Source organism: Toxorhynchites rutilus, chromosome 2 (assembly GCF_029784135.1).
Source record: "Toxorhynchites rutilus septentrionalis strain SRP chromosome 2, ASM2978413v1, whole genome shotgun sequence".
NCBI classification, from domain to species: Eukaryota; Metazoa; Arthropoda; class Insecta; order Diptera; family Culicidae; genus Toxorhynchites; species Toxorhynchites rutilus.
Window position 1 is genome coordinate 118,102,545 of NC_073745.1, and position 144,179 is coordinate 118,246,723.

The 144,179-nt window shown below is 39.2% G+C and overlaps 3 protein-coding genes across 14 annotated transcripts; all 3 read left to right on the forward strand.

Annotated features, from left to right (window-relative positions):
- The first annotated feature begins 14,341 nt into the window (after positions 1-14,341).
- On the forward strand, positions 14,342-17,456 carry LOC129767317 (pre-mRNA-splicing factor 38B). 2 transcript variants are annotated; one of them, XM_055768046.1, is made up of 6 exons: positions 14,342-14,671; positions 14,980-15,108; positions 15,169-15,293; positions 15,358-15,493; positions 15,560-15,666; positions 15,748-17,456. In XM_055768046.1, exons 1-6 carry the CDS (start codon positions 14,650-14,652, stop codon positions 16,267-16,269), a joined length of 1,041 nt encoding a protein of 346 aa, XP_055624021.1. In that variant the 5' UTR covers positions 14,342-14,649; the 3' UTR covers positions 16,270-17,456. The 2 variants fall into 2 exon arrangements, with proteins under 2 accessions (XP_055624021.1, XP_055624022.1); XM_055768047.1 differs by having other exon boundaries at positions 15,560-15,670; positions 15,748-15,998.
- A 12,358-nt stretch (positions 17,457-29,814) lies between these two features.
- LOC129769561 (angiotensin-converting enzyme-like) lies at positions 29,815-44,749 on the forward strand. The gene is made up of 8 exons (XM_055771912.1): positions 29,815-29,918; positions 42,234-42,324; positions 42,404-42,580; positions 42,638-42,840; positions 42,898-43,504; positions 43,556-43,664; positions 43,850-43,929; positions 43,997-44,749. Exons 1-8 carry the CDS (start codon positions 29,846-29,848, stop codon positions 44,613-44,615), a joined length of 1,959 nt encoding a protein of 652 aa, XP_055627887.1. The 5' UTR covers positions 29,815-29,845; the 3' UTR covers positions 44,616-44,749.
- A 9,387-nt stretch (positions 44,750-54,136) lies between these two features.
- LOC129767617 (homeobox protein extradenticle) lies at positions 54,137-118,912 on the forward strand. 11 transcript variants are annotated; one of them, XM_055768671.1, is made up of 7 exons: positions 54,137-54,691; positions 68,484-68,738; positions 106,891-107,037; positions 107,097-107,280; positions 107,352-107,462; positions 115,566-115,719; positions 115,791-118,912. In XM_055768671.1, the coding sequence occupies exons 2-7, from the start codon at positions 68,492-68,494 to the stop codon at positions 116,076-116,078; spliced, it is 1,131 nt and encodes a 376-aa protein (XP_055624646.1). In that variant the 5' UTR covers positions 54,137-54,691; positions 68,484-68,491; the 3' UTR covers positions 116,079-118,912. The 11 variants fall into 11 exon arrangements, with proteins under 11 accessions (XP_055624646.1, XP_055624647.1, XP_055624650.1 ...); XM_055768672.1 differs by having other exon boundaries at positions 107,100-107,280; XM_055768675.1 differs by having other exon boundaries at positions 106,891-107,025.
- The last annotated feature ends 25,267 nt before the right edge of the window (positions 118,913-144,179 follow it).

Sequence of the window (144,179 nt, forward strand, 5' to 3'; positions counted from 1 at the left end):
CTTTCATTTCTATACCGGGGTGTAAAATCAAAGTTTCGAAAACGAAAGCGTTACGCCGGAGACCGAGATTTTGAGCGTTAATAGCTCCTAAACAATTGAACGAAATGGTATGATAAACACTTCATTCAAAAGATAAAATGTCTACGCGTTCTATATTTGTTACTTTTTGATCCAAAAACTTGTTTCAATAGCCTTAAAATTGCTTTCAAAACAGGCTATTGAAATCACGAATCGGTATACAAGCGAGCGCCGCTCGGAAATCCACTCAGTTCTAATTGAACAGCGATTGGAGCATGTTGGCGCTGTTGTGGTGAAGCTCTTCATTTATCATGAAAGCGCGGATGAACGGTGTCACCAAGAGCCTGTTTGTGCACCTTAGGCCAGAAGGAAATCCATCAGGAGGAGAGTGATGCCACAAACGGTTCCCCAGGAAGACAGCGCTACACACACATACACGCGCGGAATTCTTTCCGTTAGGATGCCATTCAGCATCGAGAAAGTTCCGGAAAGATCTAATCATTTCTGGAAAATAATCTGCCAGTTCCTCTGGGAATTTAAAAATACATTCATGTGAAAGAGTTTATTTGAATGTTTTCTATTCATGTAACACTGTGAACAAATATTTTTCAATCAAGTACTATTAACAGGTGGTTATCGAGTTAGTATTAACCACTGGTGGGCTTTCAGTATCGAGGAAAATGTGGAAATATCTAATCGTTACTGAAAATAATCTGCCAGCCCCTCGGGGATTTAAAATTACATTCATGTGAGAGTTTATTTTAATGTTTTCTATCCATGTAACACTGTGACCAAATATGTTTCAATCATGTGCTATTAACAGGTGGTTATCGAATTAGTATTAACCACTGGTGGGCTTCCAGTATCGAGGAAAATGTGGAAATATCGTTACTGAAAATAATCTGCCACTTCCTCTGGGAATTTAAAAATACATTCATGTGAAAGAGTTTATTTGAATGTTTTCTATCCATGTAACATGTGACCAAATACATTGGGTTTTGTGATTTTTCAATCAATCGCAATTAACAGGATAGCTTCTGAAGATTATTCTTCCCCATCAGTAGGATATTTCCGTATCCAATATTGTATTGCCATCGTAAACCACACCTTCTCTCGATTCAATCACACACAAAAAGCATACTTAAGCGATATTCTGGTGGTGAGACACATTCATTTTTCGTGAGGACATCGACAAGACAACATCGTTGCCTAACGTGCTGGAGGAGGTGGACGGCGAAGGATCGACACATACACGCGCAGAATTCTTTCCGTTTGGATGCCATTCAGCATCGAGAAAGTTCCGGAAAGATCTAATCATTGCTGGAAAATAATCTGCCAGTTCCTCTGGGAAATTAAAAATACATTCATGTGAAAGAGTTGATTTGAATGTTTTCTATCCATGTAACACTGTGACCAAATATTTTTCGATCATGTACTATTAACAGGTGGTTATCGAGTTAGCATTAACCACTGGTGGGCTTCCAGTATCGAGGAAAATGTGGAAATATCTAATCGTTACTGAAAATAATCTGCCAGTTCCTCTGGGAATTTAAAATTACATTCATGTGAGAGTTTATTTTAATGTTTTCTATCCATGTAACACTGTGACCAAATATGTTTCAATCATATGCTATTAACAGGTGGTTATCGAATTAGTATTAACCACTGGTGGGCTTCCAGTATCGAGGAAAATGTGGAAATATCGTTACTGAAAATAATCTGCCAGTTCCTCTGAGAATTTAAAAATACATTCATGTGAAAGAGTTGATTTGAATGTTTTCTATCCATGTAACACTGTGACCAAATATTTTTCAATCATGTACTATTAACAGGTGGTTATCGAGTTAGCATTAACCACTGGTGGGCTTCCAGTATCGAGGAAAATGTGGAAATATCTAATCGTTACTGAAAATAATCTGCCAGTTCCTCTGGGAATTCGAAAATACATTCATGTGAAAGAGTTTATTTGAATGTTTTCTATCCATGTAACACTGTGACCAAATATGTTTCAATCAAGTGCTATTAACAGATGGTTATCGAGTTAGCATTAACCACTGGTGGGCTTCCAGTATCGAGGGAAATGTGGAAATATCTAATCGTTACTGAAAATAATCTGCCAGTTCCCCTTGGAATTGAAAATTACATTCAAGCGAAAGAGTTTATTTTAATGTTTTCTATCCATAAAATATCCATATAATACATTTGGGTTTGTGATTTGTCAATCAAGTACAGTTAGCAGGTTAGCTTCTGAAGATTATTCTTCAGAACAAGGTTTTTCGTATCCTATATTGGATGCATAAAACCTTGTGCCTCCAACGTAACGCTCTCGATTTCGAAGTCCCCCAAATATTCATTTATTCATTCATTCAGAATGGATTTAGATTCAACTTCAAACAAATGATCTCTAAATCAACGATAGTCCTACGTCACCCTTGCGGTTATACCATAGATATAACCCACTTCCTGTTTTTTCTTGGCGTTATTTACCTACTAGAAGTACGTTGTTCTGACCATAATTTATACTATTTTCTATGAATTTTCAGATATTCTCACCAAAACTTACCATTATTATATAAAATAGTCTTTAGACATAATTTTTACATGATATTTTCTCATTAATTGCAAGCAGAAGTGATCTTCATTTACATAGAGTACAAATTTGATTTGGGAAAAATAATTTTCATTCATAATTTTTATTTTGAAAGTGTGTTCATTTCTTCTGCAAACCCATATTGTCATGCCTACTCCCCCATTTCGTAATACGAAGCTCAATGCCGTCAACGTGGATTCGTTTAAACTTGTCTAATTACAACATTGTCAAGGATCAGGACAGATGAACTGCTAATGGTCTAATGCACAAATGTATTAGCCAAGTAACATATTTCGTGCAGTAATGTGATTCTAATTCATTCTTATTATTGGCTCTTATCTCCCACATACGGCTGAACGTATTATTCGTGCCAGAAACTTCTTACGTCTTGAAGGACGCAATGTGAACTATGCGTTCCAAAACCCTGTTCGTTTTATGTCAGTCCGTTTCAAAGATGTGTTCGAGCCTAGGTAGTGCGGAAGAAATCAAAACGGCTGTCAAAAAAGATCCAATTGAAATGTCAAAAAAGATCCAATGATCAGGAGTGTTATTTTTCTTATGATAATCAACACTATGAAAAAGGTATTGTTATCAAAAGCAAAAATAATTAAACTTATAAAATGAACGAACTACATTTTTCCGTCAATTTTTTAATTGTCCACTGCATCTCTGAAAGAGCATCTTGAATTGCAATGTATCAGAACCTGACAGAATATAAACAACCTACGAATAACGCTTAGTTCACTCCAAGATTTTAATGTGGGAGCAAAATTCGACATTGGCGAATTTCGATACGTACATACATAGCAAAATGAAATGTTTTGGAGACGTTTTGTTCTGACGTCGGTGGAAACAGCTTTGCTACTGAAGCTGACCGAATGAAATCCGCTTAATTATGATCCGCTAGTCCTGGTGATGAATATAACGGTAAAGTAATCTACGCTTCGTGTTGATGATGGACGTAATCTTCTGAGTCAACTACCGGCTTAATTGTGGAGAAGGCATTACGGTTTCTCACGAGGTTTCTTTTCCGGTCGAAATGTAACGATATATTTGTAATCTGTAAATGTGTTTGAAAGGTTTGCTACACTTTTGGTTTTCAATAATTGAAACATCGTATTTACTCCACAGATACGGGAACCCTTCTTCGGAACTAGTTTGTCGTCTCCGCAAAAATCGACCAAGCGCGTCTGTAAAAACGTTTCCGATAAAAGCTAACGCGAACATTTTCACTCGTATTCGGCCAGCTTTTCACTGAGCATTTCATTTTTATTTTTAATATGCTCTTTCCCTGATATAATTTTTCTCCGAACGAAATAAAAACATACGAAATCACAATCACATAAATACGAAGTCACAGTCACGTAAATGTTTACTCCTGCGATTTGAAAACATTCGATCATAAGTGGAAGATGATTTTTAAAAAAAGTATGTAAAAATATGTGAAAGTCTGTTGAAAATGTGGAAATGTCTGTAAAAGTGTAAGGATCTGTAGAAATGTCTTTTAACGTAACCTTCATAGATTCATTGATATTAGGCTGTCAAAAAAGTCCTGCGGTATTTCCGCGAGGTGTCGTTGTAAGCGCGTAGTTCTAGTTGTATTCATTGTATCGAGTCATACTATAGCTTGTTGGAAAGGTATTTTTGCGCGCTATAATATAGTCCTTGACAGTGTTTTGTTTGGTTAAGTCGTTCGTGAGTTATAGTGTCGCAAATATGGAGCGAAATAAAGAGAAAATCCGACATATTTTACAGTACTACTATGACAAAGGCAAAAATGCATCTCAAGCTGCCAATTAAATTTGTGCAATTTATGGACCCGATACAGTTTCCATTTCCACCGCATAACGATGGTTTCAACGTTTTCGTTCTGGTGTAGAGGTCGTCAAAGATGCGCCAAGCTCCGGAAGGCCTGTCGTCGAAAATTGCGACAAAATCGCTGAATTAACCGAGAAAGACCGGCATAGTAGCAGCCGCAGCATCGGTTAAGAGCTGGGGATAAGTCATCAAACCGTTATTAACCATTTGAAGAAGTTTGGATTCACAAAGAAGCTCGATGTATGGGTGCCACACACGTTGACGCAAAAAAACATCTTTGACCGTATCGAAGCATGTGAATCGCTGCTGAATCGCAACAAAATCGACCCGTTTCTGAAGCGGATGCTGACTGGCGATGAAAAGTGGGTCACTTACGACAACGTGAAGCGCAAACGGTCGTGGTCGAAGCCCGCTGAAGCGGCTCAGACGGTGGCCAAGCCCTCATTAACGGCCAGGAAGGTTCTGCTGTGTGTTTGGTGGGATTGTCAAGGAATAATCTATTATGAGCTGCTTCCCTATGGCCAAACGCTCAATTCGGACCTGTACTGCCAACAACTGGACCGCTTGAAGGTAGCACTCATGAAGAAGAGGCCATCTTTGATAAACAGAGGCCGCATTGTCTTCCATCAGGACAACGCCAGGCCACACACTTCTTTGGTGACGTGCCAGAAGCTAAGGGAGCTCGGATGGGAGGTTCTTTTGCATCCGCCGTATAGTCCGGACCTTGCACCAAGTGACTACCACCTGTTTTAGTACATGGCGAACGAGCTAGGTAGTCAGAAGTTAGCCACAAAAGAGGCCTGTGAAAATTGGCTATCCGAGTTTTTTGCCAATAAGGAAGCGAGCTCCTATAACAGGGGTATTATGAAGTTGGCATCTCGTTGGGAACAACGGCGCATATTTGACTTAAAACAGATGATTGTAACTAATTTTATGAACAAATGAAAATTCAAAAAAAATACCGCAGGACTTTTTTGACAGCCTAATATTTTGTACATATACGAAGTGGAGAGTGTCGGAGGGATACACACACAGCGACCACCAGGCAATCCTGTATAGTGTCGGCCAACGGAATCCCGCAGCGGTACGGAATACAAAAACCTTTGAGCGGAAGTGGAGGACAAAGGTTTTTGACAAGGAGCTTTTCGTCGAAGCACTACGCATAGACAGCAGAACTCTTAATCTGAGCGCCGACGGGCTGACAGGATCATTGGTGAGGGCATGCGATACAGCGATGCCGAGAAGACTGAACCCGACGAATGAACGACGTCCAGCCTACTGGTGGAACGAGACACTCAGCATCCTCCGCGCTAACTGTCTACGAGCCAGAAGAAGAGTCCAGAGGGCACGAACCGATGTAGAGAGAGAGGAGCACCGCGCGTCTTTCCGAGCGACCAGAGCCGCCTTGAAACGAGAGACACGTAGGAGCAAATCGAACTGCTATAGGGAGCTGTGTCGAGACGTCGACGCAAATCCTTGGGGTGAAGCATATCGAATCGTGATGACGAAATTCCGTAGTTCAACGACTCCCATGGAATTATGTCCGGAAAAACTCGAGGTCATTGTGAATTGACTCTTTCCGCAGCACGACCCACCGACGTGGCCACCCACACTGTACGGTGAGGACGAAGCAGAGAACGCACAAGTCACCAACGAAGAACTCATCGCGGTGGCAAAAGGTCTAAAGTTGAAAAAAGCACCCGGCCCCGACGGAATCCCCAATGTGGCCCTGAAATCGGCGATCCTTGCTTTCCCCGACATGTTCAGGGTGGTGCTGCAGAAATGCCTGGATGACGGTCTCTTACCTGCGGAATGGAAGATACAAAAGTTGGTGCTGCTCCCGAAACCAGGAAAGCCACCTGGAGATCCAGCGTCGTATAGGCCTATTTGTTTGTTGGATACTTTGGGAAAGCTCTTGGAAAGGGTTATTCTCAACAGACTGGTGAAATGCACGGGGGATGACCACGGATTGTCGAAAATGCAGTTCGGGTTCCGGAAAGGAAAGTCGACAGTGGACGCTATTCGGACAGTTATCGAGAAAGCTCAGGTCTCGCTTAAACAAAAACGAAGAAGCGACCGTTACTGCGCGGTGATTTTGATTGACGTGAAGAACGCCTTCAATAGTGCCAGCTGGGAGGCCATCGCCGAGGCGCTACACAGATTGAAGGTCCCTAGCTACCTGTACAGGATACTGAGGAGTTATTTCCAGAATCGGATCCTAGAGGAATTTCGCCGTCTCAACGTAGTATTACTTGCGTCATTTTTATTAGTACTTAGTTGAGATTTCTATGCCAAATAACACGCCTTAAATGCATTCTGAGTGGCAAGCTCTAAAATACGCGTGATCACAGTGCAAGTCGGAGGAAATTTCTTTGACGAAAAATTCCCCCGACCAGAACGGGAATCGAACCCGAACACCCGGCATGTTAGTTATGACGCTAACCACTCGGCCAAGGGAGCACAATTGCTGTATATATACATACTGGTTGACCGGCGAACTTCGTCCCGCCCAAAATTATTGTTTTAATCAAGGCGCCAAGTATATCCTAAGGTGAGGTCGTTTCGTCACTAAGTTGGTTAGGGGAGCGGTATATGAAAACTGTACGGAAGAAAGCAGAAGGGGAAATATTTGCTTGAATTTTGAAAGAGACAGACTGATCACAAGCGTGCTTGGGCACAAGCGTGCTTGGGCACAAGCGTATTGTGTTTTGTATACAAACAAAACACAGTAGACTTCCAAGATGGCCGAACAGTGGTTTTAGCAAGTTGGCCCACCTTAGGATACATTTCTAGGCGCCTTGGTTTTGATATGAATTCTTTTGTACGAATTTCTAAACTTTTTCTTATCATAACATTGTTCTATGGGCAGAATACAACAAATACAACAAAATGAAGATGGCTCAAAAGGGACCTTTCCTTCATCGGATTTTGTGATTAGCAACACATTTGGCCTTCCATTTTTACCATTTTTATTTATATAGATAGATGGATAGAAGATATATGAATGATATATAAAGATATATTATTGCCTGAAAATCCATTTCCGCTTTCGAACGAAGATCAACTTCGCTAGCGCAAATATCGAATGGTCGAACAACGCTCATCATGATGTAATTTTCGGCCATATGGGAATTCTACTTTTCCAAATTTTCCGACATTCCTTCAGAGTTTTCCGAAAATTTCCCGATTTTGCTCTCCACTATATAGATCTACGGGAAGAGACAAATACAACAAAATAAAGAGCTTGAGCTTGGGTAGACTGTACAATTCGTAGTTGCTCTCCGTGATTGACCTGAACCAACCAAATTGCACAGAGAACACACAGAATGACGCTTGGGACTAGCAAATCATTCTCGTTGTGCAATTTTCGGTGATTCGAGCTTTAAATGGTCAATAAAGACGCCGGCCACGTCCTTACAGTCACCAGGGAAAGGGAAGGATTGTTAGTATGATATTCACCGCCCGAAGGCCAGAAGGGTCGCCTCTATAGCGTGGTTCCCTAGCGTTTATCATGGAAGGGATAGTTGTTAGTGGAAATGGTTAAGAAAAATCAGGATTCACTGCGGTAAGTGATGTGATTATGTAAATGCGAATAATTAACCTCTCGACAAAACAGAAATACGAAAATATCATGTGTTACAACACGCGACAGAGATTATCTTTAGGTATCCTGAGAAGGAAAACCTGTAAAATTGATACATTTTATATAATACATTATATTAATATATTCTAGTATTCATCGCATGTACCTTTCATCGAAATTCAATCGCGTTGGCGGAGATTCAATAGTGGGAAACATGAGAAGGTAACCGAGAAAACTCCTCCAAGACAACCGATCCGGCGATATGTTCCGTTATTCATCACACCTACTCTAAGCCTGATCACAAACATCACCTCACGGTGAAAACGAGATAAACTGTATATAACCTTGCATACAAATCATCTCGCCCTCACTGCGAAGCGATGCTCATAATGCGGCCCTCTGTATCACACTTCAATCGCGACGACTTAGTTATTTTTGGGAAACCTGAGAAGGTCACCGAGAAAACCATTTTTAGTAACAATCGTCCCGGCGATATATTCTATTATTCACCGCGTGTACGCTTTTTCGACGATCCTATTGGTTCCAGAGGACCCCTCTCGGTCTCCCCAGGCCTCCCGCAAAGACATCCCTCGCCGCCGCGATTAGTAATCTGATTGCGACGTCGGAGAGCCTTCCGCGGGAAACCCGAGAATGCAACCGAGAGAACCTCTTCAAACGATTTCAGGTAATAATCTAGGAATCACACCTTCCGATTTTTTAAGTTTTTGATTTTTGAATTAGTTAGGTTTTAAATTTTTGAATGTTTAATTCTGGAATTTTAAAAGATTAAATTCCACATGTTTTCGAATTTTATATTTTTGGAATTTAGTCAAAATAGAATTGAAGACTTTTAACCTCAAATTATTCTTTCGGAGTAGAAACAGAAATTCTCGAATTTATTCTCCTACCTTGTGTACAAATAATAGAAAATGAAGGAATGAGAGTTTGGTAAAAAAAACTATCAAAAATTAATTTAATTAATGTAAATGACGTTGGTATATGAAACAAAACTTCTCTGACATCACTGCACGCTATAACGATGCCACCACTGCATAGGCTATATCGATGGATCCTTTGGCTGCGATACGATGAAACAACTTCGCGCTCGATGTAAAAAAGAATATAATAACGAACACCTATACGCAGCCATTTGTGTATTATACGATGGTATTAAAAAATAAATACGGCACAAACACAAAACCGAACACGCGACGATTGAGCGGTAATATCATCATTGCGGTGAGAACACAAACTCACACACTTCGCCTTAGTTATGAGGGGGGAAATACACACACGAAGCTACAATAATCGAACTTGTGCGCGCTTTTTCACCGTCATTTCACTCGCGTAAACACGCACTCTCATCTTCGGTGCAGTTCGACACTCACTCGAGAAACTACACAATAACACACACCAACACATTTGCGCGCGTTTCGGAACAAGAAATAAAACGAAACGAAGCATCTGAATACCGAAACTGAAAACAATGCTTTGCTCACTCAGCCGAACGAACTTTTTTATGCCAAATGTTGAATTTCCCTCCATTTCCCACAAACCGTATATTACTGGCACAGAAAACACAGACCCTCCATTAAACCAAAACACTGCTGCACACCACAAACATTCTACAACACCTGAAGGGCACAAATTGAATCTTTCTGAAAACACCAAAAGCCCCGTTATCAGAAAGTTTATTTTTTCCACACACAATTTCGGAAAACACTCACGGATATAAGGCGAAACAACATATTTCAAACAAAAACTGCACCGACGTAGAGCAGAATCAACCGAAACATCCTCTAACACGTAATATGACAAAAAAGCTAAACGCGGAGCGAAGAAAAAACGCAACCACACTCGACGACTGTCCGCTCGAGACTCGAGACAAATACAACAAAATAAAGAAGGCTAAAATCGGGCCATCCCTTCTTCGGGGTTTTCGCTTACGAACAGATTTGACTTTCCATTTTTAGTTAAATAGATAGATATAGACTAACAGTGCGAGGTTGAAGGGATGCTCATGAACTGGGATGAAACAATCTCCGTTATCGCCTGGATGTAGTGAATCTTAATATTACTCAAAGATGTTCAGTTAAGGCTTTGAAAATCAGCACATTGTCGTTTGCTCAAAAGAGACCCCTCTAGGAGAGTCATTTTTAAGGAAATTAGCGACGCACATGTTGCCGTCCACTCGTTTGCTAAAAAATGATTCGCTTGACGCCGGTAGCGCTAATTCGGTATAGCTGGTTTGTCGCCGGCCGTTGTTGACATTATCGAGAAATTACAATCTGTTGAGTTTTACCAATCTCATAGATAGTTCTCACAGGTTCTCGACTCTGTTCCCTCACTGTCATGAAATTTCGAAGTGTAGTATAGTAAATGTATAGTATGTATAGTAAATGAATGCAATTTTTCTCTTTCGTCTGCAATGATGTCAGGGCAAAAGTACTTATGAAATCATGAAATACGTTAAAGTGTACATGTTATTGTTTCCAAACAAAACATCAACAGAATGCAAAAGATACTGAAGTACTTTCGTCGGCAACTGAGCGATACTATGCTCACAACATCACTGCGGTGCGATCTATTTTGCCAACGTAACCACTGTGGTTACGCTGGACGGCAAAGTGTTAATGCATGACTCAAAAAATAGGTCTAACGTCATGTGTATTGATATAAACTAAATATGAAAACTTTTTATGTATTAAAACTATGGAAAAATGTCACACGGTGAATCAAATATATTTGATGTGATGAATAGCGCCTCTCATTTTTCATAAACCTGTGAAATATTGTTATATCCAAAAAGTTTGCAACAAAAATTCAAAGTATTTTACAGATATGTCTGTGAATTTACAAACAAATCTGTAAATCTGGCATCTCTGGTGGTATGAGAATTTATTGCAAGAAATCACTTGAAAAAATGCATGAATTTGCTTGAAAATGAAGTGAATTCAGTCCGCACCACTTAGGTTCGAGCTATTTCACTTTAAAATCTCTTCGGGCAGCTTTTATAGACGACTCACTCGTAGATGCTTAATTATGTATTGTCTTTACACTGTTTTACCATTGTATTTGATTTGATAGTGTTGTTTAGCTTTCAGAAAATCATTAAGTGTGAATTCTTCGAAAAAAAAAGTGAAGTGCAATGTTGAAAGCTACTGCATAATCCATATACAATATTTCGAACAACCTTCAATATCTTCTTCACGCGATCCAATTTCATTGCACAAATCCATCTATTGCACAATAACACACGTTTGTGGATAACCTTCAATCACATTGTGCATACATTTGCACAATGATATTGGATGTGTCTGTTTCAACGTAGGCATTACTTTCGTAATTTTTATTAAATTTATTAATAAAAAATTAATCTTCGAATATACTTTAACTTTAACTCATCATAACATTCCCACATTCGGAAAAAAAATCGCGAACATCCGTAATTTTTTGACCTTCCAGAGTAGGAACCCCCCTTAAATCACTGCACTGAGAGGAATAATTAGTATATATGACCAATTTTTTGGTAAATATTACCAATTCGTAAGTCATTTTCTACCCTACTAATCATTGGTACATCCTACACTGAGAGGAAAATTTAGTAAATATGACGAATTTTTTGGTACATGTTACCAATTCCCTAGTCATTTTCTACCCTACTAATCATTGGTACATGTTACGAAAGAAAAATGGTAGGAAACAATGTCAAACAAACTGCGATTTGTTGGTCCAACATTGGTGCAATATCAGTGAAAATGTTGCTTCTCATTTGTGATGATTACCTATCAGGGATTATGAAAATATTTTTTAATAATTATTTTTAATTCAAAAAATGTATTTGATTACATTTAACTCCACATACTTAGAATACATTATACTACTAACATATAACTTATTCTATAAACAGTATCAATTATTCTACAATATAAAAATTATCATTGTGAATAATAAAAACAGTACTTAATAACATCAATTATTCTATGAGCAGCGTACAAGGGGAAAATTACTATCGCAGCCTCAACCACATCAATTTCATATGCATTTCCAAAGTCTCGAGTACTCGAAAAAGTTTCCGTTCCTCTTCCTGCTGCATCGCTCTGGTTTGCATTATTTAGGGACGGGGATAGCTGATTAACAGAGTGTCGGTAGCACAGCACGTTTCATCCGTATTTTGTTCTCTCGTGTCCCCATGAACAAAGGAAAAACATATGTTAATAATATTAAATATGTATATATGTAATGAAACATAACATCAACAAAATGCTCACCTCCGAATATCTTCGTCTCCAAAAGAGAAACGGCAATTGCAAAGTGCGCGCTTCACAGATGTTAGGTATGACAAAAAAAACAAGGTTACTAATGGTATGAAGAAACATATACGAATCCTTGGTAAGAACGTTCATTGCGTGTGACACCACTTTTACGAGATTTTGGTAATATTTACAAATAATATGTATATTTTACCAATGTTTTGGCTACTAAAGATTTGGTAGCTGCTGTTACTAAACTATTTCTCCAGTGTACGAATAAAAATTGGTAGGCATAAATGTCAAACAAAACTACAGTTTGTAGACCCAATGTTGGCTCAATTTCGAACTTAGTAATGGCTGATTTGTTGGCCCTCCATTGGTTGGATAATGAGGATCTTTTTCAAATAATTATTTTGTATTGTGAATATTTTTATTCTTATTAATATTCTTATTCTATTCTTAATTTTATAAAATTATTGAAAAAGCTTTTCCTGTAGGTTTTCCTTTCCCTTTCCTGCTTCCTCAAATCGGCACCACGTCGTACGTACTCGGATGGGACATCAAAACAGTAATCCTCGATAATGCATGTCGCACGCTCTTCGTTTTCCTTGTTGGTTACGGGTGTCTCATAGAGCCCCGCAGACTGCAGACTGTTTTACGGCCGATAGTTTGATCGGCCAACTTAATCAGTATGGAGAGATATGCATATGCGCACATTATACCGATTCAGTTGGGTCGGTTTTTGCACTAACAGTCCAGCTCGATCAAATTTTCTGCCGATAAAAGTATGCAGTCTGCGGGGGCTCTTATGCGAATACGTTGTCAAATATGACAACCACACAGAATAGCGATATTTCTACAAAATAGAACGAATTGCGTAACAAAGTAGCAAACATTTCAAAAATAATTAAACATTTACCTATTTTCACTGAAAATTCCAATCGAAACTGACAGCGGAACATCAAATCTGCCGTAAGAAAACTTTGTTATTAATAATATTCCAAACATCTCTCACACATCTAACTACACAGAAAAGTCGAAATTTACCTAAAGTAGCCACGTTCGTAGCACTGTCAACCGGTTTCGAAACCAGCGCCAAATCTTTTTCATTCTTGCCACTATCGATCGCCTTCGCCGACGGATCTTTCTGTCTATTTTCCTTGGCGGATTGGCTGATTGTCGACGCCTCCGCCTCGGTCGAATTATCCGGTTGCGCATCCATTGATTTCCTACGCGCTTCGACCAGAATTAGGAATGATACTACTTGATGTGGCACTCCGTATCCGAGCCAAGGCAGCATGTACCGATCCAGCAATGAAGCGCCTTGGAGCAAATTCTCCACACAAACTGACTCTCCCCATTATCCTTGGACACGGTTTTTTGTTGTTGTTGAGCAACCGGACGTGAAGTCGTGATTTGCGAAGGAAATTATATCGCAGATGGGACACATATATCGCTTTCCCTCCGTCCGAAGTTATGGGCTGCTGTCAGTGGTAATGATTGTGATAATTTTCGCTGGGTATCGTCGTCAAGTACTGCTGTAGAATCATTGTTGTTGTGACGATGTGTTTAAGATCGTGGAACTTCCGCCGTCGCATACTGTTCATCACCTAGTGCAGTTTTTACGACTGCGTGAACCCTTAAATAAAACCTGAAAAAAGGAAAATATTTAGTTAAAATGAATAATAACAAAAGCAAAATGTTTACCTCCGAATAGTTTCGCTTCCACTATACAAATGGTGATTGCACACACACAGTTGCTAGGAATGAAAATACTCAAGGTTACTTTTGCTATGAAGTAAAATGTACAAATCATTGGTAGGGATGTATATTGCATCTGACATCAGTTTAACAAAGTTTTGGTAACATGTACAAAAAATGTGTACATTTTACCAATGTTTCAACTACTAAAGATTTGGTAGCTGCGCTTACTAATGTTTTCCTCCAGTGTGGAAATGCTGGAAACATCATTCTAGTACCTCAAATACATTCCGCTCTTTTCAGTGCTACAGCATATCCGTCAAATGACATCCGACCATCACTTGACGTTGATGTGCGATGTATTCCTTGCATGACAGACTCGGAGTTGATCAGCAAATCAGGGGAGAAACTTGTGTCGTCTGGTTGTTTGGCATCGCGGCAAAACTTTTAATTTTTCTTAAATCTGCAATCCTGCTATCAATCAGTCAGCTCTTTATTTGAAATTGTGTCTCCGAACGAAATAGTGTGCGAGCGTAAATTTCCGCCTCTGGAATGCAATTGTTGCGTACATGATAAATGTATCCCGTAACCTCCTGAGTCAGCGCAGCAGCAGCGTGCGACTCATCCAACTTCAAGTCTGAATTGGAACCCTAGCGTGTGAGCGTTATTACACCTCCGAAGGAACCATGGAATCAGAGTATTACGATGGTGAGTGATCAGAGATCAGCGATTGATCTCAAATAACAACGACACCGGTGAAGTTTTCTAGGGTTCAATAGTAATTTTTTATGCCGAAGAGGGTGCATATTCTATATATTGGAATGCAGCTTAAATAGGTTAAATCTTTTTATGCTGAAGAAAGTTTCGAGTTAGATACGAAGAAACGTTTGAAAGCGTAAACAATTGTTATCCTTGGTAGACATGGTTGCCAAGAATAATAATTGATCTGTGATCTTGATTTTGAATTATGAGAATGCTCTGAAACTCTTTTCACATCTGTTTCCCATTTTTCACAGATCAGCAACAGCAACCACCGAAAAAATCGGCGAAGCAAAACAATGCCTTGCCACTATGGGGAAACGAAAGTACAATGAATCTGAATGCGTTGATCCTGGCCAATATTCAGGGTTCTAGTTACTTCAAAGGTATTTATTTTAGTTGTCTGGAGTAAATGGATGTGTGTTATTAAACTTGTTTTTCTATAGTGTCCTTGTTCAAACTGAAGACTTACCACGAGGTGGTGGACGAAATCTACTACCAGGTTAAACACTTGGAACCATGGGAGAGAGGCTCACGCAAAACCTCCGGTCAAACGGGGATGTGTGGTGGGGTAAGTGGTCACACGGATCAAGCAGTGAATTATTTAAAATCTTTCTCATTTTTGTAAACAACAGGTTCGAGGAGTTGGTGCCGGGGGTATAGTCTCGACCGCTTTCTGCCTTCTTTACAAATTGTACACACTGCGATTGACGCGGAAGCAGGTTAACGGATTGCTCACTCATGGTGATTCGCCATATATTAGAGCGTTAGGTATAGCAAACACTAGTTTTTTTCACAACAGTGATGAACTCTAGCACATTTATTCCGATCTCTCAGGTTTTATGTATTTAAGATTCACACAACCTCCAGCCGATCTCTACGACTGGTACGAGCCGTACCTTCTGGACGAGGAAGAGATCGATGTGAAGGCTGGAGGCGGCCAGGTAGGTAGTGATCCGTTAACTTTCGCTCAACTTGGACGCTTTCAGTAATCTGGTCCTTCCCTCTCAAATGCGCTTTTCTAGACAATGACAATCGGACAAATGGTTCGGCAGTACCTTACCAAGCTAGACTGGTTCTCCACCTTGTTCCCGCGTATTCCTGTTCCGATCCAGAAGCAGATAGAGAGTAAATTAGAGCAATTCGCCCGAGAGAACAATGTTTCCTTCGCGGAAGCTACAAACGATCGGTACAGTAAATCGGGTGGCCGAAACTACGAACGCCCGGGAAACCCAACACGAGATGAGTATCCGGCTGGAGAGCCTAGTCGAAGTACGAAACGGGCCGAGTATGCGGGACACTGCGACCGGGACCGTGAGCCCCCAAGAACCGCAAGATACGGCAGAGACGATGACCACCGGCGAGAACGGGGTAGAGAGCGAGATTACGAAAGGGAACGGGAGAGAATCAGAGTAGACAGAGATAGGACGGAACGCGATCGGGATTATGATCGTGGGAGGGACAGACACCGGGATAAAAGGTCTCGTTCAAGGGATCGAGATTATCAGCGGGATCGTAATTATGAACGGGACAGAAAATATCGCTAGGAAATACCACACGCACTTTCCTTATGAAAGTGTGAATCATTAGACAAAAGAGTGCACAAGGAGCCACACGGAACAAGGCGAGAAATAGAACGCTAAAACAGTAACTTATTTGCAAACAGATCTTCATGCGGGAAAAATCGCTCGATGGAACTTAGAAACGTTTTAGATAAATCACTCTTACAATTTTAAAACCAACAATGGCATCGTTTTCAATCATTCTTTCTGGTTATCATGAAACGGTGCCGCTTCGAAAGACAGCATTGGCAATGCTTTGACAAACTAAAGTACTGAGTACCTTCACAGGCAAATAGCAGCAACTTTATTACGGGATACAGATATTTGTTTTTATATCTCTTCATTATAATCCATAAACACTTTTAATCTCATACGTTACGTAATTACAACAAACAACATATAGATTGGAGGGGATACCCACTGGTATTAAATTACTTCACAAGAGAAGGCATCAAGCTCAAAATGTTTTGTTGTGTATAGGATACGGGTAGAGTAGAAATCAAAAAAACAACCTCTCCAAGCGCGATGACCTCCACAAAATAATTGCCCCGTTGTGGTGTTAAGACATGCTACCTTCATCAATAACATTGTTCATCTCCACTGTTAAACCAAGCGAAGCCACGACGAGATTCTACCTCAAGTACGATAGAGCTAGTGAAACAGCGGAACGGAGCGTAGTCAGCATTGGCTTCGTAGGAAAACACCTGATACTTTCTAGTTTGCGATGCTGCAATTAAACCTTTTTTGCCGGCAAAAATCCACTTCTAAGTTTGGGATAGACATTCACCCGAGTTCTACAGATCAGTATGACTCAGGACTCAAGGATTTACTGGAACACATACGCCCACGGTAACTGGGGGAAGGCTCGTTCGGATGGTTTTGTTGGCAGCAAGCAGTTAAGAGTTAAGAGCAGCAGATGATGCGGGTTTTGCGTTGACTAATGGTTAAGATGTTTCTTTTCGTTTGCCTATGCCACACATGTTATTCGTCGAGATTTACTTGCGGCGAAATAACAAACGAACACGAACGAGGGTTTACTGAAATAGTTCTGTAAACTAACAATATGAAAAAAAGATAGGACGTGTGACTATAAAGCAGCAAAAGAAAATGAAAGAAATGTAAACCGAAAAATAAAGTACTATACGAGCGATGTAGCGGAAACGATTGTGCAATTTTCTGTACTTAGTTGTAATCCGAAAAATCTAGAAGTTTATCAGCAGTACAAATAAGTTTTAAAGCTTTCAATAAAGATGACGGAGCTGACATTTGATCACGAAATATATATATATATATATATATATATATATATATATATATATATATATATATATATATATATATATATATATATATATATATATATATATACAGTAGGGTGCCAATAAATGTATGGGAAAAAATCGACCCTAAAATTTCAAAACGTGACCCTATATAAAATGTATTTTTTGATGTCAATTGTCTTAAAGTTGCATAAAACAGCAAGATCTAGTGTAATCTCGAAAAAAAATTGTCGAAAATCAACACTCTGGGACTTCAACTAGGAAAACAACACTCTGGGAGTTTTTTTTCGGAATACGCACCACATACCACGTGGACAGAAAAAGTATGATTTAGACTCCCCCCCTCCCCGTTCGTGGACAAGCGTGGACATTTACTAGACCCCTTCCCTAAAGTCCACGTGGACATTTTTTGCATGTTTTTGGATCGAGGAAATCATAAAAATTGGCTTTATTAGAAGTCGTGTTTTTTCCGTTTTTTGAGTTTTTCACTAACATTACCTAATAGATAATTCGTATCGCTATTCGGTTTCTTCCAAATTCCATTTATGTAGTCTTGATATTTCCGTTGTTGAATTTCGCATCAAAACATCCCTTATAGGTTTCGAGCAGATTGTTCTTAGATTTGGCAGGTACTATCATTACAGTAATCGTTCGCTAACTGGTCTGCTTTTTAACTGGGCGAACGTAAACTGGTTCTTGTACCCGTTAAAAAGCAGAATTTCGTAAACAATCGACGCCTTATTCAAACGGAAGATTTGCTGTGAGGGACATTCGAATGTAATTTGAAATGTTATGAAAAATGAGATTATTTTCGCACGACAAAAACATTGATTAAATTACAGAAAAATAATTTCCTCAAATTATATTTCATACCTGTTGTCGCACTCAATGCGATAATTCCATTGGAATCTTTTTGTTTATCCAATTGCATGATCAACGCGAATCAAACAATTCATTGAAGTTCCCCTCGATTTTATTTGACATTTAACATGCCGGACCAGTTAAATCGCGAATGTCGATAGCTGGTCCTCCCTTTTCGCCCAGTTAGTGAATGTTTACTGTATATATCTTATGACAAATTCTAATACCAACCGATTCTTCAAGAATCATAGCTTGAAAGCCTGCTGTCTGATTGAAATACGGTATTTGACAAAGTTTTTGGAGAATCAAAAACCATTACAGTAATCGTTCGCTAACTGGTCCTGGTTTAACTGGTCTGCTATTTAACTGGGCGAACGTTAACTGGTCCTTGGACCAGTTAAAAAGCACAATTTCGTAAACAATCGACGCCATATTCAAATGGAAGATTTGCTGTGAGGGGCATTCGAATGTAATTTTAAATGTTATGAAAGTTGACATTATTTTCGCACGACAAAAACATTGATTAAACTACAGAAAAACAATTTTCTCAAATCATATGTCATACCTGTTGTCGCACTCAATGCGAAACTTCCATTGGAATCCTTTTATTTATCCAATTACAGGAACTAAGCGAATCAAACAATTCATTGAAGTTTCCCTCGATTTTATTTGACGTTTAACATGCCGGACCAGTTAAAACGCGAATGTCGATAAGTGGTCTTCTCTTTTCGCCCAGTTAGTGAATGTTTACTGTATATTAAAAAGATAGCAGTTTGCTGGCAAATAATGAATCGTAAAGCAGTATGAGAATATAAATTAATTTTTTTAAATATCAGGATGAGTTTATCATGCATATACGAGAGTCGTTCAAACAATAAGTTTCAGTGCCTCAGAAATCGCGGAAAAATAAAGTTAGGACAAAAAACAAGGTGATTTTCGTAATCTACTTTTTATTTTCTATTTTTCTACATAATCGCCGTAACGTTCGAGGCTTTTTTCATAGCGTAGCACGAGTTTTTCTATTACGAGCGCGAAGTGCGTAGCGTCCAACTTTTTGAAGTACGATGTAACTGCGCCACGAATTTCTTCAGTGTTATCGAATCGTTGGCTGCCGAACGCCTGTTTCATCTCCGGGAATAAGTGTGGAGTAAGGAGGATGCTCGAACACAGTCCATTTGAATTTTTTCAATTGCTCTTGAGTTACGCGAGCAGAATGGGGCCGCGCATAATCGTTGATGAGGAACACTCTTTTCGTCAATGCAACTGGCCTTTTGTTCTTAATCGGTCCATAACTTCACAATAGAACGGTGTGAGTGTCGATCTTTGACAAAAAAAATTCGAGATGACACTAGATCTCGACGTTCGATTTTTCGATTTTCAAACAACTCAAACTTTGACCGCTTTGCGCCACTCTCCCTGAAGTCCGATTGAGCTGATATTTGGCATAGGGTGTTTTTTCGAGGAGATAAACATTTTGTATAAGCCCAGCAAACATTAAATCGTATAATTTTGCACGTGCCAAGTCTTAGAATGTCTGGATTCCTCGAGTCGAGAAGACGCACCACGCTAGATATGGGGTACAGACTAGGGGGCGTTGCTGATTAATGGTCAGCTGCATCCCAAAAGGAAGTATCCCGTGTCGGGCACAGGTACAGAGCATTGGAGACAGCAACATCACAATTACGAAGTCTTACAAGAAATCCGAATAAATCATAATCGCATATAATATCAATCAAAGTATGTATCGTGTATATTTGAAATCGCATAAAATGTAAAAACTCGATTTTATATACCATTATCAAATTAAGTTGCAATTCGGTATAATAAACATCAATTTGATGATGTACATTGTCGTAAAATATATTTAATCCGCATCATATGCGTATATTACGCTGATGCAGTTTGTGTGTCGTATAAGCGTATAATTTAAATCGATTCAGTACTGTAGTAAATCGTGTTGCATGCTGAAGAAAATCATGAAACAGTAAATCATATTAGATCCTAATAAAGAACATATTACATCATATTGAAATGTCAATGATGCACTCGAAAGTTTTAACCGCTGTTTAATTAAATTTCAGATAGCCGCGCGAGATAGCTGGTGGATGATAATCCAGACGACCGGAGTTCGAACCCACAACGGAGCAGTTTTCACCAAACATCAATCTGTGGCATTTTAAACATTCATATTCCACTCCCAACACAAGTCAATCAACCAATTATTATTTCTACGAACATAAATACTTATATATAAAAATGGCGATTCGTGAGGTTGTAATAAACATTTCACGAAAATATTTTGCGCCATTTGCTTTTTTCTATGTCTGTAATAAATTGTATATAAGTATGGCAAAAGTCGTATTTGGTGCTTTGACATTTCATGAATATATTCATATTAGATCGCAATTCAATTCCAACATAATCGCTATTATAGCCGGTCAAAGTTGCATATTCATCCAAACAAATTCGGTAAACATTTATGTATGTATGTATGTATATGGCCTCCACTTTTGCATGCATATGCCAGTTAGGCGCATTATATGCCAACCAAATTTTAGGGCATATGATGTTATATATACGCTTGTTATGCGATTTAATGTTTGCTGGGGGGTAACATTTTGAAATTTTAGGGTCGATTTTTTCCCATACATTCATTGGCACCCTAACCTACACAAACCAAGATAAAAATACGTACGTAAAATATTCCAATACCTGAATGTTGTAGCTTAAAAATTATGTACATCCCATCGATATGCGTTAATTTTTCACGAAGTCAAAAATCACTTAAAATTTCCGATTTCTCACTCTGTTCCTCTAATTTTTTTTTGTCGTTGTATGCTCTTCAACTTCGCTAAAACTTCTAAGATTGTTTAAATAACTTCTCTGTAATTCAATTCATTTTAGATACTTTAACATTCACGAAGTGAAGGATATCACAATAGATAAAAAATTGTCGCAATGATGAAAATATGTAATACCGGATTAAAAAATTTGCCGTGATTTTTATGTTTACCGTTTATTTTTACACATAACAAAATCTTTTACATATCAAGAAAACGAAGAAACTCTGATAGCGTCTCGGATCCTCGGATCTACCTACTTCATTTGTTACTAACAACGGATCTTCTAGTAACAAAGGCTCTTTGAAATCAAATGGTATATTATAAGCTATACACATATTTCGTAGAGCACAACATACATTTATGATGGAAGCAATCTTTTGTGGGCTATATCGAAGCTTGCGGTTCGCATTTCGCATTTTTTTCTTTCTAATCATGATTCTAATATGAGATCAAATTTGATTTGTTTTTCGGCATTGATCTTTGGAATAACCTTGCACTTAGCCTTGTTCACGAACCCAAAACTTTGACATTTCTTTTCCAGACAAAATTTGCTCGAAATCTAGTACACTGAAAATATTAACTCAGAAAAGATACATAATAACAAATTCAATTCGATTCGAGTTTGAATTTTCTCGAACCGAGTTACTCGTTTCGAAATGCGAAATGCTACCTCAGACGATGCCTGCATTTCCTCGTTGGCATATTCATTTCCTGGACGGCTATCCTGTTTATACTTCGCTTGCGCCTAATGCAGTACGCATGGATTCCGCCCTTCTTTTTTTTGCTAGTGTCGCTCTTTTCGGAGCCAATTGAGTATACAGCATTCCGGCTCCCTAAATGCTTTCTCATCCTCCTCTCAAGATCTCCACTTGACTATTCTAAAACTGGTGGTTAGCAGGAGAACCGCGAAATTGTGGATTGTGCGTACCTAATTCCTCGCATTGAGGAAAGTGTTTAGGACACAATTCACTTGTCTTTCAGCTCCGTCTTGATGTTGGAGTTTTGAATGTCAATGACCTGCTGGAATCCGGGATATTTATTGGATACGTTACAAACCATGTTTCATATAAACCCAATGCCGTAGACCTCGTAACAGCAGGTAGACAGAGCAGCACTTACATGGGTCGAACTCCATGCCGAGTGGCCTACAAATTGGGTTCATTGACAGATAAAAGTGGCTGCTAGAATAGTTTTGAAATAGCATCCTATTTCTATGTAGTGTTCTATACTGCAAATATTTTCTCTATCACGGAGATACAGTGAATGTCCAATTACAGCGAAGGTTTTCCAGATAGGCAGTACCAGTACCTTCCATCGTCCAAGTCGTCATCCATTCCATGCCAAACCGATAAATTGGTTCTTTCATTTTCGGACGCTATATTTTTCATATTTTTTCTTGAAGGTTGATAACATATTCAAAATTCAGAGAGGTTTTTTTTCATTCTTGAGTTATGATTTTACGAAGTTAACATGTTTTCAGTCTTCCTTCAATTTTTCTTTGACGAATTTCATGCCAACTCGACTGGTCGTTGGCAGCACCCAAGACGGGTCTATGGTACTAGGTGAGGCCGTTTCGTCACTACGTGGGTTAGGGGAGCGGTATATAAAAACAGTACGGAAGAAAGCAGAAGGGGAATTATTTGCTTGAAGCGTGAAAGAGACAGACTGATCACGAGCGAGCTCCGGCACAAGCGTATTGTGTTTTGTTTACAAACAAAACACAGTAGACTTCCAAGATGGCTGAAGAGTGGTTTTAGCAAGTTGGCCCACCTTAGGATATACTTCTACGCGCCTTGGGCAGCACCATCTCAGATAGCAGCGAAACGTTGTGGGTGTAAACTAGAGATGGGCAAATCAGCTCATCATGGTGAGCGGCTCAGAGCCGTTCAGCTCATACAAGTGAGCTGCTCATTTGGAACAGCTCATCAGCTCAGTTGAATTTTGCAGTTGTCCACACAATTGCATATGAAACGTAATCACCATGGGACATTGCATAGTGTGCATTTTTTTAATAGACGGAAAGCAAAAAATAAACGAATTTAATTCGTAATTGTACAAAAACTAAAACTGAAACATAGAAGATGCTTAGGATTTGCTGAACTTAAACAACAGAAAAACCAGCAGTAGCCAAATAGAATGCCTCCAGGAATATTGGCCGAGACAACGTTTTTTGAAAAAAAACCATCGAGATTTTTTTTTTGCATCCGAGGATATCAAAATAAATCCACTAATAGGTGCAACGAGAAATAATTATTCGCGGTCACAAAGGTAACAAAAGGACCAGTATCAATCATCAACATTTATGCCGGGTGATTTTCTGAATTGTTTTGATTCAGCATGCGGAAATAAATGTATGTGTTTCCACAGTAATGTTTAAATAACAATGTAATATATTAAATTTATTTACAAGCATATAATAATGTGTATTATTTTGTTTGGCCATATAAGAAAAATTTAATGAAGTAACGAACGATTGAATATCTTCAAAACAAAAACCTTTTTTCCTATCTGGCATCTCTGCTAAAGCTAAAGTACGAAGAGGGATACACGAAAACAAACTGACGTCATGCCATGAAGCGCGGGAGACGAAAAATCCTTTCGCGTCTCGCAATTCACACTCTCTGCAGCATTTGCGCTCCACAGCTATGCAGCTCAAGAGCTCAACAGCTCATCAGCTCAGCAGCTCATCAGCTCAACAGCTCAATAGCTCATCAGCTCAACAGCTCAACAGCTCATCAGCTCAACAGCTCATCAGCTCAGCAGTTCATCAGCTCAACAGCTCAACAGCTCATCAGCTCCAGCTCCGTAATGAGCTGATGAGCTGCGTTTTTTTTATTGCGAGCCGATCCGAATCCGCTCACTATGATGAAGCGATTCGAATGAACAGCTCATGAGCGGATGGCACATCTCTAGTGTAAACACATGGGTCTTTTAAACAATTTTGCATGCTTGAAATATTCAAAAAAGAATTTTACTAGTTTTTAAAAGGGGCCAAAAATTTTTTCTTGATTTTTTTACAAAAAACTTTAACTCAAAAACTATATTACCTACTAAATTCGGGTTAAAGGATGAAATGTAGAAAATCGTTTCAATTTTCATACAAAAATGCCAAAAAATTTCACTAGAAAAAATTATTTTAAAAATTGAAATTCATTTTTCTCAAAAACGTATTTTTTCTAAATTCTCGAAAAAATTCTATGGACAGCCCTTACAATTTCCAACAGGTCGTCCATACATCGAAAGGTGAGCACTTTACAGGGGAAAAGTTATTCTAACTTAAATTTTCCCATGTTTTCTTTGAAACAAATACAACTAATCCTCATTTTGTTTAAATTCAAGATAGCAATATGAAGACAATATACCCTAGAAAGGAGTTATCGAAAATCCTATTATTTACCGAGTTAGATCCATTTTAGTGATGCGGTATCTAACCTGGTACGGCCATAACAATGAACTTCAAACGCGTTTTCATCGAAACTAGTTTTTTCAAACTGGCGTACACGATATCTGAAGTTCTACTGAACCGATTCATGTCGAATTTATATGAATACAATCTGCATGCATTTCTCTATCGCATGAACCTCTAAAAAATGATGTTTTTAAAATTTCACTATTTTTAAAAAATCGGGAAACAGAAAAAATACGTTTTAAACCGCATTTTGTCACACACACATAATCAGTTGAGAGCCGTGGTGGCTGGTGTTGTCTCAATTATTCGTCTCCAATCTCTTCGGTCCACTCGTCGCCAATTCCGTAAGCGTCCCGTCACTCGCAAGTCGGCTTCGATCTGGTCGAGCCACCTGGCACGTTGAGCCCCTCTATTTCTGGTGCCGGCGGGGTCATTGAAGAGAACGGATTTCACTGCACTGTCGTCCGACATCTTCGCGACATGTCCGGCCCACCGTAATCTCCCGACTTTCGCCAGGTGTACAATGGGAATCTCTCCAAGTAGTGCCTGTAGCTCATGGTTCATACGTTTGCGCCACTCTCCGCTCTCCGTTTGTACTCCACTCCAAAAATAGTCCACTGGTCTTATTAAGGTTTTGTACACCGTTAGCTTTGTGCGACGCCGTAAGTGCGCTACACATACACCGCCCCGTCGCCGTGAAGTCATCGTGAAGGAATGAAATGTCAAATATTCTTCCATGGGAATCATATGGTAGCATTCACATACACAATCACCGGCAACTTTGACGTCGGCAAAATAAGTCCAAGAGAATAGTTGACGGGACGGTGACGGTGACGCTGTATGTGTAGCGCACTGTATTCTCCTTGACCGAAGCGTCTTGCGGAGCGCAAAGTATGCACGATTTCCAGCTTGAATGCGTCGTTGGATCTCTTTCGTGGTATTGTTGTCGGCGGTGATGAGTGATCCCAAGTACACGAATTCATCAACCACTTCCAGTTCATCGCCGTCCACTGTCACTGTCCGTGGGAAGCTCACTGTTTTCTCCTTTGAGCCTCTTCCCACCATGTACTTGGTTTTTGACGCATTAATTAATAGTCCCACCCTCCTGGCCTCCGCTTTTAGTCTGGCGTAGTTTGCCTCAGCCGTCGCAAAGTTTCTTGTTATTGAGTCAATATCATCTGCGGAGCCTAGGAGTATATTCCTATATTAAATAGCTGTATTAAATAGCATACAGGATAGTCCATCCCCTTGCCTTAAACCTCTGCGTCATTCGAAAGGGCTCGAGAGTGCCCCCGAAACACGAACGTAGCACATAACTCGCTCCAAGGTAGCTTTGGTCAGCTGTGTCAGTTTGTCCGGAAACCCGTAGTCGTGCATGATCTGCCATAGCTGTTCTCGATCGACTGTATCATAAGCTGCCTTAAAGTCTATGAATATGTGATGAGTGGTCAAGTTGTACTCCCGACATTTCTGGAGGATTTGTCGGAGGGCAAAAATCTGGTCCGTAGTGGCGTGGGCCCCCATGAAGCCCGCTTGGTACTGCCCTACGAAGCCTTTGGCTATCGGGGATTGACGACGTGTTAGAATCTGGGAGAGCACCTTGTATGCGGCGTTAGTTAGCGTTATGCCGCGGTAGTTGCCGCACTCGAATCGATCACCCTTTTTATAGATGGGGCAAACAATACCCTCCATCCATTTTTCCGGTAATTACTCCTCCTCCCAAATCCTGGATATTACCCAATGAAGTGCCGTTGCCAGTATATTTTTACCGTGTTTATAGAGTTCAACCGGAAGTCGGTCTTTTACAGCGGCTCTATTTGCCTCCAGCAGCCCTATTTCTCGCTGGATCTCCTGGAGGTCGGGGGCTGGGGCATCATTATCCTTTGAAGGCACTCCCAGGTAGGTTTCCATTACGCCTCCATCTGCTATCTCGCCATTGAGGTGCTTATCGAAGAACTGCTTCCACCTGTCGACCACCTCGCGCTCGCTTGTAATCAGGTTTCCTTCCTCGTCCCTACACACCACACCTTGTCCCGTCGAACCAGTCGTTCCTTGGGCTCGTAGTTTCCTCAACTAGTACCGCGGTTGCGGTCTCTTCGATGGCAGAGCTAATCTTACTCCAGGCGTCCTCGAGATTCGAAGCATTTAGCTCCCCAGAGGAGGGTAGTGCCTCATCCAACAGGAGCGCGTAATTCTCGGCAGCTTGCGGGTCTTTTAACTGACGAATGTTAAACCGAGGAGGGTGGTTTTGCCTTTACTTGTAAGCTCTCGATAGTTTTGAGCGCACATGTACTCCTACTAGGTAGTGATCCGAGTCAATATCCGCACCGCGCAGGGAGCGTATGTTAGTGATGTTTGAGAAAAATCGGCCTTTGATGAGGACGTGGTCATTTGGTTTGTTGTATGTTGCTCCAAGTGGCCTTATGAATATCCTTGCGGGGGATGAAAGTGCTTCTGATCGCCAGGCCTCGGGAAGCTGCGAAGTTGGTGCACCGCTGGCCGTTGTCGTTCGTGTCGGTGTGTAGACTGCATGGGCCTATCACCGGTCTGTACATTGCTTCCCTACCAACCTGGGTGTTCATATCCCCGATGACGATCTTGATGTCCCGTGGTGAACAGCTGTCGTATGTCGCTTCCAGCTGCGCATAGAACACTTCCTTCTCGTCGTCGGGTCTGCCTTCGTGCGGACAGTGCACGTTGATGATGATGTAGTTGTAGAACCGGCCTTTTATCCTCAGTACACACATCCTTTCGTTGATCGCCTTCCAATTCATAACGCGATCCAACATTCTGCCCAACACTACAAAGCCCGTTCCCAGCTCGTTGGTAGGCCCAATCGCTCTGGTAAAACTGGGCCTTGCTGCCGCGGAACTTCCACACCTTCTCACCCTTGCGACAGATTTCCTGCAAAGCCACCATACCGAACTTGTGGGGTTCTAACTGCTCGAGCAGTATTCGGTCGCCACCCACGAAATTTAGCGATCTGCAGTTCCAGGTACCAAGCTTCCATTCCATGTCCTTATTTCGTTGCCTGGATCCATGCCGCATGTTCCGAGTCGTAATTAATTGAGTATTCGTAGTAGGTTATTTTAGGTAGGTTGCCTTACTAGGGCCACGCTACCGAGTCTCGTGATGGGGCTGCCATCTTAGCTATAGTGTTCGAGACAACACGTTTCTTGATTCAGCCGCCCGCTTCATGTCAGACGCTGTCGTGTGCCGCTCCTACCATGGAGAACAGACGCGCACTAAATGAGAAAGCTTCACCCTCCGGAGGGGAGAAGAGAAGCCCCACCTTCCCTGTCAACATACGACCAAGATTCCACCGGGGTTGGTTACCCGATCTTCACTATGGTTACTCGTACCCCAGCCGGCACCACGGGGAAGTAGGGATAGGAGTTACTGGACAGGAAGCTAAGGACCACGGATGGGGTCTATTTCATGCCTGTAGGTACGCGAAGTACCGATGGTACGCTTTGTCCATTCATTTACCAACCTTTTGTCACCATTTTGTCAAAAAAGATGTTTTTGACTTGCCCGAGGTTCATGCGATAGCGGCATCTTTACTGGTTCAGAATCTGTTCGATTTTTTTTGTTTCAGATAACCAGAAGGGCTGGAATCGTGTACGCCATGGCACAAGTTTTTTTGAACCCTCTCAATTCATCAGCTCTTAACTATTCTAGTTAAGAGCTGATTCTCATAAGACGAGTTGGCATGAAATTCGTCTTTTGCGACTAGACTAGATCTATGCTACTAAAATCCTATCTTTTATGATATTTTATCGAAGAAAAGAAAACTAGCTCGTTGACTTCAATATTAAATGTCGAAAGTTATGATTTTTTCAAAAAAATAATTTTTGGAAAAAATGGGAATAATGTTTTTCAGACCATCGGGTAACTTTGAAAAATTGGAACTCAAAAACGAAAAAAAACACATCTCTGATTTTTGAATATTATGTAAAAAAATATCAGCTTTCAAGAAAAAATATACGAATCCATCCCATTTAGCATGATCTATGCGAGTAACCACCTCGCCTCCACGCCAAAAAATGTTCGATTTCTTATCTTTTGATGAAAATGTACTATTCTCAATTGTTATAGTAAAAACCATTTGCTATCTTGAGCAGCAATAAGTTGAGCTACAATATTCTTCATAAAACGGAGATTGAAGCGGTATAAGGACGCTGGAAATGGGCATTTTCCTTAGGGTGACCACTATGCTCCCAATTTCTCTATTTGCAATTATTCATTCATCCTTCCGCACTGTCTTGGTATCTTCTTTCGAATACATAGCAGCGGAAAATGAATATTATTTTCTATCAAAAAAAGACAATAATCATAAATCATTCACTACAAACTTATTCTCAGTTATCAAAAGCACATTGAATGAGAATGGCATGGAAAAAGCTACTATGAAGATGAAATGTGAAATGTGTGGCAAAAGAATAGCGTTTATGTAACGTTCTACTAAAAAGAACAGAATTTTGTCTTTGATGATCTTTAGACAACATATAACTTCAAACTATCGGATCCCTTGTTAGAATAACTATTTCAATAGTGAAAATTGCATACCGTGACGATTTTTCAGGCATTTTTTCCATACTATACAGATGTTGAAATATCCCGTATGTTCACCAAGGCAAGATACCATTAACATAATCTACTTGTATATTATCTCCACAAGTTAGTTAAATAGCGACTCGTACAATGTTATCAACCTTTCATCAGAGTACATGAATCGTAACATTTTCCCGATAGTAAAAGCAACAATGTCAACCGCTAAATGGAAAATAATGTTAATCAATTTATCTGTATTTCTAGATAAGCCATGTAACGGCATGCTCTTCATATTATATATTTTTTTCATTCTGATTTGCACGTCCCAAAAATATATATTACTATATACTAGCCGGATGCCTTTAAAGAATACCTTTCGCGTTGCACTTGACCGTAACATTTTAAATCTTGATTTAATCCAAACGATACCGAGTCTACCCAATCGGAGAAACGCTTCCGGGCGGATTTCGTTGAAGATTGAGAGCGATACCGCGCATGATTCTGTGGGGTGCCGTTGGGCAATATGTAGCATAAAAGTGAGTCTACAAACCGTTGCCGGTTTCATTTGTCTTGTAATGTGACACGGAAGCAGTTACTTTTTTGATACACTGGAAATGTGTTTGTTGTATCTTAGTGTTTTTATTAGTTTTGTACTGTTCTCTTATGAATTGGAGTACACAAACAACGGTAGGAATATGTTGCGACGTTTCTTTTGTGCAATTTTAAATATATTGTGATTATCGTGGGTTGTTCGGACTGTAGTGATTTTAGACTCTTAGTGATCACATTCGCCATATCCTTCATAGAATCCTGATCTTAATAATTAATAGTGACCTACATAGTAATATCTTCATCAACCAAACATGTTACAATGCAAGTGAAAAGATTAACTAATGTAAAATTGATTGACCTAAAAAAATTCGACCTAAATGTTTCAAGACGATTCGAAAAATAACGAGTATTCTCAAAAATACGTTAAAAATACGCATAGTAGAGGAACTGACGATAGTCAGAAGTTATTAAAGTTAATATTGACGGATTTCACGCCAACTCGTCTTAGGAGTTGGCAGCACCAAATCAGATTGCAGTGAAACGTTTTGGGTGTGAAGATGTTGGTCATTGTGGCAACTTTGCATACTTGAAATATTCCAAAAATAATTGGACCACTTTTTGAAAAGGGTCAGTTTTTTTAAATTCTTTTTTCAAAAATTTCTATCTCAAAAACTATAAGACTTACAAAATTTTGATCAAAGAAGAAATTGTAGGAAATTGTTCAAATTTTCATAAATATTTAAAAATTTATTGTTTTTAATTTACACTAAATTTTTTTTTGAAAAACTCAAATTCAATTTTCTCAAAAACTATTTTTTTTTAAATTCTCAAAAAAAATCTGTGAATAGCCCGTACAATTATCAACAAGTCGTCCATACATCCAAAGATGGGCACTTTTACAGGAAAAAAGTTTTTCTCACGACAACTTTTTTATATTTTCTTTGAAAAAAATACAACTTATCCTAATTTTGTTTAAAGTTAAGATAGCTATATAGCTTAATCGACAAAGTTTTAGATCTTGTTAAAATATAAACTTTTGTCGAAGACGTCAACTTTCTATCTTTTATAGTTTTTAATTTTGCATGAAGACTCCTGAAAAAAAAAACATTTTTGTGTGTAAATTCTCACGTTTGACATGTTCTTGACATGTTTCTAAATAAAGAAAAGCAGAGCATTCAAAATGCGATAATTTATACATAAAAATGTAACAAATTGAATATTAGTAGCATTTTTTCGAAAAAAACATGAAAAAGTTTTTGTTCGAAAAACTTTTTTCATGTTAATGTGCCCATCATCCGATTTATGGAAAACTTGTTGGAAATTTGAAGGGCTATTTATATCTATTTTTTTCAGAATTTTAAAAGCATATGTTTGCGAGAAAAATTAATTTTAATTTTCAAAATATTTTTTTTCAACGAAATTTTTTTTCTCAAAAAATTCTTTGATAAGTTTTAAAGGAAACCAAAATAATTTCCTACATTCCATTCTTTGACTAAAATTTTGTAGGTCCGATTAATTTTTTGGTAGTTTTTTTTTTGAATTTTAAGTTTTTTCAACTTTTTTTTTAATAATCTTCATTGAAGAACTATAAGATCTACAAAAAGTTGGTCAGAGAATTAAATTTAGGAAATTACTTAGGTTTGGTTTAAAAATTATCAAAGAATTTTTTGGAAAAAAATTTGGAAAAAATTTGAAAATTAAAATTCATTTTTCTCGCAAACATATGCTTTAAAAATTCTGAAAAAATAGATATAAATAGCCCTTAAAATTTTCAACAAGTTTTCCATAAATCGGACGATGGGCACATTTAAATGGAAAAAGTTTTTCGAACAAAAACTTTATCATGTTTTTTTCGAAAAAATGCTACTAATGTTCAGTTTTTTACATTTTTATGTATAAATTATCGCATTTTAAATGCTGTGCAAACTTTTCTCTATTTAAAAACATGTCAAGAAAATGTCAAACGTGAGAATTTACACACAAAAATGTTTCGAGCAAAGCATTATTTTTTTCAGGAGTCTTCATACAAAACTGACTTATATTCTAAAAACTATAAAAGATAGAAAGTTGACGTCTTCGACAAAAGTTTATGTTTTAACAAGATCTAAAACTTTGTCGATTAAACTATATTGCTATCTTGACTTTAAACAAAATTAGGATTCGTTGTTTTTTTTTCAAAAAAAGCATGGAAAAGTTGTTGTTAGAAAAACTTTTATTTCCTGTAAAAGTGCCCATCTTCGGATGTATGGACGACTTGTTGTTAATTGTACGGGCTATTCACACAATTTTTTTGAGAATTTTGAAAAAAAAATACGTTTTTGAGAAAATTGAATTTTAGTTTTTGGAAAAAAAAATTTAGTGTAAATTAAAAACAATAAATTTTTAAATATTTTTTATGAAAATTTGAACGATTTCCTATAATTTCTTCTTTGATCAAAATATTGTAAGTCTTTTAAGATATAAATTTTTGAAAAAAAAATTAAAAAAAACTTTGGCCCTGGTCATTGGCAGCACCATTTCAGATTGCAGTGAAACGTTTTGGGTGTAAAGATATTGGTCATTTAAGTAACTTTGCATACTTGAAATATTCCAAAAATAATTAGACTACTTTTTAAGTAGTCTAATTATTTTTGGAATATTTCAATGTTGAAATTCTTACCATATGAGAACAAAGTTTCATTAAGGCTTAAGGCTTTTTTGCGTGAGCGTTTAATCTAAAAGACCCTGTAAATGGTTCACAGCTTTCAAAAATATTCTCAATATTTGTCAAGATATTACTAATAGTAACTTTCTCCGTTTTTGACCAAATTTTTCTGGAAGTCCGCTTTGGCGTAAATCTCATCATCTATGACAATTAGGCTTCGTCAGCATCTGGATGTACAGTTTCCGGGTCCGTGTCTTTCCCACCATATTTTGCCGTTCGTCGCGATTTGGAGCCTTCTGCACTTTGTACGTATACAGTCCCTCCCGGTCCTTGGCTCTCTGAATGAAAGACTGGGACAGAATTAACTTTTGGCCACATCCCTGACCGAAGCATTGATATTCCGCTTAAACGCTTTCACGACACGCTTGTGATCATGATCACTAATAGAACATCCATTCTGACCGCCTTTCTCCTTCCGTTCGATGCTCAGAGTTTCATCGTAACGTTGAACCACACGACTCACCGTTGACTGCTCGATTCCGAGTTGTTTTCCGATCTCCCGATGTGAGAGTTGAGGATTTTCCAGGTGCTTGCGCAAAACTAATTCGCAACGTTGCTTTTCGGCTGACGCCATTTTTTCCAATTTTCGAAAAACTGACAGCGATAAAAATACAGTGCAAACAATACACTCTAAACTACTTCTACCCAAATTCTCAAGAGAGAATGCCCAATGGGAAATTTTCTACAGCGTTTTTCCATGATGCAACTTGAAGAAAAAACAATCGAGTTTATTATGATTTTTTTGGGATAACATTAATAATACCACCTTCAAAACCACTATTTTTCGAGTTTTTCGCTTTTAAAATTATTTAACACGTTGAGCCCTGAATTGTTCTTGCTACGCTTTCCATTCAGCCCGTATCAAGAGTGTTTGCACAATATTAGTGTCGGTCCCAGATCCCAAAGATGCTTATTGTATAAATGCAAGATAGTCTGAAATTCGACTAGGAAGTCGTCACATTTTGTACAACATCCGAAAACAAACCATATATATTTTTATTTTCTTATTTTATAACTGTCAGTCCCAGTCAGTCGACGCTTTCCTACCTTTTTTTCTCATCTTTAAAACCTAAGCAACATGATCGTCTAAAGCGGCTCATACACGCTCAATGTTATTGTATCATACATGAGATTGTGCAATAGAATTGAATGTATATTGCTAATATTGAAAGGTTGTACAGTATATTGTACGAAATCTATAAATTTAGATATTCATTGTGCAATTTTGAAAATATCGAATAATATATGGTGAATATTTGCACCAGTCTTCAATAAAATCTCCAGACATTCCATTTCATTGTACAAAAACGGCTATTGCACAAAAAGATTGTACGTTTGTAAACAAAGTTCAATAATGTTGCACATACATTTGCACAGTAATATTTAGCGTGTATGGGCCGCTTAACGTAGCGTACTTTTTAATGTTTCAGGCAAACAGTCGAACTTTCCTCAAATAATCCACCAAAATAATGCAATACATTTTATCACAATGATGTTTATTTTTCTATTACTTTTGTCTATTTTTAAGTTCAGATGTTTGAAATAACAGTACAAAATATATCCACTTTATTCCGGATACCCACATTCTATTTTGTGTGATCACCCTTGGCGTGAATGCCAAACATCGTCATGGCATTGATTCAACTAGATTGGCTGAAGTTCTTGGTGCAATTTTGTTCCACTCAGTTGCAATTACAGTAGAACCTCGATGATCCGCGGTGCGGATTATCCGCGAATGCGAGTTCCTTAGTAATTCTATAAACCTTCCCGAAATTTGTCAGTGAGTGGTAGATTCTTGCTTTTTTGTTTTGGCCATGGCTTTCACATTATCTGATCACTGATGTAAACGACCTTACAGATGGATAGTTTCACAATTTCTGTATTGATAAAACATAGTTTTCATGTTAAAATATCTTTTTTCGTGTAAGTGACCCAATTATGGAGGAGATATGTAACCAACTTGCAGAAATTTGTGAATAAATACTCTATTTTAGTTTGAAAATATACAAAAGTATATTTTTTCTAGCAGTTTGAACTCTGTTTGTGAAGATTCTCACTGATATTTTGATGATTAATTGACTAAATTGTATAAAAACATGTTTGAAAATGCCGCTTCCATGTCCCCATTATGGTAATAGTGTTCCTGGAGCTTCGTAATAAGTGTACCTATTATGGTAATAGTCGGTGTCACGTGGAAAATGTATTAATAGGATTCAAATAATACTTCGATAATAATTTTTAAATAAAACTATGACTCTAAATCTTATTCCTAGTATGCAATAATATGTCGTTGAAAGTACACTTAATTAACTAAAAATCAAAAAATAATTAACAAGCATTACAAGTTCCGGTTATGATTTATTTTCTGTTGATGAGAAATTATTGGCCGGATACCACATATTGATAGGCAGGATACCGAATATCCGTTTCATCTCTAGATTAGACTGGTGTTATGTGCTTCCCGGTTGTAAAATAACTGCCTGCTTCTCATTGCTAGGTCTCTCTGCTAGCTGACAAGAGAATCACAAAGGAGGGAGGGTTGTGATGTAGTTTTCGATTCTGAACAAAGGATATTTTTATTTTTTACAAAGGATAATAACCCATTCACCTAAGATTTAACTCTTTGTGGTCGTTTGTCTTTTCTCAGCCACCACAGCAAGAAACCATGCTAATCTTATATTTTAGTCAACCAAGTATCAGTTTATGCTTTTCCTAAACGAAGCTTGATGTCTAATGATGTCCTATGCATAAATGTCTCATGTTATTTGAATAATCGTATAAGTGTCTCAAGCGACACAATCTTTGTTCACCTAAAGCGAAAAGTTCTGATCATTTCAGATACGCTGAAATCATTATTTGGGTTACTACTGGTTTGTATTATGTAAAAGTAGTTGTTTTGAAAAAGCAAAATGATTGTTTGCATAAGTGTCTTATGTCATCTGAATAATCTGTTAAAAAAAATCTTTGTTAATATTGAAAAGTGCTGATCTTTTTGGATACACACTGCTGGCATTGATAATACATTTATTGCATTAATGGATTAATTTTCAACAGAGTGGATCAAACAAATATGCTTCGATCGGACACGCATAGTGCTATTTCACAACACTACTGAGCGTTTAAATGCGCCCTATGATATGCAATTGCACAGCGTGAAAACGTGAGGTACAACCATAACATAACAACGTACAACCATAATAGGATAATTGGGATAATTGGCACGTGGATGTGAAATTGTACCAATTATGGTCATACAAAAATACATGTTTATTTCGATAAACTCCTATGAATTGGTCGAATCACAACATCACGAAAGTTGTAATGTATGCGTCAACACTGTGTTTGCATAAAAACAGACACTTCACAGCATAAAAATCTCATTATTTTGACCGCATATTCCTTAGCAAAATGCTAAGAAGCAAGCATCAATTAGAAACACTATTTTCAAACTAATTTTTTCATCGAAAGAACAATGTTTTTCCATTCGCATGGAATGAAGTATCAGAATCGACAAAGAAGAGATTTCTAATGTTTAAAAATCGTATTAGAGCCTTTAAAAATAAGATATGCTTTCTAAACTATCAAAAAACTCACTCGTATTACCATAATTGGTACTATTGCAATGATATGTACTTCTACCCTACCTCATGTTTAGCCCTTTATTGCGTTATCCGCGATTTTCGTTATACGCGGTGATCTAGTCCGACTATTTCGCGGATAATCGGGGTTCTACTGTACTTGCAATAATTGTTGAAGGCTTGTTGACTTGTTCTGTGTCTGATGGGACTGGAGAGTAATTCTTTATTAGAAGCTTCTTTCAAGCAATGCAGCGAACCAGGGTAAAATGCAAGAATTAGGCAATATAACAGGCATCCTTTTCAATAACCCGGAAAATATTTCTGGAGCATGTCATAGATGTGAACAGATATTGCATCCCCATCCCCATATACATCGTTCATCAGGCAAATATGTTTGCAATAGAAACAATTCGTCTCCTAATCATTCTAACGATTCCAGATTTCTTTCTACACCAACTAACTTTTTCAACCATTCAGCAAATTCTGGGCTGACGTTCTACTATCAGAACGCTCGTGGACTGCGTAGCAAAATCGAGGACTTCATGATTGCCGTCACTGCTTCCCCATATGACGTTATTATAATCACCGAAACGTGGCTCGACGATGTCATACCATCCCGGATGCTGTTTGCAACTTCGTCGAATATAGAGGGGACCGTACAGCGCTCACTAGCAATAAGGAACGTTCCGGCGGAGCCTTCATCGCAATCAAGAATAGCATTCCTTCATCATTCTTCGCGGTAAACGAACCTCAACTAGAACATGCGTGGGTTGATATTTCCGTTGGAAAACGCAAAATTGGTGTTGGTGCTATATACATTCCCCCGGATAAATCGAGCGATCTGCGAGTTATTAAGCGTCATACTGATTGTTTGGAGTCGGTTGCATCCAGGACCAACGCAGACGGTGATTATAATTCGCCAGGGCTAAAGTGGATCAATTCGGACAACGCGTTCTGCAAACATGACTCATCTATCTCGACAATTTATCGATCATGTGCAGTGCTTCTCGATGGTATCAACTCCTGCAATCTGCGTTAAATTAATAGTCTTCGCAACCGACATGGCAACATCTTGGACCTTTCACTTGTCAGTGAATCAATAGACGATGCTTTTACGCTTGACAACATAAACGGCTCACTCACCGCAATCGATGAATGTCATCCGCCGTTCATGACCACCTTAAGCTGCAGCTCTCCCACGTGATATACCAATGATGTCTTCGATCTTCAGGAGTTTAACCTTACAAAAACCGATTTTGCACAATTATCTACCGTATTAAATCAAATCGACTGGTCCTCTGTCTTGAACTGCAATGACATTGACATTGCGGTCCACGAATTCCCTAGTTCTGTTCGACTGGCAATTTCTCAATGTGCTCCGTTGAACCGCCGCTCAAGAAACCGCCGTGGTCGAATGAAGCATTGCGAAGAAGGAGAAGATGCAGCAAACTCGCTCATAGGAGCTTCCGCAAATCACGCTCTCTTTCTGATAAGATCGTCTTCCACATAGCTACCCGCCGTTACAGGTACTTGAACGACCAACTTTACCGCAAATACTCCAGATCGAGTTGGACACATTCGAAGTTTCATCTGAAGAGTTTATTGCAGCTGTAAAAAAGCTCATCAAAAAGTAGTCGTCGAACAATCCCGGTCCAGATGGAATTCCTGCATTTGTTATAAAAAAATGCTCCGTCCAACTCATGAACCCACTGCTGTGCATATTCAATTTCTCAATGACCTTGGCCAAATTCCCGACCGACTGGAAATTATCGTACATGTTTCCTGTCCACAAGAAGGGAAGCAAAACTGATGTCAGATGCTATCGTGGGATCACTTCCCTCTATGCATGTTCGAAATTTATAGAGATCATCGTTTCCAACTTTATGTTCAACAGAACAAAAGGTCATATTTCTACGAACCAGCATGGTTTCTATTCCGGAAGAAGTATGACCAAAAACGTCATTGAGTTTACCTCGATCCGTCTTCGAAGGTCTGCGCAAACAAGTGGACACAATTTTACACCGATTTGAAAGCAGCCTTTGATCGGGTTGACCACTCTATTCTCCTGCGTAAAATGGGTTCGTCTGAGAAATTTGTTCAATGGCTTGAATCGTATCTCTGCAATAGAGCTCTTACGGTCAAGATTGGTTCGTCGACTTCAGACTGGTTCTGTAATCCTTCAGGGGTGCCTCAGGGAGCAATCTTGGCCCTCTGTTATTCTCGCTATATATCAATGACGCTACTTCACTTCTGGAGAACGGGTGATATTTAATATACGCAGACGACACAAAAATCTTTGTAATCGTTAATAATGAAGATGATTGTTACCGGCTTCAGGAGATACTGGACAAATCCGCATCGTGGTGCCGTACCAACAACTTGACTCTTAGCATTCCAAAGTGCCACGTTATCAGCTTCCATCGCAAAAAAAACCCCTGCATTTCGAGTACGCCATCAACGGGACTACCCTGACTCGTGTAAAGACGGTGCCCGACCATGGAATCACATCGGACTCCCATCTGACATTTAGGAACCGTTATTCAGAAGTAATTGCGAAGGCACGAAAGCAACTTGGTTTCGTTGGAAAGGCGATGAAAGAGTTTAAAGATCCTTACACTCAGAAATCACTGTATGTCAGTCTGGTTCGTTCAGCGTAAATTCGTGAAACTCGCGTAAATTCGTGAAATTCGCGTAAATTCGTGAAAGCCGTTCAGCGTAAATTCGTGAAGCCATTCAGCGTAAATTCGTGAAATTCGCGCTTCGCGACTTGCCGTGGAATGTTCCTGTCAATCTGCCACCCTACCAGGACAGATGCCAACTGTTTTTTTTATTCATTTTATTTATTTCATTTTCATCAGTAACAATTTATTACCTGTGCTTTGAACTAGCATTTTTGTTTGCTAAAACGAGTAGAAAACCTCAACCTAACTTAACCTACCTTAACCTAATCTTAGCAATACTAAGGTTAGCAATACCGATTACTCGCGGCAATTCGGAGTTAATAATTAAAGTATTACGAACCAGTGAAACCCAATTTCTCAAAGCAAAACTTAACCGACCTTGGCAGATATTGTAAAATCCTTTTTTTTTCATAACCAGCATATTAAGAACTAGCGAAACCCTATTACTCCAAGCGAAGCCTAACTGACCTTAGCAGATATTCAGAAACCCTTTGAACTGTTTTTCAAATTTTTTCTCATTGTTCCACCGTACTTCTCGTATTCCATCCTTGAACGCTATCAAATAATCATTGCGAGTCTTACCAAAATTATTCAAATTGAATTTAATTCCTTCTACAGTAAGCCAGAGGGCAGCCTTCGATCAGTAAAATCTCTCTGGATCACTGATTTGTAGTTTCATTCGCAAATGTACAGGGTTTTCCAACTTTAAATTCCGAAAGTAAATTGAAATAAAACACACTTAGAATTCGAATTTCGATGAAACTTTTATTTCAAATTAAAGTTTGGTTTATGCCATTATGTGTGAAATACAACATCATTCAAATGTCCACCTAGGGCTTCCTCGCACACCTTGATCCGGAACAGATAATTTTCGATGACTTTTCGGCACATATGGGTCGGTATCTCGGTCATAACTTCACGAATGTTGTCTTTCAAATGTTCAAGAGTTTGCGGAGAGTTGTCATAGACGCGGTCTTTCGCATAACTCCACAAAAAAAGTCTAGCGGGTTCAAATCGCATGATCTGGACGGCCAATTGGCATCACCAAAACGCGAAATTATGCGTCCCTCAAATTTCGTTCGCAGTATGGCCATGTTCGGTCGTGTTGTGTGGGACGTGGCGCCGTCTTGCTGGAACCACATGTCATCCGTATCCATATCTTCAATTTGTGGCAAAAAAAAGGTTAACATGCGGCCATAGCGCTCACCATTCACAGTTACCGTCTCGCCGTCCTCATTTTCAAAGAAATACGGTCCGATGACTCCACCAGACCATAATGCGCACCAAACAGTGACTTTTGGCGGATGCAATGGCCTCTCAACAATCACGTGTGGATTTTCTGAGCCCCATATTTTGGGTGTTCATCGCTGAAGAAAATTTGATGCGAAAATTCAGCATTTTGCTGCTGTTGTTCGTTCACCCAATCGACGTATGCCCGACGCATTCCATGGTCACCACGCTCTAATTTTTGTACCAGTTGGACTTTATATGGATGTAGGTGCAAGTCCAAATGCAAAATTCTCCACAATGATGTGTTTAACAAGCCCAATTGCTGAGCACGCCGTGGAATCGAAACATTCGGGTCATCCTCCACACTGGCAGCAACAGCAGCAATATTTTCGGCCGAACGCACATTACGATGATGCACAGGTTTCACAATATCCGCTACGGATCCAGTTTGTTCGAATTTACGCACTACATTAGCGATTGCGTGCTCTGTAGGCCGTCCATGACGACCAAAATCCGTCCGTAATGCTCGAAAAACATTTGCCGGTTTTTCATCATTTTCATAGTATAATTTAACAAAATTAACACGTTGTGCGATGCTAAAACGATCCATATTGTAAAATGGCAGACATTCAACTAACGATATGACGCTTTGGTTGTCAGTTATGTCAAACGGTTGTCAGCGCAGGGCTGTATACTTTCGGAAGCCCGAAATGGAAAACCCTGTATTATAGACTTGATCCACGACCAAACTGAAGTATAAAGTTTTATCCTGTGTTTCAGTGTGTCGAGACTACCACAAATGCTGCAAAGAGGAGAATCTATTCCTGCTATTCGGTGATTGAACATTTTGCTACGCGTAGGAACTAAATCTTTATACATCACAAATAAGGCCGTGTTTTGATCAGTTGAGAGGAAGGTTTTACTGAAATTTTTCCCTTCTAAACTTCTAGCAATAACCAGCCAATCCCTAGCGTTTCTTGTTAAGTATCTATTGTTAACGTTATTCAACATAAATTCATCGAGGTGTTGATTGGAATCACGGTGTGCGTGTAGAATGTTTTTTTATGAAAAGACTTTTAGATTTGGTGTCTACATCTTCCAATCCTAAACCACCCTTGAACGTTGGCAGGCACAATTCATTTTTCGCTACACTATACTGGTATCCTTTCCACATAAATTTATTGCACAAACTTTTTATCTCTACAATATGTTTTTTTTTTTTTTTTTATCCCTTTTGTTTATTTTAGGCTCATTAGCATTTTAGCTGTAACAGAGCCGAATTTTAATCGTGTACATGTCACATATTTATCATATCTATAATTAGTACATTACACAGTTGCCTTTTTTCGGCGTTAGAGTATTCCCTTCTATACCATTGCAGCAAATGGTACAAATTTACACAGTAGCCATTTAGGCGTAAGAGTTTTCTATCTGTTCTTCCATTATCCAGTTAAGACTGGACAGCGGAGACAGTCGTTGATCCATTGTTGAGTTATTTATAGAACAGCAGCCTAATGTGTCTTGCAGAGCAGAGCAGTTGTATGGATGAATCGATCTTATTTCGACCGTGGATCGATCTCCATCGCTGATGATTGTTGCGTGGACGTAGCTATTCTGTAACAACACAAAGATGGTCAATGGGGATACAATATGTTTGTTCACTGGTGGAAATATTTGAGCAATATACCATAATTTAGAGAGAATATTCGATTGGGATTGTTGGGATTAGAGACACTGGAACGAAGGTGAAAAAATGCGAAAGCCGTTTTTGCTGCCAAGCTGCTGAACGCCGAGCTCGACGCTCCGAATCTCCTGGCTCTTGTGGACATCAATATTCCTGGTTACGCTCTCAGGACCTCCGGTTTTTTCGACTGCCACGATGGAGACAGGACTACATTGGTAATGAACCAGTTCGAGAAGTCATGCGTAGTTTCAATGCCGCGTTCAATCTTTATGAATTCAACGAAAACTCAGCTCAGTTTCACACAAGGCTCCGAAAAAATTAGAATAAGATTATATTCATTAAGACTAATAATAATAATATTATTCATAATATCAACTGAGGGAAAAATGATTGTACGTCCAATGGATTAAGTATTAGGGGAATATTTTATCGATACAATTCATACGATAATTACAAAACATGTTTATGATTCAAACCAGCATGATACGAGTTTCGCTTCTACCTCGGAAAAGAAATTAACATGGCCTTTCTTCATCGTCTTCATGGTTGACTTTATGACGTTATCATTCACAGAGACCAATAGCCCAGGCCAGTGGTTTGAACAACTGAATGAAGAGCTGAAAGAACTGAACCATGCGGCAGCAGAATACGCCTGGGAATCGAGGTAAGACATATTAATTTCACACTGTTGGTAATCCCGGTGTATTTGATTGCAATCATTCTCAATTTTCACTCCCCCGAAGCACATTGCCAACGCAAACATCAACAGTGGAGAAAATAATTCAACTGACGGTGCAAAAATCCCACTGGACGAAAGCAATATGCAGCAGGGGGACGCAATACGGAGATTTGAATGCTAGCTTCAGCAGGGCACTCTATCTTCTCTGTCAGTCGCCAAGAAACAGCGACGAGGAAATAAGGTAGTGCAACGCTGATAACAAATTTGAACATTTTACACATCTCATTGATTCATTCAGAGAAATCACTCGATTATTAGGCTTTATGCAAGGAATCTATACTGGAACACAAGTTTGTTTGGAGGATGACCGCAGTTCTCAGGATAGTCGGCGGTCTCTGGAGAGTGTAACCTATTTAAAATACAACGATTCTGGAGATCCTGTTTCAAATGGAGTAACTTGTCTGTATGGTGAACCAGATTTAGAGAAAATTATGGCTAATGGTTTGGTTCTATTAGTTTCCATACTAAACCGTTTGTTAAGCTATTTTGCAATTACAGAGATAATCACAGAACCGAACCAACCCAAAAGTTGTTCCCTAGATGAGGAACGAGTTTTACGATGGGTATGGAATTCCTGGAGACTAGCTGTGGGACCCCCGATGAAACATTCTTTTAAACAATTGATCGATCTAATGAACGACGGAGCTCGCAGAGCAGGCTTCCAGGACATTGGTGCAGCATGGCGAGCGGAACTGGAAATTCCAAATCTTCGCGCCCTGGTTCACCAACTTTGGTTGGATGTGAAACCACTCTACCATAAACTACACGCTGTGCTAAGATACTTCCTGAAGAACTGTTATGCCGAGTTGGCAAGTTTCCATCGCGATGGATTAATACCGGCGCATTTGGTCGGAGATATGTGGAGTCAGAATTGGGAAAAGCACGTGGCATCGATTCTTCCGCATGAGGTTAACATCGAGAGGAACTTTAGGGCAGCCAACTGGACCAGTGAACATTTGGCTAAACGGGCGGAAGATTTCTACTCTTCCATGGGATTGCCGATGATGAGCAAAAATTTTTGGGAGCGAAGTGTATTCGGGCGAGTCGGAAATGTTACTAAGTGCCACGGATCGGCCGGTAACATGTTCGATGAGGATGATTACAGGTAGATAGATGGATTATCTTGAGTACTAGTTAATATCGTAAAGACTCCCAGGATGATCACATGTGCAGGAAACACGATGAGCGATTTCTATGTAATTGTCCACGAGATGGGCCACATTATATACTACATGTTGGCATCTACACAGCCCACTGTTTTCCAGGTATTGTAATTCCACTTAAATGGTGTGCAATTATTATAATATTTTGAATCAAACATAGCTCAAAACTGAATTCCTTAATTAGATCTCTGAAAAAATCATGCACGTGTTAGGGCGACATCTTTGTGTTCACATTTGACAGAAAATTACCTTGAATAAAACATATTTTTTCAACGATATATTCGAAGGATGGTACGAACTCGGCATTCCACGAAAGCGTTGGTGATACAATCCATTTGGCTGCCCTGAATCCTCTGCATCTTGTTAGGTTATAATGGAGATCAATCATATCTTAATGCTATTTGTATTAACTATATTCCTCCTATACCCTTTAGACTTGGCCTGTTGGACTCGAAGTACCTACAACCCGAGGCTGCCGACGGCCTGAACTCATTTGACTACGCTCTTCTGCTGAAGACTGCACTCATCAAAATCCCCGCCATCCCGTTTTCCTACGTCATGGACCGCTACCGTTGGGATTTGTTTGATGAAACTATCGATTTCGACACCGAAGCCAATAGTTATTTCTGGCAGCTTCTGGAGCAAGAGCAAGGAATCCGGTCACCCTCCGAAATAGATCGAACGAATCTGTTTGACGTGGCTTCGAAATACCATTTCTCGGATAATACCCCCTACGTTAGATACTTTTTGGCAAACTTCCTAAGCTTCCAAATTCTGGAAGGTCTTTGCAAGAAGTCCATCTTCGGAACGCTTGAGAACCCGAACGAACTACCGATGCCACTGCACAGGTGTGATTTGTACGGATCGAAACGGGCCGGTCGGCTGTTGAAGAAAGCTTTAGCACTGGGTGGATCCCAGCATTGGTCAGTGGTGCTGAAAATTTTGACCGGATCAGAAAACATATCGTCTGCAGCTATGTTGAATTATTTCGAACCCATAGTGGCGCTGTTGGATCGGATGATACACGACGCCAAAATTCCGGTAGGATGGTAGAACTCGATTTGAAGATGTGATGTCATGTAATAAAGTATTGAAGCCTGAAGTAGTTGCTGTCATCTCTTGGTATAAACACTCGAACAGTATTATTGCTGGGACTTACAAATGTTAATAAAATAGATACCTCTCAATAAACCCAATAATAAACATTTTATTTTGTTAGATGCTTGCTTTGAATCATCATTATTCAAGTCACAGTCTGGCTCCAGCTAATAGATAGCAGACTTTCTCAATGCTGCAATACAGCTGTGTTGCTGAATACAAAGTATGAATGGAAGGCAGATTTCGCAAACAGTAGTGCAATTTTTATCGATGGAGGCATCGTGTCGATCTTTTGCAAAATTTTGCAAAAAAATTTTTGTGACCTCTGGAGATCGTTAGGGTTTATTGGTGTAATAATGATGTTTTGAGTTATAGAGGCTTTCTCAGACTCATTTTATTTTTATTTTTTTTAGATCGATCAATTGGTCGGGGTTCTGCCAAAACGAACCAAGCGTCATTTTTTTCAAAATTGAGTTACTTACACCATTGGAGATTTTTCTGTTTCGGAAAGCTCCTTGGATCAGATGTCGTCGGGAACTGGTAAGTAAGACAGCCTAAAGGCTGCCATGAAGTGTAGAAGCGCTGATCTGCATTTTTCAAAACTGTGTTCAACCACGACGAACCAAGTGTAATGCTTTCCTCAATCAATTTAATTTAATTTCATGAAGATATCATTTTGTCAAAAACAGCAAAAGTGAGTCACTATATATACCATTCATGAAATTAGTCAAGAGCCGTTACAAAATACTAATGTGTTGTGAAATGATATTATATTAATAGCTAGCATGTACTTGGTTCGCTCTAACTGCACAGAGAACGTAGTTTTGCGTGTCTAGCAACAACATGATTTAGTTTTTTTTCATAATTCTAAAGGTTCTGAATCAGAAATTGACGAAGATGTGTGCTTACAACATGAAAGGAGTATTATGTTTGACACTCTGTTTGTAAGACGTGAGCGGTAAAATGATAGATTTGATCCGACACAGTCAATTAGTGGGAGCCAAAACTTCAGATTGAAATATCTCAAAATAATGTTTTTGGCGCTTGGTTCGTTTTGGCAGAACCCCAACCAATTCATTCTTGTGAATTCGAGTATTGTCTTCGGGTTGAAAGTGGCGTCAAAGTACAAGGCATTTCAAGCTGGATGTGAAGAAGATATTTTTCAGTGGTTCTTCGGTGGAAAACTTAACCTGAAGAAATTTCCCAGTTAGAGAGCCGAATTTTCAGTTCGCCGTTAGATGCAGTTTGCCTGACAATATGTGTCGAGCTTGAATTGCTTCAAAAATTTCGGCTACTTCTTTAGACGATTTTGACTGCCCTTGAATTTCTCGACGAAAGCGATCAATGCACTCCAACATTTCCACCCTATTTTCCTCCCCAGTTGTTAGCCCTGGCTCGGAAAGTCTTTTGTTTAGCTTGCGTGTCATATTCCGAATTTTCTTCCAAAAGTAAAAGCAAAAAAAAAATTAAACAAGCCTTTTGGATGGCTTTCAACAAGACTGCTCCATTTAGCAACAAGAAAAATATTGGGTTGGGGAAAAAGAAATGTCGTATATTGTCAATATATGGCAACACTTAAACATATATTTTGTTGTACTTATCGCATCGGGTCTATTTAAAGACGACAAGCTGTGCTACAAGTGTCGTTTTGACAGTGTTGTGATTGTCCTTTTCAGTCTCAAGTTATAGCGCGTCAAAGACGGAGTCCACCAAGCAAGAAATTCGCCATATTTTACGTTTTTACTACCTGCGTGGTAAAACTGCAACGAAGGCGGCCGAAAAAATACGTGTAGTTTATGGACCCGATACTGTAACGTTTCGCACAGCACAGCGTTGGTTTGATCGATTTCGTTCTGGTGTAGTGGCTGTCGAAGATACACCCCGTACTGGTAGGCCAATCGTCGTGGAAACCGATAAAATCGTTGAAATCATCCAAGTAGACCGGCATGTGAGCACTCGCTCGACTGGCCAGGAACTGGGTATAGACCATAAAACCGTTTGGAACCATTTGCAGAACATTGGATTCCAAAAAAAAACTAGATGTATGGGTGCCACACGAGTTGACGCAAAAAAATCTTTTAGACTGAATCAACGCCTGCGATGCACTGCTGAAACGGAACGAACTCGACCCATTTTTGAAGAAGATGGTGACTGGTGATGAAAAGTGGATCACGTACGACAACCTAAAGCGAAAACAGTCGTGGTCGAAGCGCGGTGAGCCGGCCCAAACCATCGCCAAGTCCGTATTGACGGCCAGGAAGGTTTTGCTGTGTGTATGGTGGGATTGGAAGGGAATCATCCACTATGAGCTGCTCAAGTATGGCCAGACCCTCAACTCGGTTCTCTACTGTGAGCAACTTGACCGTTTGAAGCAGGCGATTGACCAGAAGCGGCCAGAAATGATCAATAGGAATGGTGTTGTTTTCCACCAGGACAACGCTCGCTCGGAGGCTTGCGAAAGCTGGCTGTCTGAGTTTTTTTGCAAATAAGGTGGGCGGAGGTTGGTTTATAAGGGGGGGGGGGGGTTTATAATGAAGTTGCTTTCTAAATGGCAACAAGTTTGCGTACAAAACGAAGCATATTGGACTTAAATTGGATAATTTTAAGTATGTTAAATAAAGCGTCAAATTTCGATCAGAAATACGACATTTCTTTTTCCCCAGCCCTATATCAGTGCATTAAGTCTGGTCACAACGTTACGCAGATATTATCTTTAAGTTTGAAATTGTTAAATTGTTCTGAGCTAGACCTTCTTCACGTAGTACATCATACCAGAAGAACAAATAAATTAAAATTTAATTTGATAAATAATCAAACAATCCAATTTAAAACCATCGTATCCTGAAATATTGCGTTTTTTATGAAAACGACAATACTGACATATTATTTTTGTTGTTCCATGGGGCTATCGTTTGTTTCCATTCGTTAATTTGCAATTTACCTTGCAGCACCATTCATCTATCACTCGTTCGTTTTCTTTCCTCTTTCTTCTTTCTTTGTTTTTAAGAGGCTTTAAACTTTGCAGTTCATTCGCCTCTATTTCTTTCCTCTTATACACCACTAACGGTACAGAGTTCGTCCTGAACTGCATGCACAGCTTAGCCAGCGGTCAATTCGTTCTGAACTGCATACACAGTTCAGCGGTTCAGCGGAGCGGTCAGTTCGCTCTGAACGACTAATTGCGGGCGACTAATTGTTCAAATGTCAGGCTGTGGTCTGTAATAACGAATTATTAGAAAATAAGTACCTAAACTATAAACGATAAATCAAAATTTAAATTAAAGGGGAAATAGATAATACTAATAAATATTCAATGATATATAATTCTATAAAAGAAAATAACTATCGATTGTTAAACAATTCGTAAGTCAAATACTATTTTCTTTAGAGTCTCAAAATAGAATATCGGGGAATGTTTGAAGGTAATCGGCATTTTGAATGCTCATAAAGCGATTGTTTTTCATATAAATTACCTCGAGGTATAAGAACTATTATTAGAGGAAATATGGGAGAAAAGGGGAATAGGGAGAAGAGTGGGAGTAAAACTATTTCGGGCAAGAGACTCCGCTGTACAGAATGAAGTGATGCCTCGGACTCCTATAGCCAAATTCATACAAAATAATTAGTAATTTCAGAGGCAGGATGATAATGTTGTAATCTTTCGAATTAAATTAGTAGATGAGAGTATCATTCATGCTTCAATGAGTTTCAGAACGCAAATGAACTTGCAACCTAAGAGCAAGCTTGCGTATATGTATCAAATACAGATTAAGCAAAACACACTTGTTCATACTTTTTGACGTAGGACTACGTCATTCATTTCTATACCGGGGTGTAAAATCAAAGTTTCGAAAACGAAAGCGTTACGCCGGAAACCGAGATTTTGAGCGTTAATAGCTCCTAAACAACTGAACGAAATGGTATGATACACACTTCATTCGAAAGATAAAATGTCTACGCGTTATATACTTGTTACTTTTTGATCCAAAAACTTGTTTCAATAGCCTTGAAATTGCTTTCAAAACATTGAATTTTGAACAGCAATTGGAGCATGTTGTCGCTGTTGTGGTGAAGCTCTTCGTTTATCATGAAAGCGCGGATGAACGCTGTCACTAAGAGCCTGTTCGTGCACCTTAGGCCAGAAGGGAATCCATCAGGAGGAGAGTGATGCCACAAACGGTTCCCCGGGAAGACATCGGAGCAGCCGCCACACACACACATACAAGCGCGGAACTCTTCGTTTGAATGCCATTCAGCATCGAGAAAATTCTGGAAAGATCTAATCGTTGCTGAAAAATAATCTGCCAGTTCCCCTGGGAATTGAAAAATTCATTCATGTGAAAGAGTTTATTTTAATTTATTTTATGGTCACACAGCGACCAAATACATTCGATTTTGTAATTTTTCAATCAAGTATAATTAGCAGGAAAGCTTCTGAAGATTATTCTTCCCCATCAGTAGGATATTTTCGTATCCAATATTGTATGCGCGCGCAACGGAGAATGTTTCGCGTCGCGAAAATTATATAATTTTCAATTGATTGTTGCTCACTCGCCGAAAGTTTCAAACTCAGAAAGTTCATTCACCTCTAGTTTGCCTTCCAAATTACCATCGTAAACCACACCTACTCTCGATTCGATCACGCACAAAAAGCATACTTAAGCGATATTTTGGTGGTGAAACGCATTCATTTTTCGAGAGGGCATCGACAAGACAAAATCATTACTGAACGAGCTGGACAGCGAGGAATCGAGGGATTCATTACCTGGCCTGACCTGACCTGAAACGCAATCAGTTTGTTTTAACTGTGAGGGAGCGCAGAAAAGCCGATCGATCAGAAGGAGAAGAGAAGGTGACCAAGAGAGCATCAGCAATGAAAAACGGTTCCCCGGGAAGACATCGAAGCAGCCGCCATACACACACATACACGCGCGCAACTCTTTTCGTTTGTTGGTTATCGAGAAGAAACCTGAAAAGAAGTGATCGTTGCTGAAAAATAATCTGCCAGTTCCCCTTGGAATTGAAAATTACATTCAAGCGAAAGAGTTTATTTTCATGTTTTCTATCCATATAATACTGCAAACACATACATTTGGTTTTGTGATTTGTCAATCAAGTGCAGTTAGCAGGAAAGTTTCTGAAGATTATTCTTCAGAACAAGGTTTTTTTGTATCCAATGTTGGATGCATAAAACCTTTTGCCTCCAACGTAACGCTCTCGTTTTCGAAGTCCTCCAAATATTCATTTATTCATTCATTCATAATGGATTTAGATTCAACTTCAAACAAATGATCTCTAAATCAACGATAGTCCTACGTCACCCTTGCGGTTATACCATAGATATAACCCACTTCCTGTTTTTACTTGCCAAATTTTTCATCTTGTACGAACTTAAGCGCGTTTTTTGTTGGTTTTTAAAAGAGTACAACAATAATGCTTTCTAGTAAAATATTAGTCATTTTTATAACAAGTTGGTTCACGTAACACAAACGGTCGATATCGACCACTTTGAAAATCCCAGATCTAGATAATATACCAGTCGGTCGCAATAATAATAAAATTACACGTATTTCCATTTGAATTACTTCCTCTTGAATCGTGTTATCCGGATTCCCAGTTATTTGTTGAAAAATTTAAATAAATGTTTAATTAAAAAAGCAATTTGACTTATTTCACTAAAGATACTAAATATGTATACAAAAAAAATGGAAAAATACGAAAAATATGAAAATAAATATGTCAGTTGTGAAGCATAGATGGTACTTGTAGTTTCAATAATCATCCTATTTTGTAAGTTATGTGTAATATCTCGAAATGGCATTCGTTCCGTCATGGGTAAAATTTTCTATAACTTTTTTCGAGGGCATACTTTAGAAGTACATCCAAATCATTGAAATACGTATGAATATGTTGAATTATATAGATAGAGGCGTGCTGTTAATGGGCCTGATTCTCGAATACACTACAAATACACTTCACGGTGGAAACGGTATGAAACGCATTGGCAATGACAACAATACGGTGTCGACATCTGGATGCGTGATTAGTTTCCCACTAAATTTATCATAAGAAAATCAAATTATCTTCAGATTAAATTTTTGTATGAGATTATTATATCACACGAAGAAAACAAAGTTTTCCATTCACATTGAATACCAGTTTGATACGAAGAGGTTAATTTTCATTAATGATTTTTTATTTGAAAAGTGCTCATTCTGCCTGAGAACTCATTATTATCTTCGACACTTCACTAACTCGTAAAACGTAGTTCAATGGCGTGCCGTTTATTTCGTTTCCACCGTGAAGTGTATTCGAGAATCAGGCCCAATATTTAACTTTAGAATATCCTGAATTTTCACACATCACTGCTGTTCGAACGCCTTGCTATATTTATCGATAGCAATATTTTACACAATCAGTCAAAATAAGAATGCTTCTTTAACTTCATTAGGCGGACCTTACACGGCCAATTTTATTGACAATATGATGACATTTGAGAGCATAATGACAGCTGAACACGGCCGACAACGCAGAAATCCGGATTTTCTGATATTCGGGCATCAATTGACGAATTTACGTTGGATTTACAACCAGATGGCGCAGCGAGTAAAATGAGGATGTTTTGTTTTTCTGGTATGAAATTCGCTCAAATTTTCTAGAAAAATCAGAATTAATCTTCAAATTTCCCGGTTTCATGTATTCTTTCCACGTTGAAAAGGTTAGAAAATCTTCATTTTACAATGTGCTATGTATATTACGAGGAATGGCATGTTGAAAGTATTGTAACTTTATTTTTTTTCAACTAAGTAAACGATGAATAGGGTGTTTTGCGCTAAAAATACTGCAAATCCTTCTCGTATCGACCCCTACATAATCAATGATATCAGCCAATTTGATATGATATCGATTTCATCGCAATTATCCAATTATCCAATTATCCATAACCGGTATGCATTATCAAACTTAAAATTTTCGAAGATTGTCTATGACTTTGGTCAAATCGCGTGTTGAAACCATGGTAAATATACAAAACTCCAACTTTCTTACCATATACTGGAGACATTCAATGGCTGAAATGAATCTAAATTGAAATAAAATGAATAATCACCACCGAATCTTGCTTTTCAGTGCGTGAAATAAACAAACACCCTCACTTTTGTGACATTAACATCACGTTTTAATTCAAGTTACAGTAGAATCCCGGTTATCTGCGGAATAGTCGAGTAAACTCCAACTTTCTTACCATATACTGAAGACATTCAATGGCTGAAATGAATCTAAATTGAAATAAAATGAATAATCACCACCGAATCTTGCTTTTCAGTGCGTGAAATAAACAAACACCCTCACTTTTGTGACATTAACATCACGTTTTAATTCAAGTTACAGTAGAATCCCGGTTATCTGCGGAATAGTCGAGTAAACTCACCGCGAATAACGAAAATCGCGGATGACCCATTAAAGGACCAAAAAAGAAATGCAAACACGAAAAAAGATGTTTCAACATAAAAATTATGTTTTATCAATGCAGAAATCATTAAACTCTCCATCTATAAGGTCGTGTTTACCAGTGGCTGAGCACAACAAAAGATCATAGGCCTACCACTCACAAACGAATCCCGGATTGATTTACTATGGAACTCGCAGTCGCGAATAATCCGCACGGCGGATCACCCGCTCGCGGATAATCGGAGTTCTTCTGTCATAGTCTTATCTATGGAATAACAACATTTGCTTGCAGATAATATAACTTGCATATATTTTCGCAAACTAAAATAATCTGGCATCTCTGAAACTGAAAGGAGCAGTCTTTATTTATGAAGCGAGTATTATGATGTGTTTTTGAGAAGGAAAAACGAGTTTTAAAGTGTAAATTATGAATGAAAAATAACTTTTCCGAATCAAATTAGTATTCTATGTGAATGCAAATCACTTTTTTTCGCCTAGTGGTGAGAAAATCCCATACAAAAATTATGTCTGAAATTGACGTTATATTGTAATAATAAGTTTTAGTAAGAATATCTGAAAATTAAGAGGAAATAGGTTAAGTTAGGGTTAGGACTACGCGTTGCAACTAATTAAATAATGCCAAGTAGATATTTTCATTCAAATTTTACAAATTTAAAATTGCCTTTTAGCCTTCTAATCTGATGGAGAATAGTTTGGATCCCAAACTCGAATGTCGCCACTAGCCATCGCAGATACTTTCGGTGGCAAAATATTGATTGAGGTTAGATCGGATGTCGAAAGCCTAGCTGTCACGATATTGAAGACACTTATTGTAAATCATTTTGATCGTGTAATGTGCCCATTAGAAGACACATTCTGTAATTTGCAATTTTCAAAAGCGATGTTTTCTACTAGCATTTACTTTTATGGCTTTTCGAAACCTTATGCCGGATGTATAATTGCTTTCAACATTTTCAATTTGTCATTTTAGAAACATTTTAGTACATGTTTTGGTCGAACAACTGGATGTGTAAGAATCAAATAAATAACAATTTGAGTATTACAAACATTAAACAGAAACTTACACGAAAAAATCTCCCTACTAATATGTTTCATTCAGATCGATATACGATATGCGATAATGTTATGCAGAGACACTATCCTGGACCAGCAGACGGGCACCTAGGAATATTTACGCGGGCGACCGGTAGACCGCGGACTACCGTTTGGCCATTCCTAGTATATACAGCTCGTTCTGAACTGCATACGCAATTCCTTCTGAACTGTATACACAGTTCAGTCAGCGATCAGTTCGTTCTGAACTGTACAATCAGTTCATCGTTCACCGTACACAGTTCATTCTGAACTGTGATAGTGATCCCCGATTTTTGAAATTAATCGTTCATCAGCTAATCGAATAGTTTTCAGCAGTTCGTTATTCGATACGATTAATCGACCCAAATAATCGATTAATCGATTAATCGCAATACTGAGAGAAATAATCCGTCAGACTAATATTTCTCATTTGCTAGAAAGCCATATGGAATCAAAAATATGTTAATTCCACCTGAAAATCAATTATTATCCTTTACGCTCCCCTAAAGTCGTAAAGAATGCTCAATTCGCGTTGACGGCACTGAGCTTCGTTTATGAACTTACGGGAGCGTCAAAGATAATGATTGATTTTCAGGATAAAACTGCAACGGCCGTACGTTTTTTTCTCAGCGTTTGGATCGATTAATCGACGTAAATTATTCGTTCGCTTCGATTATTGGTTGTGCAGTATTCGTTCGATTAATAATCGATTTCTGTAGGAAGTATTCGATTAATCGATTAATCGAACGATCGAACAGCTTGCATCAAACTGGAAAAATAAATCCATCTCAAAACCATAGATGGCTCTCCACACGACCATCTCTTCCATCACCAGCCCTGCGCAAATTGATTCTCGGTTTCTCTCTTTCTCAGCCAAACCGCTCTCACTCTCCTCCCGAGAACATTATCTCTCCGAAGGCCCTAGCATGATATCGGTGCGAAGAAGAGTGCGGAGTCGAAAAAAATCTTTTGTGTGTTTCGCGTCGGCCATTAAAACACTTCTGCCAGCAGCAGCAGCTCTTCGGGGGCGAACTGTGTCCAGCAGCCAACCAATATTCTCGGCGATGAAGAACGTTTGATAGGCTGAACTGGCAGCAAAGGTGCATTTTTAATCGAGTTCTATCTGCGGGAATAGTGTATACGCATATGTAGCATTACTAGCCTAAAGTGTATCGTTAAGGGTGAAGTTCAATGTTGTATACGTAAAGTAAAATTTTTTTTTGAGACGGTTCTTGTGGAGCACTTTTTTTTCCTCCTGCTGTGGATGGAGGAGTAGAGATCTTGTAAATCTCGGCACAAGCAATAAGAAGAAGTGTTTGTTTCCAACGAGTGTATTCTAGCGTTTACTGCTGACGGATTGGTGTGTTGTGTATAGAAGAAAAAAAGTGTCAATATATATTTGAATCAGTGTGTTTGGGTGGAAGACTTGCGGGTTAGCATCTATGAACTGCTAGAAGGAGACCTCATTCTTGGAGTACGAAAAGAAGGTAAATCGGAATTATGAATTTCATCCTACCCCAGTGCAGAGAGAATCGAATTAGCATTTATAAATCTGTAGCATTCTCGAGGCGTTCGTAAAGTCAACCTCGCTGTATCGGTGTGTTGGTGTGTACGGAGAGTAGAGGAAAAAAGGCCAGAATTTACCGAAACACTGGATACTAAATGGAAAGGAGGAGCGGAGATAACTTGAAATAAGTAGCATCTATCTTTACCCTACGAATGAAGAAGTACTGGTGGACCAGTTTAGAACCTGTGAGCGGGTGCTGCTGCTGGAAGGAGTTTACGAAGCACCTCCACCACTCTCGATGGTGTTCGTGATCCATGGATTATAAACCGTACGGCTGTGTTGGTGATTTCTTCACACTCGCTGATAGTTGCCAGTACTCCCCTATAAATATATTTGACTTTTTCTTCACATCTCGCTCCCCTTCTTCAAGCGTCGTCCCCGTCGTCTCCGAGGCTGCAGCAAGTGACGACAGCGAAACGAAAAATACTAGTCAAAATGGATGAATAATTTAAACCAGAGAATATCATTCGAGACCATCTCGTTGGGTAGCGCAAGCACACTTCCTTTGTTTATATCCATAAATTACATTTCGACAGATTCGTAAGAGTGCGTTTCGGGCCCGGATCGCACCACCTCAATGGCAGTGTGCTGCCCAGGATGATCATAAACTGTTCAAGTTTATCGCTAGAGCAAACCCAATGCCATAAAGCAGCATATTTTATTTGTTTATGCTGTCACCCGGGAGGCGGTAGGGCATATTTCGCACTGGTGGAGTGGGAAATGAAAGGTGAAATGGAAGACACAGGTAGTCAACTTCAGAGAGATCCCCCGGAGGGATAGGCTTTCCACAGCTCTTCTTCTTCTTAGACATTACGGTGCGACAGGTATGATGATAAACACAGCAGCAGAGCTCGTGTTGACTTTTCGCACGGTTCCTGTTGCTAGTAGATTCTTCACGAGCGGCGGGGGCTGCAAAGTTTAAAGCAAATAAATAAAACATGTGCCCGCCCGCAAAATGTGTACCAACGTAGAGCAACGGCTTTGGCTAATGGGTTAAGCCGGGTCTAAGGTTGGTAATCCAATTTAGCGGGTGTAGGGGTGAGCTGCCTGAAATACGGAAGATGTGTTGGTGTATATACCTGGGGCTTGTCAGTGCCGATGGCGCGGCGGAGGGCAATTTAAACGCGCTCGCTAACGGTACGCTCGGAAATACGGTGTGTGGATCTTTGTGTACCCTATGAGGAATGCGCGCTCGTTCGATACGAACCAGCCGATAAAAGTATTATAATGAGATGAGAGATATTAGTATGTTGTTTCTAAATATTGCCTTTTCGATCGGATTCCCGTCGTTTCCGAGCGCGTTCCATGGGCTTACGTAAACGCTAATTACAAAACGTCTAATTGATGGCGGTAATTTATCTGTCAACGCGCGCGGCACGGAATGATTTATTTTTCCGATCGGGCAGCGCACTGTCTGTGCCTATGTTTATCTGGTTGATTGATATTAAATGTGGTAATTGGAGATAAGTTAACCTGTGTCGGTTTTTTTTTCGACTGTCCATCACTTCCTGAGCGGGGATCGTTGAGTAATCGAAACTGTTTCCGTATTACCTTAGGCTTCGTAGTTGCTCTCCGTGATTGACCTGAACCAGCGAAATTGCACTAATTTCTAATCTACACGTAGAAAAATCTTTGATAAAAAATATCCCAATACCTTTGGTGTTCGCATTATATTCACATCAGTAGAATGTACATATTTTCTGTACATATAATAATTGAATAATCATATATAATATGATCATTCGAATAATCATGGATGTAGTAAGGAAAACGAAATGTTGTGGAAGGAGTGTTGAGATTGTTTCAAAGAATACAAAATAAGTGATAAATCTTTTATATCGTTTGGATAGTCCAAGATGACTATTGACGTGGGGATTATGTGTTGTTATAGAATACCTACGTCCACGCAACAATCATCAGCGATGGAGATCGATCCACAGTCGAATGAAGTTCGATGCATCCATACAACTGCTCTGCTCTGCAAGAAACATCTCGGACTGTTGTGCTAAAAATAACACAACAATGATCATATCAACTGTCTCCGCTGTCCAGTGGTCTAACTGAACAATGGAAGAACAGAAGGAATACTCAATGGCTACTGTGAAATGTATCCTATGCAACGTTACATAAGGAATACTCTTACGTTGAATGGTTAGTGTGTAATGTACAATTTATAGATACGATAAAACAGGTAACATGTACACGATTAAAACCCAGCTATGTTACAGCTGAATTGCTAATGAGCCTAAATAAATAAACAAATGGTATAGAAAAAAATATTTAACGTAATTCTCGCAGCAGGAATTGTCTTTCCAACGTTTTCCTTAGCCCAAGTAATAACTTTATCGATTGAACATGAGGCTGTTTCATTTAAACACAATTTATGGACTTTTCATCTTTATCAACCTGATGTGGTTTCAAAACTAATGAAGCAGACGCTCTCGGCTGTCGAAATTGAGTTTGCATCATCGTAGAAAGATATCCAACAAAACAATGTCGACGTTCAGAGTCTCAAACTCCACGTCATCGTCGTTATCTTTTTTAGTTTATTCTAAGCTTTCTCGCTGTATGCATCTGTTCCGTCCAGTGCAATCTGATTTCCACATGTATTTAATTCAGCTGCACTCTATTCGTTTTTTTTTTGTATTTTTCGTAGAGTGACGCCCCTATATATAAATCAAATACGTAGTCCTACATCAAAACTTCTTCTATGGGATACAAGCCTAAGATCACGGATATCATAATCTGGAATGTGTGAGCGTATCACTAGATTCTCTAGTTCGGCAACCAGTTAGTAAATCTTTGGGGATAATAGAATAACACCACCTTTTAACTCTTTGCGATCGCTTGTCTGGTCTCAGCCAAACCTATTTTACCGTTCTGGTCGTTTGTCTGCTCTCAACTAACACCGCAGAAAAATCTCATGCTTAATATTGGGTTGGGGAGAAAGAAATGTCGTATATTGTCAATATATGGCAACACTTAAACATATCTTGTGTTGTACTTATCGCATCGGGTCATAATATACGGCTATTTAAAGACGACAATCGGTGCTACAAGTGTCGTTTTGACAGTGTTGTGATTGTCCTTTTCAGTCTCAAGTTATAGCGCGTCAAAGATGGAGTCCACCAAGCAAGAAATTCGCCATATTTTACGTTTTTACTACCTGCGAGGAAAAACTGTAACGAAGGTGTTGGAAGAGTAAATTTCGGATTTCTCCTGAGCGAATCCACCTTTGTTCGAGATGGAAAAAGCTAAAAGCTGAAAGCATTTATTCAGCCGATATTTAACTATCATTAATCACAATGATTACTTACATCTAGTTTAACCTCCAATTTTTCTCCTATTCAACAAATGTGTAATCGTAGATGTTCCTAGAACCTATCAATTCAGTAAGGCATAATGTAATCGAATTCATTTTTAAATTCAGTGCCACTTACGACTTCAAGAAATTGTTACGAAACTATAAACTTCAACAATTGCGCATAAATATAATAGAAACTGGAAACTGGTGTACCTTGTGTTCATTATGGTTTATGAATGATGGCCGATCAGATCCTATCTATCTCGCCAGCAACGGTATCGTTAGGGTCAACTGTGGCAACGAGGGGTCTAACGTATGTGCTCGTAACCGTCGCAACAGAGGGCAGCCAAAAATTCGTGAAGTTTATGGACCCGATACTGTAACGATTCGCACAGAACAGCGTTGGTTTGATCGATTTCGTTCTGGTGTAGTGGCTGTCGAAGATACATCCCTTACTGGTAGGCCTATCATCGTGGAAACCGATAAAATCATTGAAATCATTCAAGTAGACCGGCATGTGAGCACTCGCGCGATTGGCCAGGAACTGAGTATAGACCATAAAACTGTTTGGAACCATTTGCAGAAGATTGGATTCCAAAAAAACTGGATGTATGGGTGCCACACGAGTTGACGCAAAAAAAAAAGACGGGTTTGTAATGTCGGGGACATAACCGGAGTGACGTAGGACTATACAAAGGGGACAGCTTTTGTTAAATATATATTTTAAATATATTGTTTTATTTTCTTCTCCTACGTGAATACCTACCTATCTACCTGAAAAATGGATTAGTTTACTGTTTACTCTTTATGAATATGTTGATGGTTCTGAAAAGAACCTTTGGTGTTGTGTTTTTGTTATCACTCGATATTCCCATCTTGTTCGGCTAAACCTTTCTGTTTAGCGATTGCATTTGCCACTCGCCACAGCTTTCACAGTTGGAAAATTTCTTCCCATCCAGCTTGTGACATATTTTACAGTAAATTACATTCAATGGCACGTCGCATTACCACCACTCAGTATCGGATTGGAGGTAATTTTAACCTGGAATTGAACATTTGCGATGACAATGGTACAGTGTCGACTTTCAATGTGGGGTCATAATTTGGACCCCGAACTCTATGTTTACAAAAATGTCCAACTAAATATGTTGCATTACAGGTCCGTCCAATTAGCTAAATGTCGAGATAAGTGTAAATTACTGTACTTTCAATCTAGAAGCAATTTAAGAATTGATGAAAATCAATAATCTCAGAACAACTTATGAAAAAATCAATTTGTGTTTTATTATTATTTTGGATGATGTTTTAGAAAGCATTGAACTGTTTTTCCTAAACTCTTTTTTGGAAGGTTTAATGGCCCTGAAATGCGCCTTGTTTTATGGAATGGTTCCAATTTAGAAAACTAGTACTCGTGGTTTTGAAAAAAACCATTTCGAACGCCCTTGATGCCGCCTTGTTCTGGATTTGCCACCAAAGCAGTTTGTATAAAGAACAAACTTTTGACGTAGGACTACGTAGGACTTTCATTTCTATACCAGGGTGTAAAATCAAAGTTTCGAAAACGAAAGCGTTACGCCGGAGACCGAGATTTTGAGCGTTAATAGCTCCTAAACAACTGAACGAAATGGTTTGATAAACACTTCATTCGAAAGATAAAATGTCTACGCGTTCTATACTTGTTACTTTTTGATCCAAAAACTTGTTTCAATAGTCTTAAAATTGCTTTCAAAACATGCTATTGAAATCACCAATCGGTATATAAGCGAGCGCCGCTCGGAAATCCACTCAGTTCTAATTGAACAGCGATTGGAGCATGTTGTCGCTGTTGTGGTGAAGCTCTTCGTTTATCATGAAAGCGCGGATGAACGGTGTCACCAAGAGCCTGTTTGTGCACCTTAGGCCAGACATGAATCCATCAAGAGGAGAGTGATGCCACAAACGGTTCCCCGGGAAGATCTCGAAGCAGACGCTACACACACACACATACACGCGCGGAATTCTTTCCGTTTGGATGCCATTCAGCATCAAGAAAGATCCGGAAAATAATCTGCCAGTTCCTCTGGGAATTTAAAATTACATTCATGTGAAAGAGTTTATTTGAATGTTTTCTATCCATGTAACACTGTGATCAAATACATTTGGTTTTGTGATTTTTCAATGCAATTAACAGGATAGCTTCTGAATATTATTCTTCCCCATCAGTAGGATATTTCCGTATCCAATATTGTATGCGCCCGCAATCGATTATTGCTCAGTCGCCGAAAGTTCCGAGCTCAGAGAGTTCATTCCCCTCTAGTTTGCCTTCCAAATTGCCATCGTAAACCACGCCTTCTCTCGATTCAATCACGCACAAAAAGCATACTTAAGCGATATTCTGGTGGTGAGACGCATTCATTTCTTTGTGTGGACACCGACTGGACAACATCGTTGCTGGACGAGCTGGACGGCGAGGGATCGAGTGCCTTTCTCAAGGCAAGAGGGTGGAGGTGGTAGCGCTGGAATAGATTAGAGTTTTCAAAGGGCCTTTCTCAAGGCTAGAGACGAATGAACTGCAACAGTTTAAAGTCTCTATAATACAATACCTTACCTTACCTGAGACGCATTCATTTTTCGTGAGGACATCGACAAGACAACATCGTTGCTGAGGATGCTGGACGGCGAAGGATCGAGATCTGCCCTGAAACGCAAGCAGTTTGTTTGAAACTGTGAGGGAGCACAGAGAAGCCGATCCTTCAGGAGAAGAGAAGGTGACCATCGAAGCAGTCGCTACACACACACATACACGCACGGAATTCTTTCCGTTTGGATGCCATTCAGCATCGAGAAAGATCCGGAAAATAATCTGTCAGTTCCTCTGGGAATTTAAAATTACATTCATGTGAAAGAGTTTATTTTGATGTTTTCTATCCATGTAACACTGTGACCAAATATGTTTCAATCAAGTGCTATTAACAGATGTTTATCGAGTTAGCATTAACCACTGGTGGGCTTCCAGTATCGAGGAAAATGTGCAAATATCTAATCGTTACTGAAAATAATCTGCCAGTTACTCTGGGAATTTAAAAATATATTCATGTGAGAGAGTTCATTTGAATGTTTTCTATCCATGTAACACTGTGACCAAATACATTTGGTTTTGTGATTTTTCAATCAATCGCAATTAACAGGATAGCTTCTGAAGATTATTCTTCCCCATCAGTAGGATATTTTCGTTTCCAATATTCGATGCATAAAACCTTGTACCTCCAACGTAACGCTCTCGTTTTCGAAGTCCCCCAAATATTCATTTATTCATTCATTCAGAATGGATTCAGATTCAACTTCAAACAAAGGATCACTGAATCAACGATAGTCCTACGTCACCATTGCGGTTATACCATAGATATAACCCACTTTCTGTTTTTTTTCTTCTGCTACCTGATGCCGTTTTGCGATTGCGTTTGCCACTCGCCACTCGCTGCAACAGCCTGTTGTCTTGATGTCCACCGAACCGAATGTGTTCTGTTCCGAATGCGGGTTTTCTTATCGTCGCGAGCAGCTTTGCCAGCTAACTCGATCACTTCGGCGGCCGAAACTATATAACGCCGGCTAGGTGGACTGGTGCACTGGTACTAACGCGCTCGGCCTAGCTACCCTTGCGGGGAACTCCAGATCAACACGGTTCGAGCGGGATTTTGCCTTTCCCTTCACTTTTCCTCCTTTGCCATGTCCAGACATGGCTGCTTGGGTTGGTTTGTTGATTTGTTGTGATGCGAACCGATGTGGTGTACGGTTTGAATGAGAATGATCGTTACGGCAGCGGAGCGGGGATTTTTAAGCTGACTGGCTGGCTCGAGAATTACGGATGTGTGAGACTGCGACCAATGTTTCGTTCATTTTTTTTCTTTTTCCTTCCCAATCGTGCTTCATTCTATTTCGCTGCTGCTCTGATTGCCCGTTTTGGTCGGTACGATTTGAGAAGCACAAAATGGACCAATCAAAAATGGTTACATAGTGCATTTTAACAATGCTTGATATTTCACAATTATTCAATTATATATCTCAAGAAAAATTAAATGTTATTCGTTATGATAGATGCGTGGATATATTTCCTATCAATTGATGCAAAAACCTTTGCGATCTATTGAGAAATGCTCGAGTTATAAGCGTTCCAAATCTTGCATTTTTTCCTACTTGTTCAGTGCCTAGATTTCCATTTCACCCCCTATATCTTTCGGTTAGACGTAGTCCTACGTCAAAAATCTTTTAGACCGAATCAACGCCTGCAATGCACTGCTGAAACGGAACGAATTCGACCCATTTTTGAAGAAGATGGTGACTGGTGATGAAAAGTGGATCACGCGAAACAAATCGTGGTCGAAGCGCGGTGAGTCGGCCCAAACCATCGACAAGCCCGGATTGACGGCCAGGAATGTTTTGCTGTGTGTTTGGTGGAATTGGAAGGGAATCATCCACTATGAGCTGCTCAACTATGGCCATACTCTCAACTCGGTTCTCTACTGTAAGCAGCTTGACCGTTTGAAGCAGGCGATTGACCAGAAGCGGCCAGAAATGATCAATAGGAATAGTGTTGTTTTCCACCAGCACAACGCTCGGCCTCACACATCTTTGATGACCCGCCAGAAGCTACGGGAGCTCGGATGGGATGTCCTATTGCACCCACCGTATAGTCCGGACCTGGCTCCAAGTGATTATCATCTCTTCAGGTCCATGAGGGGGGTTTCATAAGGGGGAGATAATGAAGTTGCCTTCTAAATGGCAACAAGTTTGCGAACAAAACGGCGCATATTTGATTTAAATTGGATAATTTGAGGTATGTTAAATAAAGCGTCAAATTTCGATCAGAAATACGACATTTCTTTTTCCCCAACCCTATATTATACAGAACTACTACAATGTTACATGTTTCATAAAATGATTCTTCTATGTATTGTCTAAATGAATTATTGTTATTTTTGAACACCAAAAAAGTTTTTCCATTGGAATCTTATTTACTGATTTACCGAGTGGGGATGAGAATGGGTCAAGCATGAACAAAAATGTGCGGAAAGCGTTAGAAGAGAAGTTGATGTATATTTTTTGAAAGCCTTTGATTGTATCATAAACGAATTTTTCGTGACAGTTTTATTACAATATCACAATTTCGCGGAGAGCCTTTTTGTATTTAACTGCTCCAGGTAGTGACTCTACTTGAACCTACCTATCAGAATCAGCAACCAACCTGAATCTCAACTCACATGCGTGAGTCCACCGTTGTTTTCGACACTTGAATGAAGTCGAGAGTTCTGGTTTGTCAAACGTCGGTAGTTGAACAATCGTCTAGATATTTTTTAACTTTTCTAGGAAGATAAGGATACTTCTAGTTTTTACTTTTACAGAGCAAATATTGCGACAAATATCTAATTGGGCCTCAGAACGAATCCATCTGCGATCTGGAAAACAATATCTTCTCTGGTAAAATTGTGTCATCAACAGCGCCGCTCGAAAACTTCCTAATCGATTAATCGATTTCGCTCAATATTAACCATTTTAAACTTGAAACGACTAAACAACAATCTAGGAAATATTAAGAGAGTATTCATGTATGACAGTTTATTTCAGTTTTTGAGTATTATTGTTACAATAAAGGGTGTGTCACATCAAATTGCATCACGGAAAAAACGCTGTAGATATTCGCCCAGTAGACCGATCCTTTTGAAAATTTTAGACAGTAAAATAAAAACTATTAAACAACTTTTTGCATTTTCTTTTTATTCATACTTCGAGCCCAAGCCCGTATGCTCGCACCTTCCTCTTTACCCCGTCCATAAGGTTCTGTACAACGTCAGGTTGTAGTTTTTTTGAACAGAAATCCATTTTCTCTTGAAGTCCGCCTCCGATTTCACAACTTTTGGGTTCTTCCGGAGGGCCTGCTTCATAATCGCCCAATATTTCTCTATTGGGCGAAGCTCCGGAGCGTTGGGCGGGTTCATTTCCTTTGGCACGAAGGTGACCCCGTTGGCTTCGTACCGTGCCGGTCATCACGAAGGGGGCGCTCCGCTTTCCGCAAGAGCAGATCGCTTGCCACACGATGTACTTTTTGGCAAACTTGGATAGTTTCTGCTTGCGAATCTCCTCCGGTACGCTGAATTTGTCCTCTGCGGAGAAGAACAACAGGCCCGGCAGCTGACGAAAGTCCGCTTTGACGTAGGTTTCGTCGTCCATTACCAGGCAATGCGGCTTCGTCAGCATTTCGGTGTACTGCTTCCGGGCTCGCGTCTTCCCCACCATGTTTTGCCTTTCGTCGCGGTTAGGAGCCTTCTGAACCTTGTATGTACGCAGGCCCTCCCGCTGTTTGGTCCGCTGGACGAATGAACTTGACAAATTCAGCTTATTGCCGACATCCTGGACCGAACTTCTCGGATCACGTCTAAACTGCTTAACTACGCGCTTGTGATCTTTTTCACTGACGGAGCATCCATTTTTGCCGTTCTTCACCTTCCGGTCAATGGTTAGGTTCTCGAAGTATCGTTTTAGTACTCTGCTGACCGTGGATTGGACGATTCCCAGCATCTTACCGATGTCCCGATGTGACAACTCCGGATTCTCGAAATGAGTGCACAGGATTAATTCAGGACGCTCTTTTTCGTTCGACGACATTTTTCCAAATTTACGAAAAATTGACAGTGAAGCATGGCTAACGTGATCTATACACTCTGATCGGATTATAAGCGAAAGCTGAAGATATAATTCCTAAAAATTGAATTTCTACAGCGTTTTTTCCGTGATGCAATTTGATGTGACACACCTTTTAATAGGACCTTAACTTCAGTTCAGTGGCGTCGAGTGAAGCTTTCGCACCCGGAGCGGAAGAGTTGATTCGCTCCTCCTGCCAGAAAAGTAGATACATTCACACCCAGGACGGAATAGTCGTTGTCCCACCCTGGGTGGAAGAGTTGGGTAAAAGAAAGGTCTGTGCACGCTTTGTTGCAAATTAATTAAATAAAGACCAAAAAATCGCACGTGTAGAGCATTGTAAAGACACCATTTCAACAACTGGAAGCGATCCAGATTTTTTTGATTCGATCATAACTGGTGATGGAACAGGGTGCTTTAAATATGACGCTGAAACTAAGCGTCAATCTGCAGGATGGAAGTCAAAAGGCGAGCCAAAACCAAAAAAAGTTTTCAGAAGTCCAGAATCAAGACAATGTTGATCACGTTCTACGATTCCAAAGGTATTGTACACAAGGAGGAATTTGTTCCAGAAGGTCAAACTATTAATGGAGAATATTATTTACAAGTTATACATTGTTTGTGTTAGACCTGAATATCCAGAAGGGAAACAGCTGTTTGTATTGCATGATAATGCACCACCTCACAAAACCAAAAAAGTTCGTAAATTTTTGATGAAACACAGATTTGTTTCATCGACCACCCTCCGTATTCTCCTGACCTATCACCGTGCGAGTATTTTCTGTTCCCTAAACTGAAAACTGCCATGAAAGAAGCGTTTTACGATGATATTCCAGCCATTCAAGCAGATGTGACACAGGTGTTAAAGAACATTCCTTTAGATGGGATGAAAGAGCACAAATTGGTTGATCGTTCTAAACGTTGTATTGAGTTGAATGGAGACTATTTCGAATAAAAAATAACTTTCAAACATATTACGATACGTGTTTTATCCTATATCTTAAAGGTCCCCTTATGTTTTGAACATATTGTGTATATTTCGACATGTCGTTTGTTCCTTCATTGATAAAAAATTGTTAAAAATATGTCTGTGTTAGACATATCCTACAAACACATCCTTATGGATACACATAACTATGCGGTATCAGTTGATTCGCCGAGTTGTAAGTATAGCAACCGGAAATCATCAATACTTTCTATCAGTATCTTATCCAAATTTTTACTTTTAACTTCTGTTCTTTGTATAATTGTATTTCTTGACAGCGACATTTTTCAATCAAAGTAATTATTTCAGATTTATTGTTAATATTTTCAAACAATAATTCTCCTGATGCAATAAAACTCCTGTCATCGTCTTCGAAGGACTTCCTATGCTTCAATAGAATTTAATGTAGGGGAACCGCGGGTAAGACGGACAGTGGGGGTATAATGGACAGGTGGTTGATTTGTATAGTTGCATTATGAATTTCAAATTTCTGTTGATGGGAAACCCTTCTACATGCTATTCTATAATATTTAAACCATCCTATGGCAATGAATACTGATCAAAAGTGGAATCGGGAAACAAAAACCGAAAATCGAACATGATTTCACGTGTGGATGTAACTTTTGCGGCTTCGATATTAAGCATTTTGAGTGGTTTACTTGTAAAATTGAATTCGCTGATGGTTATATTTCGGTTTGTGAGTTGACAGAGAAGCGATATTAGGTATGTACGGAAAAGTAAATTCATTCGTAAGTGGTAAATTTAAATTATTGAAATAATTGCGCTGGTGGGGTTGAAATGGACAGTCCATCCATAATCACATCCAATGCATGAGGGAAAGGGAAGGGACGAATCTTCCACTTTTTTTTCTTATTGTTTTCTCTGTTCTACTTCAGTTACTGGACACACAAACACTAAGAGAGAGCGAAATTATTCCTCTCGCGAGCGATAAACCTCAACGCTTCGTATATTATGAACCTGTCCATATTCCCCCCACTACATGTCCATTATACCCGCACCGATTGAAATGTTCTACTTTTTGGCTTGTTTTAATTTCAGTAAAAAACATGGAAAACACCTGTTTATGAAACATTTGGAACATTCGAAAAATTATTTCTAGAACCAGTATATTGAACTGTAAGAAGCTGCTTTTAAGTTTTGGATCTCGAGAAAACAAATTCTGAAAAACATTCATTTGGAGTCAACGATAGTTTCTTTCTATTTTAATATTTTTGGGAACGACTCCTGTTGTACACGATGCATTTTAGTAACGAGTAAATATCAGACTGACGGGCAACCAGTCGCCCGCGGTCTACGTTTTGGCCACTCCTGCGCTATAGCTTCTCCACGATGTTCCAACAGTGTGCACAGTAGGGTGCCAATGGAAATGGTCATCTCGAATTTCAAAAAGTTACCCCATAAAAAATGTTCACCACCTTGAAAATACACCCTATGCAAAAAATCAGCTCAATCGTACTTAAGGAAGAGTGGCGCAAAGCGGTCAAAGTTTGAGTTTTTTGAAAATCGAAAAATCCCCTAGGGCGGGGGCTGGGGGGAATGTAGTAAAGAAAATCGGAGTTTTCGAAAAAAATTGTTTATGCCAAATATCTTAAAATTGCATGAAATGTCGAGATCTAGTGTCATTTCGAAAAATTTTTCGTCAAAAATCGGCATTCTGGGACTCGACGTGTCATACAATTATAAGACGTTTGGCATCAAATTTTGTTTTTAAAACCTCGATCTCCGGTGATATTTCGGTTTTCAAAAAACCCAAAGCAAGGTACCGATTTTCCGACAGCATTTACGCATCCAGCTGTCAACAGCGTAATGATTATTGTTCGTGCATAAAAAAAATTAAAAATATATCTTCAAATATACATTTGAAGATATATGGGATGCGTAGCGAAATTAAAAGGGTATTGGTGTAATGTGATGTTTCAATTTTGCGAAAAACAAAGAGATGTTATTGGTTTCATGTACGGACAGAAGCAACTATTCATGATGAATGTTTTTTTTACTCAATTGAAAGATGAAATATAAATTGCAATTAAAAATTCTTGGATTTTGGCGCCCCAAAGGGTCAGCGCCCCTGGCAAATGCCGGAGATTGTTAATGAATCAAATCCATTGTTTTCCTATACATTATTCAACTTGATTGTTTGCGAGAATCGCCTGAGAACAAAATTAATTATGTTGGTCAATTATTTTTATCTTGTTAAGCGTTTCAAAAAGCATTTTTTTCGGATGCATTTTACAAAGAACGTCTGAAGGTTAACATTGATCGAACATTGATCGAAGAGTTGTTTAACGAAGTCAAAAACTATTCAAAACTTCTCAAACAGGCCACAGCCATCGAAATATATTTTTCGAATGAACGCGTTTTTTACGCTGATTTTCTCTAGAGCAGGGTAGCAAATTGGCATCGATGTGATATCTCAAGATACGAATCTTAAAATGTGATATTCAATGATCAACGTGGTCATGAGTTCACGTTTGCCACAGAAATTATTATTATTGTTAAAGTTAAGCATTACAACAATTAAGCAATTTTGTTAAAACTCGACTTTGTTTTATCCTTATTACTCGGAGAAACATCTCAAAGAACATTTTCTTAACATGTATAATATCGCTATTCAAATACATACAAAAATCAAAGGATTATCGTTCTCCAAAAACAACAGCTGAAAAGCAGCTAAAAGATAACACACTTTTTTTAATGACAAATTGTTTGTTTCCCTTCTCCGCACAGCACGCTAAATGGAGGATCCCAACCGAATGATGGGTCACGGCGGCCTGATGCCGCCGAACTACGGCATGCCGACAAATGACGGCCAATCGGTGGATAATGACCCCCGCAAACAGGACATCGGCGAGATTCTGCAGCAAATTATGAACATCACGGACCAATCGCTAGACGAAGCCCAAGCCCGAAAGCACACGCTTAACTGTCACAGGATGAAGCCGGTTCTGTTTGCGGTGCTGTGTGAGATCAAAGAAAAAACAGGTTAGTGGAAAAGCCATGTAGTATTGCTGCAGTTGTTGTTGTTGTTGGTTGAGCAAAAGGGAGTTCTTATCGTTGGTGGTACCTATACAAACAAAACTCATGCGAGCAGGTTTCTTTTATTCTGTTGGCTTCTTCTCTTTGTGTCCTTTGCTGCGGGTTCCTGATTTCGATGATGAGAGCATGTACCATTTTGGCTGTAGTCCAGGGATTAAAGACGCGCCACCGAGGCTGCCTGTAGAATACCAGCTAGAGGCTTTTCCAGGCTTTAGCACTTCACATCTTTTTTTGGCCGCCTGGATTCAGCATTCATGGTGCGGACAATTTGTAGCTTCGTGTCGGGATTCCATCTCCCTTTGGAATGTGTACGTTGATATTGTTAAAGCGAAATGTGCTGTTAGTGTTTCAGTTGATTCCCAGTTATAAATTTGTAATCTTGGATTGTAACTGGTTTTATTTTCGTAAGAGATACAGAACAGTGGAATGACATATTTCCGTAACCAGAATTAATTCTATCTGCATTATTCATCGTCTCTTAATGGAACGTTAGATAGTTAAAAAAACAATCAAAAGCTTTTTCAAATGAGCTGTGTCGAAGCTGCTAATGTATTTTTTGTCCATAATAGAAGCACACCGTATCATAATTTCAAATGCTGTCAGAAAACTGTCCAAATGCACGATGATGGCAGAGCACCGCTGCTCGACAGTTGCGGCTTATTGGTGGGCGGCGACGCATGATCTAGATTTGCATAACAATGCTCATTTTCATATATCCATATATCATATCAACCGGCGGTTTGACTCCGTTTATTTATTTATATTTTTTTCTCGTTTTGGTAGCGCGTACTTTTCTTCGTCCATTTTTTTTGCTGCTGCTGCTGCTGTTGGTTCATTGCTGAAACTCCTCCGCATATTTGGTTGTTGTTTCCATTTCGTGTTTTCGTCTCGAATCGAAATTCTCCCCCATTGCTGCTCGCTAGAGTGTCGGTTGGTCCTTGTTGAAACCCCTGGCTTCCACACCCCTGTGCTCGCACGCCAACGTTTTCTTCTCAAACTGTGAGCCCAAAGAAGCAAAATTAGTTTTTGAAGATGTGCTCAATTCGGCATAAACCTAATTAGCATTTTAATTATATATCAAGCCTACTCCCAGCGTGGAAGAGAACGCGCGCGCCCCAAAATAGATGGTAGTGATAATGTAGAATGGAAATGAAATTAGAAAAAAAATCACTCTATGATACGCGGCCATGTGGGGACGAACTATGGCGCTTTTTCTGTCTGAAATTATAGGCAAAGAATTCAAACTATCAACACTAGTGACGATTTAAGTTTTTCGATGGTGAAGTTTATATTTACAGTGTGTTTATTTGTAGTAGGCATTCGAATACATGCTAATTTCGATTTCATTTTGGTCTATGTTCAAGTGGATTTTGCATTTCGAATTGGGAAGTATCCTTCCGCCTAGTAAGTCGTGATGATTAATTCAAATTGGACTTTTTACGTACGTGAGATGTATCATAGCTTTTTTTTCTTCAGTGCTTGAGTTGGTAGTTTCAGAACTAAAATAAAATTAAAATGGGAACTCAATTAACACAAATTCTACGGAAAATTAATTTAAATCATTGATGATATACCCCTCTTGACGCCATTGTAATGTGGAAAGAACTATCACCATCCTTTAAATGTGATTGCTGATGTGAGACACCGCATGAACTTATGAGATTGTACACTCATGACATTTATCCCCCAGTCATTGAAATTTTAACGTAGAAAACTACGACATAATGAATGATAGCAAATCTCCTGTCCCACGTGGAGTTTTGTACTTCCAATTCTGGTTAAATATCAACAGGAAAAGGATCCATAGCTACACCGTTTCTGTACACGAACCTGGAACATATACAGAGCAGACTCGATTATATACAGTTTCTGATTTCTTTTCACTGTATATAATCAAATCCTATATATGATCAATTAAAAAAAATGTTTTGCATGTATTTTTTGTTTTCTGAATATAAAAGAGGAATTTGATTTTTGATTTAACCCCTTGAAGTCAGAAAACACCTTTCTCACATGAAAAAAATAAATTTAACCAGATTTTCTCAGGAGGTGATAGACGATCATATTTGATGAAAAAAATCCTTCTACGCATATGTTCGAATTTCAACAATGACAGAGTTATAGAACTTTTTTTTTGTTTCGGACTCTATTGCCTCAAACTGACTCTACATTGAAAAGTACGCTACGGAAGTCGATTCTGTTGGTTTCATTTAAAAGATGAGAAAATTTAGTACAGGATATAGTAGTTGAACAACTAAATAAGTGGATTTTAATAACATTTTGAAGTGAAAAACCTAAAAGTTAAGAATCTATAATGTGTTATTATTAATTTCATCCTCAAAAATGATATTAAACTAGATTGTTTCTATCAATCAAATTGAACCTCTCTAACCGCTCTACAATTTGTTCTTTGACACCCAACTTCTACCATTTTTAATTTTGCTGCAATTTCGCTATAAACAATTCCTGCTGTAAATTCAAGCAAATCTCCAAAAACCACGATTTTTACCCATCTATACATGTAATAGACACTTAAATTTCACCTTAACGTTGAAAGGATACATTTCTCCTTGAAATAAGTCATATTTGATATATAAAAAAAAAATCCATACTGTATATAAGCGAATCCAAAATTGTATATAATCGAATCACATAGAATCGAGTCCGACCTGTATATTCATTGTTTTTTATTTCTGGTATACGATGTGATTCCGGGTTTAAAAGATAAAATGTCTAAGAGTTCTATGCTTGTTATTATTGACCCAAAAACTTGTTACATTAGCTTAATAAAAAAAGTAAAAATAAACCTTTTTAAGTTAAACGGTATAATGTACTAAAAACAAAAAAAAAATTAGACAGGTTGCAGTGAATAGTTATCACATCCCTTCCTTCATTAATCTAGAGCAATGATGAGACTAAAATAAAGTCGTGGGCATATGACGAAACAACTAACTGTGGACAATGGAAATCCGTACCTAATTTACTTTGGAATATTTTGATGATGTACTGTATTCTATTAGTCAAATCATTTCATTCGATACTGATATTGAAGGGATTACAAAAAAGTACATATACCTTTTTAAATTTATGTTGTTAATAATGTAGTGTGTTCTTCAAGTCAAGCCATCCAGCCATTTTTTACCGGCGGTCAAATTGGATTTTTCAAGATAACGTAATACACAGATAACGGAATACATAGATAACGGAATACACAGATAACGGAATATACAGGAATTATAATAACAGCAGAGATAAAGGTTTGTTCCAAATTTCAGATCAATAAATCCAAAGGAACGGGGTCAAATTTTTATTAATGTAGGGCAACCCTACAGACATACAAACATACATACAAACAGGTCAAGTTGAATGAAACCGTTTCAAAAAGTAATTGACTATTTTGTTACGGCGGCCATCTTGGATTTGAATTTTCCCAAATAGCTGTGATCTACTGGTTAAGCTCCTTCACTTGATACCCATTTTGATGGGGTTTGTTTTAAAAAAATATGTAATCCGCCATTTTGTGGTGGCAGCCATCTTGGATTTGCATTTTTTATAAATAACTGTGTTCTACTAGTGAATCCCTTTCATATGATACCCATATTGATGGGGTTTTGATAAAATATGTGATCCGCCATCTTGGATTTTTAAAATCATGAAATACGCAGTTTTATAATGACTGCAGAGATAAAGATGTGTTCCAAATTTCAGATCAATTGGTCAACAGGAAGGGGTTCAAATTTCTATTAATGTGGTAAAGCGCTACAGACAAACATGTTACAAACATACAAATTACAGGGCAAGCTAAATAAAATCGTTTAAAAATTGCTTTAAAACACATCATCACACAAATCTGTATATAAACTGGGACCCGTTCGGAAATCTATTTAGTTGTGATTGCGAAGTGACAGAAGAATGGTCTCTCTCGCTCGCCTAAGCACTATGCTCTTCTCTTTCAAATTCGTTTCTTTTCTGCCGCCGGACTTCTATTATTTAATTCTCACGAATGTCTCAATCGATCAATCGATCAATTGTCGGGGAGATGGGTATTTCCGAGAAGGATCGATTCCTCCTTTGAGCGTTCATAATTCTTTTTCGTGATATGATTATCTCCTTATTCGGAAGATAAAATGTCTGAACGTTATGTGCTTATTATTTATTGAACCGAAAATTTGTTTCAATAGCTTGAAAATTGCTTTGAAAATAGGCTGTTTAAATCACACAAATCTGTATATAAACTGGTAACCCGCCCAAAAATCCACTCTCAGAGACGAATGATCTTCGGTCTAAAGTTCACTAAAAAATAAGAAGAGAGCAGAAAGGAAATCCACTCAGTTATAATTCTGTAGTGGTTGAAGCAAGTTCTCGCTGACAAACAAAAACCTGCGCTCCCCTTGACCAATCCCGATTCTATTTTGCCACCGGACCTCTAGCGAAAAACGACGTATCGATAATAATTTTAAACAGAGTAGCTATCTTAATGAGACTACAAATTGTGCCATTGACGATAGATGATGCGGACAATACGAAATGTTCCTTCACGAGTTGGGGTAGAGAATACTTCACAATGTCAAAGAAACCACCTATCAATTTTAAATGCTTCGTACCAGGCTCTCTACGAAATTTTGGATACAATAGATTTTACCATCTTTCAAGAGCATTCTCCTTTCTATGATTCTGCCAACTAATGAGAATAACCCGTAATACACTTACGCTTACGCAATTCGTAGTACGTAATACGCTTTGTTTCGATTGTCGCATGGAAACATCTGTGTTACGGATGGCTTGCAGGGCCTGCACTAATCCTCTGTGTCACCGGAGAAACATCGTACACAGCTACGTTAAGTAAGTTTGCATTGACGAGCCAATGCAATACGTGTCAAGAGATGGAAAATGTACTGAAAATAAATTGAGAAAGGTCGGCTACCCAAAGCAGCTCGGAGGAACTTTGGGTGCCACATGAATTAACGCGAAGGAGCTTGATCAACCGAGTTTCCATCAATGAAGACGCTAAGACGCTCCGAAATTCACCCAATTCTGAAGCAAATCATCACGGACGATGAAAAATGGGTAAAAAAAACTATGGATGGGTTATACCTATGATATAACTGCCGTTGGCTTAGTAATCATTTGTGTTTTTTCAGTTAGCAATATTCGCACCTCGGATGTTCTTTTGTATGTATTGATTAAATTATTTATTAAACTAGTGAATGAAACAATTTACGATTCCAAGTGCAAACAAATCTCAATATAGGTCAATTCATGCATTATGGTAGTTTCCCCAGGCTCCATGGTTTTGAAGTCTGTGTTAGGGAAACATCCACTCATTCCAGCGATGGTACCTCAATTGTTGCGCAATCATAACTGAGTGGAATTCTGAGCGACACTCGCTTTTATACCGATTGGTGTGATTTCAATAGTCTGTTTTGAAAGCAATTTTAAGCTTATTGAAACAAGTTTTTGGATCAAAAAGTAACAAACATAGAATGTGTGGACATTTTATCTCCCGAATGAAGTGTATATCATACCATTTCGTTCAGAGCTATTAACGCTTAAAATCTCGTTCTCCGGCGTAACGCTTTCATTTTCGAAACTTTGAACTTACACCCCAGTATAGAAATGAAAGACGTAATCCTACGTCAATGTAGGAATATCGTTCGCAAAGGATCATGAGGTAAGCGCGGCGAACTATCACAAACACCTTCAAAGCCTGGAATGACGCCAAATAAGGTGATGGTGTGTTGTATGTGGTGGGATTGTGTGTTACCACATGGCCAAACGATTAATTCAGGCTTCTGCTGTTCACAACTGGATAGATTTCAAGAAGCGATTATGAAGAAACGACCTGAATTGATCAACACAAAAGGTGTTGTCTTCCATCATGACAACGCAAGACTCTACACATCTTTGATGACGCGCCGAAAGTTGAAGAGCCTGATTGGAACATTTTGATGCATCCACGGTATATCCAGGATCTTGCACCGTCTGACTACCATTTGTTTCGATCTCTACAACATTCTCTTGATGGAAAAACATTGGCCGACGTACGAGCAGTCGAAAATTACTTGAAAACGTTTTCCACCGATAAGCGAACGTTTGTGGGATCAATCGCAGAACTCTTCGTTGATTAATCTTCTATAGAAATATAAGAAGTATGTTTCTCCGTTAAATGGAATACATGTTTGATACAGAAAAGTCGATTTTCGTTCATAATTTTTATTTCCAAAGCGCGATATTGCACCTGAGAATTCATTACCATTTTGGTTTCACACTAACGGAACACGAAACATAGTTTCGCAAACGAGAAGTCCAATTGGACTAACAACGATGTCATTGTAGAACATATGAGGATTCAATTTTCCAAATTTTACTATTTTTCTTCAGAGTTTTCCGAAAATTTTCCGATTTTTCCCCCATTATCATTGATCTACAGGTAGAGACGAATACAACAAAATAAAGACGGCTCAAATCGGACGATTTCTTCCTCGGGCTATGCTCTTAGCAACACATTTGGCGACCAATTTTTAGTTTATATAGAAGATACGGAAGATTACATCTCACCATCCTCCTGCGCTTGCTTGTCTCGGAATGTAAAAGTAATGCAGTGTATCTTGAAAATAATATTTTTTTAAATGGAGTTTTTGGTATTTGATCGGTTTTCTGTTCTAAAAAGTCGATTTATGACAAAAAAAATTCGAAATGATTGTTGATGTCGATTTTTTCTATCCTATCTGTTTATTTTTATTACTAGACTCGTCTAGCAATTCAGCTGTAACAGATCCGAATTTTGTGCTCCCTTGGCCGAGTGGTTAGCGTCATAACTAACATGCCGGGTGTTCGGGTTCGATTCTCGTTCTGGTCGGGGGAATTTTTCGTCAAAGAAATTTCCTCCGACTTGCACTGTGATCACGCGTATTCTAGAACTTGCCACTCAGAATGCATCCAAGGCGTGTTATTTGGCATAGAAATCTCAACTAAGTACTAATAAAAATGACGCAAGTAATACTACGTTGAGACGGCGAAGTTCCTCTAGGAACGTTAGTGCCATTGAAGAAGAAGAAGAAGAAGATCCGAATTTATCGTGTACATTTTTCTCATATTGTGTATTACACAGTAGCCATATAGGCGTAAAAGTATTCCTATATCATCGATACACATTTTTATCTAATACACATTAGCCATATAGGCGTAAGAGTATTCATTCCTATTCTATCGATACACAACACATGTTGTATTTTTCGGCCATAGAATATTTCTATTGTTCAAATGTTCACAGTTGGACACAGCGGGACTGTTGAAATGAGGCTTCCATTGTTGTGTTTATAAATAGCACCAATTATCGATGCAGCAGATCGATCGTATGACAAATTATTTAACATCAAAGAGTGAAGAATTTATTTTGTTGGTTATGTTTTGTTGCACGTCGTTTGGTGGTAATGTTGCAATGGTCGCCATAGTAGCCAAAATAAATGCAGTGACAGGGACAAATAGCAGCTCTGCTTTGCGACACTAGTAAATAAAGTCTGATTGAGTTGAAATATTGCATAGAGTATTTTTTATCGGAAATCAACATTTCTGAAGTCTCGTACGAAAATTCGAAGTTCACTCTTTCCCATACGTTTATTGGCAGTCTAATAAACGTGCCACTAAAAATTACATTAAATGTGCGTTTTATGACATCGGAATTTCAACAGTGTAAATATAACGCAAGAAACACTACATTGACACAGAAACACTATGGACCGAATGTCCACACAAAAGTAATAGGAGTATGTTATTGTGTATTATCCCACTCTCGCATATAGCAATTTTCTCTTTCAACAAAGTGAGGATGTCACGTATGGAGACAGTGGCAACACCAGATAATATGCTTATCTCGAATACAGGATAAGTTACTGTTCCAATCGGACTACTTCCAGCGTTTGATGCGAACGAATGCTGGAACAAAATCTCAAATATCTAAACACAGACTGCTAACCAATGTATTATCCCTCCTAAATATCCGGGATACGTCAATAGCTTTCGCCCTCGTCCACATTTCACAGAAATTACTAACCAATCTCATACGCACTCGCTCCGGCACTCGTATCTCAAGCCCGGCGGCTGTTTTGTTGGGCTTAAGGGTTTTGAGCATCACGCAGACCACCGTTGCCACCTCCATTTTCTGTCGGGGATACCCGACGAAAACCCGGTTCGAGTTTTGTGGCAATTCGGAGAAAAGTTGTGAAATATGTATCTGCTTATAAATTGCAAGCTCTTGTTTTTCTCGCCTCCCCTAATATGATTAAATTAGAAAACCACACTCTTTCACCTTTCCACCATTTCCATCACATTCTGCTTCTACCTCCCCTCACGTCACTCCCTCACCACGTTATGCTATCAGAAAATAATCTAGGGATTTGGTGCGGTGGATAAAGAAGAGGGAAGGATCGGGGACGGATAATGTTCAGTACATAATGTGTGTGTGTGGGGGGCGATACAGGAAATTGTGGACTCCACATCGTTCGGGTCTGTGTCTCCTATTTCCCCATGCTCACGCATGATTTAAGCGATTCTCGAGGTTTCTTGTTAGCAAAAGTTGTCGAAATCGGAAGTCGGAAATGAAATACAGAACCTCAATATGCGTGCCCATGGCCGTGTGTGTGTTTGTGTTTCCGTCAATTGTGCTATGATCCCTGAAAACAACACAGATTCGATTACTGACTCGAATTTCCCACCACTGGCATCCCCCAAAAACTGCTGCTGCTGCTTGTTGATGTAAACGAATGGCGCTCAAAATGGAAATGGAAAAATATCCTGATTCCGTACTTTGTATTTTCAGCGAAGCTGACTCTCGGAATGTAGCGCCTTTTCCCAGCGCGCGGAGACAGGGTTGAGAAGGATTTAATCGAGAGGAAAACAATCGATAAATATTCGCTCTAGCATGGCAAACGGCAGAGGGATTGGGATTGGGCTTGGAATCGTCTTCTTGTGTTTCAGTTTTTTTTTTGCTAAAACCATTTCGTTGTTCAGTCGAGCGTCCAACCGAGGAAAGAAGGTGGCACCGGGCTCCTTGGTACGTCGTGTTGTTCGGGAAATATGACCTGTTTTTGTCACCACTAGTGTGGATACATCCTATTCAGCTGAGAATTCACACAATTTCTGACTGTGACTGCTTGGTAACTAATTTCACCTCGCGGCTATGGTTCAAAACAAAAATACCCTAACGCGATCAATACGGATCGGTATAATACGGTTCCGAGCTCATGGGGACTCCATGCTGGGGTGAAAGTAGAAAACCCGTGCGGCATCATTGTCTTCATGCTGTTTGTTGTTGACCATGGGAAATATGGGAATTTCGACGCATTTTGCTGTCCCCCTCCGAGTTTTTCCCTGCTGGGCTGCTTTGTATGCTTGTGCGCTTGAAGTAGGTATGTATACCTAGAAAGTCAATGTGGGAACCACCACCGAGATATATAACACGAGAGAGCGGGAACAAAATAGAACAAGATAATCATCCCATAGCGAAAGTTAGCATGAGAACCACGGTAGGAAGAAGACACAAGAGAGAAAATAAGTTCAAAGGCGATTTGAATTTCTTCCCGATATGATGATCAGTTTTCTTTCCATCCGGCGGTCAGATAGCTCCAGTGTTTAAGCTTCAGAAGAAAAATTGAAGCGAAACAAAACGAACCGAACAAGCCGACGGCGTTTTTTTCTTCTTGGGTTGTGGATATGGTACAATATGTATCGAAAATACGAAAGCCAGTAAACAATTATTTTTTTGTTTTGCGATTAACACAAAATAAGTTGAGAACATATTTAGGACCGCGTCTTCAATCATCTTCCATATTGTTATGCAATGTTTCACATATTTGATGATCTCGGGGAGCTGAATAAAAAATATTATTTTGCGTTTTCACTCAACAATAGCTGTTGGATTGCAGCTGATTGACAATCTATAGAAAATTGAATAATCCATCGGCATTATTTTTTTTTGGTTTTTAATCCCATTTCCGCATTATGTATTTTTCTTTTGGTAGTCGGCAAGTCAGGAGGATTAGCATCCACAGTTCAATCTTTCTCGATTGGAACACGAAAATTAGCTTAGGGTTTGAAAACCCTGTTCACCGCTATTCTCGATAACTTCCTCTAAGCGGTAGCGGAAACGAAGAGTCTCGGTAACATACACCTCCGATATTGAAGTCAACGTCTTGCCAAGAAAGCTTTCAAAGTTGCAACACTAGAGCTGGAGATTCCATAGTCCTCCTTTGCTTGAAGATTCGCCCATATTGAATAGTCGTGTGGTTTGAGATCTGGACCAGAATTGCACACGTTCAGAGGTTTAAATATAGGAGCCCACCTTGCTAAAAAACGCAACCCGTCAAATTCTGTGCAACACTTGCGCCATCTTTCCTTTCCTTTTTTTTTGTTTTTCGGGGCTTGCCCTTCACAAATGCGTAGAATTTTTCAATTGGGCGATGTTCTGGCGAATTTGAAGACTTATCTCCCTCGGCACAAAAACAACACAGTTGGCTTTGTACCACTTCATCACCGATTTCGCGTAATGGCACTATTCCAGATTCGGCCAAGTGTCGCCTTCGTAGGACCGGTGGAGAGGCAACAGATGCTTCTGGAGACATTCTTCTACATATATTTGGCTGTTGATGGTGCATGTACTTCTTGGCAAATTTATCGACCTACTTCCTCCGGAACGGCGGGACTTGCCGACGAAAAACTCCTGGTCGAGGATTTGCTTGGCGTCCGCTTCAATGTACCTCTCGTCGTTCATTACGATGCATTTCGGCTGCATCAACTATACGCGCGATATTTGGCCTCCGTATTCTGTTTGTCGGTTCGGTTAGGCGCGCCTTCCTTACCTTGAAGTCCGGTCCACTTCATTATTTGCTGGACCAACCAGACGGAAAAAATCAACCTTCTTGGCCACGTCCCGAATCGAAAGAATCGGATTGCGCTTCCTCACCTTCCTTGACTTCACGGGGTCGGTCGTCTTCGCTGGTCTTCCGCTGCCGCTAGGTCGTCTGGGTCTTCTTGAACAGTTTTACCACACGGGACACGATCGAATGGTTGATTCCGAACTGTTTCGCGATCCACCTGTGGAATTGACCTGGATTTTTCGATTCACCGTGCTCATAATTTGTTATCGAAGCACTTCTTGCTTAAAAGCCATCTACATAACCATTTCACAGATTGTAACTTGTAAACATTACACTCTAGTTTAAAGTGATCGAGGAGGGTTTCAGCTGTCATGTAAGTGAAATATTTCATTGATTAGTGAAATATTTCATAAACTACACTGAAAGAAAAGTGTTCGAAATTTAACGTGGACAGGCTTTAGAATACCACATAGAAATTTCAGATGCGGATTCTTGGTGTATATTCCAAAACCGTCGTCGGTCTTCCTTTTTGGGGGTTCAGAGCTAGGTATTTGGGTATCAGATTTCAATTGTAACTCATATTATCTTGAGAAGAGATGAATCCATTATTTTTCCGGTAGATAACTGTGGTGAGCGATATTCCGCGTTGTATAAATGCGTTCGAGTCATATTAAGTGGCATTAGATTTCATTGATTGCTTAACTCAGTTTTGTTTGAGCGTGTCCGAGATGGGCACTAGTAACAAGAAAATACGCGATATTATATGGTGTTTCGCCGATACAGCCGAAAATTCGAGCCAGGCGCCTCAAATGTGAATGGAGTTTATGGTCCCGATGCTGTAACATGATTAACATATTACATTTCCTCTATTCATTCAACTATTTTGTATTCGGATTAGCTGTTCCAGGGCAGAATTCAGTGCATTTCATAGGTGCAACTCAAAAATTAGGTCAATCACGACGTGCACATAATTACGAAAAGTGCACTGTATCCAAAATAAAAACATCAAACAGAATTGCCGTAGCATTAGTTTTTGGGAAGACTCGTTCAGTAATTCAGACGTTGATTTATTTTTTTTGCAGAGCTTCTATCTCTTCCGTCTTGGGTAGAAAGAGTTTGATCCCAAGTTCAACTAGCCCATATGAAACTGATATAGTTAGCCCACGTGCACTCTTTACCAGCCAAGCAGTAAATAGAATCACAGTTATTGTTCGATTTATCGAACAGCGGTAATTGGTTGAGGGTTCACTTTCCGTTCAACGAACTCGTACACTAGGGAAATTTGTTTCATGTTTAAGCTTCTCGTTCATTGGCTCAGAGATGCCAATTTTTTTTGTATGAATCCATAGGTTTTTTTTCGAATCTACAGATTTGTCATTGCATCGATTGAAAAGTCATACTTCGCGTAAATAATCAAACTGACAAAATATATTCATGTAAAATAACTTAAAATACGAACATTGTTTTTATACTTCTCTTGCTTTGTGTTTGAGAGACTTTAAACTTTGCAGTTCATTTTTCTCAGACAAACCAGCCCAGGTGGTAAGTTTCAAAAATAAAAAAACTTAAAAAATTACAGTTCATTCGCCTCTAAGTTTCTATACAGCCATTCCATGTCAAACCGATAGATTGGTTCTCAGATTTTCGGATTTTGGATTTTTTATGATTTTTCATTTTTGCAAAATATTTTACACACATTTTTTTTCGTTAGAGTGATCATTCCGATTTTAGGGTGGTCCGAAAAACCATTTTTTTCACTTTTTTCCAAAAATGACTTTTAAAAAAACAACTTTTGAACTACTGGACCGATTCAGATCATCGATATATCAAATTGAAGCCAGTTAGCAGTTAGCTTTCGAAAATGCTAAACTTGCAAGAGAATTACATTTTGTTTTCGTAATTATTGATTGTATTTGTTTTTTGTTGTTGTTGTTAACATGGTTTTGAACTAGAGGGCGTTTTATTTTTTCCTGAAGGCTGAGGTTTTTTTTACATAACATATCCATAAATTCAGAGATGTGATTTTTGACGTTTTTAAGTTTAATAATTTCTAAAGTTAACCGATGGTTTTTACCCTTTTACCCTTTTTTTTCGATGCGGGTAATATGGACAGGTTTTTAATACATGAAGCGTAGAGGTCGGAATAATTTTATTCAACCAAGGTCTGAACTGATCACGAATGTCCTTTGAATGATGAAAAAATCGAATGAATTCACCTAGAAGTGATATCGTGCTGTTCAGCAGTATAAACGGACAGAGCCTCAACTATTTTGCTTTTGGTTCCGTTCAGCTTTTAAACATTCCACATTTGGCGATTTAATTTCTATTTATAGACGCAGGGCATTCCTTAGGAATAGATTAAACAGACTTTTCACAGTCCATCTCACTCCCACCGGCAACTGTCCGTTTTACCCCACCAGTACAATTATTTAAATAATTTAAATTTTCCACTCAAAAATTAATTTACTTTTCCGTACATACCTAATATCGCTTCTCTGTTAACTCGCAAACCGAAATATAACCATAAGCGAATTGAATTTTGATATGAAACCACTCAATCGTAAATATCGAAGCAGCTAGAATTACATCCACACGCGGAATCATGTATGATTTTCGGTTTTTATATTATAGAATAACATGTAGAAGGTGTTCTCATTAACAGAAATCTGAAATTCAAAATGTAACTATACAAATCAACCACCTGTCCATATTACCCCCACTGCCCGTATTACCCGCAGTTCCCCTACATCGATACTTCTGTTTGCGTTCTATTGTCGTTTCCTTCAGTTTGGAAAGCAGACGCTTTCATTGACGATCGAAACATCTTGAATTAGTCAAATTCATTATCATCGTCAATTCATTTCGCATGCGAAAAAAAACCCTCAGCAACTATTGAATTGCATGTTTCATTTCCCCAGAATGGGTAGACAACCCATTCTGGGGAAATTCACCTTCCAAAAAAGTGGTATTAAAAGAGGCTTACAATGACATAGCAGTTACGCTTACCACTAGTACACCGGCACTGGCAACCGATTACTTATACTGGCCTACTATACACGCTTCATCATTCCATTTTCGTTTCCATTTGTTTCAGTGAGTATGTTTCAAATACAATGACGAAACTTGCATTTTAAAAAGAACTGCTCGAATAATAGTGCTCATCTCTCGACCTGGATTTGCTCCCAACGCGATCAATGGTCTGACCCATACCATATTTTACGGATTCAGACCCATATTTTAATGCGGAATACGCTAGGAAAAACGACAAACCTGATTGAAGAGAAATGACAGTCAATATCAATATCTATGAGTTGTCAAAATTCTATTCTTTCTGGTTCATGTCCTTTGATATGAAAGTGATCCCGTTGGCTTCGTACCACTCCAGGACATCCTTTGAATAGTGGCACGAAGCTACATCCGGCCAGAAGATCGTAGGGTCCTCATGTTGCTTCAACATAGGAAGCAGACGCTTCTGTAGACACTCCTTGAGGTAGATCTGCTCGTTTACAGTCCCGGTAGTCACGAACGGTGCCTCCTTACTTCCTCCGGGACTTCAAACTTGTGCTGTGCTGAACGGTGTAGACCAGTAGTCCCGGAAGCTGTCGGAAGTCCGCCTTGATTAAGTCGCATTATACATGATTAGACAATAAGACTTCGTCAGCATCTTGGCTCACAGTTCCCGGGCCCGTGACTTTCCCACGGCATTGGATCCTTCTGCACTTTGTACGTATGCAGTCCCTTCTGACCATTGGCTCTCTGAACGAGAGACATATTCAACTTTTTGGTGACATCCCTGACCGAAGCATTGGGGTTCCACTTAAACGCTTTCACGACACGCTTGTGGTCCTCATCACTAATGAACATCCATTCTGACCGCATTTTTTCATTCCGTTCGATGCACAGAGTTTCGTAGTAACGTATAATCACACGACTCACCGTTGACTGCACGATTCCGAGTTTGTTTTTTCCGATGTCCCGATGACAGAGTTGAGGATTTTCCAGGTGCTTGAGCAAAATCAATTCGCGACGTTGCTTTTCGGGTGACGCCATTTTTTTCATTTTTCGAAAAACTAACAGCGATAAAAATACAATGTGGACAATACACTCTAAACTACTTCTACCAAAATTTTCAAGAGAAAATATCCAATGGATAGTATTCTACAGCGTTTTTTCCTTGATGTATTTTGATGTGAGACACTCTTTAGATCTACGGATATTACCCTATATCTGGCATCTCTGGCCTCCCTTCCAAAGTGAACTCGGGAATTATCTTTAATAACTCCTCCGAAAAAAAAATCTCATTTTCGATTGGTCAACGATAAGTCAAGAAATGTTGGCACCTCCGATAGGTTTGGCCCGCCACTGGCCATCCAGATCTGGCATGCAGGCAAAATTTTACATTCTTCCCTACCTCTACACACAGCTTCATCGATAGTAATACCTGTACGCTGTCCGATGAGAGTTGAATTTCGTCGCCGCAAGCTGTTGCTGCTTGTGTGTTGTTTGCTGTTGTGGATGGCACGCAGCAGATGAATAAATTTGCAATTGGAGACAGTAATCGTAAAATATGTTTATTCGATTCCTGCGCCGCGCGCGTTCCGCTTGTCCCTTTTCTCATCGGCACAGCTGGTTGCACCCTGCGGATGGATGTGTGTGTCTGCGTGTATATGAGGGACATTAGCCGTAGGGGGGACCATACAGTTGCGTACTTTTGTTGATGCAGCCACGATAATGCAAATCTGCATAACCACCGCCGTTTGCTTTTGCTCGAAATGTCCAGCGTTGGGTGATAGTGGTAGGTGGTGCCACTAAGGAGGAGAGAGCGAGAAGCGGCTTCTTGTAGGTATTATTTTTATTAGCACGCCTCAATGTAACTCAGTTCAGCGCAGGACGCGAGCTTTTCCTCGGCGCGCGCTCTTGAATTCGAAATCTATCTATATGGTAATTTTGTCACTTGACATATTGTAATTTGCAATTAAGGTGCGATGGACGATGACCGACCGGAATGGGACGATGGGGAAACAGCTTAAGTTGACTTACGGACGGTGCAAGTAAATTTGATCGTGACCGTGTGATTCTGAAAGACCAAGGATAGCCTTTAAGTGTCGATAAGATAACAAACGGGGAATTGCTTGTCCCGGATTGCTGTCTATATTAGCAAATTTGAGCTTCAGAAGCGTGGTGTCATCTATCGTCGATGTATAAACTTCGCTAATGGCTATCTATTAGTGTGAACATCATTAGTTCGTTGTCATCTATTCCCTGCAATCGAACATGATCGAAGCATATTTGATTATATACACAAACACGCTCGAACCAAGATATCAGGCGTATAGGATTGCATCTCATTAAACTTAATCCTTTCGGAACGTTGCCATTTACGATCGTGAAATTATATGACCATAAGTCTAAGAAGCTTTAGCCATATACTTGTAATCGTTAAAAATGTTTTTAATGCCAAATGTGCCCATTAGAGGGAGCTCTCGAATATTCACGCTACACGTTAGGAAGATTGACGAGTGTAAACAAAGATAAATTATTCAAATGCCGCGGTTAAAAGTCAAATCGTCGTTGACATATTGCAACTTCTCCATGTTAATTGTGTTATATTAGCTGTCGCGTCTCACTATCGACACAATCACGTTATACATGTTTTAGCCTCTCTGTGTTCTGTTAATAAGCAAAACCAGTGTTATTGACAGTGGTTAGAATTGCAAAATCGACACGATCGTGGTATACTTGGCGGCCTGATGTTCTTTTGGACTCGATTATATAAAGTTTTCATTTTTTTACATAACCGAATTGGAAAAAAAATGTTTTTTTTGTTGTTTTATGTATCGGGTTTTTCAATAAGAGCGTTACAAAAGTTTTTCTTAAATGAAAAAAAAACGGTTTTGGATATCAATGAAATTCCTTATTCATGTGAAAATACATTTGATGCCATTATGTATGGATCTCGATTTCTTTTGCATGGCCACCACGGACACGCTTGCAGAAGTCCAGATGCTGAACCTAATTTTACTGCGATACTACTACAATTTCACGTTCGATATTCGTACGAAGTTGATCAATCTTCGCTGGTTTGTTGGCATAGACCATAGACTTCACGTAGCCCCACAGGAAATAGTCTAACGGCGTCAAATCGCACGACCGAGGCGGCCAATTGACTAGGCCATTTCGTGAGATAACACGCCAAGTCCATATCATCCAATTCGGGCCGAAAATATTCGGTTATCACTGAGTGGTAGCGGTTCCCATTCACTGTAACGTGTCGGTCTTAATCATCACGGAAAAAGTACGGTCCAACGACGCAGCCGGACCATAAACCGCACCAAACCTTATTTTTATCGGAATGCAATCAGGGTTGCCAACTATAATTTTCAAAAATCAAGAAGAATGAAAATAAAAATCAAGAGAAATCAGGATAGCTCATATTGGGTTGTCCTGAAAGTTAATGTCGATTTTTTTTAACGGAAGTTGAATTCTCTTTATTTAGCTCTAGAGAATTCTTAGCGGCTAATATTCCTTCTAATGTTTTCTTTCCTAGTCTATTTCCAATCATTGTTTTAATTAGATTGAATTATTAAAGTCGTTCTATCAATGCTGAGAAATGGAAAGGAATTAATAAACATGGTATAAACCCTCGCCAAATATTTTGATATCTTGATCGTTTATATTTTTTCCCAAAAACCTACAGCGTCATTACAGTCTATTGCGAAAAATCAATATATAAACTTGCTCTGAATTCATCGTCCTTGTTATGAAATGAATCTTCAACATGAATTCTACAAATAAAGAAAGCATATCAGCACTGGGAGACCTGTTGAGTTTTCCTAATTTTGATATTGTTTGATTTGATCACATGTTGATCTGGCAGGATGATTATGACGACCAAAAATTGGACATAGCGCTCTTAAATTTCGGTAGTTAATTTTAATAATCTAGACTCGCTGTTGGATCGTATATCTTTCCATTATGGAATGGCAAATCTTACTGAACAGAAATATGGGGGAAAATATGGCGTCGTTTGCTGTCCCTATCGGTCTACTTTTGTAGCGTCCCTATTGAAATACCCGTTACATATATTTTTTTTGTTTGTTTTGTTTTTGGGACTGTTTCAACAAAGTGGTAAATAAAATAGAAGTCAACGTCGCGTTCATGGAAAAAATCTCATTGCTAACGAAATCGACTGTTATGTAAAACTTTTCGAATCGATCGCAATCACGATTCTTTTTTCTGGAGTTTATCTTTCAGCTCCTTGTATTTCAGTAATCAAACCTAAATAATTCTTAATAATGTATGAATGATGTTAATGAGCCATTTTGTTATGATTTATCATGTGTTAATGAGAAATTATTGATATTCTTCTAATATACAGGCCGGATAAGCCGGATACCGGATAGTTACCAAGTATCCGTTTCATCGAGCTCTTACCGAGAACTATTGCTTCGACAAATCCACTTGAGGTTTCTAATTTGGGCACATTGTACGTTTCGTAGTTATATGTGTTCAGTGATTGACCTGAACTATTGAATTGCACATATAAAACACACCGAATGATGCCCTGGAATTCTGAAATTTGTCAGTGAGTGATAGGGTCTTGCTCTGTACACGACCTTACAGATGGATAGTTTTACGATTTCTGTATTGATGAAAAACGCTAAATTTTGTTATTTTATTTTTGTGTTTGCATCCCTTTCTAGTCCTTTATTGCGTTATACGCGATGACATTGCCCGACTATTCCGCGGATAATCGGGACTCTACTATAGATTACTTTTTTACATAAATCTGAAAAACTTTTATTTTTCTCGATTTTGACATTAATTTTTATTTTTTTAAATTGTAACTTTCAAATCGCTTGATTGAACTTCATTCCTTTTAGGATTTTGTTTTTAAATTTTGCGAGAATTTACACACAAAAATGTTAACGAGTAAAACTTTTTTTTTCAGGAGTCTTTATACAAAAATACATTATATTTTAGAAACTTAAAAGATAGAAAGTTGTCGTCATCGACGGATGTTCATATTTTAATAAAATCAAAAACTTTGTCGAATATACTCACTGCTATCTTAGATGGTGCTACCATCTTCTAAGACGAGTTAGCATGAAATTCGTCGTATCAAATGTTCGGGAAGGCATGTTTTTATTCTCTGGCCCTATGTTCAAGGAATTGTTGTATCACTGCATCTTTCAACTCTTATTGCCCGAATTAGAATCAATTTAAATACTATGATGATTGGCACAGATGGAGTTTCTATAACAGACGAACAAATTACATGGGTTGAAACATTTCTGTGTGCAATCCAAAAAATCTGTAACCACAGATTCTTGATTTTCAATGGTCCGCAAGATCTGTGGAGACAGAATAATCCCTGCAAGCCGCACCAAATCGTTGATTCTCGGATGAAACACTTTTCGATACGTCAAACCGTTTCTGGAAGGCTACGAGACTGTAGGGATTGATCTTCTAATTGGTTTTCTGTCGATTCGATTCGTAGTGTATATAACACTACGTGTCATAGGGTTGGACCCACTTTTTTTTAGCTTTCAGAGATTTGTAAGAGCTCGGTTGAAATGAAACATGTAAAATAGGATATAATAACTATCCTCGTTTATAAGACTGGCCATTTGAATTGTATTGTTTTGTTCAGACGCGAAACATTCAAAAACAAAAACACCAGTCTTTCATAACTACAGAACCATATGCGTAAATTGTCACTCCTTTACAAAATCACGATCAATTACGCATGAATTACAATAAGTAACTAATGCTTAGGTCATATTCAGTTCTCATTCACTAACCTAATTCGGGTTTACCAAGTTGCGGCAGAATGTAGTTTGTACCTCGTTTCAAGCTGAGGGTACTGCTCGTATCGGCTCTTCAAACATCTCATACTGCTTGTTAGCTGCATCTACTCTCCGTACGATCACTTCTCATAAATTTTCTATTGGGAAGAGTAAATTTCGTTTCATACTGGAATAATATCCAAAGTTATATGTAAGCGAATGGAATGAATTAATGAAACAGTTTCATATTCTTACGTCAAAGTAAGACATGTAATGTTACAATATGGATATAATAGGTTCTGCGAATTGATATTCTACTGAAACTCTCAGTCACAACTTTACACTGGAATAGTGAAAAAGATCCCTCTCGAAGCACATCATGCCATGTTCAACGCACTTGAACAAAAGTAAACCTTTTCAAGGTTAATCATTTCGATTCGACATATTTACATTTGTGAACGAAGTTCAATGGACGGTATAATAAAAATCTCATATTCATCAATGTCCATAACCATAACAACATCGCCGATAGAATCGTTGAGAATTCATCTAATTTGAAAAGAACAGTTCCACCGCGCGCGAAATGATATACAGAAAAGCTAGGGATGCTTACCTCCCTCCGTGTAGTTGTAATCAAGTCAAGAATGCTAATGAATAAACGGGTTTCGTGTTCGAATGATATGTACCCATCCTGTGCGCTGCATTATATGGTACAGGCCAGACACAATCCCGCGCACTATCATCAACACGGAAGGGAGACTATTGTGCTGCTTCTTCGGCGATGAGAATTATTCGTCAAATCGGTTCAGCCTGAAATGAGCAGCTTTTGAGAACAGCAGCTGTAAAGTGTGTGTGTGTGTGTGTGTACCCGGCTGTTGAAATTGGAAATCATTGTGATTCCGAAAAATAAGCTTATTTACATAAATGTTCACTTTCGAGTCTGGAGCGAAGGGATACTATGCCAGAGGGCAGGAAAATTGTTTTTGAACACAGGGAATAAATTAAATTAAAATACTACCGGAGGGGGAGGGTAAAGGTTTAATTGGGAAAGTTTCTCTCGACGCGCTTGCGAAGCGTTTTTTTTTACTGTGGAACCTGTGCTGCAAAACAACGCAGTATCGATAAGATGCTGGAAAAAGGAACTCAGCTACTATATTGGCAGAACTGATGAGAAATGTCGTACCAAATTCCAAGCGATTTATTGATTTTCCCGGGCAACTTTCCCAACAAACATCCGGTGATGGTGCTTTGGTATTCCGCTCAGATTCGACTCGACTGGAAAAGAAATTAAAACCTTTCCTTGGTTCGATTGTGTGTCCTCTCCTCTTCTGGTTCAACTATTTATTCCTTCCCGCACATTTCGGTGTCGTGTTTTCCACAGAAGAAAGCTGCCTAGCAGAAACGAACGACACTCGCCTCGATATCTGCCTCTGTGCCGCCTCCGCTGCTAGAACATTAAACCGGCTGACTGCCGCCGCTGTGGGGTGGGAAGAAAGTGAGAGCGAAGAAAAACAAAAGAAAATAAACATTATTTCTCGTACCATAATAAGTTTTCCCCGCTGCTTCCTGCTGTCGTCGTCTTTCTTGGTGACGGTGGAGGCGACGACGACGATATCATCTTCGAGCGTATGAAGGTATTCGAGGTATAGTCGTTGTTTCACACATACACAACACAATGCCACAGCCTTGTTTTGACACTTCTCGGTCGCTGAGTTTCATTCGGTGGAAACCCTAGAAGAGAGAGAGCTGCTGGGGGTAGAACACATCCGGCCGGCAAATCGTCTTTCACCCTCTAATGCCCAAATGCTTCGGATGTGTGGCAGCAGTCCCAGTGCTGTGCGCGTGTAGTAGGTGTGTTGTGTTTCGGCCTGAAATATTCATGAGTGGGAGGCAATTGCTAACGTGTAGGCACTAGGGAGGTCCTTAGCGTTGAATCTTTGAAACCTAGGAATCTCAGAAATCCTACAAATTTACAAGAAACAATCAGTTCGTACGTATGACAATCTTTTTTCATGACCAACAATTGTACTGCGATTGCACGTTGGTTTATTACAGTGTTTGAAGGTTTATTCCTAATTTGAAGGTTTACTATAGCTCGAGTCATTGGTTATCTGGATGCACTATTTATTTTACTGCAGCGCTCCTAGTGGTCGGATCTGGAATGTTTTGACAGCAGTTTTCTGTGAAATGTTCCCTCTTGGAAGGCTGAAAAGAATTCGAAAATTCGGATCGGAAGCCGCATTTGAAGGTGTTGAGAATAATTAGAGCGAACTTATAGCTGTCGGATTATGATATCGCCGAGAAATTCAATGGCATCCAACCGTCTAGAGCAGTGGTGGCCAAACTTTTGGGCATTACGGGCGACTAATTGTTCAAATGTTTGGCTGCGGGCTACCAACGTTGACTGTATCAAACAGTCATTAATAAATGATTTTAATACTAGACAATAAAACAAAATTTGAACTAGGATTGGGCGATCATGCATTGATATTCAGATAATCGATCTTTTCCTCTTCGATTTCCGATTTTTTTTAATCAATTCTTTGTACTGCAAAAAATCGCGAGAATCAAGCTTTTCTTTTCGATAGTTTCGATATTTTTGATCGTAGAAATATTTTTGAAAATTTGTTTTTTATTGAGCATTGATTTTGACCGTTCGAGTTTGAGGATAGCGCTCTTATAGGGATCACCTTTTAACAAACGAATTCGTCTTTCGGGAATATATTGGGGATATAATTTGAAAAAAAATTAGGTACTATCAATGCTCATTAGATGGATTTAGGAAATGGTTTCAAGTGCCCCTTCTAGCTGAAGCTTTTTTAAATATACTCAAACTCATCCACATTTTGGCATCTTCTCACAAAATTTGCTCCGCACTCTAACTATTAATCTCATCAAAAACCACCTGACAAGCAGCAGTTTGTAAGCATTTTTTTAAGTTTGTTCATTACAAAACAAGTGGATACAAGTTATATCTACACCATCCCATACACTCGGTTGACAGTGAAAATTGTGACGAAATTGGATGGTGACATCAGGTCCAGCTGAAGCGTTCCTTTCTAGAACTGAGACTACTGTCAAGATTTCGGCTAAATGCCAGACGTATGGCACGGTTGGAATCTATGGGATTATTGTCAGTGGAGCTCTAGATGAATATCAGTTGTTGAATTTCTAATAATAGTTTTCAATTAATTTATTTAATCAAATGATTCCATAACGGTACGCGATAAATGCTCTGGAAAATACAGTTTTTCTGGGCTTTCAAGATTTTTTTGTGACCTTCATGTTGAGAATCACAATAAAATTCTTTTTATGTTTGAATATAAATGTGAAATGTTTATTCCACGCTTAAAGAAAATACTACACTCATATAGAATAAGTAAATAAATAGAAAAAAAGCATTCAATTTTCAAAGATCGATCTAGCAGAGATCGATTCTCTGGTAACGTTCCAATCAGTGAATTGATCCCTATACCGTTCAGAAAACTGATCCGCAAGATCGATCTTTTGCGCAAAATCATAACTCGTATTCTCGCGCACATTGCCACAGACTGTGCGTGTCTGTGTAATTTTGCTATTGTTTGTTTGCCAATGCTATTTTAGGCATTATTTGTGTTTACTTAAAGCAAAAAAAAAGATACGGTGATTTACCTCTAATGGGTCATACCAAGGAGAGGCATTAGAGGCGATCGTGACCTGTAATTGGAATTATCAACAAACGCAACACAATTTGAAAAATTAGTTAAAACAGGAAAACTATTGAAAACCTAACAAATAATCACTAGAAATGTGTGCTAAATACATATGGTTGAAAACACTCCAAAAAATTTATCATGTTAAGGAAACATGTACAAAAGAGGTTTACAAAAACATCCAATTAGAGAATCATATCAAAATATCCAATTATTCGTGTCGCATTACAGGGCTGCCCAATTGACTAGATGTCCAATTAGAGGCGAATCACTTTTTCTAACTAAATGAAAATTATTAATTCTCGGTCTGTGAGACCAATTAACCAATTCACCATTAACAAGAAGTATAAGAATTATCTATCGGAAATGTTAGCCCCTATTATCTAAATTGGATCCAACGATCAATGCGATCCCTATAACTATCACTATCATTATGTAAATAGATAGAATCTTATCAAATCGAGTTATTTCTCGAGCATCGGTGAATTGCATATTTCGAAACTTTACCGCAATGCTTCCTAAAGCAAAGCATCAGGAATGCAACAAGCAAACCAAACAGCTCGAAATTATGCCGACAGCTTTCACCCGACTGTATCTATAACCGTAGAATAGAGCTAACAAGCAAAATTCTGTTCAATAATAGGGCCCAATATTTAATTTTAGAAATTTATAATTTCTCATTCATCACTGTTGTTCTATTCATGACTATGTTTCTTGAAAAAAAATAATATGCACATTTAATTCTCATTACTTAAAATTTACTTTTGAAATTCAAATAACAATATTTCATTAAAACTCGCGAACGCAGTCTTCAAAAGCGAAGTTTTCTTCGAAAATTTGTTTTTTATCGATTGTCAAAGCCGGATGTTTCCAACATTTTCAATTGGTCGTTTAACAAATTGTTGAAATTATTCCTAGTGACAATTTTTTACTTCATTCTAAGTGGTCGAACAACTGGATGTTTTAATATTAGAAAACTAACAACCTGAAAAAATGAAACCGAAAATTTAATGAAGAAATATCTACTCTTACAACTAATTTGTTTTATTGATGTTATCATAAATACCTTATAAAATGATCACAGCAAAAGGTGGAGAGATATTTATTCCATTGCATTTGGAGGTGACACTATCCTGGACCAACTGGCGGGCGCCAAGAAATACCTACGCGGGCGACCGATAGACTGCGGACTACCGTTTGGCCATCCCTGGTCTGGAGGATTCAGGCCAGTAAGCAATCAAACTGGAAACTGGAGAAGAAACTAGTGGTTGAATGACGTGCCCAGAAGTTGTACAATGAAGTTCTTACGAAGTACGAAGGATGCATCCTCATGTACGCCGAAACGTTCATGAAGATGGATTATGGGCAGCTTTCCAGACAAAAGTTCTGTAAAGCCACTGGTGCAGGTGAGATCCCTAGCAGGTTCAAACTCGTCAAAAAAGTATTGGACAACTGTCAAACAGAAGTGGAAGTAGAGTGGAGAGGTGATGAGGGATGCGACAGAGATGAAGAGATGGTGGAACGAAATGGCCGCTCAGGTTAATCAACAAAGTATCCAAAATGGAGGCGATCTGGCGTAGTGGTAACATCCATGCCTCTCACGCTAAAGGTCACGAATTCAATTCTCACTCCCGGCATTATTCCAAAAATGGAAGTAAAAAATGACGAACCAGCCAAAAGTGTTGAAAGTACTATACTACAGGAAAAAAGTGTCCAAAATCTGATAACTGATATTCGAAGAAAAGTTCGAGATTTCTTCAAAACCAAATCGGAACAATTTTTTAGTTATTTTTTCTCATTGAATGAATCCGAGATAGATCGGTTTTTTTACTTCCAGATATCAAATGACTCAAGCTTCAAGCGTATTGATATTTTTGATCTACGGTTACGTCTTTCAGCAACATTGAGGGTACAAATTGATAAACTACATAAAGATCGGTCCGATCGATTTGGATTATAAAAATTTCGGTACTTACGTATTAGCGTCACCAGAGCCGAAATTCAATATATAGAAATTTTATTTTTCGCTCGGGCACTCATTTATCTTTTATATTGTTGTTTGCACTGTTTTGTTATTTTTTAGTGCTACGAATATGGGTATTTGGGAATTGCGGTATTTACATATGAACGCCGTCGGAGCGTCAAACATTTTTCAAAACAAACATTAACCAGGCAAACGCCATCCGACGCTCGCTTGCACTCGGTCTGACCAAACTGAAGGATTGTCTCCTATGTTACAAAACAACCGGGCATTCGGTGGAACACAAGTTTGCTTGCGAAAAACTTCCGCAGCTTCCGTCGGCGGTCGACTCGGATTGCGTCACCTCGGTGGCTTGGGGCCGCCTCGATTCCTTATCCTCGTTAGATGGAGACTTCGTCATCATTGCATTTCTCTCAGAATAAGTTTCATTACGACAGAATAAATTCATAATGAAGATTGCGCTCCGGTGACATTCATACGAATACACTGCAAATCACAAATATGCATTTTCGAAGCACATTCGCTTTCGAATGTCCTAACTCTATTAACATCGACAAGGTCAGAAGAACGGAAAATGATTAATTTTAGTTTTTTTTCGGATGTTAGGAATAATGTGAAGTGTTCGGGTATTTTGGTTATTGTTTAAGATATATTTGAAGCTGTATTTTCCTTTTTTGTGTGCACGAATAATGATTATTACGCTGTTGACAGCTGGATCCGTAGATGCTGTCTGAAAATCGGTATCTTGTTGGTGGTATCGGTTCTGAAGCAACGGGGAGTCACAGAGAGAATTCCAAGGGATATTTTGGAACAATAGGACAATATCTAAAATTTTACATGGTGGTTCTTGAAAATTCGAAAAATTTCCAAAATAACGGCCATTTTTGATAAAAATGAGTTATTTTTTATGAAAAATCGCAATTTAGAAGCTCATCAAAAATCGAAAAAATAACTTATCTAAAAACGGCTATGTAACGCTTTAGATAATTTATTTTTACATGTTGATTGAAAATTCAGCCAATTCGGTCGAGTAGATCCAGAGATATCGATACCACCAGTTCAAGAAACATGGTTTCGAGAAAAACACCTTCAAAAATTCGTACACCAATACTATATCCCTTGAAGTGGCCTCATATTATTGGCTGTAACTTTTCAACGAAATCAAATATCGAAAAGTCCTTTCAGGACAGCGTTTCTGGGGCATGAGCTTCCCAAAAATGAAAAAAAAAACAAAATTCGATTTTTGCTATTCTCCAGACCGGGGTCCCCCTTGAGCACGCAATCGTTGAAATCGTTTTATGAAGAAGGCCGAAATTTCTGAAGCTATTCAATTCAACTTAACGAAAGACAAAAAAAGAAAAGCAGGTAACTCTCCGCCATCGCGATAATTCGATACGGTTACCTTCTCAGGTTTCCCACAGTTAACTCTCCGTCGTCTTGATTTGATGTTGATAAAGAAAACGTGCAATAAATAATAGGGTAAATGATCTTGGTTTGTCCAATTTGGGGTGATTTACGCAACTAGTAAATGCAAATCGATTTTTCTTCATGAAAATCACACATAATCGATACGAGTTTGGGTTTGTTGGAAAGCCCCAAGTCTCTAGTTGCTAATACTACCATAAGGTGTTGAAATTATTCAAATTTTTATGTTTTTTAACGATTTTCCTTAAAGAAGAATTATGATCATGGTTTGACCACCTCTGATCATGGTTTGCCCAAAAAAATTATCATGGTTTGTCCGGTTTTAGAAATCTCCATTTTTGAATGAAAACATTCGAATTCACAATTAGATGTTGCATTTATCATTGCTTGAGTTTACTGTCATCATATTGATTCATTCATAATTTAGGCTTTCTTCAGAATATTGCCTTTTCTTGGGCATTTTAGAAGTGTTCACCTCAACACAATCAACACAGAAAAACCATACTTCTGCTATGCGCGAAGCACACCATAAACAAACATAAACAAACTGCAGCGCGCCAAGCGGTTGCCATAGAAATCATGTGGACAAAACAACATTATTGAATTGGACAACTCATGATCAGAATTGAGTTCATCAAAATGCGTTAATTTAATGGTTTAGCTATGTAAATACGAAACAAATGGTGAGCAAGCATGATGTTTACAATATTTATAAGTGTTGTAATCCAGAAAAGGTCTGAATACGTGCCAAATACAGGTAAACTTCGATATAACGTACATTTCACTTTCAAAATTGTAATACCGAATTGTACGTTATATCGAAGCATAATAAAGTACTCACAAACGTAGTCTATAATACATTATTGTGTTGCTGTTTTAGTAAAGTTAATGAATAACTTCAATCAGAAGACGAAACCAGCCTTTCTCATGATGTTTCCCTTCGTACTGTTGATTATAGCTTGATTCATTTAGAATCCGGAATTACAAAACCAGCTGTATTGAAGGTACAAAACTTGTTTTAGCATCACAATACAGATAATTCATTGTTCTATCAGAAAAAAAATATTGAAATTTTTTTTCCCTTACACTTTGGAAATGTGTACGTTATATCGAGGTAAAATGTACGTTATATCGAGTGACGTTATATCGAGGGTACGTTATATCGAAGTTTCCCTGTAATCATCTGGTGATCGATTAAAAGTTAGCTCGAATGAGGGGCGCATTGACACAAATAGAAGGTGTATTTTATAATCCTTTAAAACATGTGATTTCGTAAAAATATACTATCAAACTACTATAAATCATGTAAAAGGCAATTTCATTTATATGTTTCGAAACATTCGAAGGCCTTATTTGACACAGGAGCGCTGAATTAGAGCATTCAAAAAAATGGGCAAACCATTATCATATTTTCGACTGGACAAACCAAGATCATTTATCCAAGAATAAGAAAAAAATTGCGGTGGATAGGGATCGCAAAAAAAATGTGTTATTCAGAAAATAACCAGAATCATAATGATTTCATTCGTGATTTTTTTCACTTCAAGAGGCGGGTTACTCTCTTGCGCAGATCATTAAATCAACTCTTTGCTCCTTTCAATAAGCTCCTGCTGACACTTTTAACCCTTTCAGGACCATAAGGTTACGGTACCTTATTAAATCAATTTAGCTATATGTTATGAATCAATAGGCACCCTAAAAACATAATTTATACTAAAAATTCAAAAAACTTTTACCTTTTTTTTGTTAAATTTATGGCACAAATATGTCCCTATGGTCGCTATTATGTATTGCCAGTAAAAATAATAAAAAGGTACATTCCGAAATATTAAAATAAAAAAATAATTTACAATGGTTACGTGAATATTTAATTAATCCATGATTTTTGCTTGGGACATCGGCGTCCCCGTGGTCGTGAAAGGGTTAAACAAACAAAACAAAACATGAGAATGGGAACTGTGGCGTTAACCTGACGGGGTCGAGAGTTCAATATCTTGACAATTTTTCTTATTAGCTATATTATTAATATGTAACCGATTATTCGAGGAATTCAGGATAGAATGGTCACTAACCAGTAAAATCTTCAGCTCTTAGTAAATGATCGGCGACCTGCACAAACTTCGGCTCATGTCGTTTGTATCTGTAAAGATTATGTGTATGTATTCCCGCGACTAAGTAAAAGTGTATCGATCGAAGAGGAGGGATATGATACAGGGTAACAGCGAAGAAAACATCGTTGAAGGTTAAAATCGGCGTTTCTCAACAAAAAATGAATTGGCTAGAAAATTAATTGACTAGCGTTGACTAGCGAGGATGACTGATGAACCAGTTGTTACCCGCGTACGCAATATTATTTTTGCGTCCATGTAAAGAGGAACGAAAATTTGATATGTGATGCCAAAAAGTAGTTACCCCATCAATGGATGGTACATTGTCGTGAACTAAAACCAACGAACTTAACTGAAGTAATTTTCGTGTATGATACAAAAAAATCTAGCTCACCTGTAGCGTATCTCTAAGCATGTTGAGCTCAAATATCGATGCATGCATATATGATACATGGGGGAGAGAAAGAGAAAGAGAGAGAGAGAGAAAGAGAGAGAAAGAGAGAGAAAGAGAAAGAGAGAGAAAGAGAAAGAGAGAGAAAGAGAGAGAGAGAGAGAGAGAGAGAGAGAGAAAGAAAGAGAGAGAGAGAGAGAGAATATTCTTTTTTTCAGGAAATGAAATGGTCATACAGTAGACCCCCGATTATCCGCGAAATAGTCGGGCTAGATCACCGCGTATAACGACAATCACCGCATCCGCTCGCGGATAATCGAGGTTCAACTGTATATACATTTTTTTTCTATATGAAGTTCAATCGAATCATTTTTGTCCTACATCACTATGTGTTTTTTTGTTATCAAAGTAATAAATAGGTTCACATATTTTTGTATTTTATTTGGCTTTGTTATTAAAATTGAAAACACAGTATGTGGTGTGGGGAAGATACTTGCTTCTAGCCGAACAAAGTTATACAACGCTAACTGAAGTGATGATAAGTGGTAACTAATAAATAAAGTTATCATTCGGTGCAAAAACAATACATTGGTTGCTTTCCAAGGACATGGAAATTTATCAAAATTGTTGTTCGATTTTTCAAACATCTGGTCGTTAACGTGTTAACTTACTTGCAATAAATATGTGAACATCATCATTCAACTTGGAGAGAGAAAGAGAAAGAGAGAGAGAGAAAGAAAGAAAGAGAGAGAGAATGAAAGAGAGACTCCCGGCCCCGTCAGGCTAACGCCACATGTGCCTTAATAAAATATATATTTTGGGGATAATCATCATTCAAAACAATTTTTTTAAAAAAGATGTTATCTACAACCAGACATGTTGAACTTCGAGAACCACCCCATCGCGTCACCACTTCTAGGACTTTTCCTTTCCCAGCGTATAGCAAAACTCCTTGCTTGGCGGTGTGGCACTTGGGACTCGTGTTTCGCGCTATCAACCGTGCGACACGTTTCTCTATTTCATCCTTCTTATAGCAATCCCGTATTTTTTCCTGTCGCTGCTGCTCGCGCTCCTGCTTGCTTGCTTATTCTCCGTGCTGATATCGTGATAATAAGATATTGGAAGGGAAAATAATATGAGTCGGGTATATTCGCAACGAACGCAAAAAAGCACTTGCCTCGCCGCCTGCCGTTGTCTGCGTACGCCTACACACCCTTGCTAGCCATCCACAGACTGCTGCTGCTTCGTTTCATTTCGTTTTGGCTCACATATATTTTTGGGTAACCGTTTCATGGTGAGATTCTTGATCCTTTTGTGTCCCTCCCCCGTACTGCTGCTTGCCGCTGCTGATAACACAGTTGTGTGGCACAGAGAGACGTTCGGTTTGTGTCCTCATGGGTTTAATACCTTCAGCTCTTTTTTTTCCTTTCGTTTTCCGTACGCCCAAATGGGACCCCACCAAACTTTTGGCGACGAAACGAAAAATGAAATGTGATTTTAGTTAACTTACATACCACTGCGTATATATAAAAAGGCAGAGGCAGTTTGCAGATGGGATCTGCGTCGGATTACTGTTATTTAGATTCTGAAACTAGTTCAACAGCGCCAGCCAAAAATCACAGCGTACGGAATTAATTTGGCACTGATAAGCAGCAAAATGTGATTCTGAGCACAGAATTTATGGGCGTCCTTGTAGGCGAAATGAGTCAAATAATTTGTATGTATTTTTGTGAATTTGATAGTTGAGATTACGTGTAATATTTGCAGTCATTAATTGTAGTAGACAATATGGAATGTTCGTAAAATAACATTAGACACAAAATTCAATAGGATTTTTCAATTATTAGCAAAATTAGTTTTGAGTTGGTTCGACTCATCGTTCATGGTCAATTGCCCTGGCATGCTATAATGGCTCTTATTCCCGGACATTACAGTTGCACCATCATAGATCTGCGTCAGCATCAAGATAAAAAAACGCAGCTATTTCATGCACGTGTCCGGCCTACGCAGCGTGGGTTTTGTCACTGCTAACGTCTGCCAACCTAATAAATTTGTAAACATATTAACTAATTTTATTTTCTAAACAGTTCTTACCATGGGCTTCACGTAGCGCAGAGTACAAGACAGTTGAGATAACCGAGTCGAATCTGTAGATTCATCCATCAGAATGGACACGACTTCAGCTTCTTGAATTTCCTTTTTTGATTTCTGAAACATGTAGTTTCTAACGCATTCTACCAGATCGTTCTGAATTCCAACAGACGTTCCACTAAAAACTTTGTTGTTTATAAATTCTTGGAACGCAAAATCCCTGGCGGCGATCAAGGTGCAGATGTCTTCATAATTACCTATGTTCGGACTCTCATCTGGTCCGCGAAAGGCAAGACCATGAATGCCAAGAAAACATGTGATCTCTATCAAATGTGGCTTACCTTTCCGGCTTTTCGTTACTTCTTCGTCATGCTTATTGCGGGCAATCTGCCGGTTATAATCGAGAGCTTCGACTATCCTCGTTTGTCCGAACAACGATTAGGCAAATGAATTGTTGATGCATATGCAGAAAGGTGATTTAGATTACTATATCCTTCCTTGTTCGAAACATTATTTAGCGTTTTCTCATTAGCGCTAGGAAAGAGCAAACATGGGCAGAATAAGAGTTTCAATCGATCCACAGAGCCATTGCTGATCATACAATGAAACATTAAAGTTACGAGACATAGTTTCTCCATTCAACTTGTACGTTGATTTTAATTGCTCCATACGTGAACGCGGATCCGGAGTTCGAGCAAGTGTCATTTTTCCATCGATGATTCGGGCAGCAAACGGGCGCTTCGTGATTTGCTCGATTCTACAATTTTTCATAACGTCCTCTATCTGGAAATCCATAAGAAACATTTCCTTAGTAGGTATATGGTACTTTATGATTGATATGAGGTAATGAAACTTTACTCAACCCGTAGGTCCAATGCCAAATCATTTTCATGGACGAGGTTAGAATTTTACACTATGAAGCACCAGAAATGTAAGCAGTCAAACGTTTACTATACGAGGTTCAGGTTGTCGATTGTACAAAATCGAGAAAAGGCTTGAAACACGTCGGCGGGCCGCCGACCCGCCGTAGGAAACGGCGGCCTCCCGCAAGCAAAACTGTTTTCCATCGATTGCCCGATAGTCATCGACTTTTAGTGGCAAAATTTCACCCTAAAGGAAAGCGTTCGTTTACAGTGAAGTAAGTGAAATCCAGGTTTTAAATCTCCCCAAATTCATTATAGATAGCTTGAATACAATTTCGGTCGCAAACATTCGGAAGACTTTGTAGAAGGGAACAATTGACATATGCTCTCCTTCTATGACAATAGTTTGATGAATTATCGTCATGTTGATGATCAAAGGATCATTGAAATGAAATCGTTTTAGAACTTGATTGCAGATTAAATACTTGTTGAATCGTTCTTCAATTCAGCCACGGCATTGTCTGAAATTTCACAATATGGTCAAATATCCATTGATAATCATTTCAGTCGCGACCTACATAAACATTATCCAAACTGACATAACTTTCCTGATCGAACTGCCCGTTGTTCAAATTGGTTATATTTTTCATATAGTCTGCCTTCAAAAAGTTCTCCAAAACTGTCCTGAATAATCTTGAAATGCTCGAATGCAAAGTAAATAGTTTCGAACTTTCACTTCGGAATAGTCTGTTAACACTTCACCGACCGGCCGTCGATTATTCGACTTTTGCTCCACAGCGCTTACCGACCGGTTGTCGATTAATCGACATTCGATCTTTCTGTTAGATTTTTTTAGGTTAGACTGACAAGTAGCAAGCAGCAAGCATTTCGTATTCTAAGAATATAATTTTGGAACCTTTCGAAATTACAAAATTTTCGAAAAACACACACAAATTGTCTACGAATTTATGGATTTTTTTCGCAAAGTTGCAAGAAGTAGCAAGAAGTCATCAATAAAAAGTGTAGAGATGACCCTAAGGAAGACATTTTGTTTTAAAAAACTTTGGAGAAATTTGGAGAATTTTTTGTAGGTCTTCTTTTGTATAAATTCAATGTAGAAGACCTTCAGCTTTCCCGCAATACCCTTGTCGATTGCCTCCGAGCTCTTGGAGAGTGCGGACGTCGCCTTTTGTGAACCCTTGTTTTGCGACCTCGTCGGAATTACGATGGGAGAAATCTTTAGAGCAAAAATACACGATAAAGTTTTGTGTGAATCTAAACAAGACACCAAAGCAGACATAATATTTAATTTTGTCCAGATAAGCTGGCCGAAGCAATCCCACGCTAAACAGTCGATTTTTTACCAATCCTCTTTTTTCACCTTGTACATAAGGTGAGAGCTACCCAGAATTACAACTATCATTATCATGCAACCAATTTTAATCGTGACTGATTTTTACGAGGGCGTTTCCACAATCCACAATCAGTAACCTTTATTATTCAAGAATCGTAGTTTGAATACCTGCTGTAATGACTAAGTAATGAGAACCCGTTGAAAAATTTGCTCAAGTATTGAAATTTATTATCTATTTAAATGAAAATGATTTGGTGTCCGATCCTCACGATTTATATCGAGAACGGAGCAACGGATTTGAACAGTCGGTATCAGGTTTGATGCGTCTCAGTCTGCGTCTGGTGACGACCAAGTGCCAAAAAAACATTTTCTTTTGACAAAAAAAAATCGAGATAACTGTAAATCTCGACGTGTCATGCAATTTTAAGACATTTGGCATCAATTTTTTTTAAACCCCGATATCCGATGATTTTTCGGTTTTCAAAAAACTCAAATTTTAACGTCTGCGACTCCAGTAAATGAAGTCCGAATAAGCTAATATTTTGCAAAGGGTATATTATTGTCCCAATCAGCATTTATCTACATTTCGTAGCAAGTTCCGAATGAAAAATAAAGATAACTATTTTTATTGGCACTCAAAACCATACTTTTCGTTTCGTAGTCCCAGAGGGCCGATTTTGGACAGAATTTTTTTTTCAAGATGACACTAGATCTCGACGTTTAATGCAATTTTAATACATTTGACATCAAACGGATCCGGAACCCCCGATTTCCTTTACTCCCCCCTTGGGTGATTTTTTGATTTTCAAAAAACTCAAACTTTGACCGCTTAGCGCCACTCTCCCTTAAGTCCAATTGAGCTGATATTTTGCATGGGGTGTTTTTTCGAGGTGGTGAACATTTTTTTATGGGGTAACTTATTGAAATTCGAGATGGCCATTTTTATTGGCACCCTCATATACAGCCATTCCATGTCAAACCGATATACTGGTTCTCAGTTTTTCATGAAAAGTGGTAATTTTGTTCTTTACCGCAAAACATTAGACCCGTATTTTTCTATTTTTTCATTAGGGTGACCATTTCCATTTTAGAGTGGTTCAGAAAATTATTTTTTTTCCTTTCTTCCAAAAATTACTTTTTTCAAAAATCCATAACGTTTGAAGTACAGAACCGATTGCGTTTTAGGGTGGTCAAAAAAATATTTGCGGTAAGCGGTAATTTTGTGCTTTACCGCAAAACATTAGTCCTGTATTTTTCTATTTTTTATTTTCATTTTAGGGTGATTAAAAAAAAAATTTTTTTCCTTTCTTCCAAAAATGACTCTTTTAAAAAAATCAAAACTTTCGAACTACTGGGCCGATTTAGATGATCCATAAATCCAACGGGTTGATATATATTGATCAACGCAATCGGTCCTGTATTTCAAAAGTTATGAATTTTTGAAAAAAGTCATTTTTGGAGGAAAGAAAAAAAAATTTTTTTGAATCACCCTAAAATGAAAATAAAAAAATAGAAAAATACAGGACTAATGTTTTGCGGTAAAGCACAAAATTACCGCTTTTCACGGAAATCTGAGAACCACTATGTCGGTTTGTCATGGAATGGCTGTATAAATAAGAATGATTTGGTGTCCGTTTCCCACGATTCAACTCGAGAACAGAGCAACGGATTTGAACAGCCAGTATCAGGTTTGATGCGTTTTAGTCTGCACCAGGTTTGTATGTCAAAACAGAAATTAATTTCTGGGGGAACTTGAGTGTTCGAAATTATTTTAATGAAAATATCAACTGTGGGTGCGACGAAGTCCGCCGGGTCAACTTGTTTCAAATTAAACTTATATCTCAGCAGAGCCCCTGTAAATATTACAATAAATATTTTTAGGTCGAACTCGATTATATAGAGACTCGATTATATGTGATTCGATTATATACAATTTTAGACTCGAGTATATACAGTTTGAAAAAAAAATATTTTTTTATAGTTCAAATTTGACTTTTTTAAAGAAAAAATGTAACCTTTCAACGTTAAGGTGAAATTTAAGTGGCTATTATAAGTACATTGGGGTGAAAATCGTGATTTTTGAAATTTTGGTTAAATTTTCACCAGGAATTGTTTATGCCTATATTGCAGGGAAATCAAAAAAAGATCGAAGTTGGGCGTCAAAGAACAAATAGTGGAGTGTTTTGAGAGCTTTAATTTGATTGATAGAAACAATTAAGTTTAATATGAATTTTTGGGATAAAATTATTAATTACGCATTAACAGTTACTAGCTTTCAAATTGTAAAAATGTTATTTAAATACTCTAATTTAGATGTTCCACTACTATATCCTGTACGAAATTTGCTCATCTTTCAAATAAAAGCAACATCATTGGATTACGTAGCGTACTTTTTAGTGTAGAGCCAATTTGAAGCAACAAAGTCCGAAACAAAAAAAAGTTGAAAAATAAGTTCAATGATTCTGGATACACTCTTATAGAAAAGTGTCCAGAAATCAGAGGGCGTTTGGTCGGCGGATTAACGATTCTGCGTAGAATTGCTCAATAGAAAAATCGGCGGAAACATCCCGAACTCCAATCACGGTCTGCAAGAAAACAAAGTCGTGGCTTAAATCATCAGAAGTTGACCTCCCTTCTCAGACAGCAGTATTCTATTTACGCGACGACGTCGTCCACCTCGACAGGGCACTGTGCTGCTACTGCTGCACGCCTACGCATCCTATTATAATACCATTTTAAAAGAAATTATCTCGATATTTATTGTGCATCCACCACACCACAGCATCTAAAACAAACGGGGCCAGGCAGCGTTAAGAACCAAAACCGGACGCGCGCACGCCCCGAATCCAGCTCATTTATTTATCAGTTGCGCTCAGACGACCGACTGCCTGCCTACTCAGCCTCAGCAGAACGTGGTGTGTGTCCCCGAGCGCGGGGTTCAATAAAATTCATCGACTTCTCCATCGTTGATATAGCAATAAAAGCCGAATCAGTCTGGTGGTGGTCGTTCCTCAAAACAAAGCTGTCGTGATCTGCCCCCAGAACGTGTCGAGAAGTAACCGAAAATATGAAGCGAAAAAAAAACATGAAAACAATAATCAAATCAAATAATAGAGTAATAAAAATGTGGTAGCATGCAAAATCACAGCGGTATCAGGGCTCGTAAAATAATCGTAAAAATATAAAACAAGACGACAACAAGAAGAGCCGGCTTCGTCAGCTGGGCGGCGGTGGCAGTGAGCGAGAGAAAGAGAAAGAGTGAGCGTCTAGCGCTGGGCGGGAAATAGAAAAGGTGTGGAAAATACTCATTCTTCCGTTACTTAACTTTTTTTTAATACATGCAATTATTGCCCTTTCCGCCCTCGATGAAGGAGCGGGTGGTAAGTTACCAGGCTAAATATTTGCGAACGCTTCTTTAGACTTATCTTGAAGAACACACGATTTCTACCGACATGAACCTTTAATTGGAACATCACCGTGTGAGGGTAGGTTTTAGGGCGGTTATTTGTTTTTCATTGCATGGATTTTCATCCGCTGCGTTTCTTCTATCAGCGTGATGATAGTTTTCTGGGATAAAACAACACAGAAACCGAACATCAAAAAGCACTTGTTTGTTTATTTGATAACGAAGCTCCACAAAGATGCCGTCTAGGTGACGACTATTAATGGCCATATCCAAAAGTAGCGAGGCGATGTTCAAATATTGACCAAGACCAATGTTTTATTAATTAATCTAACGACCGCTAGTGGATTTTTTTACTGTTAGGTGCGGCTTTAGGTGGCTATGAAATAAGTGATAAAGGCTGTGGCGTTAATAGGAATTTGATGGTCTCCCAAAACTTCATTGTCGTTTTTCGGTCATCAACTCAATTGCAAATGGGCGTCTAGGAAGTCGCACCTCTCCAGTTGTTCTCAAATATAGGGTAGCCACAATCAATCGGGAGGCGATACGCACCATGACCATCCTTTCCGAATGTCCATCATCGGCACCACCCGGGAGTATGCGCGCATGCAAACGCGCGTACCTTTCGACACGGCTTGAACTTCTCTTTCCTCCGTCTTTCGTCGTTCCAGTTTCTGAAATTGTGCCATAACTATTTGCTTTATTAGTCGTAAAAAACCTATAAAATCTGTTTTCACACACTCCGGCGGGGAGGTTCTGCTCTGGCGCGGTTTAGTATCTCTTTTTACGCGCATTTTTTTTTCTTCTGTCGATTACGATGCTATATTGTGGATTTGGCCGTACGGGGATGTCAAGGTCTTTCGAAAAAATGATATGGTAATAACGGCATTATTATGTGTTATGGTATTCGAATGGGCTTTCCGTAGTCGTCCCCCATATCAAACTAAATGTTTTTGGGCAAACCCCTGTGGTCGTGTGTGGAAGTGAAAGCGAAAGCGAACCTGTGCAAGCAACAAGTGTTGATGGGCCGGAAAGAATGATATTTAAACAAACATTGCCATAAAAATGAGTGTTAACGCGAGCGTATGAGCAGATTTTGATTCTTTTTTTTTCTTTCGCTGTTCCAGTTCTGTCGCTGAGAAACACACAGGAAGAGGAACCTCCAGATCCACAACTGATGCGTCTGGACAACATGCTGATAGCGGAGGGTGTCGCCGGTCCGGAGAAAGGGGGTGGTACAGGTGCGGCGGCCGTTGCCTCTGGTGCGGTCAACGGTAAGTTTCCCGGAGACACGTTTTTTATTTATCCATATCTTTCCTCCCCAAACTACCAGCAGATTTTCTCTCGCAATCGGACCTGACGGGAGGCCAGGACAACGCCATCGAACACTCGGACTACCGGGCCAAGCTGGCACAGATTCGTCAGATTTATCACCAGGAGCTGGAGAAGTACGAGCAGGCTTGCAGCGAGTTCACCACTCACGTTATGAACCTTCTACGTGAGCAGAGTCGCACTAGGTAAGGCCAGAACACGTCCAGCAGAGCACATCGAAAAATTATATTCATGTTTTATCTCCCGTTGCGCACAGACCCATCACACCGAAGGAGATCGAGCGAATGGTACAAATTATTCATCGAAAATTCAGCTCGATTCAGATGCAGCTCAAACAGTCCACCTGCGAAGCTGTCATGATCTTGAGGTGAGTTGCGAATGTTCTTAAATTTTTTGTTTCTTGCAAAGGGAAAACGATGTGAAATTTGTCGTTTATCTTCATTGATCCTTTAACCTACAATATCGAGTTTCACTCATAGTGAATCTGTTGGCCCAAAAACTATAACATTGAGCCTGACTTATGATACTTACACAGGGTTTCAACTACCTGGAAAATCTTCGAAAATCAGGGAATTCTAACAATGTCACTGAATTTCGTCACCAATCTGGAAAAGAACATGCAATTTCACCGTTTCGATTTTTGATTATTTTAGTAATTAGAATGTTAATGATGTCAGAAAACTGCTTTCTATGTTACAGAAAACATTACTATTATCTGTAACATAGGAAACATATCAATACTAAGTACGAAATGGCAGGCGAAACCACTCTGGAGAGTGGAGTAAGATCCGTATCCGTATCAGATTTCGTATTAATATTAAAGGCTCAAATCAGGCTCCTCCCGGTTGTGTTGCAACTTTCAGTTTAACATCAACTATTTCTCTTCTTTTTTCCTTCTTCGGAAACTATCGATAAATACATGCTTGAGAGCAAGGCGAACCAGCCGAGGAGGTTGAATGCCTCTGAAATAAAGAATTAAATAAAAATGCTTGAAAACCACACTATCAAAACTGAGATCCTGTGGTCCCTGGAAACAGTTATGTGTGGATGTATTGAGAAGAATTTTTCATGACAGCCAGAAAGCTGAGAAGGTCAAACTAGGGCGTGAGAAAATGAGCTCCATATTCCAAATCTGAGCTCGATGAAACTTTGCAAGCTATACATTGTCATTGGTTTCGTCGAGGCTTTGAGCAAAACTACAAAGAGACTGCAGATGGATCGGAATGTCAGATTTTTGGACGAAGAAGAGGAGGCGCGAAATTACATGACGTCAATTGTAACGTTCTCGAGTCGTTTTAAAGCATCACATCAGCTTGCAACTTTTGAAGAAGGCCTGGGAATTATATTTTTGAGCAAACTTCTTCTGATGTCGATGGTCCAACGTGAATTGGTCATTTAACGTGAGCTGCAACTGGACTTTCAAAATAGAGAAGAAAAATTCTTGAATCTGGGTATTTTCGGTTTGCATATGGATGGATAAAAAAAAATGCCAAGAATTTGCGACAAGCAAAACCCTGTAATTTTTTTCGGAATGCGAAGGAATGTTAGAAGCCCTGGTTTCAAAGCATATGAAGCGTTGGAATATCTTGCGACCAAAGCCGTACCCTTTCTTGATTGGGCGATCTTTAGAAAAGATCAATCTTGAGGAATCGATTTTCTAAATGGCGTAGGCAGAGAGCCAACCTTCCTGATTTTTTAGGATTTCCCAGACTTTTTGACACGCTCCGGCCAAACATTCGATTTTACCTGATTTTGCTGAAATGATCCTGATTTTTTCCTGATTTTTGCACTTTTTACTTCATTAGAATAAAAATTATGCGTAATAAATAAACTGGGATCCCGGCCAAAATTTTGCTAGTTGTAAATGAAAAATATCCTAATAGCTTACATAAAATGAGCCATTTGGTTCGCACTTGTATAATGCTAACACTTTGTTCGATTATCATCCATCTATTACGAAGCGATTAGCGTTTTCAGAGGTACATTGCTAACTTCCATTAAATCTTGAAGTTGGCGTGGAACAAAGATACTTTATCACATTAGAAAGCCGAAGGCAGTTTCAAATCGTTATATTTTAAATTAAAATAATTATTTAATTATATTATTATTTTAATGTTGTCCTGACTCTTACTTTACCTTACTTTGTCCTGACTTACTTTACATTTTCTGATAATACCACAGAAACTTGTCATTATATTATAAAATAATTATCAGATACAGTTTTTTGTTACATACTTTTCACAATTTTCGAAAAAAACGAGTTCCTCTATTACGTAGGATACATATACGCTAATTGTTCATTTATTCAATTTAGGATAGTGTTGCGAGATCTTTATTCTCTCTCACTACTTATCTTGTCTGTAACATTCTTAAAGTAAGAAGTAAGAGAAAAAAAAATCTCAAATCAGTACCAAAGACCCGATCTTTGAAAAATCAAATGTCTTTTTTACAATTAATTTATTTATTCTATATGAGAGCCTTCTTTTCTTCAAACAGGAAATATAAACTAGATTTTAAATTATATAATTTTTGTGCGGAACGAGTGTAAAAGATTCATATAGAGTTTTGAAGAAGGCACAAAAACTATATATCGCCAATCTGATTTTTCACTTTTGCAAAGAACAAATCTAAATATTGATCTACTGTTATTTTTGATGAAAAACTAATATTCAATAATAGTTCTCTGCTATGTTTAGTACTTTGTTCCAATCGGTAGACTTTCAACAAGTCAACATGTTTCCATCGATTACCCGGATTGAACCTAGAGATCAGGGCTCTGCATAGTCATAGTCAACTGAGGATAGTCAGCTGACTATCTCACTGACTATATCCATAGTCAGTTAGTAATGACTTTTGCCTTCTTCACGCAGTTTCTCCGCCAAAACAACTGAACAGTCAGTCAGGCGTTTAGTCACTATCTCCCTCTACCGACTCGACTATATCATTTCATTCTTCTCAGTCAAATTGTCCTCATTGCATTTTGAAGTGACTTCCTTGCCAATTGGGGTACTGCTTAGAGTTTAATGACTATCGAACGTCGTGAGGAACTTGATTGCGATCCATTCGAAATGTTTTCGCACAACTGTCGATTTCGTTAGCAATGGGATTTTTTCCTGAACACGACGATGAGTATCATTTTCATTTGTCACTTCGTAGAAACAGTCTCGAAAGGTGTCGTTAGCTTCGTATGAGGTTTAATTCAGTTTCGTCTCTTTTGCTTCGTTTAATTGGATTTGTGTCGAAGTAAGTGTACCGACTCTCAGATTATTATCCCTGAAAACAGTTCCAAGTTTTTTAATCTTGAATGAAAATATTGATTGATGTGCTTTGTTTGTTTGAATTCGTAGTACTTACTCTAACTCGACTAGTATTGAAACTATTTCAATATATCCACAAAAATTTTATTATGGTGATAAAAAATCCTTGACAGAAAAAATTGTGTTCAATATTTTTTGCAGAAAACATGATACTCTATTGAGCGATATTTATTTTATACCGAAAACTTAATCATGGTTCATTATTTTTATGTAAAGATGTGTTTATTACTTCCTAAAAAGCACAGGCAAACCTTTTTTTGTGGGGGGGATAGGGACCGCATAAAAAAAGTTTCCCCCAAGAAAATAACTCAAATGCACGCCATTCACCGTTCAATTTCCTTTGGTTTCCCTGCTTTGCGATGGGACACTTTGCCTTTTCGGTTGCGCGTGGCTGTTTTGTGCTTTTAGTTGCATGTCGAAACGTGTTGCTGTTAGAAATCATGGCATGCAAAAGCTTAGAAAAAGCATTTGATGAGAGGAGGGGAATGATTTCAGAAGTGGATAATTGAGACGCAAAAATGCTTTTTTCGCACTGAAATGCATAGAAACCATAAAAAAACTAAATGGACGATGACTTCGTCAAATATGCTTCTTTTCATACACCGCACAAAAAAAATCGCCCAAAAAAAACCGCACAAGAGAAAATCGCACAAAAAAAATTCGCACAAAAACAGGTTTTACTGTAATCTTTTTTAATTTAATAATCTTAAAATAAAATAATTTAATAATCTCGTAATCTTGTTTTGTATTCGCAAATAAAGAGCCGAATATCCGGCCAAACCACTATCCGTTTCATCACTATTTGAAACATAGGAGACGATCGTTCAGTTAGGTCCGACCGAGCGTCGGACGATATACTTTTGCTCGCTTAATTTATGCTTTCTAGTATATCATTCATATCTCAAAGCAAAACAAAACATATGCCGTATGTCCTACCTAACTAAAGGATCGTCCCCTATATTTCAAATCTGGCAATCAGTGGAAAACAGGTTTACTTGCGGCGGATTGAAGGCAGAGTCGGATTCCTCAGCGGCTTAGGGCCGCCTCCGAATCCATATTCGCCATAGATTTGGACTTTGTTCCCATTACACTGATCTCAAAATAAATTGTACCGGATATTCTACCGTCTTTTTTGGGCAGCCTCCTAATGGTCGGTCACATTTTTTATACATACTCAACATCGTTCCACAAATTCTAAATGAGATTGAGATCAGTACTTTGAGATAGTCAAAGTAAAGTGTGCTTGAATTCATTGTCGTGCATGAAAGTCCAACTTATCGGTAGGGTTTCTTCAGCATATGGTTCCATATGTTCCTGACGTATGCAATCATAGAGATTTTGGTCCATCCTGCCATCGATCTTCGCAATGGGTCCTCCGCCATGCCAAGAGAACGCAGCCCACTCTATTATGCTGCTCCTCCATGCTGTACAGTTTTTAGGCTATATTGGGGACTCAGCTATTGCTCAGACGAGCTTCACACATGACGATTCTTACACCAAATCAGTTCAACTTAGATTCATCACTACAAAATACCAAAATGTAGCAGATTTATTTCCAAAGGTTTTTTGCGAAATGAACTCGACCCATCGAGTTCTTCTTGGTTTGTGTTGAACTCAGTGCTTGGAAATATCGGTATCACATCAACCTTTTCAGCTGAATTTCCGGCCACATTCGATCATTATACCATTGCATTCGGGATACCGAAAATGAACCAACGCCAAACCTCAGATTCACAGCAAACCACTCACAGTTGATTCATCCAGTTTTGCTCATTCTGTTTTTCGTTCTGCTCTGCGTTCACGGAATGTGAGCAAAAGAAAATATCCCTAGATTTGTCATTCATTGACATGAACATACCAGTTCATTCACTATTAGCATCGTTCTCGGACACTGACGAAACGGAGAAATTCGTTGAGGAAGATAAGAAAGTACAGAATGCTCATAATAGTGACAAGAAATTAAATTGTTCAAGCATGCAAGGTTTCCGTCTCAGTTAAATTGCTTTCATTTTACAAAGTGAATATGCAATTCCAATTCCACTTGTCAGAAATGCTTCAAACCGTCTTGACTCAAATTTCAAACATTTAATTTTTTTTTAAATTCTGAACACACGAACATAAAATGGTGGTGTCCAAGACACGACCGCAATGGGAATACTTAGAGCTTCCTTTTGCAAACGGATCAAACTATGCTATAGGATTAGCGGATGAAATTGCTAACATTCAGCTTTGGCTGACGAAGTTTGCACTCGCTGCTCGGATCGATTCTGCAGACTGCCACCTCGCCGTCTAAGCCTAAGCAATTAGCTGTGAGTGTACATGCAGATCTTGCTCTTTTGTTGGTATTTCCGCTTGCGCCACCGATTTGCGTTGCCCTTTCGGAGTAACTTAAAAAACAACTGAATAAGCAAGGCACTGACTCAATGAGAAAATCACACACATATCGGGATACTGAAAATGAACAGTCACAACATTCCTGACAATTCCTGAATGAATGACAGCAGCATCGACAAGCAAAATAAACGCGTTACACTGATAAAAATATATTTTCAATGTTACTTAACAAGCTCAATATTTCCAAGCCCTGGTTGAACTACACAACCTCGCAGGCCTCTCTCGTTCAGTCTTCTAGAGATTGTTCGCTGCTCAATTCAATCGCAGAATCCTTGCTGTTCAGGTACTTCCTGCACTAATAAATTTGATATGAATGCAGCTGCAGCACCAAAAATTCTTGTTGCGATTGCTATGTGACTATGCTCTGTTGGAATCAGGGCCCGAGATCTTCGAAAGAAAATGAAACTCAACTCTCCTCTCAGTCGCTTCGGTTCGACTAGGACTACTTCGTAGGGGAGGACGGGGGAAGACGGCCACCCGGGGTAAGATGGACACTCTCTAGATTAATGAAACAATCAACTATTGGACAATTATAATAAATTATTTTAGTGTATTGCATTACACTCAATTATGTATACCCATTTTTGCGTGTGTTTAGGTGTAAACATGATAAACAATAAAAATAAACTTTTCAGATGGCGACGAGCACCGAATTGTTATTTTGCTTGCAAGAAATTTAGTGTTGTAGGTGTGAATATGTCATGTGAAACCAACGTTATAATAGTAAACACACAGGTTTGTTTAGTGTGTTTATATAGAAAACGGTATGTTTTTAAAGCATTTCATAGAATTATTGCTTAACTCATAGCGGGAGCAAGGTGGCCACTATTGTAAGGGATGTGACTTGCCATAAACGCACCATTGAAAGCGCCTAATTGACGAATTGATTGAGAATATCACACCACTTGTATTGTTGGTTGAATAACTCAAGGCGTATTCATGATAAATTTGATGTGTTTTTCAGATACCAAATATAATAATATTCAATTATGATTATTTCGCAAGGGTTGCGTATTAAGCACGTTATAGGTGATTTGAGAACAATAACACCTCCCACTCTTGTCGCCCTTAATCTAAAATACAACGACCTTGATATGTAGTACAATTTTGCCGGAAACAATCTTCCTCTATACACCTAGATTCACGCCATCTCACCCCTAGTGGTGGCCAACTGTACCCGTCCTGATTTTAGTAGCACCTTTTTCACCCCTTTTTTGATTTATCATATAACGTTATGAAATAAAAGAAAAACATTTTGGAAATCAACGTGATTACGAAAAACATTCTAAACATCGTAATATGCCATAATGAAATGCCTCAATTTTGTATACATTGTGTTTAATTGTACTCTATGCTTGGGGTGGCCGTCTTACCTCGTCTTCCCGAGTCGATTTTCATGTTTTGACGTAGGATTACGTCTTTCGGGAATATATTGGGGTACAAATTGAAAATCGGAAATCGTGCACATCGTGAAAATTGTCCAATTTCAAACGCTTATTGCTCAGTCATTTCAGGATGGATTGATCAAATTTTTGCGTCAATCGATTTCGGCATTCCATAACAATTTTTTGTATTGAAGAAAATAATATATGTCATGAAACTAACTATCGAACAATTGAAAAATCTCAACCCCTATCCTAACGGAAATATCCACTTATGATTGGTCGAAATTGATGACATATGCGACGGGTCCCTAACAGAGACATCAAAACCAAGATGCCCGGGGGAAATCGATAAAGCAAATATTGCAAAACGGGGCATTTTTATATTGCAAGTACGGTTAGTGATAATTCTAGCAAAAAAAATTAAATTTGGATTTGAAATGTTGGTTGCTTCGTGAAATTTCATATCAATGACCGATCGTGTATTGTGAAAAATTTAGCACAAGTGTAAGTGTAAAATTGTATATGGTAACAGTTGTGTTAAAAATGACTATATGAAACGATTTATTTCAATTTTCATAAATAAAAACTAGGTGTGTTCCCGCTCGAGAACGGGTCGTTTGGTTTAAGCTGTCTGTTTTGTTAGTCCAATTAAAATTCGCATTGGAATGAATAAACACTCAGGAAGTAAACATTATAAAAGAAAATTACCTTTTCCATTTCAAATATGTTTTCTCTATATTAAAGTAACATGTTTTTATCGATGGAAAAAATAATAATTGTGTTGGGTTTTGGTAGTTATCTTCATCCATACATAACACAGGAGGCATCTCGTCTAAAATCACAGGTCGGTTTTCATCATATCTCGTTCCACTTCGGTATCTTTCATCTGACACGCACCATCCAACGACTGTTTACCATCCTTCTGTCATCATCACTCGGTAAACTCTGGTGGAGTGAACAAACGATACCCAGCAACCAAATAAAACGGCCCTTTTCAGGAGGCCACCAAATCATTATCAAAGAGTTTAACGATGTAATTCTTCAAACATATCCAAAATCAACAGAAAGCCTAACGGAATCCTACGTCAACTATGCGGTCGTGTCTCGAACACAATCCTCCTTTAACATTTCTTCCGAAAATGTCTGGCTCTGGTTGGAACAGAACTAACTCAATATAAACATATTTTCTTCTTTGTATTAAGAGAGCAGGTTATATTCAAGTGGAAAATGTGTTGTTAAGCCATTTGAAATATAAATATAAATTTTAGAGGAGCAGAGGTATAAATTTCAATTTTTGTACATTAAACCAATAAAATTAAAATAAAAAATATGGTTTAATACTAACAACTTCGCTTATATTTTCTCTCATTCTAGGTCCCGCTTCCTCGATGCCCGGCGGAAGAGACGTAACTTCAGCAAGCAGGCTTCAGAAATCCTCAACGAGTACTTCTACAGCCACCTCAGCAACCCATATCCATCGGAGGAGGCCAAGGAGGAACTGGCCAGAAAGTGTGGCATAACCGTTAGTGTATTCGCAGTTCCAAAAAGTTCCCACTTTTTAACCGATTGCAACCATATGTTTTTCTTCTCTTTCGCCAGGTCTCGCAAGTCTCGAATTGGTTCGGTAATAAGCGCATCCGCTACAAGAAGAACATCGGTAAAGCCCAGGAGGAAGCGAACCTGTACGCGGCGAAGAAAGCCGCGGGTGCCTCACCCTACTCTATGGGTGGTCCCCCGAGTGGAGCCGCAACTCCGATGATGTCTCCAGCACCCGCCCAAGACTCGATGGGCTACTCGCTCGGTTCGGGTGGTTACGACCAGCAGCAGGCATACGACGGCAGCATGGGGTACGATCCGATGGGTGGCCACCAGGATCTGAGTCCTTGAGATGGCGAGTACTAAACTAACTGTACGTGTGTGAGAGTGGGTGGGTCACCGTAAAGAAGCAGTGCGACACAGACCCCGAAGCAGCACCTAGCTGAGGATGTGCACCTAGGCAAGTGTAGGGAATCTGAAATGTGGAATCAGATTTAGGCGTTACTTTAGTTTAGTTCAAATGAGGGCAATGCTATTTTTATAGAATCAGAAAAAAATGAGAAACGGTTAGATTTTTGGTTTAACATACTTAATTTCTCGCTAGAGGTGAAATTGAAAACATTTAGTTTTTAGCTTTTTTCAGAGAAGATTATTTAAATTGTAATAATTTAAATAGTAGTGAGACATTATTTACAAACGATTGAGAATATCTCGCATAGCAAGTAGAATCAACAATGTACAACGGGAGAAAATAAGTCATTCATTTTATCGTCAGTTAGAAAAATCAGGCGAACCGACAAATGCGGGAAGGTCATGCGGAACGCTGTGCATAAATAATAGAAAATTCCGACCAATACCAACATCAGCTTTCAGCGTAACGAACGCATGAGAATGTTTTACGTTATTCCAGCGATGCAATAAGAAACAAAATTATTTTAATTTTTCGATAATTTACAAGCAGCTCATTTTTGGCTTTTTTCCTGTAAACATTCGTCCAGGGCAGCGATTTGTTTATTTATTGAATGCGTACAATAATACCCAAACAAATCACTCGCTTATGTTTGTATCAATCTCATCGCCCTTTCTCAGCATCCCCAGCGCGCGAATCCTCAGTTTGAATTGTAGAATACGCTGCAGCTGGATTTGTACCCAACAAAACTTGTGGATAGTAAGAATTTTTCTGCAATACATATTACATTTCAGCGAGAAGTTTCGGATCTTTCTGTTCGATTAGACGACCTACATAAACCCACTAATATGGAATAAGAAGAAAACTTCAATTCTACCGATAGGAAAAAACTCGAAAGAGGAAGAAAAAAAACTATTGTGTATACCATTAGACATAGGGAAAAAAACAAAATACGATACCACGAATAAGGCCATAAACGCCACACACTCAGCTCTCAGCTGATAAAAAAAAACAAGTTTGCCCCCACATCTGAGAGGGCACAGAACGTGGCAGAAAAGCAATCATTCGAAAGAAGAATTAAGAAAATGAATGAGCAAGAGGAGGAAAGCCACACGTCAAACAATATACGTAAATTAAAATTAAAGCAAGTTAGTGAAACCAGAAGATAAATGCAACAAACTAATTTTCTTTTTCTAGCGAAAATTAGAGGAAAACAAAACAAAGCTAATTTCTAGAGTAGAAACACGCGCGTTATAAAGCATTTTCATTTCTTCCAACTTAAGAGAGAAGTATACAACTGTAGAAAACTACTACGCATCAACCCTTCAATTCACATTTGAAAAGAAAAACAAACACACAAACGTATACAATTTTCATAGTTTTGAAACTTTTAAAAATGATCAAAAAGGAAAAAAAATCGGAAACCAGTTATACGATTCACTATACCAAAATTAGCTCTAACCCAACCAGGAAGGATTTGTACTTAAAGATAGAATGAGGAATACTGAACAAGCAACAACCCCGTTGTCATCTACCGAACTCAACACCAGTGCAGACAGACAGATACGGTACGAGAGAAAAGCGCGTGAGATGTCGCTGACATAAAAGGGGAAACCTAAGGCAACGCGGAACAACGCGCAGAATACAACAAAAAATTGACAATATGTGCAAGCAAATAAACGACAGTTGAACTAGAAGATGAAGGATGAAGAATGCAGGCCTGAGAATGATGATCGAGCAACGATCCAGCAGCAATCCAAGGTACTTCCAGCCGCACTGGATTATTACACTACTAGGTCTTCAAAAGAGTGAAGGTTTGCGAATGCGCGAGTTGATGAAACAAAAAATTAAGTGAACAAATCATTTGTATACGATATAATAATAAAACAAAAAACCTATTAATTAATGAGAAAAGTTTGACAACATACTATTTAAAAAATATGAATTATGAACAAAGAAAAAAGCTATTTTCCAAATAGTTTTAATAGAAAATTTCAGTTTCGAAAACAATCAAGAGTAAAGCAAAATAACAAATAACTAATGGCTTGCACCGTTTTATAATGGTACCATGATTAACACAGAGCGGCGTTTTCCGGGCAGGTTTTCATTTTCAACTTGTTTGCGTCGAAATTGTCAGGTTGACGAGTTCTCGAAACTTAGTTACTCAGAAAACACGATTTTGTCTTGCAAATAATAAAAATACACATATTGTTATCAGTTTTACGAATTAGCGTCTGCAGCATTATGAATCGTGTATTTTCCGTTTCTATTTTTAATTTCGTTTGCATGTTGCAATGAGCAATTTCGGTTGTATGGTTTCCGTCGTTTAATATTCCTTTGTTACACAATCCTTCGTATCGCGTTATGTACATCAACTTTAACACCCGCCCCCTTTAGTGTATGCTGAGAATGCGATAAGTTTACGTTGCTGGCATTTAATAATTTGGGTACAACTTTTCGTTTCTTTTCTCCGACACACACACACATACAAACACGCATGTAAGAAAACAAAAGCTGTTCATAAACAAAACACTCTTGAGAAAAAATTGAGGAAATAAAAAAACGAAAGTATGTATACGAAAACGATTTAAAAATCTATTAAATCTATTAAATTTAAATTTTATGTGTACTTAATTATATTAACTGAGGAGAAAAAAAGAAAAGAAAAAGGAACAAATGTGAAGGAAGAAGAGCAAACGAACATCTACATTAATAATTAACATTAGTAAAGATATGAAGTAATATAATGAAATATAAGGAAAAAGCATAAAATTTAGATGGATTGCTTCGTGTTAGATGACAGTTCTTGTATAATATCATGACTGAGGTTGCCCCATTGGCCTCATCTTGGAAATGGTTTGATTGTATCATAAAGGTCGAAAATCGCGACAGGACGACTCCCGAAGGAGGTAAGCCAATCAGTTTAAGATCTGTAATTTTGAAAATTTGCCAACCGAGTAATTCAATCAACTGAAACAGCACTTCACACGTTAATTTCAAAAACAGAGATGTATTTTGACGTTGAAGAAGTCCCATTGCTTTTCTGAATTTCGAGGGAGCATTTGGCAATGCACCCTGCAACTTGGTTTTTATTCATTTTGATTTACATCCCATGAAGATTCCGGATTTTATTCACAACATTGTTCCGCCAATACACCCGGTCCTCGGTGGAAAACTACCAAATACCTTTGGTAATGCAAACATTAGTAGAATGTACAAATTTTTACGTGGGATTACGTCTTTCGGGAATATATTGAGGTACAAATTGAATATCGAAAATCGAGCACATCGTGAAAATTGTCCAATTTCAAACGCTTATTGCTCAGTCGTTTCACGATGGATTAATGAAATTTTTGCGTCAATCGAATTCAGCTTTCCATAACGATTTTGAATATTAATAAAATAATATATGTCATGAGACTAACTATCGAACAATTGAAAAATCTCAACCCCTATCCTAACGGAAATATCCACTTATGATTGGTCAAAGTTGACGTCACATGCGGCGGTTCCCTAACAGAGACATCAAAACTAAGGTGCCTGGGGTAATCGGCATTGCAAATATTAGGATGTCAAAAAAGTCCTGCGGTATTTCCGTGAGGTGTCGTTGTAAGCGCGTAGTTCTAGTTGTATTCATTGTATCGAGTCATACTATAGCTTGTTGGAAAGGTATTTTTGCGCGCTATAATATAGTCCTTGACAGTGTTTTGTTTAGTTAAGTCGTTCGTGAGTTATAGTGTCGCAAATATGGAGCAAAATAAAGAGAAAATCCGACATATTTTACAGTACTACTATGACAAAGGCAAAAATGCATCTCAAGCTGCCAATAAAATTTGTGCAGTTTATGGACCCGATACAGTTTCCATTTCCACCGCACAACGATGGTTTCAACGTTTTCGTTCTGGTGTAGAGGTCGTCGAAGATGTGCCACGCTCCGGAAGGCCTGTCGTCGAAAATTGCGACGAAATCGCTAAATTAGCCGAGAAAGACCGGCATAGTAGCAGCCGTAGTATCGGCCAAGAGCTGGGGATAAGTCATCAAACCGTTATTAACCATTTGAAGAAGCTTGAATTCACAAAGAAGCTCGATGTATGGGTGCCACACACGTTGACGCAAAAAAACATCTTTGACCGTATCGACGCATGTGAATCGCTGCTGAATCGCAACAAAATCGACCCGTTTCTGAAGCGGATGGTGACTGGCGATGAAAAGTGGGTCACTTACGACAACGTGAAGCGCAAACGGTCGTGGTCGAAGCCCGCTGAAGCGGCTCAGACGGTGGCCAAGCCCTCATTAACGGCCACGAAGGTTCTGCTGTGTGTTTGGTGGAATTGTCAAGGAATAATCTATTATGAGCTGCTTCCCTATGGCCAAACGCTCAATTCGGACTTGTACTGCCAACAACTGGACCGCTTGAAGGTAGCACTCATGAAGAAGAGGCCATCTTTGATAAACAGAGGCCGCATTGTCTTCCATCAGGACAACGCCAGGCCACACACTTCTTTGGTGACGCGCCAGAAGCTCCGGGAGCTCGGATGGGAGGTCTTTTCTTTTGCATCCGCCGTATAGTCCGGACCTTGCACCAGGTGACTACCACCTGTTTTTATCCATGGCGAACGAGCTAGGTAGTCAGAAGTTAGCCACAAAAGAGGCCGGTGAAAATTGGCTATCCGAGTTTTTTGCCAATAAGGAAGCGAGCTTCTATAACAGGGGTATTATGAAGTTGGCATCTCGTTTGGAACAAGTAATCGAACAAAACGGCGCATATTTGACTTAAAACAGATGATTGTAACTAATTTTATGAACAAATGAAAATTCAAAAAAAAATACCGCAGGACTTTTATCACAGCCTAATATTATTATTACGGCTTCCTGATAAATGGGACCGAAATGTCCAAAAACATAACATAATGAATGGTGTAAGATACAGAAATAGAAGTGGACGTTTAATATCTGAAAAAACATTTTCAAATTCGTAATAAAAAAGTATTCAAAGACTGAATTTGAATTAATAATTAGCTTTCACTTGCCAAATCGATTAACTCCCCTAATTACGAAAAAATAGTAGTAATAATAACAAATACTACGTTCTGGCCGGGGGATTTTTCGTCAGAGAAATTTCCTTCGACTTGCACTGTGGTCACGTGTATTCAAGAGCTTGCCCCTCGGAAAACATTCAAGGCGTGTTATTTGGCTTAAGAAATCTCAACTAAGTATTAATAAATGACGCTTGTTAATGCATACGTTGAGACGGCAAAAGTTCCACAGGGAACGGTTAAGCCATTCAAGAAGATAGTGTTTATATGTAGTTCATAAAACTGCAACTGTAATTACTGTGAAACAATATTTGAGGGATGGTTTTATTTGGGCAAAACTTGAAGAGTTTCGTATTTATCGCTTAATAAAATCCATAAAATCGCTGATAGAAGAGCGTAGCGTATAGTTCGATACCTCAAAAAAGTACGGATCAGCATGAGATACGTAGTAAAATACCAAAAAAATACCATAAACAACTTCTCATAATGTTATGTCAATACTCAAATAACCACAAACAACGTTGCTCAAGTATTACTTTGGTATTGAAATTATCAAATTTTGGTATTGAGAAGCTATCTCTCTCATTTTTTTTTGTATTATTCATTGCTAATTTACATCTCATATTAGGGTTGTACAAACCTAATTTCGGTATCAAGATCAATATGAGGGACCCTTAAATATTTCCTCTAGCTCAAGAAAGTACTTTTGAAAAAATATGCACAGTATGCTTCCTTGCATAATATACACTATGGTTCACATGCATTTTATGCATGTTAGCTATCAGCTATTTAGGGGAGTTTGTTTGCATTAATTAAATTAATTATATTTAGAACTAAAACTCCTTCGAGTGACTATGAGAAACTAATATCCATTTGTTGTAAACGGAAGCAAGGTTACTTGGGTTATATATTTATATCAATTAAAGTCAGTGGAAACCATTTTCTCTATGACCTTCTGAACTTCAGAATGTTTTAGAGGATCTATAACATCTAATGTTTATATAAACTCCTGCATAGCTCGCGGATTCTATGAACTATTTTGGGTAAGTTTTCTTTCTATGGACATTGTACCAGTCGCGAGTGGAATGGTAGATCAATTGGTCTGAACTTCAGAATGGTTTGGAACATCCGATATTTATATAAAATTGAAACACAGTGTAGCACATTGATTCTTGGGTAGGCTGTTAAATAAAATTAACAATTGAGTGATACCCTGTTTTTAAATTAGTTTGATAAGTTTCCACCATTGGGGAAAGCTCTTCGTTTTGGAATTTTCGACAAAACACCGAGCGATTGAACAAAATGGGAAAAACCGAATTACACCATCGCCTGTCGTAGAAAAGAGAGATCGATCCAAGGTCGAATGATAAATGTAAGAAAATAATATTACATAAGGGATAGGAAGAGGGAGGGACAGATAATATTTATCATTGTAAATTTATTTTACATAAAATGTATAAAACTAGGGCACACATATGAAAAAACTGGATAAAACTGGACGATATTCCAAAAAACTGGAAGATTTTAGGGTTCAACTGGATGACTGGATCGAGAAAAAACACTGGAAAAATCCAGTTTAAACTGGAACATTGGCAACGCTGCATAGGGCCCTATTCCAGAAAACGAGACGAGCAGACGAGCGCTCGTCTCGTTTGTTTTCATATTCCAGAAGCCGAGCTCGACTAAAAACAGACGAGTAGCTCGTCTGGCTCGACGACCGTTTGGCCGCGCTCGTCGATGAATCAGTTCGTGGCCGCTAATGAGGGCTTGGCCACCGTCTGAGCCGCTTCGGCGGGCTTCGACCACGACCGTTTGCGCTTCACGTTGTCGTAAGTGACCCACTTTTCATCGCCAGTCACCATCCGCTTCAGAAACGGGTCGATTTTGTTGCGATTCAGCAGCGATTCACATGCGTCGATACGGTCAAAGATGTTTTTTTGCGTCAACGTGTGTGGCACCCATACTGTTCGCGCCCGATTCGACCGCTCCGGAATGATGTCATCGATGCACACATTGAGCGCATGCGCGGGACGGTTTTTGCGCATCACCGACTGCACCGTGTACCGACAAGCCAAATATTCATCGCTAACGCTTCCCGTTCACATACACGTAAGAGGAGGTGGCGGTTGAGAGTTTCTGTTTTTACACGTTATATTGTAACATCGTTAAATAAAACCTAGGAGAAAAGTACCAGTGTTTTTTGACTTCCATTCTGCACTCTTGCCTTCCGAGCAAACCTTCGCACCATCGATATCTGGCTAGTAGACTTCTGTGGAAACTAGAGGTGTGCAAATCAGCTCATCATGATGAACAGCTCTGATCATATCAGCTCATCTAAATGAGCTGTTCTTTATGAACAGCTCTTCAGCTCAGTTGTCAGTGCCGACTTTCAATTTGGGTCCCAAACTCGATAGCCACGAAGCCAGTTTGAAAATGTTAAAATTCAAATGAAATTTTTCACACCATATTATTAATTACTTGAAACACGTATTCCAGACTATTATTTACAACAGACTCGGCGAGTACAACATTTCCGACATTTTTACTGAGGCTTTACATTACAATAGAAAGTTTTCTTCAAAAAAAAAAAATCTTATGAGATTTTTGCACCGCCTGCAAACAAAGTGTTTTTCATTGAAATAGAATACTCATTTGATACACAGAAGTTTTCATTAATAATTTGAATTTTAAAAAGACGGGTGGGTAATGTCGGGGACATAACCGGAGTGACGTAGGACTATGCAAAGGGGACAGCTTTTGTTAAATATATATTTTAAATATATTGTTTTATTTTCTTCACCTACGTGAATACCTACCTATCTACCTGAAAAATGGATTAGTTTACTGTTTACTCTTTATGAATATGTTAATGGCTCTGAAAAGAACCTTTGGTGTTGTGTTTTTGTTATCAATCGATAATCCCATCTTGTTCGGCTAAACCTTCCTGTTTAGCGATTTGTTGTCACTCGCCACAGCTTTCACAGTTGGAAAATTTCTTCCCATCCAGCTTGTGACATATTTTACAGTAGATTACATTCAATGGCACGTCGCATTACCACCACTCAGTGCCGGATTGGAGGTAATTTTAACCTGTAATTGAACATTTGCGATGACAGTGGTACAGTGTCGACTTTCAATGTGGGATCATAATTTGGATCTCTATGTTTACAAAAATGTCCAACTAAATAAGTCACATTACATGTCCGTCCAATTAGCTAAATGTCGAACTAATTGTAGATTACTGTACTTTCAATCTGGAAACAATTTAAGAATTGGTGAAAATTGAATAATCAGGAAAGTCCCCAACTATCAATAAGCTCAGAATAACTGCCAAATTCACATACTCATCAAATCCTGGCAAACAAATTATGAAAACATCAATTTGTGTTTTATTATTATTTTGGATAATGTTTTAGAAAGCATTGAACTTTATTTCCTAAACTCTTTTTTGGAAGGTTTAATGGCCCTGAAAAGCGCCTTGTTTTATGGAATGGTTCCAATTTAGAAAACTTAGTACTCGTGGTTTTGAAAAAAACCATTTCGAACGCCCTCGATGCCGCCTTGTTCTGGATTTGCCACCAAAGCAGTTTGTATAAAGAACAAACTTTTTTCTTCTGCTACCTGATGCCGTTTTGCGATTGCGTTTGCCACTCGCCATTCGCTGCAACTGCCTGTTGTCTTGATGTCCGCCGAACCGAATGTGTTATGTTCCGAATGCAGGTTTTCTTATCGTCGCGAGCAGCTTTACCAGCTAACCCGATCACTTCGGCGGCCGAAACTATATAACGCCGGCTAGGTGGACTGGTACACAGGTACTAACGCGCTCGACCTAGCTACCTTTTCCGGTGCAATTGGCGGATACACCTACGGGAAATTGCAGACCACCACGGTTCGAGCGAGATTTTGCCTTTCCCTTCTCTTTTCCTCCTTTGTTGAGTACACGATGCCGATGCCGTACAACCACACGGGTTTACGGTTTGAAAGAAAATAAGATATTTTTTTGGGGTCCGCGTGTTTTATACTCTAGCGGTACACACTCACAGGATAGAGACAAATCGGCAGACTCAGCCAAAGGGGCGGGTCCAACGAGACGAACGAATGAGCGTTAAAAGGGAGCGATGGCAAAAAAATACATTCATTACGATTTGTTCGCTCGTTGGATTCACATACAGACTAAAAAGGGTCCTTTTCAGGATCACAAAAAGTCTAAAGAGTTTATTGTTTTGTTATCACTCGATATCCCCATCTTGTTCGGCTAAATCTTCCTGTTTAGCGATTTGTTGTCACTCGCCACAGCTTTCACAGTTGGAAAATTTCTTCCCATCCAGCTTGTGACATATTTTACAGTAAATTACATTCAATGGCACGTCGCATTACCACCACTCAGTGCCGGAATGGAGGTAATTTTAACCTGTAATTGAACATTTGCGATGACAGTGGTACAGTGTCGACTTTCAATGTGGGATCATAATTTGGATCTCTATGTTTACAAAAATGTCCAACTAAATAAGTCACATTACATGTCCGTCCAATTAGCTAAATGTCGAACTAATTGTAGATTACTGTACTTTCAATCTGGAAACAATTTAAGAATTGGTGAAAATTGAATAATCAGGAAAGTCCCCAACTATCAATAAGCTCAGAACAACTGCCAAATTCACATACTCATCAAATCCTGGCAAACAAATTATGAAAACATCAATTTGTGTTTTATTATTATTTTGGATAATGTTTTAGAAAGCATTGAACTTTATTTCCTAAACTCTTTTTTGGAAGGTTTAATGGCCCTGAAAAGCGCCTTGTTTTATGGAATGGTTCCAATTTAGAAAACTTAGTACTCGTGGTTTTGAAAAAAACCATTTCGAACGCCCTCGATGCCGCCTTGTTCTGGATTTGCCACCAAAGCAGTTTGTATAAAGAACAAACTTTTTTCTTCTGCTACCTCACATTCTTTGTGTGGACACCGACTGGATAACATCGTTGCTGGACGGGCTGGACGGCGAGGGATCGAGTGCCTTTCTCAAGGCAAGAGGGCGGAGGTGGTAGCGCTGGAGTAAAATAGAGTAGTGTTTTCAAAGGGCCTTTCTCAAGGCTAGAGACGAATGAACTGAAAAAGTTTAAAGTCTCTATAATACAATACCATTACCATTACCATTCTGCTACCTGATGCCGTTTTGCGATTGCGTTTGCCACTCGCCATTCGCTGCAACTGCCTGTTGTCTTGATGTCCGCCGAACCGAATGTGTTATGTTCCGAATGCAGGTTTTCTTATCGTCGCGAGCAGCTTTGCCAGCCAACTCGATCACTCCGGCGGCCGAAACTATATAACGCCGGCTAGGTGGACTGGTACACAGGTACTAACGCGCTCGACCTAGCTACCTTTTCCGGTGCAATTGGCGGATACACCTACGGGAAATTGCAGACCACCACGGTTCGAGCGGGATTTTGCCTTTCCCTTCACTTTTCCTCCTTTGCCATATCCAACCATGGCTGCTTGTGTTGGTTTGTTGATGTGAGGTGATGCGAAACGATGTGGTGTACGGTTCGGATGAGAATGATCGTTACGGCAGCGGAGAGGGGATTTTTAAGCTGACTGGCTGGCTCGAGAATTACGCATGTGTGAGACTGCGACCAATGTTTCCCTCATTTTTTTCTTTTTCCTTCCCAATCGTGCTTCATTCTATTTCGCTGCTGCTCTGGTTGCCCGTTTTGGTAGGTACGATTTGAGGAGCACAAAATGGACCAATCAAAAATGGGCACATAGTGTATTTGGACAATGCTTGATATTTCACAATTATTCAATTATTTATCTCAAGAAAAATGAAATGTTATTCGTTATGATAGATGCGTAGATATATTTCCTATCAATTGATGCAAAAACCTTTGCGATCTATTGAGAAATGCTCGAGTTATAAGCGTTCCAAATCTTGCATTTTTTCCTACTTGTTCAGTGCCTAGATTTCCATTTCACCCCCTATATCTTCCGGTTAGACGTAGTCCTACGTCAAAACGTGTTCATTCTGCCTGAGAGCTAATTATTATTTTTGGCGCCCCCTAAACTGGTAAACAAAGCTCAATGCCGTCAACGCGAATATAACAGTTGAAAAGACGAGGGACAAATGAAACTAAACTGATGTCTTAACACGAAGAGCGAGAGACGGTCAGTTCATTTGAATCTTACAGCTCACACACTCTCTTCAATTCTACAGCTCTTTTCTCTCCTTCATCATCATCAAAGTGAGCTGAAGAGCTGTTTGATTTTTTTTGCGAGCTGTTCCGCGTCAACTCACTTCAAAGAGTCGATTCTTCGGAACAGCTCATGAGCGGATGGCACATCTCTACTTCCAAGTGCACTCTTGCCTTCCGAATAAACCTTCGCACCATCGATATCTGGCTAGTAGACTGCTGTGGAAACTAATACCTGCCTTTCTCAAGGCGGAAGAAAGAGTTAATTTCCACACAGTTGAAACGTTCTTTCCGCTTTACAGTCCACTGCCTTGGCGCTGAGGAACGCGCCAACACATACATCGAGCTTCTTTGTGAATCCAAGCTTCTTCAAATGGTTAATAACGGTTTGATGACTTATCCCCAGCTCTTGGCCGAAGCTACGGCTGCTACTATGCCGGTCTTTCTCGGCTAATTCAGCGATTTTGTCGCAATTTTCGACGACAGGCCTTCCGGAGCGTGGCGCACCTTTGACGACCTCTACACCAGAACGAAAACGTTGAAACCATCGTTGTGCGGTGGAAATGGAAACTGTATCGGGTCCATAAACTGCACAAATTTTATTGGCAGCTTGAGATGCATTTTTGCCTTTTTCATAGTAGTACTGTAAAATATGTCGGATTTTCTCTTTATGTTGCTCCATATTTGCGACACTATAACTCACGAACGACTTAACTAAACAAAACACTGTCAAGGACTATATTATAGCGTGCAAAAATACCTTTCCAACAAGCTATAGTATGACTCGATACAATGAATACAACTAGAACTACGCGCTTACAACGACACCTCGCGGAAATACCGCAGGACTTTTTTGACAGCCTAATATCTTTTTCGTTCAACCGATTTTTTTGCTGCGATTCTTTCGTTGCTGTGATCAGATGACGAACCCGAATAAATACAAAACCGTTTCCGGTTTTACCGAGGCTTCAGCCAGTAATTTGCATTGAAGAACTATCCGATTCATTATTTTCCCTACTCGAATAATTGTAATTAACATCATCCATTTTGTTATAACGGCTTAATTTTTTTTGACGTAAGATGACGTCTTTCGGGAACATATTGGGGTACAAATTGAAAATCGAAATTCGAGCACACCGTGAAAGTTGTCCAATTTCAAACCAAGCTGCCTGGGGAAAGTCGGCATTGCTTTTGCTCCCACCGAAATGTGTTCCCTAACAAAGACATCCAAGCTGCCTGGAGGAAATCGACATTGCAAATATATACAAGTCGAGGGCATTTTTATATTGCAAGTAAGGTGAGTGATACGATTAATTTTAGCAAATAACATTTAAATTTGGAACTTTAATGTTGCTTCGTGAAATTTCATATCAATGACCGATCGTGTATTGTAAAAAATTGAGCACAAGTGTAAGTGTAAAATTGTATATGGTAGCAGTTGTGTTAAAAATGGCTTGATATATGAAACGATTTATTTATCGTCTAGTTTGTTTGATGTGTTTGTTCACCTTGTTGATTGAAATCATCGATATTCTTCTGCTCCGCCTTTATCTTTAAAAATTGTTTCACGGCTAAACTAGTATTGCATAAGCAATGTATGTTTTCAACTGCAATCATCAAATTCAGTTCAGTAATTGCTAGATTTTACAGATTTTCAAACGGGCCACTTCCAAACAACACAACCAAATGTAAACATTGAACTCATATCCAGGGATGCTAGATGACTGTTTTGAATATATTAACACGGCACGAAAAGGGTCTTCACATATTGAACGAAAATGAGTAATTCAAAACAACTACTTTATTGGAAATACATATATATAGATTTAAAACTTTTCTTGATAAATCATTGATTAGGTGAACAAACATTGCCCCCAATAAATCCATAATAACAAAACGTCTGAGTGATGAACCAATATGCTCGAGGAAAAATATCAATAGAACCAAAAGATATATGAAACTTATTCCTTCTTGTTATGTTTTTTTAATATTTTGGCGCTGAGAAAAGAGTATCGATTGATCAATTTTGGAACTATTTGTTGTTTTTCTCAAAACAAAAACATGCCTTCTCATCTGACATCACTGATCATACCGAGAAAAACTGACTGAAGTCTATCCAGTCTACCAAATAAAACATTCCAATGAAACTCGTGTACTGGAATTGGATATTTAGCTCGTCTCGACAGTGACTGAAACCGAGACGAGACGAGACGAATTGCTCGTCTCGTTTTCTGGAATAGGGCCCATAGTTTCTCTGAATCTAGAATGCATACTATTTTTATTAAAATTTTCGAGCTGCCGCCACGATGTTAAATCTTTTTTTTGACGTAGGATTACGTCTTTCGGGAACATATTGAGGTACAAATTGAAAATCGAAAATCGAGCGCACCGTGAAAATTGTCCAATTTCAAATGCTAATTGCTCAGTCATTTCATGATGGATTGATGAGATTTTTGCGTCAATCTATTTCGGCACTCCATAACAATTTCTCACATTGAATAAAATAATATATGTTATTAAACTAACTATCGAACAATTGAAAAATCTCAACCCCTATCCTAACGGAAATACCCACTTCTGATTGGTCGAAATTGACGACAAATGCGGCGGGTCCTTAACAGAGACATCAAAACCAAGCTGCCTGGGGGAAATCGCCATTGCAAACACATGAAAGCAGTGGGGGGGGCTTTTTTCCCACCGACATGTATTCCCTAACAGATGGTCGTGGTCGATAGTTTAACTAACGACGTGCACAAACGGGTAGTGCTCATTGCAACTAGCGTCGGCATTGCTGATTGCATACGTGCTGGCGAATAAGTTGGGAGCGATGAACAAGTGTGTTTTCGTTCCAATAAGAATATTTCGATGGGTTGATTGAAGAATGATGTTTCAATAAACTGAATAGAACTTATGCTTGATAGAATATAAATAAAATTTAAATGTGGAACTTTGATGTTGGTTGCTTCGTGAAAATTCATATAAATGACCGATCATGTGCTGTAAAACTTTTAGCATAACTGTGAGTGTAAAATTGTATATGGTAGCTATTGCGTTAAAATGACTTGAAATATGAAACGATTTTTTTTCTCCCAAGGAAAGTTCATGCGACGAGAAAAATTAGAAAAATGAAGGAATATTCGAAAAAGTGATTTCACATATGCTCTACATATCGTATTGGGTGCTGTTAGCCAATTGAAATTCGCACTGAGGCATGTAGCATCGTGTTCCGTTGGGTTTGGAGCGAGAAGGAAATGGGTTGAATGAACACTCAGAAAATAAAAAATTATGAATGAAATTACCTTTCCCATTTCAAATATATTTTCTCTATACTATAGTAACACTTTTTTTCTGGTGAGAAAACTTGTGTTCGATATTGATAATTATCTTATATTACTTTGATAAGCTTTTATTCTTTATATATCATCCATACATAACACAGGAGCCATCTCGTCCAGGACCACAGAGGGCGGCTTCGGTAGGTGATACGCACCATCTAATGACTAATCACCATCCTTCTATCATTATCACTCGGTTATGGACACTGGTGGAGTGAACAAACAATACCTAACAACCAGACAAAACGGACCCAAATCATTATCGAAGAGTTTAACAATGTAATTCTTCAAACATATCTTAAATCAGCATGCAGCAGATAGCCTAACGAAACCCTACGTCAAATATGCGGTCGTGTCTTGGACACAACCCTCCTGTGACTTTTTTTTATCTCAAAATAGCTTTCATCGTATCATTACTGAGCCGATTTCGAAGTTGATTTTTGTTCTGATTATATTCAGGAAAAAATCGTTCGACACTTGCCGTGGAGTGAGGCATAGTGAGCGAACCGTCAATTCTTTTTAGGCATCCAATTTTCGTCCACCAATCCTGCACATGCTTGTTTTCTGAAACTGTGATTTTCTTACGGAGTAATTTCATCTTTAGGGTACGGAATCAATTCTCCGGATGTATATTCCGTAGAATCCTGGAAACGCTTCTAACACAACGTTAATGCTTGTCAAATTGGAAAAGTTCTGGGACTAACATTGCCGCAGACTTGAGCGTCGGATCATCAAAATCTTTTTCTTATTTACTTGATCAGCTTCACGAAAAAAACTGGGACAAATATCCTTCAAAAATAAATACCTGCCTTTCGCTGTCCATTGTTATGATAGTTTCGTCTGCTGTTATCCAAACCTAAAAATTATTGTCGCTTCTCAAATGATCTTCAAATTTAATAGCAATGGACACTGAAACTACGTAGGATTCATCGCAGGTATTAGTGGGAATGATAAAATAAAAATCCTTCAGCTCTTCATGTGGCATCGTGAATTCAGGTTTTCTTTGCTGGAACAATCGATTCAATCAATACCGTACAGAATCTGTACCAAAAATAACGAAACCTTTCCAGATAAATCTGTACGTGTGGCAACGGTAACGGTATTGAATTAAAGAGACTTTAAACTCTGAGAGTTCATTCGTCTCTTGCCCTTGAGGGCGGGAAATTTAACTGGAAGGAAAACTAAGAAAACTATTGCAAAATTCGTTATTCTCGCTCGACCCAGTCCTAGTAACCGCTATGGATGTATGTCGTATCGCCGCACCCTACACGGCTCTGGGGCCAAAAACACAACCAAACAATTGGAGCAGCGAAAAAGCCCCTTTTAGTGTGCTTGAGGAGCTCGCTTCTAAAAGGGGCGTAAAAAACCTGCTCATCTTTTGCTGAAATTAGAAGAGAAAACAAACGAAATTTTATCAGTATAGGTAAATGTAGTAATTAGACATTAGATCTGATCGAATAAACCTGTATCCTTTAGGAAATCGATGGTCCTTTTTTCCTCGACGGCGTCGTCCGATAGTGCTGTCCTTATGGTGTCTGCAATCTGAAACTTTATTCTATTTTATTATTTACATTGCACGACTTACAAAGTGTTGGTTCCAATCTACGCATGATAAATTTGTGTGTTAAAAATGTATGCCCGATACGTAAACGTGTCAGACATACTTGAGTAGATCGGAGAATACTATCCTTCCAGGGAAGGGTAGTATTCTTGATCCTTCTTAAGAAGAGGTCGCGGGAAAAATACCAACTGTTCTCCCAGCTCAATCAGAGGGATTGACTGACCCATCTGATGGTGTCATTTGCTGGGTGGGAGGTGGTCCATAGTTCGGAGAGCCTACCCTCCTTGGCGAGACGATCAGCCTGTTCATTACCCTGGATTACGCAGTGCCCTGGGACCCAGCAGAAAGTGATGTCCTTCCCTGTATTTTTTTCCTCAATGCTTTGTATCCAAGGGTGTTTACTATCGTCACTTTGTAGCGCCCGTAATGCACTATAGGAATCCGAGAAGATCACCACTTTACTGTCGTTATCACAGAGTGATGTCGCGACAAGGAGAGCGGCAATTTCGGCGGAGTATACCGAACATATGGAAGGCAGTTGGAATTTTAGCTCCGTGTTATTGGCAAAAACTCCAAACCCTGTTAGGTTTCCATCAAAAGACCCATCTGTGAAGATTTTGTGGTGGGTGTGATACTTGTTATGAAGGTGGTTATTAAAACAGGCCGTAACAATGCTTCTGGCTTCCCCAGCCCTGACAGCATTTTTGATTGACCAGTCTATCTTTGGCGGATGTACATGCCATAGGCGTTGACCGACTCTGCTTAATGGGGCAATAGTCGGGAGGGTGACTTGGCTAATATTTTGCAGCCAAATGTTGGCTCTGGAGTAAATGGATAGAAGATCCGGGTATTTCTCGGACGTCCGGATGGCTTTAGTGGCTAGCATATTTGTGAGGAAGTGTTCGAAAGGAACTACGCCAGCCTCCACAAGCAGAGCGTTTATTGGGCTGGTCTGAAGGGCTCCTGATGCATATCTAATCACATTATGGTAGACAGGCTTTAAGTAATTCAAGTGATCCCAAGAGGCACGGCTGAAAAGTTCGATACCGTAACGAATTTTAGAGAAGACAATGCTTTTGCCTATGTTGCAGATGGTTTTACGAGAAATCAAGCGGCATCGGCCACCTAAAGCTTTCACCAGTCGCAGGCGGCACTTCATACTAGCTTTAGCATTTCTGAGGTGTTGTCCGAAGGATAGTTTACTGTCAATTAGCACTCCAAGAATTCGGGCTGAGCTGACTCTCTTAATAGGCCTGCCATTGATTAGACATGTTCTAAACCTTTTCCTATGACCTTTACATTTGCAGCAGTGCATTATATTAGACTTCTCTGCCGAAAACTTAAACCCGATGGAATTTGCCCAGTTACTAACAGCCGAGATTCCTTCCTGCAGTCTTCTGCGGGCCATTTCTGGGAAAGGATTTCTTGCCATCAGCAGTAGATCGTCTGCATAGGCCAGTACCTCGGTGTTTTTAGGGATAACCTCTAGAACCGACTGCATAGCAACGAGGAAGAGGGAAACTGATAAAACCGAACCTTGTGGTACTCCGTTTTCTAGACAACGGTGATCCGAGAGTACTCCTCCGAAGTAAACTTGAAAGCCTCGATTGGTGAGGAAACAGCGAAGAATGTTGAAGAGGGAGCCTTCAAAACCCCATCGGTGGAGTTGATCGATAATGTTATGGCGCCATGTGGTATCGTAGGATTTGGCTAGATCGAGTGAAGCGATTTCGATAGTTTCTTGAAGGAAATGATCGAGTTGACTGAAGTAGGTGCCCGTACCTTTACCTCGGCGGAAGCCATGCTGTCTGGGGTCTAATAGTTGGCATTCTTCAAGGGCCGTCCTAAGTCTTCGATTGATCATTCTTTCGAAGATTTTCCCTAAGCAGCTGAGGAGGGTTATGGGACGGAAGTTATTCGCGGCCCGTTTACTCTCCTTCACCTTTGGGATAGGTATTACCAAGCCCGTTTTCCATGCGTCAGGGAAATAGCTGTTAGCCCAACATTCGTCGTATATCTGAAGGAGTAGAATTTTTGCCTGAAGAGGTAGATGCTTGATCATCGGATATTCGATTCCGTCTGGACCGGCAGATTTGCTTTTTGATATTTTTATTGCCCATAACAACTCGTCCAAAGAGAACTTATCGTTGTATTTGTGGACCTGTTCCGAAGCAGGAGGAAAAACTTTAAGTTCCGTCTCCGCCTTAATAGCCTTGAATTCGTTAGTGTAGTTGGAGGTGGCTGAAATAGTGGCAAAGTGGTCGGCTAGATGGTCGGCTATGATGCCTGGATCTTCGTTGAAGGTGCCATTAATCTCGATGGAATAGCAGTTTGAAGCTTTCTTGCCACTAAGTAAGTTGACCTTGTTCCAAAGTTCAGATGTCGAAGTATTAGGGTTGATGCAATCAAGAAATTCCATCCAACTGTTTTGCTTGGCTTCGGTTATTATCTTCCTAGCTAGAGCTCTAGCCGTTTGGAAGTTTGTTAGGGCAATCATTTTGCAAGCGCTTCCATCAGGAAGGCGTCGTAGGATACGGAGGGATTTTCTTCTCCTTTTGATGGCCTGTGCAACTGCATCGTTCCACCATGGTACAACCTTTCGGCCGGGTTTCCCACTGGTACGGTGGATATTTTGTTCAGCCGCTAAAATAATGGCGTGGGTAAATTCTTCCACAGAGCAGCTTTCATGTTCGGAAAGTAAGCTGTTGATTGTGGATTCGAAGACTTCCCAGTCAGCCGACTGGTATATCCATTTCCTGCACAAACGAATGTTTGGGTTTCTAGACAGGGTTCGGATGTGGATGGGGAAATGATCACTACCTCTGAGGTCAGTATCAACGGTCCAGCTCAACCTGGGGGCGAGGTCCCAGGAAGCAATCGTGATGTCGATGGCCGATGATGATCCGTGATGGATATCTATCCTGGTATGACGGTGATCATTAAGTATGATGAGGTTTAGTTTTTGGACGATTCCCAAAATTGTTTTACCTCTTTTGTCACATTTGTTTCTTCCCCATGAAGAGTGGGAGGCGTTAAAGTCACCCATCAGGACGAATGGGTGCGGTAACTGTTTGATGGCATCCGTAAGTTGAGTTTCAATGTCATTACTGTGCAATGGGGGAATATAAATGGAAGCAAGGATTACCTGTAGAGGTCCCTTCAGTTGTATCGCACATATTTGTAATGATGATGTTATGGGGATGACGGTATGAGGAAGGTCACTCAGGACAGCGAGGCAGGCTCCAAAAAGCCCCGAGGATGGCCCTTCCTTAAAATACCATGAAAATTTGCCGCTAAACGCCCGCTCTAAGAGCGATACGTTGATTTTTTTAGCTTCTTGAAAAGCCAGTGCTAGTGGGAGATGTTGTTCCTCAGCTAACATTAGCTTAATTTCGTTCATGGAAGTGGATAGCCCACGCAAGTTCCATCGAATAGCAAGTTTTCGGTTGGGTGTTTGGTTACAGGACGAAGGGTTGCTGTTACTAGCTATAGGAGTGAATTTTAAAAAAGAGAAAAAGGTAAGTGGGCTGAGGTAAGTAAATAGGGGTTCGAAGATGGGAGAAGGGTATGAGATTAGGAATGGGTAGATTTGCCGGATTTGTTCTTTAGTCTAGGATCATTTTTGGAAACGTTGGCAATTGGTTTGTTGGCATGTGGGGTGGGTTTGTTTGAATGGTTGGATTGGTTGGAGGTTTTAGTTTTGGATGCGATGGTTGGTTGGAATGAAGTGGATGGTTGGAGGGAAGTGGATGGTTGGGTTGAGTTGGATTTTTGGTTCTTGGATTTCTTCCTATTGGATTCTTTTCCTCGAAAAATTTCCTCTTCTGATGATTTGAATTCATCTGAGGTTGACCTTTTGTTGATATTTTTTCTCTTGTTGGAGGGGGTTGTTTCAATTTCCATTGAAATGTCTGGGTCGGATTCTGAATCTGACGAGGAGGTGCTGAGTTCCGATTTCTGTGGATTACTGGACGGGGTTGGAACTGCTTTTACTGAAGAAATTGGCTTAGCCTGAGTGCAGTTGCATTTGCATTGAGAACAACCTGTATTTTGAATTTTGTCTAGTCTTTCTTGTAGCTTACTAGCAAAGGAAGGACCATTTTTGTTCTCAAAAATGGATTTAGCTTCCTTATATGACACACCTTGGTCAATTCGGACTCTGGTAATGTTATCCTCTGCGATCCACGCTGGGCACTTCCTACTGGTTGAGGCGTGATTTCCCTTGCAGTTCACACAAGAGGCAGGAGCATTGCAAATAAAATTTTTAATTTTGTCTTTATCATTATTATTTGTGTTAAGTTCAGAGTGGGCTACACCGCAGTTACGACAAAGTTGGATTTTTTTGGCGCACTTTTTGGAAGTGTGGCCGAAAGCGAAGCATCCGAAGCATTGCATCGGGTTTGGGTAAAAATTCCTGGTTGGAGCACGGAGGAATCCGAAGTTAATTGCTTCAGGGATAACTGTTCCGTTTATGGTAAGGATCATGGTAGAAGTAGGAACTCTTTCCTTCATGACTGGGTCAAATCTTAAAATTTTCTTAACACCGATCACATTTTGGTCGGCTAGTTCAGATAGGAGGACATCTTCATTTAAAAACATAACGTCACGACAGGACACAACACATTTGCGTTGGTTCAAGGTGGGATGGTAAATAATTTCAATGGGTGTTTCGTCGATCAGCGACTTTGTACCCAGAAGCAATTGAACGAGTTTTTCATCTCGTAGATGTAGCGCATATTGAAGGCGATTTTTATCGTCGCGTTGAGGTTTAGCATCTTTAAATTCCTTACCGATCACTCCTTGGATCGATTTGGAAACGGTAAAAGGATTCGATGGAAGAAGATTACCTTCAGTGGCTCTCAAAAGTAATATTTGTAAGTTGCCACCAAAAGGGTCAGCCCATCTGGGCAAGGTACGAGTGGTGGTAACACCATTATAAATGTTGGTTGGCCTTCCGGCGCCGGAGCTGCTGGAAGCCATGATCGGGGCCTGGCTATATCGAAATACAGCCAGGCGCGGAAAAATATTCACAAACCAAGGTAGACTATACGACGTGCGACGGGGGACGAAAACGGCGGAGGACAGTAACGGCGGGGGACAATGCCAACGCATTGGTTCGACAACTCGCAAGCAGATCGGACAAGTTTTTAATCGATCCAAAAAAGGTGTTTTTTTCACATCGAATAATAGTGTTCTTTTTCACCGGTTGCGCTTGCGAGTGGAGCGAAGTTTAAAGTGGTGCGCGCTGAGGATCCAAATCAGACACATTCATCACACACGCCACACAGCCGCGGCAAGTAGAAATTTATTTTTCTTTGGTTTCCCTATCATTCCTTCTACCTTCTGTGCACGATTTACCATTGTTCAACTTTGTGTTAACCAAATCGGCAAACGTTGGCATTAGGGGTGATCATTATTTCTTATATACCGTTGAACTTTTATTGGATTTTTTTTTTCATTTTATCATTTTATTTAACATAAAATAAATTAAATTTAATATTCGCATCATGACCTTATAAAAAATATTTTTTTCACTTATTTATTTATTTTGATTATCATTATATTTTGTTCATATCGAACAGTTGACCGATTTTTTTTGATATGGCTGAGGGCGGGAAGGATCCCCCATCGACGCCATTGAATATTTCCGATACCAATCCACATGACAAAAGGGTTCTCAATCGGACAAACTCTTTTCGTGTGACTTTTGAGGGTTCCGCCCTTCCAAACTACGTTGCAATAGGTGCACTTCGTTTACCTGTTCGGTTGTTTGTACCCCGGGTAATGAAATGCAACAAATGTATGCAACTCGGTCACACGGCCGCCTATTGTTGCAACAAAAAACGTTGCGCAGATTGTGGAGAGAGCCATGATGAGAATCCTTGCGCGAAAGAGCACAAGTGTCTTCATTGCGGCGGGACTCCTCATGATATTATTCAATGCCCGGTGTACAAACAACGAGGGGAAAAAATCAAGCGTTCCTTAAAGGAACGTTCCAAGCGGACTTATGCAGAAATGCTTAAGAGTTCCGTTCCAACGACTCAGGACAATCCCTACTCCATTCTGCAGAACGACGAGCCTGTTGCTGACGCTCCCAATGCAGGAAGTTCCGGTGCATCGCAAGGTGCCGTCAGGAAAAGAAAAATTACTTCTTTTCCTTCACTCCCCAGAAAGACGACCGAAACTTCCCAAGTTGGAATGAAAACTCGAATTGAACGTGCTGAGAATAGACCGAAGCAAGTACCTCCTGGTTTAAGCGGTTCTTCTACGCACCAGGGGTCCTCAGCACTTCCCGGAGCAGCACCCACCCCGTCTGTTCCATTTTCGCGGTCGAGGCAACAGCCACAATCTGGTTTGCTTGCGCTTTCTGACCTGGTGGACAACATTTTAAATGCTCTAAATATAAATGACCCTCTTAAAAGCATAGTATTATGTTTGCTTCCGATTGTGAGAACATTTTTGAAAGAAAAATGTGGTTTTTTAGCAGCGTTCATTTCCCTCGATGCCTGATTCAGTGCAAGAGGTCAAGGATCTGACCACTGTAATACAGTGGAATTGCAGAAGCATCATCCCTAAACTAGGTCAATTTAAATTTTTAGTTCATAGTTCTAACTGTGATGTATTTTCCCTCTGTGAAACATGGCTTTCTTCAGCCGACGAGCTGAATTTCCACGATTTCAACATTATTCGCCTCGATCGAAATGACTCGTTTGGTGGCGTACTATTGGGGATCAAAAAATGTCACTCCTTCTATAGAGTCACTCTCCCATCGATGACAGGCATTGAAGTTGTCGCTTGCCAGACACAAATCAATGGCAAAGACTTCTGCATTGCCTCGATATATATTCCTCCAAGAACCATGGTCGGCCGCCATCAGTTTTTTGATATCATCGCGGCATTGCCGGAGCCGCGGCTAATCTTAGGTGACCTCAACTCCCATGGAACAGCATGGGGGTCACACTATGATGACAGCCGTGCCACGTTGATTTATGATCTGTGCGACAACTTCAACATGACAGTTTTAAATACAGGGGAAGCAACTAGGATAGCCAACCCTCCTGCACGGGCAAGTATGCTAGACATATCACTTTGCTCTTCTTCATTATCCCTGGATTGCACGTGGAAGGTAATCCAAGATCCCCACGGTAGTGATCACCTGCCAATAATTTTATCGATCGCCAATGAATCAGGTTCTCGTGAGTCAGTCGATATTGCGTATGACCTCACGAAAAATATTGACTGGAGAAAATTTGCAGAAATAATATCTGAAGCACTTGTTTCAATGCATGAACTTCCTCCACTCGAAGAGTATAACTTTATATCGAGTTTGATTTACGAAAGCGCACTTCAAGCTCAAAAGAAACGTGTTCCTGCTACCACTTTCCGACGTCGTCCTCCATCACTTTGGTGGGACAAGGAGTGTCTCATCCGCTTTCAAAAAATTCAGGAAAACTGGATTAGTGGAATGGTTTCGAAAGTACCAAGCTCTAGAAGCCAAACTAAAAGGTCTGATTAAAGCAAAAAAGCGTGGATATTGGCGGAAGTTCGTCAATGGTTTGTCAAGGGAGACAGCTATGAGCACTCTTTGGAATACGGCTAGGAGAATGCGTGGCTGGAACCATACAAATGAAAGTGAGGAATACTCTGACCGTTGGATTTTCAAATTTGCAAGAAAGGTTTGTCCCGATTCCGTTCCTGCACAAAACGTCGTACGCGACATTCCGCTCCAAGGCGATTATGAGAATTTTTCGATGGTAGAATTCTCAATTGCACTTCTCTCATGTAACAATTCAGCTCCGGGGTCGGACAAGATTAAATTCAACTTATTGAAGAATCTTCCCGACTTGGCAAAACAGCGTTTGCTGAACTTGTTCAACAAGTTTCTGGAGCTGAATATAGTCCCGCATGACTGGAGACAAGTGAGAGTGATAGCCATACGAAAACCCAACAAGCCGGCTTGCGATCACAATTCGTATAGGCCGATTGCAATGTTATCCTGTATTCGTAAATTGTTAGAGAAAATGATTCTACTTCGTTTGGACAAGTGGGTTGAAACGAACAATTTGCTGTCAAATACGCAGTTTGGCTTCCGCCGAGGTAAAGGGACGAACGATTGTCTCGCGCTGCTATCTTCTGAAATCCAAATCGCATTTGCTCGCAAAGAACAAATGGCTTCCGTTTTTCTCGATATCAAAGGGGCATTTGATTCAGTTTCCATGGAAATTCTCTCAGAGAAACTTCATAATCGTGGACTTTCGCCAATTCTGAATAATTTTCTGTACAATTTACTCTCAGAAAAGCACATGTTTTTCAAACATGGCAGCTTGAAATCTTCTCGATACAGTTTTATGGGCCTGCCACAAGGCTCCTGCCTAAGCCCCCTCTTGTACAGTTTTTACGTCAATGATATAGATGATGGTCTAACTAGAGATTGCACGTTGAGACAACTTGCAGACGATGGAGTTATTTCCATCACGGGTACTAATCCCGCCGTTCTGCAAAAATCCTTGCAAGATACCCTGAACAACCTGTTCACGTGGGCTCTCAAGCTGGGTATCGAATTCTCTACGGAGAAAACCGAAATGGTCGTTTTTTCTAGGAAGCACGAACCCGCCCAATTTCAGCTTCACCTATCCGGCAAAGCGATCAGGCACTCGATGTTTTTCAAATACCTTGGAGTATATTTTGACTCTAAATGTACCTGGGGAATACACATTGCGTATTTGAAACAGAAATGCCAGCAAAGAATCAATTTTCTCCAAACAATAACCGGAACATGGTGGGGCGCCCATCTAGGAGACCTCATTCAGTTGTAAAAAACAACGATATTATCAGTGTTAGAATATGGCAGTTTTTGCTTCCGATCAGCTGCCAGGATTCATATTCTCAAGCTGGAGAGAATACAATATCGTTGCTTGCGTATAGCCATGGGGTGTTTGCATTCGACATATACGATGAGTCTCGAAGTTTTGGCAGGAGTACCCCCGCTAACTCTTCGGTTCACAGAATTATCCTACAGATTTCTCATCCGTTGCAAGATCATGAATCCATTGGTGATTGATAACTTCGAAAATCTACTCCAACTGACTCCTCAGTCAAGTTTTATGTCTTTATACCATGAGTACCTTACACACGACGTGCACCCTTCACCAGGCATCTCCAACCAAGTTTGCTTCCCATACTTCTGCAATTCCTCTGTCATTTTTGATCTGTCCATGCGACAAAAAATCCATGGAATCCCAGATCATCTACGCTCCGATTATATTCCGGAGATATTTTCGGCAGAATATGGGAAAGTTAGATCTGATAAAATGTTCTTTACTGACGGTTCATGCATAAACGGGTACACTGGCTTCGGCATCTTCAATGAAAATTCCAGTGCCTCTTTCAAACACAAAGATCCTTGTTCCGTGTATGTCGCTGAACTGGGTGCGATATACTACGCTTTAGGGATCATTGAAACATTGCCCATCGACCATTATTTTATTTTTTCAGACAGTCTCAGCTCAATAGGCAATCCGCTCAATGAAAGTTGATAAACGCTCATCTTATCTCCTAACAAGAATAAGACATCTATTGAGTGTTTTGGTTGAAAAATTATTCAAGATTACCTTAGCATGGGTTCCCTCTCATTGCTCGATTCCGGGGAATGAGAAAGCGGACTCGCTAGCTAAGGTGGGCGCTTCAGAAGGCACACTTTTTGAAAGGCAAATTGCTTATAACGAATTTTTTCACATTCCTCGTCAGGACACACTCGTTAGTTGGCAGCGCATGTGGAGTGAAGATGAGTTCGGTCGTTGGTTACACACGATTATCCCTAAGGTTTCGACGAAAGCTTGGTTTAAGGGATTGAATGTCGGTCGTGATTTCATTCGTGTGATATCTCGGCTTATGTCCAATCACTACAACCTAAACGCGCATCTCTATCGCATTGGGCTCGCAGCAAACAATCTTTGTGATTGTGGCGATGGCTACCACGACATCGAGCATATTGTCTGGTCGTGTATCCGGTTCCATGCTGCTCGCTCTCAGCTCTCTAGAGCACTGAGAGCAAAAGGCAGACAATCGGATATCCCCGTCCGGGATATCTTAGGTAGCCGTGATCCTGATCTTCTGCTTCATCTATACCTGTTCCTCAGAAACGCCGATGTCAACGTTTAATGATGTTTCCTTCGTTGTGTCCCTGTTTCGTATCCCTCCTATCCGATCTATAAACTTTTACTTAGTCGCGGCAATACATACACACACTCTTTACAGATACACGGGCCAAAGGTTGTGCAGTCCACTGATGATTCAACAAAAGCCAAAGGTTGTACCGCTCATGACAACTCTACACGAGCTGATGATTGCGCCGGCTAGTGACCATTCTATCCTGGATTCCTCGAGAAGACGCACCACGCTAGATATGGGGTACAGACTAGGGGGGCGTTGCTGATTAATGGTCAGCTGCATCCCAATAGGAAGTATCCCGTGTCGGGCACAGGTACAGATCATTGAAGACAGCAACATCACAATTACGAAAACACTTGTAATACTAACCTCGAGCCAACCGCGAGTAATCGGTTACATATTACTAACATAGTTATAAGGCAAACATTGTCGAAATATTGAACTCCCGGCCCCGTCAGGTTGACGCCATATGAGCCTTAATAAAAATATATATTTTGGATAAAAAAAAAATGCCAACGCAGTTACAAAAACTAACACCGAAATCACTTGGCGGAAAAACACTGGCAGAAAAGCACTGTTTTAAAAACACTTGGAAAAATCACTTTTAAATGTCTGTTAAATTAAAATCAATTTGGGATATGTAGTAAAAATTTTCTAACCTATACCCTTTGGGCGTCCTATTTCTCACTAACTCCTGGTATTAAGAAAAGTTTGGTCACTCACCGATCGTGTTGAAGGACCTCCTCGAAGGTCACCACCTGATGGCAGTGGGGTAGCGGGGAAGGGACCGGATACCACCGATCGCCGCAGCGGTTCGAGGCGACGAAGCGAAGAAGACCTTCTTTCACACCTCCTGAGTTGCTGATGGCTGAAGAGCAGAAATTGCGCCAAAATCGCGCGTCACTGTCAGGAAAACGATGCGGATGAGACGTGTGCAAACAGCGGGACACGCAAGGGGCAGTGAAAACTGCCGGTCAAAGTGGCCAATCCGACCGAACCAACTTCCTGAATGGCCGTTGGGGGCTTCTCGGCTGCTTCCTCCTTTCCTGGTATCCGGGCAACTGTTGCTGTAAGAAACGCTTTATTTAGGACCGAAATTAGCTTTGAAAAAAGCTTTGCATTCGGTAGCAGGAGAAAACTTCTATTGTTATTGTTCTCTTTTAGAATGGCGCTAAACACATAACCGTTGCGGTCGAGTGTCAGTAGCACCTTGGTGTGCTACTGCTTGTGAGTCCTCTTATAGCTTCATCGTGCCCGTATCGTAGGACTACCGTTTTTATCCAAGATTTTGAGATGTCCTGTCCCGTTTTTTTTTGTGTTAATTTCCCCGTGCGTTTCATTTTTACGGTTGGCTTGCAAGATTTGCATTTTCGTTAGATAATTGTCTTGTGAGCGATTTGAGGCTGTGAAAAAAATCTTTGTTTTTGTTACACATAAGACTAGAAAGAGTTCTTTAAAAAACTCTTTTTACCATAAAAACTGCTCTTAATGAGGGCTTGGCCACCGTCTGAGCCGCTTCAGCGGGCTTCGACCACGACCGTTTGCGCTTCACGTTGTCGTAAGTGACCCACTTTTCATCGCCAGTCACCATCCGCTTCAGAAACGGGTCGATTTTGTTGCGATTCAGCAGCGATTCACATGCGTCGATACGGTCAAAGATGTTTTTTTGCGTCAACGTGTGTGACACCCATACATCGAGCTTCTTTGTGAATCCAAGCTTCTTCAAATGGTTAATAACGGTTTGATGACTTATCC

Bases quoted from the DNA above. Each gene is read 5' to 3' on its own strand.
- LOC129767317 (XM_055768046.1), top strand. From the start codon at position 14,650: ATGGAATCAGAGTATTACGATG. The intron at 14,672-14,979 runs GTGAGTGATCAG...CATTTTTCACAG, and splicing joins GGAATCAGAGTATTACGATG to ATCAGCAACAGCAACCACCG. The intron at 15,494-15,559 runs GTATAGCAAACA...CCGATCTCTCAG, and splicing joins GCCATATATTAGAGCGTTAG to GTTTTATGTATTTAAGATTC.
- LOC129767617 (XM_055768671.1), top strand. From the start codon at position 68,492: ATGGAGGATCCCAACCGAATGATGGGTCACGGCGGCCTGATGCCGCCG. The intron at 68,739-106,890 runs GTTAGTGGAAAA...TCGCTGTTCCAG, and splicing joins TGAGATCAAAGAAAAAACAG to TTCTGTCGCTGAGAAACACA. The intron at 107,463-115,565 runs GTGAGTTGCGAA...CTCTCATTCTAG, and splicing joins GAAGCTGTCATGATCTTGAG to GTCCCGCTTCCTCGATGCCC.
- LOC129769561 (XM_055771912.1), top strand. From the start codon at position 29,846: ATGTGTTTGTTGTATCTTAGTGTTTTTATTAGTTTTGTACTGTTCTCT. The intron at 42,581-42,637 runs GTAGTGCAACGC...TGATTCATTCAG, and splicing joins AACAGCGACGAGGAAATAAG to AGAAATCACTCGATTATTAG. The intron at 42,841-42,897 runs GTTTGGTTCTAT...TTGCAATTACAG, and splicing joins AGAGAAAATTATGGCTAATG to AGATAATCACAGAACCGAAC.